This window comes from Asterias rubens, chromosome 14, assembly GCF_902459465.1.
Source record: "Asterias rubens chromosome 14, eAstRub1.3, whole genome shotgun sequence".
Taxonomy (NCBI): domain Eukaryota; kingdom Metazoa; phylum Echinodermata; class Asteroidea; order Forcipulatida; family Asteriidae; genus Asterias; species Asterias rubens.
In genome coordinates this window covers 13,900,514-14,044,692 of record NC_047075.1, presented here as the reverse complement: position 1 = coordinate 14,044,692, position 144,179 = coordinate 13,900,514, and the positions used below count along the sequence as shown (strand labels likewise).

General features: G+C 38.0%; 5 protein-coding genes, 2 long non-coding RNA genes and 1 pseudogene across 9 annotated transcripts; 5 read left to right on the top strand and 3 right to left on the bottom strand.

Annotated features, from left to right (window-relative positions):
* Positions 1 to 516: 516 nt before the first annotated feature.
* Positions 517 to 3,851, bottom strand: LOC117299202 (probable Werner syndrome ATP-dependent helicase homolog 1). Its single transcript, XM_033782661.1, has 4 exons — positions 3,624 to 3,851; positions 2,713 to 2,999; positions 1,187 to 1,807; positions 517 to 1,036 (listed from the first exon to the last, which is right to left on the bottom strand). Exons 1-4 carry the CDS (start codon positions 3,849 to 3,851, stop codon positions 517 to 519), a joined length of 1,656 nt encoding a protein of 551 aa, XP_033638552.1.
* A 6,174-nt stretch (positions 3,852 to 10,025) lies between these two features.
* On the top strand, positions 10,026 to 15,613 carry LOC117299201 (annotated as a pseudogene).
* Positions 15,614 to 31,060: 15,447 nt separating this feature from the next.
* LOC117299200 lies at positions 31,061 to 36,441 on the bottom strand. Its single transcript, XM_033782660.1, has 3 exons — positions 36,121 to 36,441; positions 35,581 to 35,805; positions 31,061 to 33,906 (listed from the first exon to the last, which is right to left on the bottom strand). Exons 1-3 carry the CDS (start codon positions 36,439 to 36,441, stop codon positions 33,607 to 33,609), a joined length of 846 nt encoding a protein of 281 aa, XP_033638551.1. The 3' UTR covers positions 31,061 to 33,606.
* A 2,767-nt stretch (positions 36,442 to 39,208) lies between these two features.
* LOC117299455 lies at positions 39,209 to 42,619 on the top strand. 2 transcript variants are annotated; one of them, XM_033782992.1, is made up of 3 exons: positions 39,209 to 39,292; positions 39,690 to 41,578; positions 42,576 to 42,619. In XM_033782992.1, exon 2 carries the CDS (start codon positions 39,696 to 39,698, stop codon positions 41,343 to 41,345), a length of 1,650 nt encoding a protein of 549 aa, XP_033638883.1. In that variant the 5' UTR covers positions 39,209 to 39,292; positions 39,690 to 39,695; the 3' UTR covers positions 41,346 to 41,578; positions 42,576 to 42,619. The 2 variants fall into 2 exon arrangements, with proteins under 2 accessions (XP_033638883.1, XP_033638882.1); XM_033782991.1 differs by lacking the exon at positions 39,209 to 39,292 and having other exon boundaries at positions 39,401 to 41,578.
* An 11,094-nt stretch (positions 42,620 to 53,713) lies between these two features.
* Positions 53,714 to 55,940, top strand: LOC117299401. 2 transcript variants are annotated; one of them, XR_004520068.1, is made up of 3 exons: positions 53,714 to 53,791; positions 54,509 to 55,203; positions 55,718 to 55,940. It is a non-coding gene; the product is annotated as an uncharacterized LOC117299401 (long non-coding RNA). The 2 variants fall into 2 exon arrangements; XR_004520069.1 differs by lacking the exon at positions 53,714 to 53,791 and adding an exon at positions 53,925 to 54,038.
* Positions 55,941 to 66,032: 10,092 nt separating this feature from the next.
* Positions 66,033 to 75,573, top strand: LOC117299094. The gene is made up of 3 exons (XR_004520036.1): positions 66,033 to 66,071; positions 67,068 to 67,142; positions 75,495 to 75,573. It is a non-coding gene; the product is annotated as an uncharacterized LOC117299094 (long non-coding RNA).
* A 10,570-nt stretch (positions 75,574 to 86,143) lies between these two features.
* LOC117299199 lies at positions 86,144 to 87,937 on the bottom strand. Its single transcript, XM_033782658.1, has one exon. It carries the CDS (start codon positions 87,935 to 87,937, stop codon positions 86,144 to 86,146), a length of 1,794 nt encoding a protein of 597 aa, XP_033638549.1.
* Positions 87,938 to 111,970: 24,033 nt separating this feature from the next.
* Positions 111,971 to 112,789, top strand: LOC117299198. Its single transcript, XM_033782657.1, has one exon. It carries the CDS (start codon positions 111,971 to 111,973, stop codon positions 112,787 to 112,789), a length of 819 nt encoding a protein of 272 aa, XP_033638548.1.
* Positions 112,790 to 144,179: the final 31,390 nt, after the last annotated feature.

The window sequence follows — 144,179 nt, the reverse complement described above, 5'->3', positions numbered from 1 at the left end:
CAGTTTTTTATTTCATTGTGCTACTGATGGTACTTTTCAGCACACATACAACAAAATAAAAGTTGATTCGTAATTTTTCCTGTGGGTTTAAATTACATGTAAACCCTGGAAGAGTAGAGGTATCTAAGCTGATGTTGTACCATCAATAAATATCAAAATAGATGTGAACTAAACACATGGTAATCAAGATTTCCCTACTAATTTACATTAGGGAACCTACATGTACACCTGCTGCTGTTCCCTTAACTTCAAATTGGCATTAAAGTAAATCAAAATACAGGAGACGAACAGCGAAAGTAATTTCTGAAAACCCAAGTTTGTCTACTTTGCATGAAATCACCATTTGGAACGATTTATAAATTTTAAAATTCACTCAAGTGCAACATTACTGTGGAGGCCATATTGTAAACGCTGTGATAACATGTAGATGAATAGCGAACCAAAATGCACAATAAATGCATTGTACATGTAGGCCTCTAATAATATGTAAAATTACTTGATGAAATCATTCCATGTTTAATCACTAGAAGAACTGCTGTTTGAAGACAAAACTGGTCGTGAAACAATGTCTTCACTTGAATGCTGTGATTGCTCGTCCTCCACCGAGTCGTCTGATTCACTGTCTGAGTCAGTGTCGCAGACAATATCAGAGGAGAATTCAGTGCCAAGAGTCTCTGTTATGACATTCCAAATTTCCTTTGCATCAGTGTCATTGAAAAATGGGTACTTCAGTAGGTCTTCATATGAACATATCAAGTGGCAATTCTGCACAATTGTGCTAATAAGTGACACAGAAATGCCGCTGGTCATGTCGATACCACTGTACATTGCGTCTTCTTGGCCCTGCAACAAACTATCTCTATATGCTTCAACTTTTTGTTGGAGTTCCACCCTTTGACTATCCGTGACTGTCCTCATTTGGGGGTGGAAATGTTGAGGAGTCTCGGTGCTTGCTGAAGGCCTCATCAGGTGTTTCGCTAACCATCCTTTTGTTACATCAGCATTGCAGCTGTCACTGCTGCAATCACATTTGTCACTGCAATTATCACAACAGAGATGCTAAATAACTTGAGATGGAACTGAAACCTCATAATGGTTTAGAAGAAGTTGGCGGCGACATTGTGTTGTCTCCATATAGTCTTTCATTCTTTCATGTACTTTGCAAGCGGCGAAACATCCTGGAAACTTTAAAAGGGTTGCATAACTTTGTTTTCCATCTCGACCAATCCGTCCAGTCTCTTGGAAATAGTCATCGACATCGCGTGCTGGACCATAATGTAAAACATTATACAACTCCTCTACATGGACTCCCATGCCAAAAGCAACGGTTGCTATCAGTACTCTAATAAAACTACCAGCCTTTGTGAAATCTTCCATCACCTTTTCTTTACGTTGCTCTTCCGTGCAGCTGTGATACATAGCAATGTGAAATATCAAATCCTCCCCAAGATTATCCTCAAAGGCAGCATGGAGCTCTCTGCATTGCCTGTGTGTCTGGCAAAATATAATCAGTTTCGGAGTTTGCTTCCGATGCTCCTGAATGTCTCTGAAAAGCCAGTGGAATTGTGAGTCAGGGTCTTTTGCCAGAGTGCTAGTGACTGAGTACTTAATGTTTGTTCTTTCGGGAGAAACTTGGATTGTGTTGACATTGGACATTCCCAGTGATTGGAGGATGGTTTTCTTGACCTCTGGTGAGGCGGTTGCAGTCAAAGCAGTCATTGGCACCGTGCTTGGAACTAATGACCTCACCTCGGCAATACAGCTATAGCTTTTCCTGAAAGCATCCAGTTTGCCAGACTTAAAACCCCTGAAAAAAAATATTTTTTACATTTTAATTTTAATTACATCAACAAATTTGTATTTAAAACCCCCCCATACAAATGTACATTAATTTAGATCAATTTTTGGGCCATGACATGAATCCGTACTCGATGTGAGTGATTGAAGATGTACATGACAGTATAGTATGTAATAATTTACCTGCAGAAGTTTCAGCTTCATGTTATCGTCAAGTTTTTAAGTGAAAATCAAATAAAAATGTTTTTCAGGAGTCGCAAAAATACGCTAAAATAAATTCCCAATACAAAATTGTAGGTGACATTGTTATAGGCTACTCAATTCTCAAGAACTACAGCTCCTCAGCAAGTAATGTTTCAAAGGAAGCGCTATACCGTCATTATCTTCAAACCAAGTAAGAAATTAATCTAAATCTGTACACAGTGTGTGTTGAGTCATATGTGTACAACAAGTACTCAAACCCTTTCACATGTGGCAGAGGTGGAAAACACATTGTATACCTTCAAGCATGGATCAAGTTAGTTGCCCTTCAATGTTTACATTTCCTCTCTAAGTTTTTTTAGCACCCCTGGAGTGTGTATTTTCTTAGAAACCTTAAGTTTTGTTAAACAGTTCTTAATCCTTGGTGGTTTGTGAAGTCACCCACCCAGAACATTGTATATTCAGATACATGTAGCAGCGGCCTGGCAGCAAAACAGGAACACTCCCTGTAAATGTTATGTGTTGCTATATAAGGACTCGGGTTTTAAAGCCATTTTGATTTTAATCTGTAATTTGTCTATACATGTCGGGAGTTTGTACACAAAATGGAGTGTTTGACATGAAGGTCAAGTCCAGTCAAGTTGTTGTTTATAATGTTGTAAATACATTGTAGGAACACTTTCTAATATCACAACATCCTGAAAACACACTTACCACTTAGCGACACAGTGACCTTCATCTACAAAAATCCCACAAAGGTTATGCTGGTACACTGAAGATGTAAGTAACTCTCTTCCAAGTGGACCAAGTAGTGTCTCCGGGCTTGCAAATACAATGGACAGTTTACCCTGTCTCAGGAGGGCCATTTCCACAGGTTGCTTTAGGACATCAGTGACGTAACCTGCAGTGACATTTCTCTGCCTCAACGTTTTCACCTGATCCCTCATGAGAGAAACTAAAGGTGAAATTACCACAGCAACCGATGCGCTTTCCTTGTGACCCTTTGGGGGGAAAAAATCAAATGTATTGATTAAATGAAAGCTTGTTCATGTTTTGTAATTATTTTTGTCAATTATTATTATTATTTTTTGTTTTTTACGGAGGTTGAAGGGGGGGGGGGTATCATCAGAACAGAATAGCGTGCAAGTACACTTCATGTCTACCGACAGAACCTTGTTGATTTTTGTATCGCAAATTTTAAAAACAAATTATTAAAAAACAACAGGTACATCATGAACTTGTTTTCTTTTATACACAGAGATGAAAGAGTTGTGACAGCGACCCATTTGCAAAATTTTATATATTATAGATCTCTCGTGTCCCAACACTGTAGTGTAGGTAGTGCTAGCTATACAGTACTACGCCAAGATGCCCAGTGCTATCAGTATCAAAATGAGCAGGGAACCAATGACGGGTGAGGAGCTAGGTACGAACACTCACAATATCATATATGCAAAGTTATTGTTATTTATATCTAATAATATTATAATGCAAAGGAAATGCATGTGTGCAGCTCTTTTAACTTTTAATATTATCAGGTCTACTCTAAGTCTAAGTCTAATTTAAGTTACATAAAATTCAAACTGTGCCCTGATTAGTGGTTCGAAACTTAAGAGCAAGCTCACCTGCTTTAATTTCATGAAGTCAACACATTGTGGCACCAACTGATACACCATTGACTTTCCATAGCCGGTAGGTAGGTTCACAAATGTGTCATTACCTTTCAACACACTGTAAATGGCTCCTTTTTGCCGGTCAGTCAACACGTAAGAGATCCCTTGAGAACTTTTGGCTTGCTCGACAGCTGCTTCCAAATCTAGTTCTTCATACGTATCACTGTGAGCCACGTCCATGACTACAGTACAGCAGTTAAGACGAAGTTATTTCTTTATTACAGTTAAATTTATTATTTGCAAGACGAAGTTCCAGATTAAAACCCGTACTTTCAATACTTATTACATTAGGTTTATCGCGAATACACACACACAGCACTACACGCTGACAGTTTTGTTGATCGTTCATTCGTGTGATTATTTCCAAACCCGTCCAGTACAGGATGTACTGTGTAACAATCAACTACATGTTGAATATTCATAGATTACACGACATCAACCAATCAGATGCGTCCGTACGATTTCGGCTGAAGTGCCCATAGGCTGTGCACAAACTGCTGACAACTTGTACAAGTCGTTAATGAGGAGTCAAAATTGGGGAGCCATCAGTTCGCGCGAGAGCAGTGAGTTCGCGCGAGAGCAGTGTTGTCGGGGGAGCACTATCTCAGCACGTGGGGCCGATTTAACGACTTGTCCACAAGTCTACTGATTTACTAGTAGGGATTTCTCCCTCGCCCGTCGCCATCGCCACGGCTTGTGTACAATTACGTCGACAAGCACATGTGTGTGCGAGGGCTTGCAGAACGAGCGAGAGTTTATAGGTTAACCAATGAGAACGGGTTGTTTGTAAACATTAGCATAATGAGCTCCGCCCTAAATTTTTGCAGACAAAATCATCCAGGCGTTACTTTGGAAGTACTCATGTACCGTAAGTGTACCGTATACAGATGGTACATGTACATGTACAGCACAAATGTGTACATATGCTGTACACGTATTATATGCACTGTGTTATGTATGGGGGTGCGCTGGCGGATGGCTTGATGACAAGTCGTTAGGCGCTGCCTATTTGTCTGCCTTTCATGCAACAGTCACAGTGCGATGTTACACATGCAACAGTTGGATGTAGCGCGAGGCAGCTCTAGCGACTGACTCACCCACACATACTGGGATCGAGGGTGTGTGTATCGTCCCCGCAGCTACACCGTGCTGTAACTACACACCACGCTTAACATTTACCGTCTTGACTTCAAGACTAGGCTGGCTGTAGCGCCGTGATCCAGGCTACAGTGCATGGGTACGGACGGTGGTGGTGTGGATTATTATTCTAGACGATAAGGTCGAGTTTGCAAACTCTTGTTTTGTTGTGCATTTCGTGAACAGCCGGGTGAACCGAATTGTAGCGGTAATTTTTTTTTAAATATTTGTATTCAATTTGTTTAACTTTATTTGGATGCATCACATCTGTTAGTTGATTCATGGACTGGAGGAAGAAAATTTATGGTTATGCATGATTACTTCGATATTGGACCTTGGATTTATTCCAGGCATGCCAGCATGGAGGAATAAAACATTGGCAGTACCAATGTACAGTGATCAGTAGTGGTACGTAGTACATTACAAATCAATGTCAGGATTTATTCTTAGTAAAATTAGTTAAACCATGGAGGAATGTTCAGTGACCAATGTGCCATTGCGGCAAAGGTCAAACATCTGGTGCCTGGATCCTTTGCCACTTTGACAATGTCAATGACATTATCGTATTCGTTTTTGCTGATTTATCTATTAAAATTTATTATTTAACTTTTTTATTGTGGGAAAATATTTAGGAATTGAACTGAATTAAGCAGAAGTTTGAACGATATTTATAATATATTGTAATTTGACATGTTTTCTTTGTTCCACCTACCTACCTAGGCCTTCTGGTGAAAGGTTTAAAGTTGGTTTAAAATTGTATTATTTGATGATGGTTGAAATGCTTTTTTAGATGTACATGTATTATGTTTCCATGTTTTAACACATGTATTATTTTGGTTTCTGAGTTACAGATGACATCAGTTCAGTTTAAGACATTGGGCGCTCTAGAGCAACGGGGGAAGTCGAAGTGTGTGGATGTTTTGACCAGCGAGAGGATTGTTCGCCAATTATACACAGATGTGGTGGATCACTACACGACCCTGCAGCCAGAACAGTATTTTAAAGAAACGAAAGCTAACGTCAGTTGCACCAAGGAAGGACAGAAGGTTATAAGACCAACAACACAGACAGAAGTGAGAAGTTTTCATTCTTTTAAAGCAATGGGTTTTGTTGGTTTGGTTTTATGGCAGAAAGTATTGGAAAAAGACATCATGTATGCACGAAATTATTTGTGAGGGGTTTGTGTTTTATAAGATTCATTGCATTTCAGGGGCACATTGTCGTAAAATGGTTGTTGAAACTATGAAGATTGTAGTATTTACATGTGTGTTTCCCTTTTGTATTGAAAGGCAATTATTTTGATTGCGCATACTTGCCGAATTGTTAATGGTTTTGCCATACTTTATAGAAGGAATTTATCTTTGTGTGCTGTTTTGCTCGAAGTATACATGAGTCTTTGCAGAATGCAGAAACTATTGGGGTTGGTGAGGCGCTTAAAGAAGGACGCATATGAAAGGTTTTCTGTGAAGGGAACTGTTGTTAGTGTAAGTTTTCAAAGGAAATGTGGCTTTGTTGATTAGAAATATGTGCTTGTAAATGAAACAGCGAGATTGGTTATTTGCATAAGTTAATTTATTTGAGGGATAAGTAGACAGTTGATGAGATGTGGTTGAGATGCAAAGTACAAATATCAATGATGTTCAACTGTGATTATTAAGTATGTTTGTGCAATGAAAATTTAGCTCTAAATAGTGTGTTAAACGCGAACAGATGAAGCACAGAGGGAATTATTAAAGTAAATATTTTTATTGTGGGAAGTTGTGCATATTTTGTGGGTCTTTGTCAATTTTACCAATGGTGTCATGAGATTGATAAGTTGTGCTCAATCATCTGTTACTTCAGGTTTCACCATTGAAAGAAACTCCAAGATCAAAACGTAAAGAGGTGGAATTGGAAGATCTTAAGGATCACAAGAATTTGTGTTACTTTGTGGCGTGACATTGCAGAGATTGCAACTCCAGAGGTGGACTCAACCATATTATTGAAGAATGTTTACATCAAGCCCTACTTGAATGTTGTTAATTTTAACGGCACACAGCAGACAAGATTGGAGGTTAGTTAAAAATGATGATATTGGAAGGTAATGGATCTCTGGAATGTGAACTAATTTGTATTATTCATTGGTCAGTGTTTCATTGCTTAAAGGAATTGGGTGTTGAGTGAAAATGTTCAATTGTTGAATATATATTTCCGGTATTTTGTATTTGTTATGGGCAAAAAGTTATAAAGTGTTGGAGGGCAAACCATAGGACATATCGTCAAATCAAAAAGAAGAATATGTATGGTAACAATTTCTGATAAAATTAATAATAATGGTGGAGGTTAAACATTTGAATGGCAGGTCAGAAGCTGAATTGCAAAAGGTGTGGCTCAGTGATCAATTTGAAACCTTGATGGGTGGTTTCCTGGCATTCAGTTACATCGAACTGTTTTGAGCATTAAGCACACCCAGAGATGGGAAGCGGTTGGGTTTACAGGAGGGATGACAAATGGCGGCCTGGAGAAAACCCATGTGGCACAGGAGAGAAGTAAAATTCAATTCTACTCACATTCGATTTTTGTTTGGAATTTAAATTGGAATTGAATTTTGGATACATTGGTAATAGGCGACTGCTTTATGCGTTATGCCAATCATGACACTGCAAATGTAAAGAAAGGAATGATGAATTATTTTTAATTGTCAGTAATTGTGAAGTCAGAAAGATTGCTGCTTGCATCTTTGGCAGAAAGTTATTGTTATTCATGTTTGGAAGACTTTGATAGTATTTGAAAATAAATTATGGTAAACTTTTTTAGATGTAAGTATTTATTTACAATGAAGTAACCAAGGATACTAATTATTTATAATATTTTTTTAATACCGAAAGGTTCTTGACTCGGAGACGCAAGCAGAAATCTGTATTGATGGCTTCAAAGAAGGAAATGAGTGAGTAACTGTATATTGTTCACATTGTTTTGTGAAATCGTTGTCTCGGTCATGAGAAAAACAACAAGAGAGGAACAATAGCAATTCCCAATTGCAGGTAGCTACACACGTGTTTGTGTGTATCTAAGCATGTCTAATCATCCTAACTGAGGCCTCAACAAAAGGGATGCTATTGTTTGTTGTTATGTATATTTGGTTTGCGGTAACACCATGTGTGTATCTACTTGCCAGGTAGAGTTGTTCTTAGGAAACTGTCTTGCTTTATTCTACTGCCGTGGAGTTGATTATCAGAGGTTCGGGAGACTTCTCATTTCTGAAAAGAACTGTCCTGCTTTTTAACTATTAATCGGGCGGATGGTATAGAATAAAGCAAGACAGTTCCCCAAGCACAACTCTACCTGGCAAGTAGATACACACATGGTGTTATCGCAAACTACATATACATTGATACCTCACCATGCAATGCCTCAAATCCTATATATAATTTTTGTTCAACAAAGGGAGAACAAAAAAAATTCCTCGGTATACAGCATTCGCAAATATTTGTGTCTGCCTGTTGAAGGTTTGAGACAAAGGATGGATGTCGTTATAGGGGACACACTTATTAATGGTTGAGAGCATTATCAGTGGTGGCCATTGCTGGTGGTGGCATGTTGAATGTGGGTGCATTATTTTGTGGTTTGAGAAAAATGAAAGTGAAGATGATATAATTATGTTGTTTGGATTTTGTTAAAATATAGAACTAAAGCAGAGCTTGACAATGCAAATTATGTTTGTGTATTTTTAGTAGTGGCTTGTTGCGTTTGGACACGGACACTGATGTGGAGTACAAGGTTGAAAGGTCTGCGTTGTTGAAAGCGCTGGAACTGGAAGATCTTGATGAACTGCAAGCTGCACTGCCTTTGACCATTGAGGTGAAATATAACAACATCTCAAAGAATATTACAAGTGTCAGTTAAAACTAGGTTAGGCTGCAAATGACTTTGTTTTTGTTTGTTCATTCTGCATTGCCACATTTAAGTTACCACGTACATTTGTTTATTTGAAAAGAAGTTTTGAGGTACGTTTTCCGATATCTGCAAGGAAATATTTAGAGCAGGTGTCATTATAACACAAATTCAAGAAATCTTTGTTGGGCAAAGAAACAAATGGGCTTGTAAAGATATGAGATAAGTGCAACCATATCTGATTGTGGATTCAAGTCGTCATATTACTGTTAAAGCATAATATTGGAACACAAGTTAGATGTTTTGTTTTGTTTTGTGTGTGCAAACATTATTTATTGTTAGTTTTTCATCAAAATATAAATTGAAGAAAGAAACACGACTCGTACAGTAGTTCCCGGAGGTTCAAAAATTTAACAATGTGCCTCACTTTTGATGGCGTGAATGCTTTCTCAATATTGTTTTTATCACTTCTGGGGGAATTTGGAATCGTCCTGCACAATTGTAAGCGGCATTCTTACACTTTTGTGGAGCTGTATTTTTAATTTGCTTTATTGGTTGTTTGTAATGGCTCCTGTAAAGGTCTTATTGTCCATGATGGATATTATGTCTGTTGGTAATGGGTTCCAGTCTTTAAAAATTGTTTTGAGTATGAATGAATATATCCCAGAAGTGATACAAATATGTTTGAGAACACCCTCACGTGGTGAAAAATTTGATGCATTTTGAGTCTGTCTTTAACAAAAATGAAAACTACAATTTTGTTGGAAGTTGTATCAATGTATTTGTAATGTAACCAGATTGTTGCAGTGAGTGTTTGTGAGATATTGGACACATACACTGTACCTAAAATGTAAGGTTGAAAGTCTTTACATTGTACAAGTGGTGAAAAAAGGAAAACTTTAAATTGTTGTCTTTCTTCACTGGTTTGGGTTTAATTGATATGAGTTATGTGTGTTGATCAATTAAATAATGTTGGGCTTATATACAGACAGGGGGACCATGATTTTGTAAATTGTGGGACCGTATTTGTTCATTGTGTTGCATCATTTTGGGAATGTGGAGGTTATTGTTAAGTTTTTGTATTGGCTGGTTGATTTGTATTTTACTATTTTTCAGGTGTGAACTAAGTATAAAGGTTACTGATGTGCTGATAGGAAAGTTTTATTAAATAGCAGTCAGCACTAATGTGAAAAATAAAAGCAAGGGCACTTTGATTTCAGACACGGATGAAACAGCTTGTATTGCCTGTAAAGCTACCATGCTGATTCAGTTGTTTTTCCACTAGCATGTCAGAGGAAAGTGCAAGTTAATCAGCCCCAGCCTGGTAGTCCCAGTACTAAGAAAATGGATCAAAGGTATTTACCAAGTTATCAACGAGAAAGAGTCACGGCATCAGAAGACCAGTTGGTAATATCTGGCATCTGTAGTGGCTTCTACTCAAAGAAATGTTTTAAGAAGCACAAACAGAGATGCCAATTCAGAGGCCTGTTCGGTTCCACTCTCCTTGATGTTAAGTGAATCCAACTCAAGTACTACTTCAGATAGCTTTAGAAGTGAGATCCTGTGTAAATTCCGTGAAATAGAGATTTGTGAAACTGCAAGAACAAACCCTGTCATCGTGACTGTTGGAAATCGGCTATGGGAAAAGGGTAAAAGCAAAACAGATAAGACTACCGAGGTCCGCAAATCAGTTATGTCCGACATGAGAAGACTAGCCAGCCTGTATATAATTTTTCGGGAACAGCACAAGATACACTCGGGCACACCTTTGGACAGCAATACTGCAGCTGATATGTTTCATCGCAAGAATTTTGAAGTGCTTCGTGAAGCTGTACTGTTATACACAGCTCACTTGGATTCTGCAGAACTGAAAAGTGGCTTAAAATCAGCTGTCTATTACCTAAAAAAGAAAGCTTGTAAAATCATCAAGGCTACACATCTTGTTGCTGGGAGAGATGACGCAGCCATAGAAATTGACAAATTTGCCGCAGTTCTAGGTCTTAACTACGAGTTCTTGTTTGGTGATGCTGTGTGTCAAATCAACAAGAACAGGCAGAAGAATTTGAGAAAGCCAGGAGAATTGCCGCTTGAAACTGACGTCAAGGCGATCAGGATTTACACAATAGGAAAGGTGAAAGAAATTGTATCTGACCCATACCTCATCTGGGATTCACACAACTTTAACACCCTGAGGGATTTAACTGTTGCAAGACTAACTCTCTTCAATGCACGAAGAGGTGGAGAGTCCTCACATTTGAGACTCGCTGAATAGAAAGAAGCTGAGACAAACAGTTGGATTGACAAACAAAGGGCTGACAGGCTTGAAGATCCTCTGGAAAAATGCCTCCTTGACAACCTTAAAGTCACTTACCAAACAGGTAAGGGGAATAACCATTTGGTCCCGGTTTTGTTTCCATCAGACACTGTTGAAGATGAGTACGAGATGACAACATGTACGTCTTTGCCTGTGTTAATGGCTCAGTGACTCATGTCACTGGATGGCATGCCTTAAGCAAGATATGCGTCGATGCTGGCATCAGTTGCAGTCCAAGTTAATGGCTACTAAAAACAGACACATAATCAGTACATTATATGCTGCCTTGGAACTGCCGGAATGTGACCGTGAACTGTTTTTCAAGCATATGGGTCATTCAAGCCTCATCAATAACAACATATACCAGGCCCCCCCCCCCCTGCAATCATGGAAGTCATCAAAGTTGGAAGGCAGTTACAGCTGATTGACACTGGTAATTACAACATTTCACTTCCGTTTTAAAACTTGTTCACCCCTTTCAACACTGTTTCTGTATTTGAGTTGATCCGTTTTCAAGAATAGTTCTGCATTATTTAAAACTGAAATACAATTTGGCTGTAAACACAACAAATGCATGTGTGGTAATTATGCACATCTTATGAATTACTATATAACAACAATAATTTAATATCCCATTGATAAGTCATTGCATCACATTCTTGCTTATTGACTGAATGTTCAAAATTTCTCACTACTTTGTCTCCAAGCTGGCATACATAATAATAATAATAATAGTATGAAACATTTATATAGCGCTCTACGGAGAACAGAGCGCTTTACTATGACAACAAAAGAAAAGAAAAACAAACAAACTAGGATGGGTGGGGAAAAAGAAATGTCTTGAGGAGGCTTTTGAATACAGGCAACGAGATCACCCCTCTCAGACCCGCGGGGAGCTCATTCCATAGGCGAGGGGCAGCTATGGAGAATGAGCTATCCCCAGCTTTCCGTCTAGTTCTACGAACGGAAAGCCGGGTCTGATCAGCTGATGAGCGGAGTCGTTGCCTGTATTCATCAGCAGTATTGGAGTTTTGGGAATGAACAGGTTCAACCAGATATGATGGAGATTGGGTGTGGAGGATTTTGTAAACATGAGAGAAAATTTTGAAGTTGATACATTCTTTAACAGGGAGCCAATGCAGCGATGCAATCAGGCCGCAGAAGGCTGGTCACGGCCACACGCAAATACTAGCCGAGCGGCCTTGTTTTGTAGACGCTGGAGTCGAGCGAGGTCATTTTCGCGGGCACCTACCAAAAGAGAGTTGGCATAGTCAAGACGGGACAAGACCAGACTTCTGACGGCATGATGGCAAGCGCTTTGTGTAATAAACCGGCGAATAGGCCATAGATTACGCATGTGGAAATTGACAGTTTTACATACAGAGCTAATATGATGAGACATATTCAGAGAACAATCGAGCGAGACTCCTAGGTTCTTAACAGATGTGGAAGCAGGAATTGTTAAGTCGCCCAATATTAGTTCAAGATTAGGGAGAGTGGATAAAACATGACTGTTCGCAAAAACAATAAACTCTGTCTTTCCCTGGTTCAGCCGAAGCATGTTTTGAGCCATCCATTTGTTGATGGCAAGCACACATGATGATAAATTGCTGAGTACACGCTGACGATCACCTTCAGACTTAGGGTCAAACTCAGCATAGAGCTGAATATCATCAGCGTATTCATGAAGTGTGTAGTATTGCAAAAGAACACCCATTTACATTCTGATGAGAAATCAAAACTCCTAAGTGATTCTGATAATTAGTGAAGCCAGTTTTTGTGAAGTGGGCCTGTCTTAAAGCTCAATTACAACACACATTCAAACCAGATGATTTCAGATAGTACTTTTGTTCTATGAACTGTGTTTTTCTTAACTGTTGTATCAAGAGGAGGTGTTTCCTGAAAGCTGGAAAGTTAGTCATCCTATCAAAATGTAAAATAACAGATTTAACGCTTTTGTACATGTCATCTTTAATCAGGCCAAGAAATGGATGTTCATATGTCAGATGATGATGTACCCAGAGAGTCAGTTGCTTCTGTAGTTAGTAAGTACTGTTTCCAAATTTGTAAACTTTTAACAAAACAAAGATTCAAGCTCTGTTCCTGTAAACTAATCAGAGAGCCTTGGCCCAATTTCATAGAGCTGCTTAAGCACAAAAAGAAGCTAGAAGAAGAACAATATTGTGCTTACCAGATTAAGGTTACCAGCTCTGTAAATGGTAACCTTCTCAGTTTTGCTTAGCAAAAAATTGTTGAACAGTTATCCTGTTTAAGCAGCTCCATAAATTTGGAAATCGATCTGGGCCAATGCTGGGCTCGATTTCCAAAGCACTAAGATTCAATACAAGATGAGATGTCATATCCATAGTGGTTTGTATGTGACTAACTGTTAGGATTGATACACTGTTAAGATCATTATCTTTGCTCTTTGTAAAATCGGCCCCGGGGTTCAGTGGCTGTTAGTTCTGAGCATTAACCATGTACTGGTTTACTGATAACTAAAAAGTTGGTTATATAAAGTGAACAGCTGTATAACTTGTTTGTACATGTTATATTTATTTAGATCAAGAAAGTGAAGTTCATATGTCAGCTGATGATGTATCCAACAAAGAGTCTGCCAATGCCATAGACAGTGAGTATTATAATGAAACTTTAAAACTGTTACACAAACATGTGCAATGAGACTTACAGTGCAAGTCAGTGTCAGTGCAAATAGTAGTCTCTTGATTTTGCACCAATGTCCTATCTCACGCATGAAAACGTTCCATGCAAATGTTGTATGTCGGCGCCTGTTGGTTTTGTGTGTACAAACGGTCTATTTTAAGCAAGGATGCAACCTTCTACACACTGACATACTCAAAAGTAATGTCAATACTTTTTTGGGAGATATTATGAACTGTCCCCCTGACCCCCACATGGTTCAGTCAACATTGTTATTCATTTTTCATCTTGTAAACATAAATGCAGACACTTGTACACTATCAAAATGAACGAGTCAAATATAAGAATCGATTTAGTACTAAAACAAATGTTATAATATTGTTAAACAGTGTTCAAACAGTGCATTTGTCATCAATGGTCTCAGAGTCTGCACCCCTGGCATGTTTGTGACGAGTGTTTATATCTGGTCATATTCATAATTTCATCATGTGTTTAACATTGTATTTTGAGTTTTATATGATGGTGTAAATCCGAATGATGTGAGTTTCATTTTAAATTCCAAGTCTCCTTACAACAGTCTAGAAGATTATCTATCTGACAAAATTTTGTGTATAATATAGAGTACCAGAATACTGTAGTTTGCACCTGCTGGCATTTTGGTGGTTTGTTTTTGATAGAGCTGTAACTATGCATCAAATATTTTTTTAAAACAGAAGCGAGAGCTTGTCAAAAAATGCTTTGTAATTATTTGTGTCTTGTTTAACTTATAATGCAGATGATCAAGTCCCGCAACCTGCTCTGAATGGTGAGTATGAGGTTGATTTTGTTGTAAATATTCAAGTGGAAACATAGAAGAAAATGTTCTTTTTTATTTCGATTAGAAATACATACACAGTTGTACTGAATTTCACATTCTTGTTGATAATATGTTGTATACATTTTCCTTTAATCTGTATGCAATTAATACCTATGATGCTTTTGAAGAAAGGCAAGCTAAAATTAAGAAATAAACCTACAAAGTTCCTTTTCAAAATTGTGTGAAATTTTGAAAATATTTCACTTACTGTTACTACCAGGACAAAATTATGCTTGTGTAAAAAGATTATTATTGTAATCTTATTCTCACTTGTACTTTTAATGTTGCAGATTCATGTGTGGCCCCTGGGAACTCTAAGAAAGGTAAATTTAGAGTGGATTTGCATATTGGTGCCACTGCTAGCCCAGAACAGTTAATGTTATTGATTAAAGACAACACTTTTTGTAAAAACCATCTCCATAGCCATTTTAAATGGAAGATTATTATTACTGTTAGCTTCATGCACGGTATATTACAAATAAAATTGTACAAAATATTGTAATTTTGGTTTTGCACTATATTATTAAGACATACAGGGTCATATAATTTATGAGTACATTTTCCATTTTCTTAACATTCTTCTGTATCTTGTCACATGCATTTAATATTGAGTTAAACTTTTTATTTTATTTATTGAATTCAGGGAGAAGAAAACATACATTCTGGGAAAAAAAGGAAGAACACAAATTAGTTGAATACTTTAAAGACATAATTAAGGGGGAGTCAAAGCAAACCATGCCAAGTAAGTACAAGTTATAAGTTTAACATTATTTTGCATCAATGCATTCACATGCAACTAGTATTTGTATAATATGTTATTATAGAAACCAATTTCATCTTACCACACGTACCCTACCTTAGTTGCACAGGTCAAAAACCTAACATTTTTGTAAGTTCTAATTTGCATGTTCATGTTTTGTTAGTTATTGTATTCTCTTTTATCATTGACACTTAGGAAAACACCAAGTAGAAGTATTCTTGCAAGACAGTAAGTTGGAGCATGACTGGAGTATCGTAAGGACAAAAGTGATGAACGAGCGAGCAAAGTGGCAAAGAATAATTCACAAAAGAATGAAGACCATGGACGTAAAAGCTAAGTAATAAGAAATAGAAGGAAACAACCCTGCCTTTATCATACTAGGGAGTAAGAGTGGTATTCAGGCTGCTCTTTGAAATGGTGTTATGGGGATTAAGGTTTTACTTGGAGTGGTGACCTTTTCAAGACAATAACAAATAAACAATAATAACAACTTTCCTGGAAAAGAAAATATTTTCATACCATTTGATTATTGTTGGGGAGTGTAAATATAATACACTAAACTGATTGTGCAGAAACTGAACTGTGATATTGAGAGACAATGTTTGGGTGGATGAGTGAAACTACAAGTAAGGGTCTGCCCTCTTTTTGGAAACAAGTTGTTTTGTGTAAGACTCTGAAGTTTTTGGCATGCCACTGCTCTTAGCCAGGTTAATTTCCTTGGAGTACCATTTGTAAAAAAGTAGAAAGAGAAAGAAAGCGGCGACAACTTTGAAATAATTGCTAGATTTTATTTTTGTCTAAAGAAAGACGGAAACAAGTTTTTTGTTGGCTTCAAAATTTGACAAGCATTTTACTTTACTATTATAAGTAAAGATCTGCCCTCTTTTTTGGAAGCAAGATATTTGGTAAGACTCTGAAATATTTGGCATGCCATTGTCTATTAGCCAGGTTAACTTCCCGGAGTTATTATGTTGTAAAAAAAAAAAAATCAGTAGAACAAATATAAAAAGTAATGTTTTGATGATCTGAGTAAGTTTTGATGGCCATAAGAAGTTTCAAAAAGTAGAAAGGGTAAAAAAATGGCAACAACTTTGAAATCATTGCTTAATTTTATTTTTGTCTAAAGAAAGACAATGACGAGTTTAATGAGAACATTTTTTTTCTCAAAATTTGACAAACATTAATTACTTACTATTTGACTAGCTAAGTATAGTTTATAAGTAAGGGTCTGCCCTCTTTTTTGAAACAAGTTGTTTTGTGTAAGACTCTGAAGTTTTTGGCATGCCACTGCTATTAGCCAGGTTAATTTCCTTGAACTACCATTTGTAAAAAAGGAACTCATTTGAACAAATATAAAAAGCAAAGTTTTGATGGCATTAAGAAGTTTCCAAAAGCAGAAAGGGTACGAAAATGATTCTTGACTTGGAAGAATCGTGTGTATGGCTGTTATCACTGAAGTTATCGGGCATGTCTCCTAAAGTATAATTTAATTACTACTGATTCTCTCCCCAACGTACATCTTCATTCACTCATTGAAAAAGTCTCCTGAACGTACGGTTCAAAAAGATTATGAAAAATGTCCTAAATTATTATTGAATAACTCAAATGTCTCCCAAAGGTTATCTTCCTTTAGTTACTAAATGTGTCTCCGAAATGATTTGATATCTCAAAAGTTATGAAATATTTTCTCCTGAAAGTATGTACTCTTATTAAAAAAATTGCCTCCTAAACAATTGCAACTCTACTCGAACAGTTCTTCGATATAACTCGTATAGATGTGTAATGTTGATGGCTATAAGAACATTTAAAGGCGACACCTTTAACATTTTTAATTCATTAGGTTTTGGTCTGACGAAAAAAAAAAAATTACAATATTGTTTCTTTATTTCTACCACAAACATTTTACTTAATTATTTGGCTGGATAAGTATAGTCTAAAGAAATAAGCGTCCACTCTCTTTGTTAGGGAAGCAAGTTGTTTATGACTCTTAGGGGATTTGCAAGCCAATTCCAATTAGCCAGGTTATTTTCATGGAACTATTATCTCTTGGCTTAATTTAAACTTATTTTTATTTCCTTAGCGAAGTCTTGATGGTCTAAGTAAAGTTTTGATGGCCATCAGAACGTTCGAAAAAGCAGTAAGGGTAAGAATAAGCCTACGCCTTTGAAATTCTCAATCCGTTTAGTTATTGTCTAAAGAAAGACAATAAAAAGTTCAATGGCGACATTGTCTTCCATGTTTTGACAACAGTTTTACTATTTCATTTTTGTCATGGATGAGAGAATCTAAAAAAATAAGGGTCTACATTAGACTTTACAAATATCTTTCGTATTTAGATGTTTTTTAAATCTGTAAAAGATGTCTAAGCACTAATCTCGCATGGTCTAAAAATCAGTACATCCGTCCATGACATACATGCGCATGGAAGCCGTAAACACTTACAGTGAAATTAGTTAAAATACGTTTCCCATAAATTGTTACAAGCAATCTGTTATAATGTGTCCAACATTGAATTCCCCAATTAATTGGAAGTTGTTTTCACTTTTCCAATCTTCCCACAATGGACTCTATAGTACTGAATATAATATAATTCTCAAAATGTTTGACTGTTTAAAAAAGCTCTAGACTCATGACTGTTATTGGTACTGGCATTAAATAAAAACTGTTCATTGTTACCAAATAACAAATGTTTATGTTCCTTTTGCGTGTTTATTGTTTGATTTGTTTAATTTGTGTCATTGTTATTCCCCCAGACATTAATTACATGTTCCTTTGGGATGGCGGGTCATTTAGCTGACTATGTTATCACTCTAGAGGCTACTAATTTAACAATTTCACAACATTATGATCAAGTCCAAAAACTGGTAAATTTGTGATAATTTGAAAGTAACTAAAATAATTACTTTTTATGTAGCCAGCAACTGCCCGTCCCAGATCCCAATCACTTGATGTAAATCGAAAATTGAAACTAAAAATAATGAATGCAATCATAACATTTTAAAGCGAATGCTGAACAAACTGATTTCTGTCATATTGTTTTAATGGACTTTATTGTCGATTTAAATCTTTCATGAATGTTCTAAGTTTTGGAAAGAGATTTTCAAGATCCTGGGGCTCAGTTCTTGAGAATAGGTGAGTACATTGTACAATCCTGGGGTCTCTTGGGTTGAGATGGGTGACTGCAATCAATCAATTCCTGACTGATGGATACAGATCAAAGTAATTGAAATTTAATTAAAATACAACTTTATGAATACTCTCTGTTTTGGAAAGAGAGATTTTCAAGATCCTGGGGCTCGGTTTTTGAGAATAGGTGAGTACATTGTACAATCCTGGGGTCTCTTGGATTGAGATGGGTGACGGTAATCGATTGATCCTTGACTTGGAAGAATTGTGTGGATGGCTGTGGTCACCGAGGTTATTGGGCATGTCTCCTAAAGTATAATTTAATTACTACTGATTTTCTCCCCAACGTACATCTTCATTCACCCACTTAAAAAGTCTCCTGAACGTACGTTTCAAAACTTCAATAGTTATGCAAAAATTCCTTAAGTATTATTTAATAACTATCAAATGTCTCCCAAATGTCTTCTTCATTTAGTTATTAAAAATGTCTCCCAAATGATTTAACATTTCAAAAGTTATGAAATATTGTCTCCTAAAGTATATGCTCTTAATTACAACAATTTTAGTTCTTGGATATGTCTTCTAAATTTTACAATTTCCAAATAGTTATATAATATAAATTGAAACATCAAACTGGTCTCCAAACATAGTTTGTTTTTGATATCAACTATTTTAATTACAATTGCTATGGCTGATATTTCCAGACGTGGGCAATTTAATCACAATACCTTAAACATCATTCATCGGTTAAGCTGACAATAATCTATTATAGTGTTTGTACCTGTAGGGCCTCTGGTTTGAGTAGTCGAAGAAGAAACATACTTGCATGGGGATTTTCCAGTGCGGTGGCGAATAGGTGATGAAATAGGAGTACAGTTGCGAGTGTATTTATTGCTTTTCCCCAGGCATTACCCAGCAGGGGAGTGGGGGAGCACTAAAAACCATTGCCTATCCCCTTCTTACCCCAAGGATCGGAAAAATGCACAAAAGAATAATTCGTTGCACATCAAAAGCATCTATCTCCGTAAAAAAAGACAAACAAACAAACACCCCCAACTGGGCTTTCCAGTACTCACTTCATAAACACTGTCACGTAGAGTAAACAATTTTGTTGTTAACACTTTCAGCGTATGAAATGACAATAAAACTATAATATAAGATTACCAAAAAAGTGGTAATTACGGTTTAAATGTCATTTGGAAATAAGAAGTGGATGTCTTAAACACATAGATAAATCCCCCTTTACCACCTATTATATATTTTAGGGAAATCAAAGATTCAAAGTTTCCATAGAACAATATTAATTTTGGCCTTAAAAATCATCATTTGAGGGCGAATTTAAAAAACAAAAAGTTGTAAAATGTTTGTTTACCCAAAATATTCCCAGAGTGCAGACCACAAGCGCAGCGTGCCACCTATTTACAATAATCTTGAAAATGTAATTTTGTTGTTATAAAATCAATTTCAAGAATTATTTAATAGCCCAGAACGCTCTCTTTATTGATTGTAGATACTCTGTGTGGTATAGACACTGGATCTGACACAAACTCGTTTCGTTTATATGACCATGAAATTAATTGCCGTATATTTAACTTTAAAACTGCTGATATCCTGTCCCCCATTCTTGGTGTGTCCTCCATCACACTGTCATGAACGCCAAGGAGTCGTCTTCTCATACTCTCAATGAGACCTCTGATCTATCCCTGGTCAATCCCCTGCCATTTACCGATCAGGATGCGTCGCAATCCCTCAAGAGTGGTGTCAGGCTTGATGGACTTGTTCACTTTTTTCTGCTGCAGAAGTCACCCTCGGACGGCCTCTCCTTGTCAGGTCTTCCACATTTCCCTGAGCTTGGTAGCGATTCCACCATTTACTGACCGTCTCTGGTGACGTTACCTGATGAGCTGCTGCTTGCATTGACGTACCGGCTTCTATCAAACCACTGATCCGTCCTCTTTCCTGTTTGGTCATTTGAGTCATCTTGAAACACCTTTCCTTGCTTACCATTGTTGTATGCCTCCCATCTTTGACCACTTTGCTTGGTTACTGACAACTATTGCTGATGTTCATCGCAAACGATTTATCCAATACGCGACCAAAACAAAAAATCATTTATAAAAGGCGGGCAAAAGAAACGCTGATCTTACTCGTCACAATACAACGATTTAGCTTGAATAGGGGCTTTTGCAACTTTTGAAATTCGACCTTAAGCCACTCAAGTGCCCGTAAATCCACCAAACAACATCGTAGCGCAACACAAGATGTGTCAAAATGTGCAGAAATTAACGGTGACTCAAAATGAATAATTATTTTTTGGCATACTATTTCAGGTTCCGATATATCTGACCATTTGTAAGTGTTTAGATACTTTATTGGCGCAGTTTATCATGTCCGTCGTTTCCTTTGACGAAGACCCTTTCCTGACTTCACCCTTCCTTGTATGGTCCTCAAAATGCACCAGAACTGGCACTGTTCCAGTCTTATCTTGTCCATCATCTGAGTTTGAAGACATCTTTGGGAACTCTATAAAATATAATACAAAGAATAGTGTCTGAAACGGCGACTTTGGCTACAATGGCTAGATCAGCGCATAGTGTTGGAGAATAGGCAGGATGCGTGTGATCTAGCTGTAGTGTAGACCCAGTAACTGGGGCGCTGTACTCCTTTTTGTCATAACGGGAGTGAGCGGTCGTACCTAGCTAGGTACAGGTATTGAAAATTCGAAAAAAGGAGTACACCGCCCCAGTTACTGGGTCTAGCTGTGAAGCTTAATTGTATCATGTTTGACCTACTAATATCTGAAAAATTCTTTTTCCACATCTCACGTACGTTCTCGTCCCCTTGGCCGTGCGCTATCAGTATTCTGCACAGCCGAGGCGGAAACTTGACTTTCCCACTGCGGGAACCAGACGATTCTCGGCAACAGGACGCCCTCTAGAGGACTACAAACTTTTAGCTTGGCTTTTGGCGCCTTCTTCGAAACCTGAATCTTAAAAATTCAGTACCAAGCCTTTTGGTACGTATTCAAGTTATAAAATAAGGACTTTTTAGAGCAAAAACTAAACCAACTAGACATAATTGCATTTGTGCACAAATGCAGAGCTGTTTCGTTAATGACAATTTAAATTTTGTCAACTGAATTTGAAATTTATTCATTTTTTTACAGCAGTCATGACCAATCCAGGCTATTTAAAAAAATAATTTGGATTATACCATGTTCGGATAGCAATTTATGTGTTAAAGGTGCGAAAATAGAAAAAATCATAAAAAATCTTGTGATGACGTCAACATAACGTCATTTTAGAATTCACGAGAACCTGCCAATATCTAACACTCTACAAAGTTTCAACAAAATCGCGTCATTACTTCGAGAGTTATACGACTTCAAAAAGTGCCTCTTTAAGGCCCCGTCACGTGATCCCTGATGACGTCATTGATCTGAAACTTCACACATATGATGGCTGCCTGACAGTTAACGTGTGTGTAAAAAATGAAGTGATTACAAAAAACTTCACCACACACATCTTCAAAAAGTCCATTTTGACGAGTTTTCAACCTGCCGCTAGAGGGCGCTGTTGCAATTTGTGACGTCATCAATATTTTTTTTGAACTGCCCACCCTTGCTAGACACTTACGTCCTTGGAAAACAACTTCATGATTTTTACCAATTTTGAGTTACAGGGCACTTCCGTTTTTTGCCGGTTTCAACCGGAAGTAGAGGTCATGTGAGGTCACGCACACGAAACAAAACGAAGACCTAATTTATCCCTACCACATCCCGCAAACAGAAACCTACGCTCTCGTTTGGCTGATTTGATATAGATTTTCAAACATTTAACAAAAAACACCTTTAAGATGACGTCACGTGACCAGTGATGAGGTCATCATGACATCCTTGCTTTAGGACCATTATTGCACCATAACCTTCATTCCCTGAAAGTTTCATTGCAATTGCTCCTTGGGAACTATGCAAAAAATTGCACGTACTGAATCAGACAAATAAAAAAAAAAATTAAAGGTGCAAAAATGGAAAAAATCATAAAAAATCATGTGATGACGTCATCATGACGTCATTTCACATTTTAAAAGGACTTGTCAATATCCAACAACTTACTAAGTTTCAACATGATCGCATAATCACTTAGGGAGTAATATTAGTTCAAAACGTGCACCTTTAAGGCCGCGACACGTGACCCCCGATGACGTCATTGATCTGAAACTTCACACATATGATGGCTGCCTGACAGTTAACGTGTGTGTAAAATTTGAAGTGATTACAAAAAACTTCACCACACACATCTTCAAAAAGTCCATTTTGACAAGTTTTCAACCTGCCGCTAGAGGGCGCTGTTGCAATTTGTGACGTCATCAATATTTTTTTTGAACTGCCCACCCTTGCTAGACACTTACGTCCTTGGAAAGCAACTTCATAACTTTTACCACTTTTGAGTTACAGGGCACTTCCGTTTTTTGCCCGTTTCAACCGGAAGTAGAGGTCATGTGAGGTCACGCACACGAAACAAAATGAAGACCTAATTTATCCCTACCACATCTCGCAAACAGAAACCTACGGTCTCGTTTGGCTGATTTGATATAGATTTTCAAACATTTAACATAAAACACCTTTAAGATGACGTCACGTGACCGCTGATGACGTCATCATGACATCCTTGCTTTAGGATCATTATTGCACCATAACCTTCAATCCCTGAAAGTTTCATTGCAATTGCTCTTTGGGAACTATGCAAAAAATTGCGAGTACTGAATCAGACAAATAAAAAAAACAATAATAAACTAGACATAATTGCATTTGTGCACAAATGCAGAGGCTGTTTCGTTAAGAGAATTTTAAATTTTGTTCCACTTAATTTGAAATTTATTCATTTTTTTTACAGCAGTTATGACTAATCCAGGCTATTTAAAAAAAATAATTTGAATTATACCATGTTCGGATAGCAATTTATGTTGTTACAGATGGGCTTTCTCTCCCCCTTATCCTGTTCCTTTTGTTATGACATATTTGTTGGTCTTTAAGAACATCTGTGGTATTTGGCAAAACAGGTCAGTCTGTTTCACAATGTGTATTGTTAGATGTTATGCAACGGTCATAATGTAACATTGTGTCCTTAATGTGTTGACACTCCAAACTTATTATTAATGTGCAGTGGACACAATGTTTAGTATAGTTGCCCACTGCATTGTGTGATGTTTCTAGCCTATAAAATACTGGGTATGCCTCTTGCTGGGTTACACTCATCACTCCGCCACCACTGAGTCAGCCAGGGGCTCTGCCCAACTCATACATTGATGGGTGTCACCACTTCAACCATCGGCCACACCATTGTCCAGTATTGGTGTTTCAGCCATATTCCAGTTACAGAGACAGTCAGTCACAACTGTGCTCTTTCTCCTTCAAGTTGATGGCTTGAACCAACCGGTTCTTGCACAGAGACAGTCAGCCAAAACTGTGCTCTTTCTCCTTCAAGTTGATGGCTTGAACCACCCGGTTCTTGCGCTCCGATGGCCTAAAACCCACGCCCGGTTTTGAGGCTCTTCCTAGATGGCCTAAAACCCACGCCCGGTTTTGAGGCTCTTCCTAGATGGCCTAAACCCATGCCAGGTTTGAGGCTCTCCCTAGATGTACCAATCTAGTGCCAGACGTCAATTTAGAAGAGGCACCGTGTAACCAGCACATCGAACCCAGTCATCAAACTTCCGGTAGCTATAATCTTAGGGTCTCTCATTTGAATTGTATTAAATCTGCCATGTGCATTATTAATGGTTCTATTGCTTTAAATATTGTTGTTTGAGTAAATTAAATTATCATCGTGAATATAATCGCTGGTTAGGTTTCACTCTTCCTTGTCAAATGTCTCTGTCGTGCTTTAGTTCCTTTTTGACATTGTAATGAATTAGGCGCACGTAACAGAATTGGGGGCTTGTCCGGGAAAGAACTGAACAAAATTCAGAAAATTCCTGAGCCATTTTAAAATTCAGTGTTTCGATTTCACTTACAAATTTTAAGTGAACCAATTTCTCTGTTGTTTAACCAGCAATTATATCACGATGGCGGAGAAGTTTTCAATACAAGACTTCGTCGCTGACTTTGAAGAGAGTCCTTCGGAGGACAAAGTGTTTGGTTTAAAAAGGGTCGAGTTATTCGAGGTTGCCAAACATTACAAAATTTCCGTAGCTGCTAGTATGAAAAAGGCTGACCTACGAGCAGTAATTTTGGAACATTTGGTTGAAGTAGAAATTTTGGAAGAATCAATGGTTGAAAAAAAACAAGTAGAGGGTTATGGTCATTCAGTTGAAGCGGCTATTAAACTTAAACAACTTGAGCTAGAAATTCAGCTAGTAGCGTCAAAGAAATTAGACAAAGAGTTGGAATTGTTTCAGCTGAAACAGCATTCCAAATCCAATGAGCAATCAATCTCTGCAAAGAAATTTGATCCTACCAAGTTCATTAGATTAGTACCTCCTTTTAAGGAGAAAGACGTTGACAAATATTTCGCTCACTTTGAGAAAGTTGCCGATAGACTTGAGTGGCCTAAAGATATGCGTACTTTGCTTCTACAGAGTGTACTAGTTGGTAAAGCACAAGAGGTTTATTCCACTTTTCCTATTGACAAAAGCGCTGATTATGATTTAGTCAAGGCTGCAATTTTGAAAGCCTACGAACTTGTACCAGAGGCATATAGGCAGAAGTTTCGTGAAAAACGAAAACGAGAAAACGAAACGTATGTTGAGTTTGCTTATGAGAAGAAAACCTTGTTCAATAGTTGGTGTAGATCCTGTAAAGTTAAGGAAGACTTTGGCATGTTACGACAGCTAATCCTTCTTGAGGAATTTAAGGCTAACATGCCTTATGCTGTCAAAGCGCACCTAGAAGAGCAGAAAGTTACAGATTTAGAATTAGCGGCTGTGATGGCCGATGATTTTGCTTTGACACACAAAGTTAGTTTTGTGCATGCTAATGTTCAGGATCACAAGAAAGGCAACAAGACTTTTGTTCAATCTAAACCTGTTTCTGATAATAGGCCAAAGACTGAGACATAACCACAGTCTACCTCTGATGCAAGTTCTAAAGGGTCAACTTCCAATAGCTTTTTTGACACTTCCAAACAAGTACAATGCAATTACTGTAAGAAATTTGGGCATGCTATATCAGTTTGTAATGCATTGAAAAGGAAAAATGCGGCTCTTGCCGAGTCAAAAACTGTTGCCTTTACCAATAGTACATCTCTTTCAAGCTTAAATAAGTTTGATCACAAAAGGACATCTTTGTCTGACATTAGAGAGGAGTTTATGCCCTTTGTTTCTAAGGGATTTGTATCGCTTGATGAGCGTTCTGATTCACCTACTTACCCAGTGACTATTTTGAGGGATACGGGGTCCACTCAATCTTTGTTGTTAAAAGGGGAAGTTCCTTTAAGTGAAGAGTCTTCACTCGGCACCGATGTGTGCATTACGGGTATAGGTAATGAATCTTTTGGTGTGCCTCTCCATCAGTTGTATTTACAGTCAGACTTAGTTTCTGGTCCAATTTCAGTGGGCATTACCCCCACTTTGCCCTCGGGGCTTAATGGTATAACACTACTGTTAGGTAATGAAATAGCTGGCGCTAAGGTAGTTGTAGAACCATGTATGACAAGTGTGCCTTGTTCTGATAATAATACTAGGTTATTAGAGGAAGAATTTCCTGGTATTTTCCCCGCTTGTGTTACAACTCGATCCATGAGTCGTAAGACTAAGGCACCAGTTCATACTGATTTAGACTTAGACATTTCTGAGACTTTCATGTCTAGTCTATCTGATGAAATCCCTAGGGTTTCTTTTGACAAGAATGTAAATTCTTTAGATGCAGACAATCACTCTGTTCCTCATGACACTAAGGGCTCAGCCTTATTGAATGAATTGGGTGTGTACTCTGACATCTTTTTAAGTAGAGAACAGCTAATATCTGAACAGAGTAAGGATACTGATTTGGTGACTCTTTTTAACCAAGCACATACTGAAACCGAGACAAGTAGTCTCGCTGTGTGTTACTTTATCAAGTCAGGTGTGCTCATGCGCAAATGGCGACCACCAGATGTGCCCGCTGACAATGAATGGAAGGTGTTGTATCAAATAGTTGTTCCATCAGGTTACCGTTCACACATTTTTGAGTTTAGCTCATGACATCCCTATGTCTGGACACTTGGGTGTCACCAAAACATGTGATCGAATATTACAACATTTTTATTGGCCTGGTATCCGAAAGTCGGTTACCGAGTATTGCCGCACCTGCCATACTTGTCAGCTGGTTGGAAAACCAAACCAAAAACCTCCTCGTGCACCATAACACCCAATACCTGCGTTTGAAGAACCATTTAGCAGAGTAATTGTAGATTGTGTGGGGCCTTTGCCTAAAACTAGGTCAGGTCATGAGTATTTACTTACTATAATGTGTGCTTCAACTAGAGATGCTGAAGCAATCCCACTAAGATCCATTAAGGCAAAACCAGTAGGTGAAGCGTTGAGAGGGTTTTTCACTCATTTTGGACTGCCAAAAGTTGTTCAGAGTGATCAAGGGAGTAATTTTACTTCTAGATTGTTTCAAGAACAGTTGTATGCTTTAGGCATTGACCAAATTACTTCTAGTGCGTATCACCCACAAAGTCAGGGCGCACTCGAGCGTTTTCATCAGACGCTCAAGACCATGATTAGGACTTATGGTATGGACAATGATAAAGATTGGGATGAAGGTATTCATTTGTTAATGTTTGCAGTACGAGAAGTTGTACAAGAATCTTTAGGGTTCAGCCCTTTTGAGCTTGTATTTGGCCGTACTGTTAGGGGACCATTGAAGTTGGTCAAAGAGAAATGGTTGTCTGAAAACACGGATGACAATATCCCGAGTTACATTGTGAAGTTGAAAGATCGCTTACATAATGCGTGTAAGTTAGCCCAATCTAGTTTGAAAGCCACTCAAGATGGCATGAAAACTTGGTATGACAAGAGGTCAAAAGTCCGTACTTTTAATCCTGGTGATAAGGTTTTAGTATTATTACCAATGCCAGGACAGCCACTTAAAGCTCGTTACAGTGGACCATATGTAATTGACCGCAAGGTTAATGATTTAGACTATTTAATTTCCACTCCTGATAGGCGTAAACAGAAACGAGTTTGTCACATTAACATGTTAAAACAGTATCACGAAAGAAATGAAGAAACTGTCCCAGTTTGCAATGTAAATGTTGAAGTTGAAAAGCCTTCAGAGAACGAGGGTGATCAGTCATCCCAAATTCCGGGTACAAGTTTCAGGTTGAAAAATTCACAAGTTTTGTCGAATTTGAGTGACAAATTAAGTCATTTGACGTTTCAACAACAATCTGAAGTGTCCGATCTAATACGAGAGTATTCACATTTATTTCCTGATGTTCCAGGTCGAACTGATGCTGTTTTTCATGATATTGATGTAGGGGATGCCACGCCCATTAAACAACACCCTTACCGAGTAGGACCATTTAAGCAGACGTATATGAATGAGGAGATTAAATACATGAAAGTCAATGGTATTATTGAAGAAAGTGATAGCAATTGGAGCTCACCGTGTATTTTGGTACCCAAGCCTGATTCTTCCTTTAGATTCTGTACAGATTTTAGGAAGGTGAATTCAGTTTCAAAATCTGATACTTTTCCATTGCCTAGAGTAGATGATTGTATTGATCGTATTGGCAAGGCCAAATTTGTGTCTACTTTTGATTTGTTAAAGGGATATTGGCAAGTCCCTCTTACTCCTCGTGCAAAACAAGTCTCTGCTTTTGTGACTCCTCAGGGTTTATATCAGTACAAGGTTCTCCCTTTTGGTCTGAAAAACGCCCCTGCAACTTTTCAAAGGTTGATGAACAAAGTGATTAAGGGTTTACCAAACACCGAAGTGTACATTGATGATATTGTGTTATTTAATGATACCTGGGAAGGGCACATGGAAAGCATTCGTGCTCTGTTTGAAAGATTAACCGAGGCCAAGTTAACAGTAAATCTTGCGAAAAGCCAATTAGTTAAAGCCAAAGTTACTTTCTTGGGCCATGTTATTGGTCAAGGTGAAGTTCAGCCTGTCAAAGCAAAAGTTGAAGCAATTTTTAATTTTCCACAGCCAGCCGACAAAAAAGACTTGATGCGTTTTCTCGGCATGGCTGGGTACTATCGAAAGTTTTGCAAAAACTTTTCAGATGTTGTTGCTCCGCTGACAAATTTGCTCAGCAAGAAAAACAAATTTATTTGGACAGACGCATGCAGTCAAGCATTTGAGCATGTAAAAATTATGCTGGCAAGTGAACCAGTTTTGAAGGCTCCAGACTTCACCAATCCATTTAAGTTGTATGTTGATGCAAGTGATGTGGGAGTTGGGTCAGTACTATTGCAGGAAGATGATAACAGTTTTAATCATCCAGTTTGTTATTTTTCTAAGAAGTTGAACAAACATCAAGTAAATTATTCAACAATCGAGAAAGAGTGTCTCGCTTTAGTTTTGTCTTTAAAGCATTTTGAAGTATATTTGAGTACTCCTACCCAAACCATCACTGTGTACACTGACCACAACCCACTAGTTTTCATTCAGAAGATGAAAAATCAGAATCAGAGACTACTCCGTTGGAGTTTAATCCTCCAAGAGTTTGACATTGAAGTAATTCATGTTAAGGGCAAGGATAACATCATTGCTGATGCGTTATCAAGACGCCTTTAAAGGCGCTCTAGCTTTAATCAGAGTGCGTTTTATTTGTGATGATTATATTCCTCCAAGATGGAGCTATTATAATGTAATTCGTTATTGTATAAATGCGAATGATAAGATTTTATGGTACTGTTAGTGTTAGTGATATAGATTTTCAAACATTTAACATAAAATCATCATGACATCCTTGCTTTAGGATCATTATTGCACCATAACCTTCAATCCCTGAAAGTTTCATTGCAATTGCTCTTTGGGAACTATGCAAAAAATTGCGAGTACTGAATCAGACAAATAAAAACAAAACCAACTAGACATGATTGCATTGTGTGCACAAATGCAGAGCTGTTTCGTTAAGAAAATTTTCAAGTTTTGTCCACTTAATTTGAAATTCTCTTTGCATAAAAGTAGTTATGACCAATCCAGCCTATTAAAAAAAAATAATTTGGATTATACCATGTTCGGATAGCATTTTATGATTTAAAGGTGCAAAAATGGAAAAAATCATAAAAAATCATTTGATGACGTCATCATGACGTCATTTCACATTTGTAAAGAACTTGTCAATATCCAACAACTTACCAAGTTTCAAAATCATCGCATTATCACTTAGGGAGTTATATTAGTTCAAAAAGTGCACCTTTAAGGCCGCGTCACGTGACCCCCGATGACGTCATTGATCTGAAACTTCACACACATATAATGGCTGCCTGACAGTTAATGTGTGTGTAAAATTTGAAGTGATTACAAAAAACTTCACCACACACATCTTCAAAAAGTCCATTTTGACGAGTTTTCAACCTGCCGCTAGAGGGCGCTGTTGCAATTTGTGACGTCATCAATATTTTTTTTGAACTGCCCACCCTTGCTAGACACTTACGTCCTTGGAAAGCAACTTCATAACTTTAACCACTTTTGAGTTACAGGGCACTTCCGTTTTTTGCCCGTTTCAACCGGAAGTAGAGGTCATGTGAGGTCACGCACGGGAAACAAAATGAAGACCTAATTTATCCCTACCACATCCCGCAAACAGAAACCTACGGTCTCGTTTGGCTGATTTGATATAGATTTTCAAACATTTAACATAAAACACATTTAAGATGACGTCACGTGACCGCTGATGACGTCATCATGACATCCTTGCTTTAGGATCATTATTGCACCATAACCTTCAATCCCTGAAAGTTTCATTGCAATTGCTCTTTGGGAACTATGCAAAAAATTGCGAGTACTGAATCAGACAAATAAAAAAAACAATAATAAACTAGAGCTAAATTGCATTTGTGAACAAATGCAGAGCTGTTTCGTCATTAAAATTTTCAAATTTCTCAACTGAGTTATAAATTTGTTGGGTATTCAAAGCAATTTGCCTACTGTGGCATAAATAAAAAATTAATTTGGGTTATACCATATTCATATAGCAATTTATGTGTTAAAGGTGCAAAAATTGAAAAAATCATAAAAAATCACGTGATGACGTCATCATGACGTCATGTCAGATTTCAAAAGAACTTGTCAATATCCAACAACCTACCAAGTTTCAACATGATCGCATAATTACTTAGGGAGTTATATTAGTTCAAAAAGTGCACCTTTAAGGCCGCGTCACGTGACCCCCGATGACGTCATTGATCTGAAACTTCACACATATGATGGCTGCCTGACAGTTAACGTGTGTGTAAAATTTGAAGTGATTACAAGAAACTTCACCACACACATCTTCAAAAAGTCCATTTTGACGAGTTTTCAACCTGCTGCTAGAGGGCGCTGTTGAATTTGTGACGTCATCAATATTTTTGTTGAACTGCCCACCCTTGCTAGACACTTACGACCTTGGAAAGCAACTTCATAACTTTTACCACTTTTGAGTTACAGGGCACTTCCGTTTTTGGCCCGTTTCAACCGGAAGTAGAGGTCATTCGGCTCGGTCCTTTATCACACGGCCACAACCCTGCCGGTTTTAAACGGCCGTTCAATATCTCGTCACCACTCTTTTATTCTCTTACTAAAACTGGAGTCAAAAGAGAGTGTACAAACATAAAGTAGATGTAACACTAGTGCATGTTGTTGTTTTTTATGTGGATTTTTTATTGCAATACAAAGACCAAAAAAAGGGTTTATCCATTAATCCATGTTGAAAATGTAAAGAAGAAAACATGTATACAAGATATAACAGGAAGAAGTTGGAATAAATTATAGAACGACGAAACACTCGATATAAACATTTTTAGTGCAACACTTTAATGTGTGGTTTGATATTTAACAAATATTCAGAAGGACCTTTTTGGGAACATAATGTAGACAAAATAGACCGAAGAGTTATACAAATCATCAATAGAAAAGTACGTAACTAATACTAAGTGGGTACATAACTGAACCGACTAGTTGTAGTGGCTTTCATTGTATGTTAACTGGAAGCGTTTCGTGGTTTCAAAGAGTTTTAAATATGCTGGCACAAGTTGTGGGTTAATTTGTAGAAAATGCACAAACCTTGTCATGGAGTAACAGTAATTACTTTTTACAGAACAATTGCCATCTTCTTGTTTTGGCAGTTAGGCCTATAGGATGGGGTTGTTAACTGTTACCACTTGACAATTATATAGAAAATGCAAGCAACTTTAAGACTAAAGAAGAATAGGAAAATCAACTGTAATATCAACTTTTAACTTTAATACTGAACAACAGGAGACAAATCATCCATTTAACATCAAAAATTAAAATGCATAATGAACTGTTGACATTATTCGCCGAGCTTTGTAGTTTTGTGTGTCTTGATTATTTGCTGTTTATGCAACTTTATTTTAGTGGAAAGTAGGTTTAAGTGATTTGTTGGACGTGTATGGCAAACAATAAAGTCAGTGTACAAGTATTATTTTGTCAGTTAGAAGATCTAAAAAAAATCAGTATTGTCTGTTGTGAGCGGCATAGTACATATTGAATTAGAACTAATAAATGTTTATGTCAAAGAAAGAATGATGATAATTTGCATATAATTAATGACTTAATAACTGTAAACAACTAAAGAACTACATAAATACAGGGCTTCTCCAAAAATCAATACCGTCAAGCCATGGTGTTTTTCACAGGTTTGAAATGAAATTTATCAAAAAGCTTGATATGTATTGTTTGACCATCTTGTTGAATTAGTTTTCTCAACAACGGAAACTCCATGCACAAATCTTGTCATGGAGTAACAGTAATTACTTTTTACAGAACAATTGCCATCTTCTTGTTTTGGCAGTTAGGCCTATAGGATGGGGTTGTTAATGGTTACCACTTGACAATTATATAGAAAATGCAAGCAACTTTATTACTAAAGAAGAACAGGAAAATCAACTTTAATACCAACTTTTAACTTTAAAACAACTTTAATACTGAACAACAGGAGGAAAATCATCCATTTAACATCAAAAATTAAAATGCATAATGAACCGTTGACATTATTCGCCGAGCTTTGTAGTTTTGTGTGTCTTGATTATTTGCTGTTTATGCAACTTTATTTTAGTGGAAAGTAGGTTTAAGTGATTTGTTGGACGTGTATGGCAAACAATAAAATCAGTGTACAAGTATTATTTTTTCAGTTAGAAGATCTAAACAAAAATCAGTATTGTCTGTTGTGAGCGGCATAGTACATATTGAATTAGAACTAATAAATATTTATGTCAAAGAAAGAATGATGATAATTTGCATCTAATTAATGACTTAATAACTGTAAACAACTAAAGAACTACATAACTACAGGGCTTCTCCAAAAATCCATACCGTCAAGCCATGGTGTTTTTCACAGGTTTGAAATGAAATTTATCAAAAAGCTTGATATGTATTATTTGACCATCTTGTTGAATTAGTTTTCTCAACAACGGAAACTCCTTGCAATTGGAAAAATGTTTATTGAGTTATGAGAAGGTGTAATTGTAAAAAGTGTTAGTTTTCAATTTTGTCCATAGTTAGTGATGTCTGACTGTCAGAATAAGTACAAGGGTAAAAACTTGCATTCGTGAAAAAAACAACCATAAGTAGATGGTAGAGCAAAACAGCAAAGATCTAAGATGTCAAACAAAAATGGGGGTTTTGTTTTCAAAAAGAGAAAACGATCATTGTTTCAATAAGATTGAGGAAACTGACTTTTTATAATTGAACAAGGCAGCAAAGAGAAAAACATAAATTGCCCCAAAAATAGTGTTATCCCAAATGATTAATTTGTACACTTTACTGACCATTAAGAGTGTACAAAATGAAAAGTATTAGTTTTGAAATTGGTGTGAAAAGCCACAGAAAAATTTGTCAAATCAGAAGGTTTTCTTTTTTATTGAAAAGCTATTGAAATACATGTATGTATCAAGAGTAATGATTTGTTTTGGATAGCTGTGAGAAAGAGTTTTTTTAAGAGGATTAGCTTTTAATGACACTTTTTGTAAGATTAGTGATGCTAAACAATCATGAGTAGAGGAGTCATTTAGACATTACTTGCATCATATCCTGCATATCACACTACTCAGTGGATTGCTTGTTGCTTTTGCTTTTACGCTTAGAAGTTTGTGCACTTGTGTCACTGTTATCATCTTTGACAATGTCTGTGATACATGTACCTCTTAACTGAAAGTGGTAAGTTTTTTTACTTTCGAGGAGTTTCAAAATGTGTTGGTTCTCTGCAGTTTTCCAGATGTGTATGGCCACCAGTTTAGACATGTGGAGTGTCACTAGGTCGCCATTGATCTCGCTTACCACTGAAAAGCCATCTGGATTGTCTTCTACAGTCACGATATTGACTTGTTCCTGTTTGACATCAGGCTGTAAAATAAATGAAATAAAAATTAGATGGATGTATATAATACATGGCTACATGTTATAATAATAAAAAAAACAATAATGAACTTCTTTGTCAGTTAGGTGATATAGTTAAAGCGGGTTACAAAATGGAAATCATTTTTGTAGTTTGTACAGTATAGATGTAAGCAGACTGACATGTTGTCGAGAAATCGGAGGTATACATGAAAACTACACATTATAGGAAGAAGTTTGGAATCGGATATTCGAGGACATGCACCCTTGCTATTGTTTACGGTTTAATTATATGAAAATGTAGCAGTGAATCCATTGGTTTGGGGTTGAAGGCAAGTTCTTCTGTGTTGTAGTTGTGGCCAAGTTCAGAAATAAATAGAGTATAGGGGCAATAAAGAAGAGTGTTAATTACACATTGATAGACAACGAGTTTGATTGGGTCATCGTGATGTATGTGATAGCCAGGTTAGTCTTTTGAAGGAAAAGTTAAACAAAAGTCAAGAAACTAATAATCTGTTCTGTTCATTATAGACAGTTGGCATTAGGCTTCTGTTCGAGATGGTCATAAAAGCATCAAGAAGAAAGTATCTTCGTCTGGACAGTAGGACCTAGTAAGAACTTTGAATGATAGGTGTTCTGTTTTTTCTTTTCTTTTGTTGAGGACATTCAAAGTATTTGTTTACGAAAGAATTGAAAACTGCAGTAGGCCTATGTTGTCTGTCAAACAAAATATAACATGGCACGCGTACACGAAGTGAGACTTGCCAGACCAAGGAGCTATAAAACACAGGCACGCGCTGTCTGAGAAAACATTGAAAGCATTCGGTATTTACAAGTGTGTGTGAATCGAATGGCTACAGAGTAAACTGGAGGCGGTACGTGTGTGTGTAATTTTGTTCAATTGATAGAGACTGGCCGCGCGGTAAGAGCCAGGCTGATATATCATTGGATGACTCAGTATACGTTGACCAATCAGAGATGTGTGTGCAAGGCCGATCTACAACTTAACAAGCGATTTTTCTCTGTAGACGCCGACAGCTGGAGCGCGCTGTATAAAGCCGCACTTATTGTTTACGATTCATGGTCTGGCACAGGTGGTCCGTTTGTCAAGATGCCGACAGGCGTGCTGTTAAGAGGTTGTTTGTATTTAAACGTTAGTTTTGGATCCAAAATCTGGATCACAGTTTTAGCGTTAATTTACAGTCATTCTGACTCCATGGGAAAGGTTGATGAACTTTTTAGCGAAAAGATAATAATTATCTGGTGAACTTTAGGGTCAAAATGATTATGAGTGATAGTCTTTTAAAAAGGAGAATGGGGGACTGAATTAGGCGAAGTAAAAAACACATGTCTCCCGTCCCCGCCCGCTTCCTTCTCGGAGGCCGCCTGGATTTTGTTATTTTTGGAAATGCAGTAAAAAACACCGGAAAAGTCAACAAAATGAACAGAAAATAAATGCTTGTAAAATATGTGACCATTACAACTCTAAACTATACATTGTAAATTTGTTCAGTTTTGTGTCTAACTTGTCTTTCAATTTTGAAAGTCTTTAGACAGCGGAAACACCAATGGTTGCAGGAAATTTTCAAATTGGAAAAAAATAATAAATAAAAAACCCGCTTCCTCATTTTTTTGAACAACATATTTTTTAAATTTTAATTAAAGAAAAAGTGTGAAACATACCTCAATGCTTGTTCGAGATGTTGTTGATAGAGCGAGTGCTTGGAGATAGGTGTTATGCTTTGCTGTCAGGTGGCTTATTTTAACGGAGTCTCCGGTTTTGACTGGGCTGTGTGAAGATTTATTCCATAATGCAACCTGTACTGTTCCGCTAGTGTCTTGGACTGAAATGTTGCGCACCGTCTGAGTTTGTCCAGATGCTCCGTCTATCTGTCTTGGGACTTCATCCTGTTTGAGAAGCATGATAAAAAACTATTGAGACATTGGAAACAAGCAAAGGGCCTTTAAAGGTGTATTAGATTTTCTTTTTGACACTCTATTACCCATTGCAGTAAGAGTATGGAGTTATCCGTACAGCGTGTCAAAATTAGGGGGACACTTCAAATTAGTTGTAATATGAAATTAGATTTGAGACAAAAATAAACTTTAATGATAGATAGGCCCTATCTTACGAAAGCGAGCAAGGTATAGTCGATTGTTGCTGTTCGTTTGACTAGAATTTACTATAGATAATGACATTCATTAGGAAATTAAATATCTTACATGTGTAATTGTGCCATGTATGGTGACAAAATTGCCGTCGTGGATGTTTTCAATTGGTGTTACGTCTGGCGGTGGTCGGTCCGCAAGCAGCAGCTCTGCTTCTTTTATCATCTGATCAGGAACTGTCATTTGCGGACATATTTGTGCCTTGGTGTTTCTGTTCAACATTATAGTGCTTGCAGACTTCCCTTTCTGAAAACCCCTGATGAGAAGAATGTCTCCTTCTGTAAAGTTAGCCAGTAGGTCATCGTAGACGAGGGCTTTTATTGTCCCTGAGCTATCTGCGAGCGCTACTTCCAAGGTTTTACCCGCCTTTTTCATTTTTACGATTTTACATCGAATCCCTTTTGGATACGGTTTTGAAGTACAAGACGATGATTTTAGTTTGTCGATTGTCTCCATTTCGGTCACACTTTTCTGAGGTTTGTTTATAGAGAATAGTGATCTACACGTAGCGCCTGTAATGAAGCATTCAGGTACTGTGGATGTGCCCTTAAGCTGCAGGCAGGCTGGCTGCAATATGGGTAGTCTGGTTCCCAGATCCAAAAATCTCCGACTAGGCTCTGTCGAATTTAGGGTCCGGGATCACCCAAAATCACGTGACCAAAAAGGAGGAATTCCTCCTTTTTCGAAGTTATTCGAAGTGTTCCGAGCGTGTTTTCGTCAACATTCGGACAGTATCGTTGATGGTCGGACATTTCCGGGTGTTTATGGTTGCGTTGTAAACAGAATCCATGGAATCATAATGTCAGTTCTGTCGTCGGCCGTAGATCCAGGGGTTTTTGAGTTTACGCTCAAGTCAAAGCTGGCCTTGGCCAATATCAATACCAAGCGTAATGCCAGCTATTGTTATTTAAAGCCAATGTAGGCGTTGTACCTAAAAAAAGCAATTACAGAGGATACTCTCGCAGTTTTACCGACTGGTTTCCCTGGAGATGACCCCCGACCCTGACAAGTTGCGTCATGCTCTATTTTTAACCGTGGGTGATACCTGACCTAAGATTTTTAACAAGAGACGTCAAGGAATCTTTGGTCAGGGAACCAGACTACAATATGGGTTGCTGTGCAGCGAGATGCATATGCAACATTTACAAAGAGAGAGCCAATGACAGGCTTGGGAGCATCTATTATTAGAACGGGGATATCGATTGGTGATCAACACCTGCTTTGATCTGTTTTCGGTCGAACGATTGTCATGGTAAATTAGAAATATAATTTCAAAATGTTTGTTCAAATAACAATATGATTATGACAGATGTATTATGTGCTTACCGCGGGTTAAAAAGCAATAATTATAAGGCCTTGTTACACAGGGCAATTTTTTAGAAACGTAGGAAAAGGGAAAACACTATAGCATTAACTACGTTTTGTAAAAATGTCTTGCTTTTCGCAAGTAATCGTAAAGATTGTAAGCAACTGGTTGCCTGAAAATTGTCTGGTGTGACATAGCCTTTACGGTTAAACCACTTTCTGAAATTTTTTTTTTAAAATAACAACATGTGTTATTAATAGGCCATTATGACAGACTTAGGCCGTTTTCGAATTCACGGCTTCGGCTCCAAATATATCGGCTCAGGCTAGCTAGGCTCCCTCAATATTTTAACTTAACGCATGGTTCGCGGTCAGGGCTTCAGACAAGAAAAGTGGATCGGGAACCGAAGCCGTGGATTCGAAAAGGGCCACAACTACACCAACAGCGGGCGGTATATCTGTTTCAGCTGTACCGGCCTACAAAGAGAGGTCGTAAATCCAGTCTTCAACAGTTGATTTTGCTAGATATGATTGGATGGGGAACTATCCATCAGAGCAGGGCAGTATCCAGCTTACATGGCAGACACGACAAGTGAGTAGGTCTGAGGAATTTGGGAGTTTAAAAAACAGTTTTTCGTTGATTGTGTTATATCTTTAGGAAAATTGCATATCATTTCTTTGAAATCGCTGTGCATAAGTATTGTTTGTGTGAAAGAAAGATGAAATAGACAAAATGTTGTTACTTGTACGGAAAAGTTTGAACTTTCAATCAGTTTTAAACTTGTGTTTAAGATCAGTTCATATGCATGGCAGTGTTAACACTACTATACGTTAGTTAGTGTAAAGTAGTTTTTTTTATGTTAGTAAACATAGGTATAATGTGGAGGTATGCATCATCACAACGTTATAATTATAATTATAAATTACAAAAATTACACTTACTCTTAGTTACTAGTACTTAATAGTAATAGTACTAGTAGTAGTCAGGTAGTAGTACTAGTACTACATTGTACACAGCAAGTGGGCTCTGTAGGCCTAAATGTTTACAGTATGCGTGTAAATATGATCATAAATGAAAGATTGCATGCATAATACAATCTCAGGACTCAATCTAATAGTCTAATCTTGATGTTGCTTGCATGGTTGGAGAATCATTATGTCAATTCTATTTTTGAATTTCTGGATTAGTCATTAGTAATAGTATTGGTTGTTGTAGCCTAAGTGTAGGGCATTGTAAGGTTAATGCTGGATGATATTGGTATCAAAAGGGTGTGTGAAACCGGCTAGAATTTGTAAAGGGGACAGTTATGTCATGGAAAAGCACTTTGACTAAGGCCAAATATAGAAACAAGGTATGCGAATAATGCGAATTTCAAACAACATGTTATTTCAACGACCTACACGCACATGTTGTATGTTTGTGTAGTATGATTACATGCATGCATTCCATAATATGGTCAGGCAGGTGATGTGATGATTGCATGTGCACAAAGGTGTTGTGTAAAGTATGTCTGACACCCGGGTGTTTTGATGTCATTAGTGCGCAGTTTTGTTGCATACACTTTGCTCAGATAGTCTTATTTGATATTTAATTAGCAAAGTGAATAAAAGTTAGGGTTATGAAATGAACCCTTTAAAATAAGAAATAGAACAGAAATAGAATTGTGTTGGCAATGCCATTTTGAGTGGGAAATACTTTGGTCAAGCATATTGATGTCATTACATGTCAATAAGTATATTTGGGCTGTAGTGAAAGTTCAACACACTACATTGAAAGCGTGCTTAACCAGGTGGTCTTTTTCCTACTTATTTGAAGGATTCAATGATAACCGTTGGACAACGCTACAATACAAGTCATGAGACTTGCCAACAATACAGTTAACAATTATACAATTGGTTCTGTATATGGAATGTATTACTGGTAATACTTGCTGTAAACAATTGGAGAAATTAAAAATGTGTATGGTGTGACCAATGAATATTATAATGTAGGCTGGGTTATGTGGCTAATATATTGATTGCTGAACATAAAAGTTTTACATGCTGTGGCTAATATTCCAACTGGGTTAGATAATTGAAAGGTACATAGTTTTGTTCAACCTTAATGTTGAACAGTGTGTGTGTGATTTTGAATATTTAATTTGTGTGATGTAGTGAAAGTCATGACAGTACACAAACTGCATGAAACATACTGAATACTGATCATCAATTTGCTGAACTTATTGAGTGTTTTATGGCACAAATAGAATTAGCAAATAAAAGTGTGGTCATGGACAAATAATCAGTACCTTATGTTATTTGTTATATTTTGTTTTCAGGACAAAATGCCGAAGTATCAAGTCGCTAAGAGGGAGAAGGGTGCTATGCGGTTCCTGACACTGACTGGGGAGAGAAAGCGGGATAGACGAGCTGTGGTTTCCTCCGACAGATGTGTGTTTTTTTCTGACTTTACTGTTTCTTCTGTGAATTCTGCTGTCTTTCACTCTGACATGACTCAAGTGTCTATGCTTGAGGACGTCCCTGAGAAACTTGCAGATGTGCAAGCTATCAGGGACAGCAATGATATGTATGAAGAGCATAAGAAGCATAAATTACTTGGCAATAAGAAGCATAAATTACTTGGAAATGAGAAGCATAAATTACTTGGTAATAAGAAGCATAAATTACTTGGCAATAAGAAGCACAACATATTTGGCAATAAGAAGGTGAAACAAAGTGATGTGAAGCTGGAAAATGTCCACCATGAGAAGCTTGGAAGTAACAGCGATGAGAAGTCTGGAAGTCACATCCATGGTGAGAGTCTTAGCCATTATGAGTATGAAGGTCACTGCCATGAGAAGACTGAAAGTCACAGCCATAAAGGTGAGAGTCACAGTCGTTGTGAGTATGAAGGTCACTGCCATGACAAGTCTGAAAGTCACAGCAATGAGAAAGGTGAGAGTCAAAGCCATGACAAGTCTGAAAATCACAGCATTGAAAGCATTGAGAAGCCTGAGAATCCCAGCCATGAGAATGATGACAGTCATAGCCTTGAGAAGCTTGAGAGTCGCAGACATGAGAACGGTAAAATTAAAAGTTATGAGAAGCCTAAGAGTCACAGCTATAATGACAAGACTGTGAATGCAAGCCATGAGAACGGTAAGATGGAAAGTAGCAATCATGATAAGATTGAAAACGATGAGATGCTTGAGAAGAATAAGGACAATTTTCAGCTAAAAGGGCCAAAGAAATGTTGCAAAAAGTGTAAAAGCCATAAAAGAAGTGATAACAAGCAGAAAACGAACAGTCCATGTGAGATTCACAAATCTAGCCCTGAGAAACATAAGAGACGAAGTAGTACAAATGAGTACCAAATGAAGAGACGTGGAGGTCATTGCATTTATGAGAAGGTTGGTAACCATCATGTGTATACAAAAAGTATGAGTAAGACGAGTGTCTTGTTTGTAGTACCAGTGAAGCAGAGGTGTCCCCGTTCATTGAAAAGGAAAGTAGTTGAAATATGTTCATGTAAGAAGAGCCATAAACGTCTGAGAAAGAATAGAAAGATACCAACAATTGGATACACAGTGCCGAGCCACACAAGAGTGACCAAAAAGTCCAAAAAACGCATGATGTATAATTATCGCAAAAATGGTAAATCTGTAGAAGTTCGTATAAAAAAGGAGGATAGACATACACATGAACAGTTGAGGAAAACCATATTTGGTCATACAAGCAGAACTATCAACAAAATAATTCATGCAGATCAAGACAAGAGAACCAAAAAAGTGACAAATGTAATGAAAGGCAAGATTCGGTCAAAAGCTGGTAAGAAGAGAAAGACTTGTGAATCTAAAAAACAAGAAGTTCAGGATGTCAAAGTTGTAGACCATGGCAATTTATCTATCTGTTGGCTTTGTGATAGAATTGATAAATGTGGCACAAGGAAGATGCAATGTGATAAATGTTGTGTGTGGTTTCACACTAGTTGTTAAGGTTTATTTGATATGGAGAAACATTTGATTTGTAAGACATTCACTTGGGTTTGCCGTAAATGTGGACATGGAAATTACAGTGACACTTTATGTCATAATTTTGGTATACCTACAGATGAGAATGTTTTTGACTTGGCATGCAGTGGAATGGACCAGTGTTATTCTGACGGGTTTATAGATCAAATGGATGCAAAGGACACAAGAATACAAAGCTCATCGATAGTGGAACACAGGTATGTTGAACTAAATGGTAGAAAGCAGTCATTGAGAAAACAATCTGGTGGTTATAACTTAAGAAAGAAAAAAACAAATCCAACTTCCCCCTATAAGCCAAGTGTAAGTGGAAAATTGAATAATAAAGACGATACCCATGACCGAACACAGTCTGAAGTGTTGCCCAAAAGGGTTACAAGATCTCAAAGTTCTAGATCCTCGATGTTTATTAATGAGACTGCAAAAGCAAAGACACAGAGTAGTAGCAGAAATGCTTGTAAAACTACATATGAAAAAGAACTACCTGAATGTGACTTAGATGTTATTAAAGTTGGGATGAAGGAATCTGTAAAGCAGAAGGAAACCATGAATCGTAGAGAAGGATACAAAAATAAAACAGTATTTCTTACACACACGTTGAAGAGAAAGGCTGATTCAAATACAAACAATGAGAGCAACAAAATGTCATTCAAAGATGCATGTGATGACCAGTTGAAACCTGCCAAAATGAAATGTACAACTGTGGATAGTAGCCATAAAGTTAATGATCAAACATTGGTTGTGCAAGGCAGTTGTCATCAAGGTGATGTTAGATTTGGAAGGAATAGTGGTAAGCAGTGTGTGGCAATGAGCCTTAGTGCTATTATGAAGAGTCGAACAAAGTGTTCGAAATATTGGCAAATGGATGAAATGGACAATGTGCTGAACACTGGTAATGAGTTGTACGGATTTTTACAGAGAAGTTCAACCATGAGTAATGAGTATCTGCTTGTTAGTGAATTACCAACCGAATTAAACGTGTATGAAAAAAAACTTCAGTATGAACTATGGGGAACCTGTGACTGGAACGCTTAATGAAAATGATCCAAGTTTAGGAGAGTATGGCATGATTTCACTTAGAAATGCTGTAGAACAAACTATTCAGATATACCAAGCATGTTTTATATGTTTTCATGGAAGCACCTTTGCAGTGATTGCTGAAGATGGTATTTATCATGTGTTTGATTCTCACTCTAGAAATGTCCATGGCAGTCAAGTTGAAGATGGGACAAGCATTATGATGCTAGCAGTTTCATTATCACCGGCGACTTTAACATTCATGTTGATGACGTCCACAACACCAATGCAAACCAGTTTAAGCATCTACTTCAAGCTTTTGGTCTTACCCAGCATATCAAGGAGCCAACTCATCGTCTCGGTCATTGCTTGGATCTTGTCATAACTCGTGAAATCTCCCCACCAATTGCCTCAAACTTTATTATTCTACCTGGATTATCTGACCATTATGCAGTCATGTGTAACTTGAGTCTGTGCAAGCCCAAAGTCCCAACCGTCACTATAAAGAGCCGACAATGGAAACATGTGAATTCTCCCGAAGTGTTCCACGACATAGGCACTCATTTAGCAAATCTAGAAGTTGATCATGACTGCTTGGATTCCTATGTCAGCCAATATGAGAGTACCGTCAGTGACATCTTGGATAAATACGCACCTTGGAAAACGAGATCAGTCAAGGTCCGAACTGAAGTCTCCTGGTTCAATGATGATATTCGTACAGCGAGAAAGATCTGTCGTCAACTGGAGCGGAAGTGGCGGAAAAATGGCAAATTGGCAACACAACGACAAGAATATCGCAACCAATGTAAAGTAGTTAGGAATTTGATCAACCAGGCAAAGATCATCCATTATGCATCTCAAGTACAAGAATCCTCAGGAGATCAAAAGAAGCTCTTCAAGATAATTGGTAAGTTGTTGCTCAAACCCAAAACCCCTGTCCTTCCATCCACCTACAATAACCAGGACTTAGCAAACGAGTTCCAGAAATTCTTTGTCACCAAGATTTCAGACATCCGCTCATCATTTTCATCAGTCCCTTACAACGTGCCGCAGACATTGCCACATCTTCAACCAGAGTGTAGACTATCTGTGTTTGAGCCTGCCACTGTTGCTGAGATTCAAAGGGTTATTATGAAATCTCCTTCAAAATCCTGTGAGCTGGATCCAGTATCAACATCCATGATAAAGCAAAACATTGATATATTTGTACCCTACATCACTAAGCTTGTAAACGAATCTCTCAGTTCCGGTTGTTTCCCCGATAGCCTCAAAGTTTCCTACATCAGGCCGCTCATCAAGAAACCAAACCTGGACAAGGAGATATTTAAAAACTACAGACCGGTTGCAAACTTAAAATATCTTGGGAAAAGTCATCGAACGAGTAGTGTCATCACGTATTTCTGATCACATTCATACTTTCAACCTGTCCGACGTGTTCCAGTCAGCATACAAGCCTTTCCATGGGACCGAGGCTGCACTAGTCCGTGTGAGCAACGATATTCTCTCTTCTATGGACAATGGTAACCTTACAGCACTAGTCCTGCTAGACCTGAGTGCTGCTTTTGACACTGTTGATCATAACATCCTTCTCTCTCGGCTCCAGAATCACCTTGGCATAGAGGACACAGCCCTAGCATGGTGCAAATCGTATCTCCACAATAGAACTCAGCATGTATGTATTGGCACTGCGATATCCGACCCTGTTGTTTTGAACTACTCTGTGCCACAGGGGTCGGTACTCGGCCCGCAGTGGTTTACGCTGTACACTTTACCGATTCGTGACATCATCCTCAAATTTTACCTGAATTACCATGTGTACGCAGACGACACTCAGCTATACATCACGTTTAAATCTTCTCAAGAAAACGCCAATGCATCTATTGCAAGACTTGAGAAATGCATCCAAGAGATTCGACGTTGGACACAACAAAACTTCCTGAAGTTAAATGATGATAAGACAGAGTTCCTTTTATTTGGGTCACGTCAACAGTTAACTAAGGTTTCAGTGCCATACATCTCCATCGGTGATGCTCGGATAGCTCCCTCGCTAAAAGCTCGGAACTTGGGGGTTATTTTTGATTCATCGATGACACTTCAGCCACACATCAACAATATTGTTCGTTTATCATCATATCACATCAGGAATATAGGTAAGATTCGCAAGTACTTGGATAAAAGTGCCACTGAAAAGGTCATTCACGCATTTGTTACTTCTCGTCTTGACAACGGCAATGCTCTTCTATACAGTCTACCTAACAACCAGATTTCCCGACTTCAACGGCTCCAAAATACTGCTGCCCGCATTGTGACACTGTCTAGAAAATCCTGTTCTATCACCCCCATTCTGAAACAACTACACTGGCTCCCTATCTCTCAACGAATCATCTTCAAGCTGATGCTCATTGTCCACAAAGCTCTAAATGGCAAGGCTCCCCACTATATTTCTGAACTGCTTCAAGTTTACACTCCATCAAGGAATCTTCGATCAAGTTCCATGCTTCTCCTCATTGAACCCAAGTCTCGACACTCATGGGGTGACAGGTCTTTTTCTTCAGCCGCGCCACGCATCTGGAACTCTCTACCACTTAATCTTCGATCTTGTGTTTGTACCGCAAAATTCAAGTCTCTTCTCAAAACTTATCTTATGTCACAGGTTTTCAATGACTAATTTTGTTGTGTCTGTTTTTCTTTGTGTTTTGTTTTTGTTTTTGTTTTGGTTTTACTGCGCCTTGAACACCCAGCAGGGTGGATATGTGCGCATTACAAGTCTTATTATTATTATTATTATTAAGGTGTTTACAGGTATTGTCTCAATTTAGCTCAATCAATGAATCTATCTGTAACTGAACAGTTTGAAATAACTGGTGTTAATCTTTGCATAAGTGACAATGCTCTTAAAGGTAAACAGGAACATATGCAAGCCAACCTAACTTGTACTGATAGTGTAGTTGATGATTGTAAGGACCGTAGTACAGATATGTTGCAAGATGATGTAGTGGATTTGACTCTTGAGGATGATGACCAATCACAAAGCTCTTCTACTTGTGGATATTGAAATAGTGTAGACGATGGGAGTAACGATTCTGATAATGGTAGTGTGAATTATAACAATTTGAACAGTCATTATATACAAGGTGATGTGCTACATGCAGATACTGGCATGGGTTCTGAAAGTCTTGATATTGAAATTATTGGCCAATCTCGACCAAATGTAATGACATTTTCTCCACTGACATTTGAGGTTCGACAAAGTTTGTGTGATAAGTTTGAAATTGAAAAATCACATTTGAAGTCTTTTTTTGTCTCTGAAGAATGTGCAGTAATTGGGAAGCCTAATCATGTGGAGAAGATTAGAGGTGATGGGAATTGTTTTTTCCGAGCGATTTCTTATGCTCTATCGGGATCTGAAAACAGTCATATGAAGTTGAGGGTTGCTACTGTTGATCACTTGTTGACTAACCAAGGTAAATTTCAATGTGTTTTGAGAGATGGATTTGTTAGCCTGGAAGACTATGTAATGACACAAAGGATGTATGATGGTGGATCATGGGCAACAGAGCTTGAAATATTGGCAATGGTTGATATGTTGCAAGTTGACATATATGTACATTTGATGACGTGAATAATTGGTATAGATTTTCAGCAAATTATTTTGACAACAACCGTCCAAGTGTAGGCATGGCAATTGACTTGTATCATAGAGGAAGAGTTCATTATGATGTTGTTTTGTCAGTTGCTGAGATAACTCTGCAATTATCTGATGTGATAGGAAAACCAAAAACATCTTCAAAGCAGTCAGTGCAGTGTGATTTAGACATGGGATTTCAACATAATGATAGTCAGGATACTGTTGTAAACAAAGTAACACCAAAAACTGTAGTTAACAAAGTGACAGCAAAAACTGTTGTGAAAAAAATGACAGCAAAAACTGTGAAACCGAAAGGGAAGAAGCGTGTAAATTTGAAGTTAAAGCAAAAATTGGCGAAGGAAAAAGCTAGAGAAAAATACAAAATGAAACACAGTAATGATGAATATAAGCAAAAAAAAGCAAAGTACAATAAGAATTATTACAATAAAAATGCTGAAATTATAAAACAAAAGGTGAAATACAATTACCAGGAGAGTTCATGTGTTAAATCTGGAAGACTCAGTTCTGTAAAAGCAATATATCAGAAATGCAAGGATGAAATAGCTGCAAGTAAGAAAAAGATGTACCAAGACAATCCTGCATACAGAGACAGTGTGAAGATCAATAGTAACAAGAAGTACGATGAAAATGCTCAATTTAGAGAAATGCTGATAAGTGATGGAAAATCAAAATATGCAAACAATGCTAGATATAGAGAAAACTTAATAACGAAGGGCAAATCTAAATATTGCAACAATGTTAGTTATAGAGAGAGTTTAATTTATAAGGGCAAATCTAAATATAGTAACAATGTTAGTTATAGAGAGAGTTTAATTAATAAGGGCAAATCTAAATATTGCAACAACGCTACATATAGAGAGAGTTTAATTTATAAGGGCAAATCTAAATATTGCAACAACGCTACATATAGAGAGAGTTTAATTTATAAGGGCAAATCTAAATATAGTAACAATGCTACATATAGAGAGAGTTTAATTAATAAGGGTAAATCTAAATATTGCAAAAACGCTACATATAGAGAGAATTTAATTAATAAAGGCAAATCTAAATATTGCAAAAACGCTACATATAGAGAGAATTTAATTAATAAAGGCAAATCTAAATATTGCAACAATGTTAGTTATAGAGAGAGTTTAATTGATAAGAGCAAATTTAAGTATTGCAACAATGCTACATATAGAGAGAGTTTAATTGATAAGGGTAAATCTAAATATAGTAACAATGCTAGATTCAGGGAAAGTCTACTCAAATACAATAAAGCTAAATATCAGAATAAACTATACAAAAGTGCACTTATTCAGAGTATTAAAAAAAAGTATCACTTAAATTGTTCTTACAAGAAACATTTAATCCAGTATGGAAAGCAAAAATATCACACAAATAAAGCTTACAAGGAAAATATGATAAATAACAATCGCAAGCGTGCCTTGAATAGAAAGGAAAAGACAGTCAGTATTAGTCATGTGACAAAGATGTTCAGGAAAGAAATTTCACAAGGACCTGAATATGTTTGCGCAGTTTGTTTGAAACTTCTCTTTCGGAAACAGGTTCTGAAATGTAAACAAGCTAAATACAGAGACTGTAGTTTTTTATCTGCAAATTATGTCCATACTTGTCAAAATTGTCCGCCAAGTTGTCCTGTGATAAAGTCTAGCAGATCATGCTTGTGGATATGCTTCACATGTCATAGGAAACTACTCAACAATGACTTTCCAGCAGAGGCATATGTTAATAATTTAACACTCACAGATATTCCACAGCAGTAAGATTGTTTAAATGGTTTAGAAAGACATTTGATTGCAATAAATATTCCATTCATCAGAATGATAGCATTACCTAAAGGAGGGCAACATGGTTGCAGAGGCCCAGTTGTTTGCGTGCCATCCAATGTAACAGAAACTGTAAAGTCATTACCAAGAAGTGTAAATGATGATCAGATGATTAGAGTCAAATTGAAGAGGAAGCTGACTTACCGTGGACATTATCAGTATGAGTTTGTCAATAAGAAAAATGTGGAGAATGCATTGCATTACCTAAAACATAACAATGTGTGGTATCGAGATATTGAAATTAACACTGATTGGGAAGATCCATTATTAGAGGATGATGCAGTAAGTGCAGATAGTGATGAAGGAGTAGTTGATAAAAATGACAGTGATAATGAAACTGATGAGGATCGCTTGCGTGGAATTCCACTTGATACATGTTTACAGCCAGCAGATATAGGTCAGGAAATCCTGGATCATTATTTTGATGATATTCTTTGTGTTGCACCATGTGAAGGAAATAATCCAGTCAGAGTTTTAATGGAAGAGGGCAATGAAGCCAAATGCTTTCCAACATTATTTTCTCAAGGAACTCCCATATTTAGTGATAAACGTGATGTGAAGCTAACTCTGTGTAGATATCTGCATAACAGACTGATGAATGCTGATAATAGGTTTGCAAAAAACACTCAGTACATTTTCTATGCACAATATTTGTTGGAAATTCAAAAAGTGATGTCATGTGTTTCTATTGCATTGCGTAAAAACTCTGACAGAATGTACAATGATGAGAGAGTAGAAGCAAGAATGATAAATGACAAGGAACAATTGAGGGATATTCTAAAATCTGATAGTGGATACAAGTTTCTTAAACCAGTCGGAGGAACACCTCCATATTGGCAAGCAACACAAAAAGATGTTTTAGCTATGATTAGACAGTTAGGAATTCCTACTTGGTTTTGCTCATTCTCAGCAGCAGATATGAGATGGCCTGAAGTTATCAACACAATACTGAGACAGCAAGGTGACTTAAGAGAGGTAAATGATTTAGACTGGAATGAGAAATGCAATGTATTGAGAAGTAATCCTGTTACTGCAGCTAGAATGTTTGACAAGCGATTTCGTACCTTTTTAAAAGATGTCATTATGTCGAAGGCTAAACCTATTGGAAAAGTGAAGGATTATTTTTACAGAGTTGAATTTCAACAGAGAGGATCTCCTCATACACATTGTTTATTTTGGATTGATAATGCACCAAGATTAGGACATGATCAGGACAAGGATGTTGTTTCATTTATTGATAGATATGTCAGTTGTGAGTTGCCATCTGAGGAAGATGATAATGAACTTTTTGAGATTATTAGTCGAGTACAGCTTCATAGTCGCAAGCATTCAAAATCATGTAAGAAAAAAGGTACTGAGTGCAGGTTTAATTTCCCTAGACCACCATCTAAACAGACATTTATTGCACAACCACAGCCAACAGATGATGAAACAGAGAATGATGAAAATGATGATAAAGAAAGTGATGATGCCAAAAAATTATTTAAGTTACTCTGGGTTGCAATAAAAGATGAAGAAAACCAACACATGACAACTACTGAATTGTTTGAGCATATTGGTATTACACAACAGGAATTTGAGAAAGCCAACAGTGTGTTAAGCAAGAAGACCACTATTGTAATGAAGAGAAAACCACAGGATGTTTGGGTCAATTTGTACAATCCTCATTTGATAAGATGTTGGAATGCAAACATGGATATTCAGTTTATATGTGATGTGTATGCTTGTGTGGCGTACATAGTATCGTATATGGCTAAAGCTGAACGTGAAATGGGTGTCTTGTTGTCACATGCTCAGAGTGAGGCACAGAAAGGTAATTTAGATGCAAAACAGAGTATGAAGAAACTTGGTTCTGTGTATCTGCATAATCGTGAGGTATCGGCACAAGAAGCAGTGTATCGGGTCTGTGGTTTGAGATTAAAAGAAGGATCTAGAGAAGTACAGTTTATACCTGTTGGTGAGAATCCTGTCAGAATGAGTTTACCGATAAGTATGATTAAAAGTAAATGTGATGGGGATGATGATATATGGATGACGAGTAGAATTGATCGGTACCTTGCAAGGCCAGATACTTAAGAATTTGAGTCAATGTGCTTGGGAAAATTCTGTTCAGAATATAGAGTAATATATGCAGGCAGCAACAATACCAAAGGAGAAAGTAAAAGGAAACGATCGCCAGTTCATACATTAAAGAATGATTTAGGTTATATTCAGAAAAGAAGTCGAACTGATCCAGCTGTCATTAGATACCCTAGATTTTCAGTTGTCAAGTGTCCAGAGAAATACTATCAGAGTATCCTTCAATTATTTCTTCCATATCGTGTTGATGCACAACTGAAGCCGCCAAAGTATGATTTGTATGAAGACTTTTACATGAATGGGTTTGTTCAATTGAATAATGAGCTGCAGTCTGTCAAGTGCATTGTTGAAAAGAATCGATTTCTGTACGAGTCTAATGTTCAGGCACTGGATGAAGCAAAAGAATTTCTTGAGAAATTTGGTCCACAAGAAGATGCATGGGCTCAGATTTGTCCTGAAACGGAACAAGAGAGACTTGAATGCCAAAAGGAACGTCCTGAACTAGTGAATGATTCTGAAGATGAATGTGAAATTCCTGATTTGAAATCTGACAGTAATAAAAAAGTATTGAGCAACATCGAGTCATATTCAGATAGAATATCCAAGCATGAAGCAGTTGCATTGTTGAGGTCATTGAATGTAAAACAGAAACAAGTTTTCTATAAAATCAGACAATGGTGTTTGGACAAGACAATTGGGAAACATATAAAGCCATTTAATGTTTTTGTCACTGGTGGTGCTGGGACAGGAAAGAGTCATTTGATCAAAGCAATTTATTATGAAGCAACAAGACTGTTTGCTAGAATGATGGAAAATCCTGATGATGTATCTGTATTGCTTACAGCTCCTACTGGTGTCGCAGCTTTCAATATTAATGGTGCCACTATTCACAATGCATTCTCAATACCTGTAAATGCTAAATTGCCATACCAGCCACTCGGTGAAGATAAAATCAGTACGCTTCGGACTAAATATCAACAGTTATACATTTTGATTATAGATGAAATTTCAATGGTAGACCAAAAGTTGTTATGCTACATTCATGGACGTTTACGTCAGATAAAACAAACAAGAGACTATAGTGCATTTGGTAATGTCAGTATAATAGCTGTTGGAGATTTCTATCAGTTGCCTCCAGTTAAAGGAAAATCTCTGTACCAAAGCACTGTTCAATGTGATTTGTGGAATGATAATTTCCTGAAAGTAGAACTGATTGAGATAATGAGGCAAAGAGAAGATGTGAAGTTTGCTGAAGTACTGAACAGGTTGCGTGTAAGAAAGAAACAGTGCAAGTTAATGCAGGATGACATGACAATGTTGCAATCACGTGAAACTGGTGAAGATTGGAGTGATGCTTTACATATTTACCCTTGTAATAAGCAAGTTGATGAATATAATTTGAAAACCCTGTTTGCAAAGTGTGTAGACTGTGTGTGTATTTTGGCCAGGGATTTGAAGAAAGATGAAAGAAGTGGTAACATGAAGCGTGCTGAAATTAAAGGAAAGAAATCCTCATTATCTAAATCATTATGGCTAGGTATCGGTGCTAGGGTAATGTTAATGAGAAATATTGACACCAGTGACGGCTTAGTGAATGGCGCAGTGGGGACTGTTCATCAAATAATTACATTAGCAGCTCAATCGTCACCAAGTCGTATTGAAATTGATTTTGATAACAAATCTATTGGGTCTAAGTTGAAAAGTCAGTCTACAAATAATCCAGATGTGCAAGTTGTACCTGTTGAAATGGTAGAAGAATGTGTTACTAACCAGTATGTGCGACATCAGTTTCCTCTCAAGTTGGCATGGGCTTGTACAGTTCACAAGGTTCAAGGACTCAGTACAGACAGAGCAGTTATTTCTCTTGATCGTATATTTGCTGCAGGACAAGCATATGTTGCTTTGAGTAGAGTCACTTCACTTAATGGACTTGTGATAGAAGGATTCAATGAGAAATATATTTATTGCAATGGAGAAGTGACGGATGCACTGAGTAAGATGGCTTCATTTATTGAAGAAAATAACGACAAGAGCAATAATGATCTTGCAGAAGATGATAGTGACAGTACAACCATTATGATGCATAATATTCAAGGATTACAAGTTCATCAAATGGACTTCACATGTAATAATGATATGATGTCATCTGACTTCATTTGTCTGACTGAAACATGGATTGACAGAGAGCTATGTAATAATCTGGATTTGATTGACTTCCAATGGTATCACCAACAAAGATGTAATTCATATGACGGTTCTAGTGCACTTACCCAGATGTTAAAGGAACAGAGTCATGGTGGTGTTGCTGTTTGTGCCAGAAAAGACCGAGTGTTTTCTAGATTGAATATTCCAATAACAAATCTTGAATATATTGCATTTCAGATCATTTCAGAAGTTTCTGTAACTATTGTTGTTATCTATCGACCACCATCTTACGTAATGAAAGATTTTATTGTAGTTCTGAAACTGTTGCTTGATGAAGTACACAGAGTATCCAACAAATGTATTATTATGGGTGATTTCAATGAAGACATTTTTAAACAATCTTGTTGTGTTGAGAAATTGATGCAAGAACATGGTTATAAGCAGTGTGTTACTGAAGCCACTACTGAGAGAGGAACACTAATTGATCATGTTTACATCAAAAACATGGATTCTATTCAAACGCATGTAGTTCCAACATATTACAGCTATCATGAATCAATTGCAATTAAGTTTTAGATGAAACTAAATGGTTATATTATTAGGGCACTTTTAAATTCAGTTCAATAAGATGTGTATTTGATTCCAATACTACCATGTGAGATTTTATCAGTACATAGAAAAGGATAGTGTACATGGGATATAAAATAAAAATAGTTGTAGACACCATGTTTGGATTGAACATGGGAACATTATCGCAATATTAAACATTTTCCTATGACACTGTACAGTGTAAGTGCAGTCATACAAGTATGTCTTGAAGTGAAATTTGTCACTAAACTAATGCAATAAAAGTAAATAAGTTTTTAACAATTTTGTAGGCAGCTTTTAGTTTTTCAGTTTACATACATACACCAATTCTATATTTCATACACATTAGTTTGCCGTTTTGCTAGTAGTTAATATTAGTTGTGAACTGATAAACAAGGTATTGAACACATTGCCAAGCATGGACAATATTGACAACATTTTAAAAGCAGTGGACATTATTGGTAATTACTCAAAACAATTCTTAGCATAAAACCTTATTTGGTAACAAGCCATGGAGAGGTGTTGTTGGTATACAACATGGTGCGAAACGACTCTCTCTAAAGTAACGCAGGTTTTTTTATCAAGAAGTAACTTTCCACGAATTTGATTTTGGGAGTTTAGAATTAGAATTTGAGGTCTTGTTACCAAGCATCTAAAAGCACAGCTTCATGGGACAAGGGTGGTTTATTTTCAAAGACCAATTAAGCTCAAATTTTCACAGGTTTGTTATAATATGTTGAGATACTCAAAGTGAGAAGACTGCTCTTTCACAATTACATGTACATGTGCCAGTAGTGCCAGTGTCTTTGAAATTGTGAACATACATTAACAGAGTATACAAACAACTTTGTGATGTACAAAGTACACATGGTGTAACTTTGGCCATGGTTGCATACATATGTATGTGCAAAATAATACATTAATTGTAGTATGTTTATGGTATATATAATAGAGTGAGATGGTTCATTCATCAGGAATTATATGTGTAGGCAACAAATGACACGTTGGTGACTTTTTTTCTTTTTCTTAGCGGTGACATAGAATTTGTACAATAGCAGCAAGTGAATGGAGGTGATTAACTCCCTGCTTACCAACCAGTTGTACAGGTAAGATATCTGAAAGATTTGTGTTGTTTGCTGGTTGTGTTAACTGACATTGTCAGGCTACAAAAAGGTGCTGTTGCACACTAACACCAATACATTGTAAAAGCACTGTAATGTGCAGTGCCTGTGAGTGAGCCTCGTGGATAAAAAGTCCACAGGCTCATCATATATGTGGAAGTCATAATCGTGACTCCCACAAAATACAATAGATGTGGCTAACACAGGTCATTAGACTTGCCGGTGATAGCAGGTAAGTTTCAATTTGTAGTGAGAAGAACCTGATACACCTTTATGTTTATTTGTGTTTGGTCCTCAGTCTACCAAGCATGGCTGGGTAGTTGTTGATAGGTGACTACTTGAATGATAATTTTAAAGTCACAGGTTATCACTCAAACAGAACCTGATTAAAATAACAGACATGTGTTAAAGAAACTTGCTTTTCAGCACCATGTCTTTGCTTGGTCAAATAATGCATTGTAACATAATTACAGAGCAGTGGTTTACGTTACTTGCACTATTTATAACTTTTACAAAACAAGGTTTTACATGATTGTCAGTATTCAAAAACAAGTTATTATGCCCAATTCACAATTACAAAAAAGCCTGCTGCTAGTTCCACACTCTCTAAATGTGGCTGATTCTTGCACACAAAAGTTAAGTATGTTATGGAATCAGGTAATAAAATATATGTGTGTTGTTTGGTTTTTGTTGATGATATAGGTAACACATGAAGTACCTGACTGTACCATCAACTGCTAACAAATGCAATGGAACTAAACAACATCTGACTGCTTGTCAACTGTATTGACTGTCACAACACTGTCTGCTGTTAATGTTGCTTCTAACTGATGGTGCACATGTACATCAAAACTGATCTAGGACTATACAAGGGATTGTAGCTGGTCACCTTCCTGGCTGTCACTTATCATCTGCATTGACTGTATTCATCTGTGTGACTGTCTTCCATTTGAAGAAGCTGAGAGCACAAACAACTATTGTGTTATAAACTGATGGACTTAGTTTGCTCTCACCTGCTGCTCATCATCTGCATTACATGTATTGTTACTGTCATCTATTCCACCTTTGGATGGAGCTGACAGCAAACTCAACTATGGTGCTACAAGCTGATGGAGCAACTCTACCTCACTAGCTATTTGTAATCTGCACTGACTGTGTTCATTCTGTGTGACAATTGGTTGCAGCTGATGATGTATGACGGTTGTATCTATATGTACCATAAACTATGCACAACCATTTATATAGCTACATGTAGTTATCTGCTTACCATGTGTATGTGGTGAACTACATGTATGCGGTGGACTGTCTATGGACAAGTGTTTTCAAGAAGACAACTTTGCTGCTCATCAGGAGGTCATCACTTCCATTGACTGAACCGTTATCAACCAGTCAAAGAGGTAAAACCACTACAGTAATAATTTGTTATTATCATATATCTCAAATAGACAAATTTCAGTTGAACACTGAAGGCAATGTGTAATAAGCACTATTTAATGTGTGTTTATTTTTACATGTTTTCTTTTCAAGAAAAGAATGATGTACATTGTGAAATGCATTTGTACGAGTCACATCATAAAATTAGTACATTGCCATTTCATCAGTAAAGAATTATTGCAACTAATTTGCAGCACCCTTTTTACCCTTACATTACATGATGGTACATGAAATGTATTTAGATCAACGTAAAATAACCTCAATCCATGTACATGTAAGCGTACCTCTACACAGTTCTCTTTGTTGCAGTCAGTGTATATGCATGGTAAAAATTAATTATCCTATGAGATACTAAGAGGGTGTACAATTGATAGATTTGTATCTACATGTGTATGCTTCAACTTGTATTTGTCAATTGATACATTGTTAGCTCACTAACTAATTGTGCTCTATCTTTGTTTTTTCTTTTCTTTTTAGGAAATCAAATAGGGGTCGTCCCTCAGACTGTGTCAATCAGAGTTGTCAGCAAAGAACATTCCAGACAGGATTAGTGACTGATTGATGTTCCCTCATGACTTTATAAGATCACCTACTCCCTGCTGACATGAACGTGACTGATACACAATATTGAGTTTTAGTTTACCTAAAATGCTATTTTTTTGCAACGAGGGCTTTATTTTTGACAAAAATACACTCGCCAGATAACATGACAATGATAAAGTTCTATGTATTAATACATCTTGACCCATTCAATGTAAGAGAACAGACATTTGTGAGTGCTAATTTTGATCTGCCACAACCTTTGCTGTACACTTTTTGAGTAATGTATTTTAAAAAAAGTTTTTCTACTTAAAAATTGATAAAACCTCATTTTTGAGAAAGCTTTGTGCTATGAATTTACCTCACATGAAATGAATAAAGGTTCACAACTATATCTTCGTCCTTTGGAAAAGACATACAGCTGTAAAAAAATGTTTTTCTGCTTAAAAATTGATAAAACCTCATTTTTGAGAAAGCTTTGTGCTATGAATTTACCTCACATGAAATGAATAAAGGTTCACAACTATTTCTTCGTCCTTTGGAAAAGACATACAGCTGTAAGTGCAGTATCTTGCCACAGACTTTGCTGTACACTACTTGGGAAATGTATTTTTAAAAAAAGGGTGTTTCTGCTTGGAATTTGATAAAGTCCCTTCTTTTGAGAAAGTACATGTATCTTGCATTGACCTACCTTACATCAAATTAGCAAAGCTTTATGACTCTAGTTTTTCAGAATGTTTAGATAAAAAAAAACACTTGATATAAATATTGTCAACAATCAAAAGATTATACGAAATAAAAAGAAAAGAATAAACAAAATCTGTTGACTTCAATGACTTTTTGCCTCTACTTTAGACTTCATTGGTAACTGCTTCGACTTTGATATCGGTTTAATAACTATAAACTGAAACAAACACTTCACTTGATATATCAACAGAAGTATGATTAGCTTCTAAGTTCATTTTATCCAAATGAGAACATTATTATTTAGTTGGAGAGAAGAATGGCACTATGAAGTTGTTCGACAAAATTGCTTAAATAAAGTTTTAGTAGGGGTAAGTTATGTACCCAGTCTTGCCAAAAATAAAAAGAAACATACCAGTGGCTAAAAAGCGTAGAGCAAGGCACTATGCTAAAAAGTTATACTGTTGTTAACAATAAAAACAATAGAAAAATAACTAACAAAGGTGGTCGTTGAAAAAACACAAACACCCCTATGCTGAAAGCAGGTATGTCTAATCATGTGTAATTCCAATAATATTATGGGTCTATCCACAAACCTCCTTTTTGCCAATGGAGGAACCTTTTTTAAATGTCACTACACAAAAAAACACCAATCCACGAGAGGGCGCTATTCAATGAAGGCGTCGATGTGCTTTGGCTTTGTTGGTTCATTTCAGCCACGAAAGCGCTATTTATGAAGGTTTCAATGTGCATTGTTTTGTTTCGCCAATACAATCTAAAGAAAAGAATTTGGATTATACCATGATTATACCAAGTTCAGTTAACAATGACTTACATGTGCAAAAAAGGATACAGGTGCAAAAAAGGAAAAAAAAAATCATAACATTTGTTGAAAGCAGTTTGCCCAATCATGTGTAGTTCCAAAAATATTATGGGTCTATCCAAAAACCTCCTTTTTACTAATGGAGGAACGTATTTATTGCACCATAACCTTCAATCCCTGAAAGTTTCATTGCAATTGCTGATTGGGAACTATGCAAAAAATTGCGAGTACTGAAACAGACATAATTGCAACCGGAAGTAGAGGTCATGTGACGTCACGCACACGAAACAAAGTGAAGACCTAATTAATCCCTACCACTTCCCGCAAACAGAAACCTACGGTCTCGTTTGGCTGATTTGATATAGATTTTCAAACATTTAACATAACACCTTTTAAGATAGGATCATTATTGCACCATAACCTTCAATCCCTGAAAGTTTCATTGCAATTGCTCTTTGGGAACTATGCAAAAAATTGCGAGTACTAAAACAGACATAATTGCATTTGTGCACAAATGCAGAGCTGTTTCGTTAATAAAATTTTCAATTTTTTCCTCTTAATTTGAAATTCTCTTCATTTGTGTAAAATGCAAAGCTGTTTCGTTAAGAATTTTAATTTTTTTCCGCTTAATTTGATATTCTCTTTGCATCAAAGTAGTTATGACCAATCCAGCCTATTTAAAAAAAATAATTTGGATTATACCATAATGACCAATCCAGCCTATTTAAAAAAAATAATTTGGATTATACCATAATGACCAATCCAGCCTGTTTAAAAAAATAATTTGGATTATACCATGTTCGGATAGCATTTTATGACTTAAAGGTGCAAAAATGGAAAAATCATAAAAATTCATGTGATGACGTCATCATGACGTCATTTCACATTTGTAAAGAACTTGTCAATATCCAACAACTTACCAAGTTTCAACATGATTGCATAATCACTTAGGGAGTTATATTAGTTCAAAAAGCGCACCTTTAAGGCCGCGTCACGTGACCCCCGATGACGTCATTGATCTGAAACTTCACACATATGATGGCTGCCTGATAGTTAATGTGTGTGTAAAATTTGAAGTGATTACAAAAAACTTCACCACACACATCTTCAAAAAGTCCATTTTGACGAGTTTTCAACCTGCCGCTAGAGGGCGCTGTTGCAATTTGTGACGTCATCAATAATTTTTTTGAACTGCCCACCCTTGCTAGACACTTACGTCCTCGGAAAGCAACTTCATAACTTTTACCACTTTTGAGTTACAGGGCACTTCCGTTTTTTGCCCGTTTCAACCGGAAGTAGAGGTCATGTGAGGTCACGCACACAAAACAAAATGAAGACCTAATTTATCCCTACCACATCCCGCAAACAGAAACCTACGGTCTCGTTTGGCTGATTTGATAGAGATTTTCAAACATTTAACATAAAACACCTTTAAGATGACGTCACGTGACCATTGATGACGTCATCATGACATCCTTGCTTTAGGATCATTATTGCACCATAACCTTCAATCCCTGAAAGTTTCATTGCAATTGCTCTTTGGGAACTATGCAAAAAATTGCGAGTACTGAAACAGACAAATAAAAAAAAAAATAATAAATTAAAGGTGCAAAAATAAAAAAAATCATAAAAAATCATTTGATGACGTCATCATGACGTCATTTCACATTTGTAAAGAACTTGTCAATATCCAACAACTTACAAAGTTTCAACATGATCGCATAATCACTTAGGGAGTTATATTAGTTCAAAAAGTGCACCTTTAAGGCCGCGTCACGTGACCCCCGATGACGTCATTGATCTGAAACTTCACACATATGATGGCTGCCTGACAGTTAACGTGTGTGTAAAATTTGAAGTGATTACAAAAAACTTCACCACACACATCTTCAAAAAGTCCATTTTGACGAATTTTCAACCTGCCGCTAGAGGGCGCTGTTGCAATTTGTGACGTCATCAATATTTTTTTTGAACTGCCCACCCTTGCTAGACACTTACGTCCTTGGAAAGCAACTTCATAACTTTTACCACTTTTGAGTTACAGGGCACTTCCGTTTTTTGCCCGTTTCAACCGTAAGTAGAGGTCATGTGAGGTCACGCACACAAAACAAAATGAAGACCTAATTTATCCCTACCACATCCCGCAAACAGAAACCTACGGTCTCGTTTGGCTGATTTGATATAGATTTTCAAACATTTAACATAAAACACCTTTAAGATGACGTCACGTGACCAGTGATGACGTCATCATGACATCCTTGCTTTAGGATCATTATTGCACCATAACCTTCAATCCCTGAAAGTTTCATTGCAATTGCTCTTTGGGAACTATGCAAAAAATTGCGAGTACTGAATCAGACAAATAAAAAAAAAAACAATAATAAAAAAAACTTTAACAAAAACAAGAGCTGTTTCGCTGCGCTTCGCTACGAAACAGCTAATAAACTAGACATAATTGCATTTGTGCACAAATGCAGAGCTGTTTCGTTAATGACATTTTAAATTTTGTCAACTGAATTTGAAATTAATTATTCATTTTTTTGCAGCAGTCATGACCAATCCAGGCTATTTAAAACAATAATTTGGATTATACCATGTTCGGATAGCAATTTATGTGTTAAAGGTACAAAAATAGAAAAAAATCATAAAAAATCTTGTGATGACGTCAACATGACGTCATTTCACAATTCACGAGAACCTGCCAATATCTAAAAATCTACAAAGTTTCAACAAAATGGCGTCATTACTTAGAGAGTTATACAACTTCAAAAAGTGCCCCTTTAAGGCCGCGTCACGTGATCCCCGATGACGTCATTGATCTGAAACTTCACACATATGATGGCTGCCTGACAGTTAATGTGTGTGTAAAATTTGAAGTGATTACAAAAAACTTCACCACACACATCTTCAAAAAGTCCATTTTGACGAGTTTTCAACCTACCGCTAGAGGGCGCTGTTGCAATTTGTGACGTCATCAATATTTTTTTTGAACTGCCCACCTTTGCTAGACACTTACGTCTTTGGAAAGCAACTTCATAACTTTTACCACTTTTGAGTTACAGGGCACTTCCGTTTTTTGCCCGTTTCAACCGGAAGTAGAGGTCATGTGAGGTCACGCACACGAAACAAAATGAAGACCTAATTTATCCCTACTACATTCCGCAAACAGAAACCTACTGTCTCGTTTGGCTGATTTGATATAGATTTTCAAACATTTAACATAAAACACCTTTAAGATGACGTCACGTGACCAGTGATGACGTCATCATGACATCCTTGCTTTAGGATCATTATTGCACCATAACCTTCAATCCCTGAAAGTTTCATTGCAATTGCTTTTTTGGGAACTATGCAAAAAATTGCGAGTACCGAAACAGACAAATAAAAAAAAAGTTAAAGGTGCAAAAATAAAAAAAAATTATAAAAAATAATGTGATGACGTCATCATGACGTCATGTCACATTTCACAAGAACTTGTCAATATCCAACAACCTACCAAGTTTCAACATGATCGCATCCAATCCTGTCCACATCTCCTCAGGATTCTTATTGCCTCCGTAGAAAGTTAGAAAAAGCATTACAAAAATAATTTTGCATAATTATTATTAAAATGGATTTTTTTTTTTCTGAACTGAATAATTAGAAAAATTCTGCAAAAAAAACCCACAGGGACTGCATTCACTGAGCCACGATTGAAGCGGATCGAAGTTGACGGATTTGCAGTCATCTGAGAATTGCTCCCCGCTGCTGCATATTATTATTATGTTTTGTTGCAATTTGATGAAATTGAAAGTGCGCCCTCTGGCGAAGCGCGATGGTCTTGGGCTTCCGCTCTCGTACACACGGACCACGTCGTGTGTAATATTCACCGTGCTACAACTATTTCCTCCACCAACCTCGTTTATACGTGTGGGCAGCAAGCGATCGAGCAAGGCATGCTGGGAAAAAATGGTGGCCGAGATCGATCACCACTGGGATCGAAGTTGTTCGTCCACGCATCAACCGAATAGTCTGGTCCCGTGGAAGATTTGCAACAAGTTTCTAATGAGAAAGCGTCCATCATCTTTAGCTTTTATGAACCAGAAAAATTTCTACGAAGTTATGGTAGGCGTACGGGACGATTTTATGTGAAATAATTGAGATATTTACTTGTTTGTGAGAAGTTTGGGTAGATTGTTTGTTTTGATTGTTTAATTCTGAATTATGCACTTGCTTTTTGTCTATATGGTATTCCATTATTAAGGTGATAGGTAGGCTTACGATACGAATCATCGTGAATGACAAAAAATAAATAGGCTAATGTAATGACTATTGTAATTGTATCGTGTCGTATGTAATTGCAATAATGTATTGTACATGTACATGTATTGTTGTAGCACGTAGTACGAAACAGGACACTTCGTACTTATGCCACTACTCGGTACCCTGGGCCCTTTCCCTTTGTACTTTCTTACAAGACACTTCGTACTTTTTTATCAAGACACTTGGTAAATCGTTGTACTAAATCGGTATCTAAATTTATGAGCAGATTGTTATGAAATCTAACTAAACTTAAAAGCAAAGCAAATCAAACCATTATTACCATGTTATTATTATTTTGTGGCACTATTACTAAGGTCGTATGTAAGGAGCTATTTTGACGATTTTGTGATTATTTGACTTTAAAATTAAAAAAAACTTAACAAATACGAGTGGAAGATGCATCCTTCAAATTGATTATTTTTATTTTGTATCTCAACAAACATAAACTTATTATTAAGGAATACATATTTTGAATGAAGGTACGAAGTGACTCAGTCACCTGATGGTCAGTTTGTACCCTGCCCACGGTACGAAGTGAGCAATTTGGTACGGTACGAAGTGAGCAATTTGGTTACGGTATGAAGTGTTCAGGGTACGAAGTGTCCGACATCCAACATTCACGCAGGTTTTCATTTTGTTTACGTAGCAACCGTTTCTCTTTGCATGATTTTGAGATTTGCGCAGTGTAGCTCTAGCGCAAACTTTGAACACAGGCATCTTTGTTGTTCAGTTTTTATTCATGCATTTTGACATTCACATTAAATTGATGATCGAAATAATCGAGTAGCCATTTTGAAGATTGCGTGAATGTTTGATTTTCAAATATTTTTAAACAATATATATGGGCGGAACATGTTGGCGGACATTCTTGACACAAAATTAATTTGACATGAAATAATAAGGACTTTCACATAATTATATAAAAATAACAACTCATGAAGTAGTATTATCTTAACGAACATTAACATACAATAGTCAATACACATTATTTTATTGTTGAAGGTACGAAGTTACTCAGTTGACGGTGCTGACAGTACAAAGTGACCAATTTGGTTACAGTATTGTAAGTGCGAAGTGTCCATGGTATGAAATGGCAAGGGAACAAAGTGTCTGACATCCTTTTTATGAGGTGGCAAGTTTCAGTTGGCTAAATGCTGGTATTGTTCGAATTCACCGTTGATCCAATTGTGCTACCAATGTGATGTGGCAACTTGAGATGGGTATAGAAAAACACATCTTCATAGTAAAGACAGTGAAGCCTTGTACTGATGGAACACAATTGGCTGTATTTTAGATAAATAATTTGTTTAACTCAAAATGAAGCCCTTTTAATAATGTTGATTGTTGGGCTTATTTTAATAATTATGTTGGGTTACTAAAATATTCACATTTTAAGTTGCTGCTGTGAAAAAGTATTTCCATGAGATCATTAAGATGAGATTAGAATTGAATTTTGCACAAACATTTTATTTTTTCTTCTGGGGGGGGGGTTGTGGTTTACATTCAAAGCTGAAAGTGGTTTAAAATGGCATTTGAAGTATGTGTAAAGTAATGAAGTTATTTATTGGCAAAACATTCACAAGTACACACATCAAGTCTGCAAGTATATTAAAAATTGAAGTCAAACAACTAAGGGATGTTTCGGAGAGCATATAGGTTAGAAAAATAACTGTCCAATGCATGTTGTAGTTGAGATAAGAACAACAATAAATTTAGAAATGATGGGTTTAGCAATAGAAGTACACTGACTATTGGAAAAGTTATATTAATTAGGTTTAATTTATAAATGTTTGTAGTTGTAGACTTCTTGGGCATTGAACTAATTTAGAAAAACTGCACCCCAATTTGACGTCTAATTCTAGCCTGGGTCAACCGGAAGGGGGACCATATCTCAAGAAATAAACAATAAATTTTCAAACTTGGACATTGGAGATAAGCCTTGTGTAACCGTGACCCCATGTTGACCTGTACTTCCGGGTCAACCGGAAGTTGGACCATATACAACTGATCTTCAAATTTTCTTCAGATTTAAACAACCGATCTTCAGGAAGTTGGACCATATATGTCAAGTGTTATATAACTGATCTTCACATTTTCTTCAGATTTAAACAACCAATCTTCAAACCTGGACATTGGATATTATTCTTATGTAACCGTGACCCCATGTTGACCTCTTTTTCCGGGTCAACCGGAAGTGGGACCATATCTAAAGTGTTATACAACCGATTTTCAATTTTTTAATAAACTTTGAATACCCGTCACTTAAAGTTGACCCGTTCTTTCAGGTCAACCGGAAGTGGGACCATATCTCATGAACTACAAAACCGATTTCTCAAGTACTCTACAACCAATTTTCAAACTGTTTTTCAGTTATAGACTCCTTGGTTGTTGAAGCACATAATCGAAGCAAAACAACATGGAACAGCTTTGTGTTTGTTCACAAACTCCTAATGTCTAGTTTGTGTTTTATTGTTCCGGAACGAAATGGGGGTGTATGCTGACTACATGTACATGCAATTGATTTGATATAGTCATTATAATTTTAAACATCGTCGATAATTTGTTTCAACAGAAGATGCCAAGCTACCAGAGCCAGATAGGAGCTGAAAATGCAGCGCAGATGAAGAAGAAGGCTGCTGATAGATGTACGTCTCCCCTGTGTGTCCATGTAATGTCTCATTTCACTCCTTCATTCATCTCCTCCCATTTATGTGTCATTTCACCTCCCTCTCATGCTGTGTTGGGGTTTTGTGCGTCTCCCCAATGCAGTAAGAAACCGCAAAGAAAAGATGTATCTGTTAAGAGGTTGGCACCTCCTCGAGACAGTATGATGCAAAGAAAAGGTGTACATGTTGAGAGGTTGGCACCTCCTCGATACATGGAAGTTGAAGCTTTACAAAAAGGTGTACATGTTGAGAGGTTGGCACCTCCTCGATACATGGAAGTTGATGCTTTACAAAAAGGTGTACATGTTGAGAGGTTGGCACCTCCTCGATGCATGGAAGTTGAAGCTTTACAAAAAGGTGTGCATGTTGAGAGGTTGGCACCTCCTCGATACATGGAAGTTCAAGTTGTACAAAAAGGTGTGCATGTTGAGAGGTTGGCACCTCCTCGATGCATGGAAGTTCAAGCTATGAGAAGTGCCACAAAAACAAGCAATGATAAAAGCAATATGATTGAAAGCCATGATAACAATATGATTGAAAGCCATGACAACAATGTGATTGAAAGCCATGATAACAATGTGATTGAAAGCATTGAGAAGCCTGAGAATCCCAGCCATGAGAATGATGACAGTCATAGCCTTGAGAATCTTGAGAGTCACAGACATGAGAACGGTAAGATTAAAAGTTATGAGAAGCCTAAGAGTCACAGCTATAATGACAAGACTGAGAATGCAAGCCATGAGAACGGTAAGATGGAAAGTAGCAGTTATGATAAGATTGAAAACGATGAGATGCTTGAGAAGAATAAGGACAATTTTCAGCTGAAAGGGCCAGAGAAAAGTTGCAAAAAGTGTAAAAGCCATAAAAGAAGTGATAACAAGCAGAAAAAGAACAGTCCATGTGAGATTCACAAATCTAGCCCTCAGAAACGTAAGAGACGAAGTAGTACAAGTGAGTACCAAATGAAGAGACGTGGAGGTCATTGCATTTATGAGAAGGTTGGTAACCATCATGTGTATAAAAAATGTATGAGAAAGACGAGTGTCTTGTTTGTAGTACCAGTGAAGCAGAGGTGTCCCCGTTCATTGAAAAGGAAATTAGTTGAAATATGTTCATGTAAGAAGAGCCATAAACGTCGGAGAAAGAATAGAAAGATACCAACAAGTGGATACACAGTGCCGAGCCACACAAGAGTGACCAAAAAGTCAAAAAAACGCATGATGTATAATTATCGCAAAAATGGTAAATCTGTAGAAGTTCGTATAAAAAAGGAGGATAGACATACACATGAACAGTTGAGGAAAACCATATTTGGTCATACAAGCAGAACTATCAACAAAATAATTCATGCAGATCAAGACAAGAGAACCAAAAAAGTGACAAGAGTAATGAAAGGCAAGATTTGGTCAAAAGCTGGTAAGAAGAGAAAGACTTGTGAATCTAAAAAACAAGAAGTTCAGGATGTCAAAGTTGTAGACCATGGCAATTTATCTATCTGTTGGCTTTGTGATAGAATTGATAAATGTGGCACAAGGAAGATGCAATGTGATAAATGTTGTGTGTGGTTTCACACTAGTTGTTCAGGTTTTTTTGATATGGAGAAACATTTGATTTGTAAGACATTCACTTGGGTTTGCCGTAAATGTGGACATGGTAATTACAGTGACACTTTATTTCATAATTTTGGTATACCTACAGATGAGAATGTTTTTGACTTGGCATGCAGTGGAATGGACCAGTGTTATACTGACGGGTTTATAGTTCATATGGATGCAAAGGACACAAGAATACAAAGCTCATCGATAGTGGAACACAGGTATGTTGAACTAAATGGTAGAAAGCAGTCATTGAGAAAACAATCTGGTGGTTATAACTTAAGAAAGAAAAAAACAAATCCAACTTCCCCCAATAAGCCAAGTGTAAGTGGAAAATTGAATAATAAAGACGATACCCATGACCGAACACAGTCTGAAGTGTTGCCCAAAAGGGTTACAAGATCTCAAAGTTCTAGATCCTCGATGTTTATTAATGAGACTGCAAAAGCAAAGACACAGAGTAGTACCAGAAATGCTTCTAAAACTACATATGAAAAAGAACTACCTCAATGTGACTTGGATGTTATTAAAGTTGGGATGAAGGAATCTGTAAAGCAGAAGGAAACCATGAATCGTAGAGAAGGATACAAAGATAAAACAGTATTTCTTACACACACGTTGAAGAGAAAGGCTGATTCAAATACAAACAATGAGAGCAACAAAATGTCATTCAAAGATGCATGTGATTACAAGTTGAAACCTGCCAAAATGAAATGTACAACTGTGGATAGTAGCCATAAAGTTAATGATCAAACATTGGTTGTGCAAGGCAGTTGTCGTCAAGGTGATGTTAGATTTGGAAGGAATAGTGGTAAGCAGTGTGTGGCAATGAGCCTTAGTGCTATTATGAGGAGTCGAACAAAGTGTATGAAATATTCGCAAATGGATGAAATGGACAATGTGCTGAACACTGGTAATGAGTTGTACGGATTTTTACAGAGAAGTTCAACCATGAGTAATGAGTATCTGCTTGTTAGTGAATTACCAACCGAATTAAACGTGTATGAAAACAACTTCAGTATGAATTATGGGGAACCTGTGACTGGAACACTTAATGAAAATGATCCAAGTTTAGGAGAGTATGGCATGATTTCACTTAGAAATGCTGTAGAACAAACAATTCAGAAATACCAAGCATGTTTTATATGTTTTCATGGAAGCACCTTTGCAGTGATTGCTGAAGATGGTATTTATCATGTGTTTGATTCTCACTCTAGAAATGTCCATGGCAGTCAAGTTGAAGATGGGACAAGCATTATGATGCTAGCAGTTTCATGGCAAGGTGTTTACAGGTATTGTCTAAATTTAGCTCAATCAATGAATCTATCTGTAAATGAACAGTTTGAAATAACTGGTGTTAATCTTTGCATAAGTGACAATGCTCTTACAGGTACACAGGAACATATGCAAGCCAACCTAACTTGTACTGATAGTGTAGTTGATGATTGTAAGGACCGGAGTACAGATATGTTGCAAGATGATGTAGTGGATTTGACTCTTGAGGATGATGACCAATCACAAAGCTCTTCTACTTGTGGATATGGAAATAGTGTAGACGACGGGAGTAACGATTCTGATAATGGGAGTGTGAATTATAACAATTTGAACAGTCATTATATACAAGGTGATGTGCTACATGCAGATACTGGCATGGGTTCTGAAAGTCTTGATATTGAAATCATTGGCCAAACTCGACCAAATGTAATGACATTTTCTCCACTGACATTTGAGGTTCGACAAAGTTTGTGTGATAAGTTTGAAATTGAAAAATCACATTTAAAGTCTTCTTTTGTCTCTGAAGAGTGTGCAGTAATTGGGAAGCCTAATCATGTGGAGAAGATTAGAGGTGATGGGAATTGTTTTTTCCGAGCGATTTCTTATGCTCTATCGGGATCTGAAAACAGTCATATGAAGTTGAGGGTTGCTACTGTTGATCACTTGTTGACTAACCAAGGTAAATTTCAATGTGTTTTGAGAGATGGATTTGTTAGCCTGGAAGACTATGTAATGACACAAAGGATGTATGATGGTGGATCATGGGCAACAGAGCTTGAAATATTGGCAATGGTTGATATGTTGCAAGTTGACATTATGTACATTTGATGACGTGAATAATTGGTATAGATTTTCAGCAAATTATTTTGACAACAACCGTCCAAGTGTAGGCATGGCAATTTACTTGTATCATAGAGGAAGAGTTCATTATGATGTTGTTTTGTCAGTTGCTGAGATAACTCTGCAATTATCTGATGTGAAAGGAAAACCAAAAACATCTTCAAAGCAGTCAGTGCAGTGTGATTTAGACATGGGATTTCAACATAATGATAGTCGGGAAACTGTTGTAAACAAAGTAACAGCAAAAACTGTAGTAAACAAAGTGACAGCAAAAACTGTTGTGAAAAAAATGACAGCAAAAACTGTGAAACCGAAAGGGAAGAAGCGTGTAAATTTGAAGTTAAAGCAAAAATTGGCAAAGGAAAAAGCTAGAGAAAAATACAAAATGAAACACAATAATGATGAATATAAGCAAAAGAAAGCAAAGTACAATAACAATTATTACAATAAAAATGCTGAAACTATAAAACAAAAGGTGAAATACAAATACCAGGAGAGTTTATGTTTTAAATCTGGAAGACTCAGTTCTGAAAAAGCAAGATATCAGAAATCCAAGTATGAAATAGCTGCAAGTAAGAAAAAGATGTACCAAGACAATCCTGCATACAGAGACAGTGTGAAGATCAATAGTAACAAGAAGTACAATGAAAATGCTCAATTTAGAGAAATGCTGATAAGAGATGGAAAATCAAAATATGCAAACAATGCTAACTATAGAGAAAGCTTAATAACCAAGGGCAAAACAAAATATTGCAACAATGCTAGATATAGAGAGAGCTTAATTAATAAGGGCAAATCTAAATATTGCAACAATGCTAGATATAGAGAGAGCTTAATTAATCTAAATATTGCTACAATGCTAGATATAGAGAGAGCTAAATTAATAAGGGCAAATCTAAATATTGCAACAATGCTAGACATAGAGAGAGCTTAATTAATAAGGGCAAATATAAATATTGCAACAACGCTAAATATAGAGAAAATTTAATTAATAAGGGCAAATCTAAGTATTGCAACGATGCTACATATAGAGAGAGTTTAATTGATAAGGGCAAATCTAAATATAGTAACAATGCCAGATTCAGAGAAAGACTACTCAAATACAATAAAGCTAAATATCAGAATAAACTTTACAAAAGTGCACTTATTGAGAGTAATAAAAAAAAGTATCACTTAAATTGTTCTTACAAGAAATATTTAATCCAGTATGGAAAGCAAAAATATCACACAAATAAAGCTTACAAGGAAAATATGATTAATAACAATCGCAAGCGTGCCTTGAATAGAAAGGAAAAGACAGTCAGTATTAGTCATGTGACAGAGATGTTCAGGAAAGAAATTTCACAAGGACCTGAATATGTTTGCGCAGTTTGTTTGAAACTTCTTTTTCGGAAACAGGTTCTGAAATGTAAACAAGCTAAATACAGAGACTGTAGTTTTTTTTCTGCAAATTATGTCCATACTTGTAGGCGAAATTGTCCGCCAAGTTGTCCTGTGATAAAGTCTAGCAGATCATGCTTGTGGATATGCTTCACATGTCATAGGAAACTACTCAACAATGACTTTCCAGCAGAGGCGTATGTTAATAATTTAACACTCACAGATATTCCACAGCAGTTAGATTGTTTAAATGGTTTAGAAAGACATTTGATTGCAATAAATATTCCATTCATCAGAATGATAGCATTACCTAAAGGAGGGCAACATGGTTGCAGAGGCCCAGTTGTTTGCGTGCCATCCAATGTAACAGAAACTGTAAAGTCATTACCAAGAAGTGTAAATGATGATCAGATGATTAGAGTCAAATTGAAGAGGAAGCTGACTTACCGTGGACATTATCAGTATGAGTTTGTCAATAAGAAAAATGTAGAGAATGCATTGCATTACCTAAAACATAATAATGTGTGGTATCGAGATATTGAAATTAACACTGATTGGGAAGATCCATTATTAGAGGATGATGCAGTAAGTGCAGATAGTGATGAAGGAGTAGTTGATAACAATGACAGTGATGATGAAACTGATGAGGATCGCTTGCGTGGAATTCCACTTGATACATGTTTACAGCCAGCAGATATAGGTCAGGAAATCCTGGATCAGTATTTTGATGATGTTCTTTGTGTTGCACCATGTGAAGGAAATAATCCAGTCAGAGTTTTAATGGAAGAAGGCAATGAAGCCAAATGCTTTCCAACATTATTTTCTCAAGGAACTCCCATATTTAGTGATAAACGTGATGTGAAGCTAACTCTGTGTAGATATCTGCATAACAGACTGATGAATGCTGATAATAGGTTTGCAAAAAACACTCAGTACATTTTCTATGCACAATATTTGTTGGAAATTCAAAAAGTGATGTCATGTGTTTCTATTGCACTGCGTAAAAACTCTGGCAGATTGTACAATGATGAAAGAGTAGAAGCAAGAATGATAAATGACAAGGAACAATTGAGGGATATTCTAAAATCTGATAGTGGATACAAGTTTCTTAAACCAATCAGAGGAACACCTCCATATTGGCAAGCAACACAAAAAGATGTTTTAGCTATGATAAGACAGTTAGGAATTCCTACTTGGTTTTGCTCATTCTCAGCAGCAGATATGAGATGGCCTGAAGTTATCAACACAATACTGAGACAGCAAGGTGATTTAAGAGATGTAAATGATTTAGATTGGAATGAGAAATGTAATGTATTGAGAAGTAATCCTGTTACTGCAGCTAGAATGTTTGACAAGCGATTTCGTACCTTTTTAAAAGATGTCATTATGTCGAAGGCTAAACCTATTGGAAAAGTGAAGGATTATTCTTACAGAGTTGAATTTCAACAGAGAGGATCTCCTCATACACATTGTTTATTTTGGATTGATAATGCACCAAGATTAGGACATGATCAGGACAAGGATGTTGTTTCATTTATTGATAGATATGTTAGTTGTGAGTTGCCATCTGAGGAAGATGATAATGAACTTTTTGAGATTATTAGTCGGGTACAGCTTCATAGTCGCAAGCATTCAAAATCATGTAAGAAAAAAGGTACTGAGTGCAGGTTTAATTTCCCTAGACCACCATCTAAACAGACATTTATTGCACAACCACAGCCAACAGATGATGAAACAGAGAATGATGAAAATGATTATAAAGAAAGTGATGATGCAAAAAAACTATTGAAGTTACTTTGGGTTGCAATAAAAGATGAAGAAAACCAACACATGACAACTACTGAATTGTTTGAGCATATTGGTATTACACAACAGGAATTTGAGAAGGCTAACAGTGTGTTAAGCAAGAAGACCACTATTGTAATGAAGAGAAAACCTCAAGATGTTTGGGTCAATTTGTACAATCCTCATTTGATAAGATGTTGGAATGCAAACATGGATATTCAGTTTGTATGTGATGTGTATGCTTGTGTGGCGTACATAGTATCGTATATGGCTAAAGCTGAACGTGAAATGGGTGTCTTGTTGTCACATGCTCAGAGTGAGGCACAGAAAGGTAATTTAGATGCAAAACAGAGTAGGAAGAAACTTGGTTCTGTTTATCTGCATAATCGTGAGGTATCAGCACAAGAAGCAGTGTATCGGGTCTGTGGTTTGAGATTAAAAGAAGGATCAAGAGAAGTACAGTTTATACCTGTTGGTGAGAATCCTGTCAGAATGAGTTTACCGATAAGTGTGATTAAAAGTAAATGTGATGGAGATGATGACATATGGATGACGAGTAGAATTGATCGGTACCTTGCAAGGCCAGATACTGAAGAATTTGAGTCAATGTGCTTGGGAAAATTCTGTTCAGAATATAGAGTAATATACACAGGCAGCAACAATACCAAAGGAGAAAGTAAAAGGAAACGATTGTCAGTTCAAACATTAAAGAATGATTTAGGTTATATTCAGAAAAGAAGTCGAACTGATCCAAGCCGTCATTAGATACCCTAGATTTTCAGTTGTTAAGTGTCCAGAGAAGTACTATCAGAGTATCCTTCAATTATTTCTTCCATATCGTGTTGATGCACAACTGAAGCCGCCAAAGTATGATTTGTATGAAGACTTTTACATGAATGGGTTTGTTCAATTGAATAATGAGCTGCAGTCTGTCAAGTGCATTGTTGAAAAGAATCGATCTCTGTACGAGTCTAATGTTCAGGCACTGGATGAAGCAAAAGAATTTCTTGAGAAATTTGGTCCACAAGAAGATGCATGGGCTCAGATTTGTCCTGAAACAGAACAAGAGAGACTTGAATGCCAAAAGGAACGTCCTGAACCAGTTAATGATTCTGAAGATGAATGTGAAATTCCTGATTTGAAATCTGACAGTAATAAAGAAGTATTCAGCAACATTGAGTCATATTCAGATAGAATGTCCAAGCATGAAGCAGTTGCATTGTTGAGGTCACTGAATGTAAAACAGAAGCAAGTTTTCTATAAAATCAGACAATGGTGTTTGGACACGACAAATGGGAAACATTTAAAGCCATTTAATGTTTTTGTCACTGGTGGTGCTGGGACAGGAAAGAGTCATTTGATCAAAGCAATTTATTATGAAGCAAAAAGACTGTTTGCTAGAATGATGGAAAATCCTGATGATGTATCTGTATTGCTTACAGCTCCTACTGGTGTCGCAGCTTTCAATATTAATGGTGCCACTATTCACAATGCATTCTGAATACCTGTAAATGCTAGATTGCCATACCAGCCACTCGGTGAAGATAAAATCAGTACGCTTCGGAATAAATATCAACAGTTATACATTTTGATTATAGATGAAATTTCAATGGTAGACCAAAAGTTGTTATGCTACATACATGGACGTTTACGTCAGATCAAACAAACAAGAGACTATAGTGCATTTGGTAATGTCAGTATAATAGCTGTTGGAGATTTCTATCAGTTGCCTCCAGTTAAAGGAAAATCTCTGTACCAAAGCACTGTTCAATGTGATTTGTGGAATGATAATTTCCTGAAAGTAGAACTGATTGAGATAATGAGGCAAAAAGAAGATGTGAAGTTTGCTGAAGTACTGAACAGGTTGCGTGTAAGAAAGAAACAGGGCAAGTTAATGCAGGATGACATGACAATGTTGCAATCGCGTGAAACTGGTGAAGATTGGAGTGATGCTTTACATATTTACCCTTGTAATAAGCAAGTTGATGAATATAATTTGAAAACCCTGTTTGCAAAGTGTGTAGACTGTGTGTGTATTTTGGCCAGGGATTTGAAGAAAGATGAAAGAAGTGGTAACATGAAGCGTGCTGAAATTAAAGGAAAGAAATCCTCATTATCTAAATCATTATGGCTAGGTATCGGCGCTAGGGTAATGTTAATGAGAAATATTGACACTAGTGACGGCTTAGTGAATGGCGCAGTGGGGACTGTTCATCAAATAATAACATTAGCAGCTCAATCGTCGCCAAGTTGTATTGAAATTGATTTTGATAACAAATCTATTGGGTCTAAGTTGAAAAGGCAGTCTACAAATAATCCAGATGTGCAAGTTGTACCTGTTGAAATGGTAGAAGAATGTGTTACTAACCAGTATGTGCGACATCAGTTTCCTCTCAAGTTGGCATGGGCTTGTACAGTTCACAAGGTTCAAGGACTCAGTACAGACAGAGCAGTTATTTCTCTTGATCGTATATTTGCTGCAGGACAAGCATATGTTGCTTTGAGTAGAGTCACTTCACTTAATGGACTTGTGATAGAAGGATTCAATGAGAAATATATTTATTGCAATGGAGAAGTGACGGATGCACTGAGTAAGATGGCTTCATTTATTGAAGAAAATAACGACAAGAGCAATAATGATCTTGCAGAAGATGATAGTGACAGTACAACCATTAGTATGCATAATATTCAAGGATTACAAGTTCATCAAATGGACTTCACATGTAATAATGATATGATGTCATCTGACTTCATTTGTCTGACTGAAACATGGATTGACAGAGAGCTATGTAATAATCTGGATTTGATTGACTTCCAATGGTATCACCAACAAAGATGTAATTCATATGACGGTTCTAGTGCACTTACCCAGATGTTAAAGGAACAGAGTCATGGTGGTGTTGCTGTTTGTGCCAGAAAAGACCGAGTGTTTTCTAGATTGAATATTCCAATAACAAATCTTGAATATATTGCATTTCAGATCATTTCAGAAGTTTCTGTAACTATTGTTGTTATCTATCGACCACCATCTTACGTAATGAAAGATTTTATTGTAGTTCTGAAACTGTTGCTTGATGAAGTACACAGAGTATCCAACAAATGTATTATTATGGGTGATTTCAATGAAGACATTTTTAAACAATCTTGTTGTGTTGAGAAATTGATGCAAGAACATGGTTATAAGCAGTGTGTTACTGAAGCCACTACTGAGAGAGGAACACTAATTGACCATGTTTACATCAAAAACATGGATTCTATTCAGACGCATGTAGTTCCAACATATTACAGCTATCATGAATCAGTTGCAATTAAGTTTTAGATGAAACTAAATGGTTATATTATTAGGGCACTTTTAAATTTAGTTCAATAAGATGTGTATTTGGTTCCAATACTACCATGTGAGATTTTACCAGTACATAGAAAAGGATAGTGTACATGGGATATAAATAAAAATAGTTGTAGACACCATGTTTGGATTGAACATGGGAACATTATCACAATATTAAACATTTTCCTATGACACTGTACAGTGTAAGTGCAGTCATACAAGTATGTCTTGAAGTGAAATCTGTCACTAAACTAATGCAATAAAAGTAAATAAGTTTTTAACAGTTTTGTAGGCAGCTTTTAGTTTTTCAGTTTACATACATACACCAATTCTATATTTCATACACATTAGTTTGCCGTTTTTGCTTGTAATTAGTATTAGTTGTGAACTGATAAACAAGGTATTGAACACATTGCCAAGCATGGACAATATTGACAACATTTTAACAGCAGTGGACACTATTGGTAATTACTCAAAATAATTCTTAGCATAAAACCTTTATTTGGTAACAAGCCATGGAGAGGTGTTGTTGGTATACAACATGGTGCGAAATGACTCTCTCTAAAGTAACGCAGGTTTTTTTTTATTAAGAAGTAACTTTCCACGAATTTGATTTTGGGAGCTTAGAATTAGAATTTGAGGTCTTGTTACCAAGCATCTGAAAGCACAGCTTCGTGGGACAAGGGTGGTTTATTTTCAAAGACCAATTAAGCTCAAATTTTCACAGGTTTGTTATGATATGTTGAGATACTCAAAGTGAGAAGACTGCTCTTTCACAATTACATGTACATGTGCCAGTAGAGCCAGTGTCTTTGAAATGGTGAACATACATTAACAGAGTATACAAACAACTTTGTGATGTACAAAGTACATATGGTGTAACTTTGGCCATGGTTGCATACATATGTATGTGCAAAATAATACATTAATTGTGGTATGTTTATGGTATATATAATAGAGTGAGATGGTTCATTCATCAGGAATTATATGTGTAGGCAACAAATGACAAGTTGGTGACTTTTTTTCTTTTTCTTAGCGGTGACATAGAATTTGTACAATAGCAGCCAGTGAATTGAGGTGATTAACTCCCTGCTTACCAACCAGTTGTACAGGTAAGATATCTGAAAGATTTGTGTTGTTTGCTGGTTGTGTTAACTGACATTGTCAGGGTAGGCTACAAAAAGGTGCTGTTGCACACTAACACCAATACATTGTAAAAGCACTGTAATGTGCAGTGCCTGTGAGTGAGCCTTGTGGATAAAAAGTCCACAGGCTCATCATATAATGTGGAAGTCATAATCGTGACTCCCACAAAATACAATAGATGTGGCTAACACAGGTCATTAGACTTGCCGGTGAAAGCAGGTAAGTTTCATTTTGTAGTGAGAAGAACCTGATACAGCTTTATGTTTATTTGTGTTTGGTCCTCAGTCTACCAAGCATGGCTGGGTAGTTGTTGATAGGTGACTACTTGAATGATAAGTCACAGGTTATACTCAAACAGAACCTGATTAAAATAACAGTGTTAAAGAAACTTGCTTTTCAGCACCATGTCTCTGCTTGGTCAAATAATGCATTGTAACATAATTAGAGACCAGTGGTTTACGTTACTTGCACTATTTATAACTTTTACAAAACAGGGTTTTACATGATTGTCAGTATTCAAAAACAAATGATTATGCCCAATTCACAATTACAAAAAAGCCTGCTGCTAGTTCCACAATCTCTAAATGTGGCTGATTCTTGCACACAAAAGTTAAGTATGTTATAGAATCAGGTAATATAATATATGTGTGTTGTTTGGTTTTTGTTGATGATATAGGTACAGGCCTTCATTTTAATAAATCCGAGGAGAGCTGTAAATCGCTCTCCTTAATTCAAGAAAATGAATTAAGGAGAGCGTTTTGCTCTCGCTAACAAAACCCAAGTTTAATGAACACGTACTCAAGAAAATGAACACAAAGTTCACCAGTTGTTTAACTTTTTCTTACTCAATTTAATGAGTTTACTTTAATCATGAAACAACTTTTTTGCAATCAAAATGAATGTTTCGATACATTAAATAGACCCCACCACAATTATGTATATCCCCCAGGCACCCCCCCCCCCTAAAAATAAAAAGTTTGGTTATCCGCTGTTAATGTTGCCACCCTTTGAGAAAAAAAAGAATAGGCCTAAGTAAAAATATGGCAGAGAATGAAATTGTCTGAACTTTTATAGTAATTATCTTTTGTGAATTTGCCTAAAGATAACAGAAAAACTGTCCAAAAAAAAGTGTGTCCGCTATTTTTCAATTAATTTGTTATTTCTTGGGGCTTGTTTAATACTGTAGTTGTCTGTAGCTCTCTCCAGAGCAAAGAAACATTCTTGTCTGTGGCTGTGCACATCGGCACCGTAGTGTGTACATGTACGTCAGCGTAATCCGTATTGGTATTATGAAGCGGTGTGGGGAACCACCGACTGCTGCCGATCGTCGATCGCGCCACAAAACGACCGCGACTGATTAGCCTGCCTTGGCACGGCCAGCTTCACATACATGTACTGCACACAGGGCCGACCACGGACCATACTTTTGTACACTTGTATTGGACATGCAGTTAATAATTATTATACACAGTGCAAACTTATCCATATGCATGAGCTACAACACCATGTGTGCTTGTGATTGGTCTGGAATAATATCTGCATACAATGGGTAGTACGTGGGATCTTCCATATGCATCAGTGCGCGATATGTGACTTGTGATTGGACCGGCGTTGCAAGCGCCAAGAATGAAGGTCGCGCGCTGGCAGTAGTTGTTGCAATGTCGCTATTTAAAATGTACGAGGGGTTTGAGGGCTGGGCTCGAGAGCTGGGCGGGCGGGACTTCAATTGGAGCCAAAAATATCCTTTGGGTTGGGGGGGGGGGTGCATACAATTACTTGCGGGTGCGTTCGATTAGCTTTCCCGGGTCGACCCAGGTCTGACCATCCCCAGTGCGTTCGATTAGCTTTGACGTCAAAGCTGTGTGGGCCCGAGTGAGACCCAAGTTCATGACGTCACGGCGAAAACTTTCTCAATGGCCATCATTTTGTGTGTAATTCAGCACATTTTCGCCATTAAAACAGCGTTTTTGTGAGCAACAAGTATTTATTATTCGAAGCAGTGTACCCTTTTAGTTTTATCACTGTGGGGTTGTTAAAGTGTTTAAAGTTGCAGGTATATCTTGAGAATAATTATTTGACGATGTTTTCATGAATCCACGAAAAGTATCGGACGAAATGCACAAAATGGGAGTAGTTCCGGTCGGCTGTCCCTTGGCGTTCTATCTAGCTCATGTCTTGGGCTTGTCCCCCAAATTCTTTTGTCCTGCTTGATTTTGTCGATATATGTCCGACAAACCTTACACCAAATTTTGGTTACCATGACACGGTCATTTATTGGTGCCGTCTCGTAACCATAACTTTCCAAATTCCACCTCAAGAATGTTGATAATTGAACACTTGACAGCTTGATGTCATAATCCAGCATAAGCAAACAAAATTTTCACGTCGAGCAGCATGGGGCTCTTAATTTACTGTGCATGATCCCAATTCCTTTCAAATGTTTTTACTCCAAAATGCGTTTGTCCAGCCAGGTGGCCGGAGATTCCCCCCCCCCCCCCCCTTTACGGCATACTTTTATCATGACAAAATACTTAACCAATCACGAGCGTGTATTTGTGGTACCACACTTTAGTGTAACAGCCTGTCCACGTACCAGTGTGGAATTCTATAGGCCCCACACAGATACGTCTGTGTGACCGGCTGCGGTAAACATCAAGCACGTGCGCGCAAAACACAACCAGTGTGGAATCGCTCACATTCGTCTGTTTGACCGGCTGCGGTAAACATCAAGCACGCACACACGCAAACACAGTCAAAGCAGACTATAATAGGACTCGTTTGCCACTGCCAACTCGCAACATTCAAGTGGCAGCAGGCTTATAAACTCCGAGATTCAAGCGGCTTATTTTAATCAACAATTAGGGTATTGAAAAAAACATGCTCTTGTTAAATTTGTAAGGAGCGCTTTTTTTGCTCTCCTTGGAAAACATTAAGGAGCGCGGAGGAGCGCGAGCGCGATCGCGCTCCTTTAAAATTATGGTCTGTAGGTAACACATGAAGTACCTGATTGTACCATCAACTGCTAACAAATGCAATGGAACTAAACAACACCTGACTGCTTGTCAACTGTATTGACTGTCCCAACACTGTCTACTGTTAATGTTGCTTCTAACTGATGGTGCACATGTACATCAAAACTGCTCTAGGACTATACAAGGGATTGTAGCTGGTCACCTTCCTGGCTGTCACTTACATGTATCATCTGCATTGACTGTGTTCATCTGTGTGACTGTCTTCCATTTGAAGAAGCTGAGAGCACAAACAACTATTGTGTTATGAACTGATGGACTTAATTTGCTCTCACCTGCTGCTCATCGTCTGCATTACATGTATTGTTACTGTCTGCTATTCCACCTTTGGATGGAGCTGACAGCAAACTCAACCATGGTGCTACAAGCTGATGGAGCAACTCTATCTCACTAGCTATTTGTAATCTGCACTGACTGTGTTCATTCTGTGTGACAATTGGTTGCAACTGATGATGTATGAACATTTGTATCTACATTGTATATGTACCATAAACTATGCACAACCATTTATATAGCTACATGTAGTTATCTGCTTACCATGTGTATGTGGTGAACTACATGTATGCGGTGGACTGTCTATGGACAAGTGTTTTCAAGAAGGCAACTTTGCTGCTCATCAGGAGGTCATCACTTCCATTGACTGAACCGTTATCAACCAGTCAAAGAGGTAAAACTACTAAAGTAACAATTTTATATTATTATATATCTCAAATAGACAAATTTCAGTTGAACACTGAAGGCAGTGTGTAATAAGCACTATTTAATGTGTGTTTATTTTTACATGTTTTCTTTTCAAGAAAAGAATGATGTTGCTATTTCATCAGTAAAGAATTATTGCAACTAATTTGCAGCACCCGTTTTACCCTTACATTACATGATGGTACATGAAATGTTTTTAGATCATCGTAAAATAACCTCAATCCATGTACATGTAGGCGTACCTCTACACAGATTTCTTTGTTGCAGTCAGTGTATATGCGTGGTAAAAATTAAATATCCTATGAGATACTAAGAGGGTGTACAATTGATAAATTTGTATCTACATGTGTATGCTTCAACTTGTATTTGCCAATTGATACATTGTTAGCTCATTAATTAATTGTGCTCTATCTTTGTTTTTTCTTTTCTTTTTAGGAAATCAAATAGGGGTCGTCCCTCAGACTGTGTCAATCAGAGTTGTCAGCAAAGAACATTCCAGACAGGATTAGTGACTGATTGATGTTCCCTCATGACTTTATAAGATCACCTACTCCCTGCTGACATGAACGTGACTGATACACAATATTGAAAAGCAGCACAAGATGGTCTGATTTGAGACATAATTATTATAGTTTACCTAAAATGCTATATTTTGCAACGAGGGCTTTATTTTTGACAAAAATACACTCGCCGGATAACATGACAATGATAAAGTTCTATGTATTAATACATCTTGACCCATTCAATGTAAGAGAACAGACATTTTTGAGTGCTAATTGCAGTACTCTGCCACAACCTTTGCTGTACACTTTTTGAGTAATGTATTTTAACAACAGTTTTTCTGCTAAAAAAATTAATAAAACCTCATTTTTGAGAAAGCTTTGTGCTATGAATTTACCTCACATGAAATGAATAAAGGTTTACAACTATTTCTTTGTCCTTTGGAAAAGACATACAGCTGTAAGTGCAGTATCTTGCCACATACTTTGCTGTACACTACTTGGGAAATGTATTTAAAAAAAAAAAAGGTTTCTGCTTGGAATTTGATAAAGCCCCTTCTTTTGAGAAAGTACATGTATCATGCATTGATCTACCTTACATGAAATTAGCAAAGCTTTATGACTCTAGTTTTTTAGAATGTTTTGATCTGCATCACCTTATTAATAAAAATTGTATACTAATGGGACAAAACAACAGTGATATTAACCACTGTGATATACGGGTAACGTAAATGAAATTTGTAAGAACAAAGGCAACTTTTTGGTGTTCCTGAAAATAGAATGCACCAAGTCTGTGAAACATTGTACATGTAAGGCTGCCTACCATTAACGTTTTCCTTGATAGCCAGTATAGTATGGCCAAATAGACAAGTCACTTAACTGCCAAGTGAGTATAGTTCTGTGTACTGTTGCAGTGTGGGCCTCACCTGTGTCCTTATGCTAGATATTTAGATATGTTATTGATGGGGCATACATCCATATGGCCCATGTGTTGAGAAATGCATGCAACGTTTTACCGTGACCAGAAACAGAGTTTGTTCCTTGGATCAAAGTGGTTGCTGAAGCACCTTGTAACCTTTATTATACATAATGGGTCTCTTTAATCAACAATTTCTCAAAAACGGAAAATTCAAAAATATGTAGACTTTATTACCTTTGCTTCTCCTTGGATATGATTTTAATAAATTGGGTTTAGATAAAAAAAAAACAGTTGATATAAATAATGTCAACAATCGAAAGATTATATGAAATAAAAAGAAAAGAATAAACAAAATCTGTTGACTTCAATGACTTTTTTGCCTCTACTTTAGACTTCATTAGTAAATGCCTCGACTTTGATATGGGTTTAATAACTATAAACTGAAACAAATACTTCACTTGATATATCAACAGAAGTATGATTAGCTTATAAGTTCATTTTATCCAAATGAGAACATTATTATTTAGTTGGAGAGAAGAATGGCACTATGAAGTTGTTGGACAAAATTTCTTTAATAAATTAAGTTTTAGTAGGGGTAAATTATCAAGTACCCATTCTTGCCAAAAATAAAAAGAAACATACCAGTGCCTAAAAAGCGTAGGGCAAGGACTATGCTAAAAAGATATACTGTTGTTAACAATAAAAACAATAGAAAAATAACTGTAACAAAGGTGGTCGTTGAAAAAACACAAACACCCCTATGCTGAAAGCAGGTATGTATAATCAAGTGTAATTCCAATAATATTATGGGTCTATCATCAAACCTCCTTTTTGCTAATGGAGGAACGTATTCAAATGTCACTACACAAAAAAACACAGCCACGAGAGGGCGCTATTCAATGAAGGCGTCGATGTGCTTTGGCTTTGTTGGTTCATTTCAGCCACGAGAGCGCTATTTATGAAGGTTTCAATGTGCATTGTTCTGTTTCGCCAATACATTCTAAAGAAAAGAATTTGGATTATACCATGATTATACCAAGTTCAGTTAACAATAACCTACAGGTGCAAAAAAAGAAAAAAATCATAACATTTGTTGTGTATTGAAAGCAGTTTGCCCAATATGGCATAAAGAACAAAATAATTCAGATTATACCATGTTCAGTTAGCAATTGGTGAGTTAAAAGTGCAAAAAATTAAACAAATCATAAAAAATCACGTAAATACGTCATCACGACGTGATTTTACAGTGTACAAGAACTTGCCAATATCTAACAACCTATTAACTTTCAACATAATCGCATTATTACTTTAAGAGTTATTCGACTTCAAAAAGAGCACCTTTAATGTTGCGTCACGTGACCCCCACAATGTATTCCCTACCCAATCCCGCAAACACAAACCTACGGTCTCTTTTGGCTGATTTGATTTAGTTTTTCAAACTTTCTAACATAAAACACCTTTAAGATGACCTCACGTGACCGGTGATGAAGTTATTATGACATCAGTGCTTTAGGGTCACTATTGCACCATAACCATCCATCCCAAGTTTCATTGCATGCTCTTTAGGAACTTTGCAAAAAATCATGAGCACTGAAACAGACAATTAAAAAAAATAAAAAAATAAAGTTTGTTGTGTATTCAAAGCAATGGGAGACTTTCTGGGACGACAGAGGGCAGCAGACTTACCGGGTAAATCCATTGTTCTCAGAATTATTCGCATGTTCAGAACTACGTAAACAATGGAAATTTACCCGGTATGTCTGCTGCCACCTAGCGTTGGAAAGTCTCCTATTTGCTCAAACTGGCATAAATAAAAAAATTATTCAGATTAAACCATGCTCAGTTAGCAATTGATGACTTAAATGTGCCAAAATTTTAAAAAATCATAAAAATTCACGTGATGACGTCAACATAACGTCATTTCACAATTCACAAGAACTTACCAATATCTAACAAGCTACTAAGTTCCAACACGATCGCATTATTCCTCCGGGAGTTATATTAGTTCAAATAGTGCACCTTTAAGGCCGCGTCACGTGACCCCCCACGACGCCATTGGTCTGAAACTTCACAAGTATGATGCTTGCCCGACAGTAAACGTGTGTGTAAAATTTACAGTGATTACAAAAAACTTCACCACACACATCTTAAAACAGTCCACTTTGAAGAGTTTTCAACCTGCCGCTAGAGGGCGCTGTTGCAATTTGTGACGTCATCAATATTTTTTTTGAACTGCCCACCCTTGCTAGACACTTACGTCCTTGGAAAGCAACTTCATAACTTTTACTGATTTTGAGCTACAGGGCACTTCCGTCTTTTGCCCATTTCAACCGGAAGTAAAGGTCATGTGAGGTCACGCACACGAAACAAAATGAAGACCTAATTTATCCCTACCACATCCGGCAAACAGAAACCTACGGTCTCGTTTGGCTGATTTGATATAGATTTTCAAACATTTAACAAAAAACACCTTTAAGATGACGTCACGTGACCAGTGATGAGGTCATCATGACATCCTTGCTTTAGGATCATTAATGCACCATAACCTTCAATCCCTGAAAGTTTCATTGCAATTGCTCTTTGGGAACTATGCAAAAAATTGCGAGTACTGAAACAGACAAATAAAAAAAAATAAAAAAAAAAAAATAATAAAAAAAATTTTAACAAAAACAAGAGCTGTTTCGCTGCGCTTCGCTACGAAACAGCTAAAAAAACTTTAACAAAAATAAGAGCTGTTTCGCTGCACTTCGCTACGAAACAGCTAATTAAAAAAAATAATTTGGATTATACCATGTTCAGATAGCATTTTATGATTTAAAGGTGCAAAAATAGAAAAAATCATAAAAATTCATGTGATGACGTTATCATGACGTCATTTCACAATTCACGAAAGCTTGCCAATATCTAACAACCTACCAAGTTTCAACATGATCGCATAGTTACTTAGGGAATTATATTAGTTCAAAAAGTGCACCTTTAAGGCCGCGTCACGTGACCCCCGATTACGTCATTGATCTGAAACTTCACACATATGATGGCTGCCTGACAGTTAACATGTGTGTAAAATTTGAAGTGATTACAAAAAACTTCACCACACACATCTTCAAAAAGTCCATTTTGACGAGTTTTCAACCTGCCGCTAGAGGGCGCTGTTGCAATTTGTGACGTCATCAATATTTTTTTTGAACTGCCCACCCTTGCTAGACACTTCCGTCCTTGGAAAGCAACTTCATAACTTTTATCACTTTTGAGTTACAGGGCACTTCCGTTTTTTTGCCCGTTTCAACCGGAAGTAGAGGTCATGTGAGGTCACGCACACGAAACAAAATGAAGACCTAATTTATCCCTACCACATCCCGCAAACAGAAACCTACGGTCTCGTTTGGCTGATTTGATATAGATTTTCAAACATTTAACATAAAACACCTTTAAGATGACGTCACGTGACCGCTGAGGATGTCATCATGACATCCTTGCTTTAGGATCATTATTGCACCATAACCTTCAATCCCTGAAAGTTTCATTGCAATTGCTCTTTGGGAACTATGCAAAAAATTGCGAGTACTGAATCAGACAAATAAAAACAAAATCAACTAGACATGATTGCATTTGTGCACAAATGCAGAGCTGTTTCGTTAAGAAAATTTTCAATTTTGTCCACTTAATTTGAAATTCTCTTTGCATAAAAGTAGTTATGACCAATCCAGCCTATTAAAAAAAATAATTTGGATTATACCATGTTCGGATAGCATTTTATGACTTAAAGGTGCAAAAATGGAAAAATTCATAAAAAATCATGTGATGACGTCATCATGACGTCATTTCACATTTCAAAAGAACTTGTCAATATCCAACAACTTACTAAGTTTCAACATGATCGCATAATCACTTAGGGAGTAATATTAGTTCAAAAAGTGCACCTTTAAGGCCGCGTCACGTGACCCCCGATGACGTCATTGATCTGAAACTTCACACATTTGATGGCTGTCTGACAGTTAACGTGTGTGTAAAATTTGAAGTGATTACAAAAAACTTCACCACAGACATCTTGATAAAGTCCATTTTGACAATTTTTCAACCTGCCGCTAGAGGGCGCTATTGCAATTTGTGACGTCATCATAATTTTTTTTTAACTCCCCACCCTTGCTAGACACTTACCTCCTTGGAAAGCAACTTCATAACTTTTACCATTTTGAGTTACAGGGCACTTCCGTTTTTTGCCCGTTTCAACCGGAAGTAGAGGTCATGTGAGGTCACGCACACGAAACAAAATGAAGACCCAATTTATCCCTACCACATCCCGCAAACAGAAACCTACGGTCTCGTTTGGCTGATTTGATATAGATTTTCAAACATTTAACATAAAACACCTTTAAGATGACGTCACGTGACCAGTGATGAGGTCATCATGACATCCTTGCTTTAGGATCATTATTGCACCATAACCTTCAATCCCTGAAAGTTTCATTGCAATTGCTTTTTCGGAACTATGCAAAAAATTGCGAGTACTGAAACAGACAAATAACAAAAAATTAAAGGTGCAAAAATGGAAGAAAACATAAAAAATCATTTGATGACGTCATCATTACGTCATTTCACATTTGTAAAGAACTTGTCAATATCCAACAACTTACCAAGTTTCAACATGATCGCATAATCACTTCTGGAGTTATATTAGTTCAAAAAGTGCACCTTTAAGGCTGCGTCACGTGACCCCCGATGACGTCATTGATCTGAAACTTCACACATATGATGGCTGCCTGACAGTTAACGTGTGTGGCTGCCTTGGCATTTACTTAAACACCAAGGAGTTTCGTCATACTTTTAAAGTCTCTACAGTCCAAAGGATTGAGTATTCATAACCAAACAACATAACTGAAGCAAATGAAGACACTTGTCAAACTGAAGCTTGTGTTGCAATGGTCAAGATACAATCGAATTGGGCTTTCTACACTGGATGAAATTATAGAGAACTTGAGAAATACTTCTGAAAAGCTGGAACTATCATTTTAAAAACAACCACATGTAATGTAAAAAGGCTGCACAATGGAATGCTGTGGGATGGGGCAAGCATGGGCTGCATGGGCTGCATGTAACATAACACACACATGTACTCTGTGTGGGGCTGTGGGGGACGTTGACCTCATTAGCATACACAGGATGACCTTAATGCACTGTCACTAGGCTACTTGGCTTAAAGGTCATGCACTGCAAAATGGGTACATATTAAATACAACTTAAAGGTAATACACATGAATAAGCGAAACTCACTGCACAAACTGCTGCAGTGACATGGCTCCTCAACTGTGCGCAGCATCAGTTATACACTTAGCGCAGCATCAGTAAGGAATTTTTAAGCCATGGCTTATCAATCAATCTTACGGTAAACAGTTCACTTAGTCAAGGTAGTGGTCCGTGTTGGCTCTTCGTCGGGGACGTCTCTGGTCTTCTGAAGTAGACATTTGTCCTGGGTAGGAACCAAGAGTACCAACTTGTGAATTGGTCTATCGAGGATAGATGGAGGGCGCTTACGCCTTCCCTGGCTGTCTCGTTCACCATCTGCCATCAACAGCTTGACGGTCCTCACCTTGTCGTCTTTACTAGGATAAGTATCGATCACTCGAGCAAGGGGCCACTGGTTACGGGTTGTGTCGGTCTCCTTGGATATGACAACGTCTCCTTTCTGGATGTTCCGCTCGGGCTTGGTCCACTTCTTGCGTTCCTGTAGGTTGTGCAAAAACTCTTTCCTCCATCTCACCCAGAACTCGTTAGCCAGATACTGTACTCTTTTCCACCACTTGTGCGAGTACACGTCTTCCTTCTGGAATCTTCCGGGCGGGGGCAGTACAACCTTGGGCTTCATGGTTAGCAAGTGATTTGGAGTTAGCGGTTCGGGGGCGTCTGGAGAACACAGATTGACAGTCGTGAGAGGCCTTGAGTTAATGATGCATTCTATCTCGGTCATAAGGGTTCGGAAGGCTTCATCGTCCAGCTGACTTCCAGACTTCAGGAAAAGAGATGAAAGTATACTACGTACCGTGCCTATCTGCCGCTCCCATACACCACCCATGTGGCTCGAGTGCGGAGTGTTCATTTTGAAGGGGATCCATTCACAGTCAGACTCCAGGAGGTACTCTCTTACTCTGTTTTGGTCCATGTCTGCTAGTGCATCCTTCAATTCATTACGGGCACCAACGAAGGTAGTTCCTTGATCACAGCGCAACTGACGGATGGGCCCTCTTCGGCTTTGAAATCTACTCAGGGCGTTGATGAAGGAGCTAGCAGTAAGGGAATTCGCTGTTTCTAGATGGACACTTCGGGACGCCATACAGGTAAACAGTGCACCCCAGCGTTTCACTTCGCTTCGTCTCTCCCTGATGAAGAATGGACCAAAATAGTCCACAGCACAGTACAAAAACGGGGGCGCAGGTTGAAGTCGGTCCTCTGGTAACTCAGCCATTTTCTGCTTCTGCAGAGGTCTACGGAGCTTTCGACATGTTACACATGAAGCGATGTAGCTTGAAACTGCTGCTGATCCGCCGATTACCCAGTACCCTCTCTGGCGCATCTCGTTGTGTGTAGTACATCTACCCATGTGATGCACTTTCTCATGGTGATGCCTTATCACTAACTCAGAGATGTGATCTTTGCGAGGCAAGATGACTGGATGTTTCAACTCTGATGACACATTGGCTCTTTCAATCCGTCCACCTACTCGAATCAAACCACCATCGTCAAGGAATGGGTCAAGTCTGAAGAGAGAACTAGTCGCTTTGAGACTCTGGTTACGTTTCCGAGCTAACTCTCTCGTTGTGAACTCTCCTCTTGTTCCGAGCTGTTGGAGAATTTCAACTTCATTCTTGAAGTGCTCATACTGGACTTTTTTGAGAATTTCTATCTCTGCTTTCTTCATCTCAGACACCTGGATGATTACTCTCGGTGATGGATGAATGTCAACCACCTTAGACAAACCTTGGGGATTTCTTTGGTGAAGCCTCGTCTTGAACTTCAGACATATAGCAACAGCCTTCTTTGCACGATGCCAACTGGAGAACCGATCAAATCGTGACTTCTCAAAATGGTCAGGGAACTTGTTGTTTGCATCCAAAACACGGGTCGCGTAGACTACAGCTTTCTTCACCTCGGGATCTGTCTCCTCTGGTTGTAGTATGTAGGTTAAAGACATGATATGACTTTTTATATTTAATGATTAAAAAGAAAATAATTCAGTTCAGTCTGAAAGCTTACTGTCTGTTTATAAATAATTTAATAAAAGTATGTATCATCAAAAGTATCATCAGAGAAATAGTTTTGCATATAAATAGCTTGAGATGATGTGAAGGCTTACCAAGATGCGACTGCAACAATTACAATATGTTTACAAAGCTGGACCTCGAACATAAATTTAAAGATTTCTTTTTGGCTGAGAGGTTTATTGGATCAGTGTAGAAAAGCAGAAGATTTAAATGAATAATGGTCACTTCAAACATGCACACACGCACGCACGCACGCACAAATAACGCGCACACATGAGCCCATCATGACTAGTGATAGTATAATAACTTATTTTTGGCAAATTATTTTGTCTTCTGAAATCTGAGTTTTTTTCTAGCCAAACTACACTCTATAGGGCCATTGTATCCTTGGATTTTTCATATTCATTGTCACATTCACACATGCGTACATACAGGACTAGCGCCCTCTAGAGTCTAACCCCTACTCATGTACCTTTCCATCGAGATGGCAGCCAAGTGTTAACGTGATTAAAACTACCAAAGTTCATGATACAAGCTGAGTCCCTCTCTCTCTAAATGCCAGCAGGAGGCATTACATGGTGGCAGCGGTAAACTGAAGAGTTATGTGAGTAGCAAAACAAAGTCATCATCTCAATAAAAGTGTGATTTTCTTGCCGTTTTTGCTCACGTAAACAAAACGTTGAAAACAGAACTGAGAACTTTAGTTATACTAAACTGTATAATACAATACATTACGATGGCGTTCAGCTCTGCAGTCTCAGCCCCCCAGATGGACTGGGAAGCGCCAGATATTGTGGCAACGTTCTCCAGGTTCAAACAAAAGTGTGAACTAATGTTTTGCAGCGTACTAAAATCAGCAAATGATGAAGAGAGAGCAAGTAATCTCCTGCTATGGGTAGGAGAACAAGGTTTAGATAAATACAATAACTGGACCTTTGAAGAAGAGGAAGACAGAAAAAAGCCAGATAAGCTACTGTCCCGCTTCCAGAAACACTTGGAACCAAGGTCAAACCATCGTATCTACCGATACAAATTGCAAGACATGCGACAGAACGTCGATGAGGCAGCTGATGATTTTGTAACGAAGATGAAAACCATAGCTGTAAAATGCAAATACAGAGACGACAAAGAAATGGAAGATCGTCTTGTTGACCAGTTGATCTGGGGTTCGTCACACAAAGACGTACAAAAAGTGCTGATAGGAAGGGACGAGAAACTAACGCTAAATGATGCCATCGACGTTGCTCGAAGCCATGAAGCAACTACAAATCAACTCAAGTCCCTACCAGAAACAAGCCGCAACTCAAACACAGCCGGCAAGACTGAACAGTCCATAAACGCATCACGCACAACCAGATCCAAACAGCCAGGAAAAGGAAACAAACCGCCTACATGCTACAATTGCGGCCGGGTGCACGATCTAAAACCAAAGAGCAACTGCCCCGCCTTTGGTAGTACTTGCCGAAACTGTGGGAAAGAGAACCACTGGCAATCGGTATGCAGATCTGGGAAACCCCCAAAACGCAAACCTCCCCACAAATCTCCACGCAGACGAGTGCATTACCTTGACGAAGAGGAAATTATTGATGAATACCTCACCATTGGCACCATAGAAGTCAGCAGTATTGGTTCATCCGACGACATGAGAGATGAAGTTTTTGCAAAGTTACGCATAAACCAGAAAGGCAGAAAACCAATCATGCTCCGGTGCAAAGTAGACACTGGTGCTCAGAGCAACCTTCTGCCAGTCCATCTTTTTCGCATCATTTTTCCAGAGAAATTGGACAGTAATGGAAATCCAGAGCCCAGCACGCTGGAAACAAGCAAAATGGCACTCACTGCATATGGCGGATCCAAAATCAAGCAACTGGGCACAGTGAAAATTCCCTGCATGTACAACGACACAAAGCACAACTGCGTTTTCTATGTCACTGATGCAGCAGGCCCAGCAATCCTTGGCCTAAAGACATGCCAAGCCCTGAACTTGATCACACTACACTGTGCAGTGGAAACAACAACTGTGGTGGAAAATGAGCAAACAAATAATCCTGTCCAACTTCAACAGGAAAAGCTCACGAAAGATACATGCAGCGGTCAGCGCGTTCACTCCGCTGACCCATCGGTGACGAGAACTGAATCACCAACACCACATCGTTCTCCAAAATACATCCAAAGAAATACACCACTTCTCGAGAGGCCGAATATCGGGAGTAAATCTGACCTCCTCGAAATGTATCCCGATTGTTTCGATGGCACTGTTGGCTGCTTTGAGAATTAAATACCACATCACTCTCGATCCGGAAGCCAGACCGGTTATACACCCACCACGTAGGGTTCCCTTGGAGATCAGAGATAAACTTAAGGGAGAGTTAGATGAGATGGAATCCAAAGCGATTGTCATGAAAGTTTCCAAGCCAACAGACTGGGTTAACTCACTAGTGATACGTGAGAAAGCAAACGGTCGACTGCGCCTATGTCTAGATCCCAAGGACCTCAACTGAGCCATCAAAAGAGATCACTACCCTGTGCCTACTCTCGAAGAAATCACACCTAAGCTATCCGGTGCTAAAATGTTTAGCAAGCTTGATGCCAGAAACGGCTATTGGAATGTCGAACTAGATGAACAATCTACGTACCTCACCACATTCAACACCCCTTTTGGCTGATACCGATTCTTGAGAATGCCCTTGGTCTCAGGATGAGTCAGGATGTCTTTCAACAAAAGATAGACGAAACCTATCGTGGCTGTGAAGGCACTGTGGGCATCGCTGACGATATACAAGTATTCGGCAAAAGCGCAAGAGACCATGACATACACCTTCATGAAGCTATGGAACACATCAGACGTGCAGGGATCAAGTTGAATGCCGAAAAATGCATCATCAAAACGACTGAATGTAGTTTCTTCGGACTGATATACTCACCCGATGGAGTGAGGCCCAACCCAGATAAAGTAAAGGCGGTTGAAATGATGCAGCCCCCAGGTGATAGGAAACAACTGCGAACCTTCCTAGGGCTGGTCAACTACATGGGCCCATTCATCCCTCAATTAGCTGAACACTCCACATCACTGCGGACACTCCTTCGTGAAGATGTTGAGTACATCTGGTCGCCATCACACACAAAAGTGTTCAACTCCATCAAAGCTCTGATAGCATCAGACACCACACTCGCTTACTACGACCAGAAGCAGCCTGTAATACTGCAAGTTGACGCATCAACCAGAGGACTAGGAGCAACCCTAGTACAAAAAGGTCGTCCGATAGCATTTGCATCAAAAGCTCTCACACCAGCAGAGACACGATATGCAAACATAGAGCGAAAATTACTAGCAGTCCTATACGGATGTGAGAAGTTTCATACTTACCTGTACGGTAGAAGATTTTTCGTGGAAAGTGACCACCCTCCACTCCAGCATATCCACAAGAAAAACTTATTGCAGGCCCCACCACGACTACAGCGCATACTTCTGCGTCTACAGGCTTACGATATAGAAATACGTTACAAGCCTGGTAAAGAGATGGTTGTTGCGGATGCACTCTTCCGACTCTCCCCAGTGGAAAAGCATGAGATACCAGAGATGAAAGTCCGTATACACCATGTCGTGAGCGTGACACCAACAAAGTTGGAGCTGATAAGGCAAGAGACGGCCACGGACATGACCCTCCAGCTGCTGAAACAACAAGTCACAGACGGCTGGCCTGACAGCATCAAGAAAATACAATGCTCCATCAGACCATACTGGTCAGTCCGAGATGACGTAGCCATAGAAGACGGCACAGTCCTGGTTGGCAGTAGAATCCTGATTCCAAATTCTCTGCGACAGAACATACTACAACAGATCCACAGCGGTCACCAGGGCATCGACAAGTGCAAGCTGCGTGCAAAATCTTGTGTCTACTGGCCAGGTATATACAAAGACATTGACAATATGGTGACAAATTGCCATGCATGCCAGAAATACCAGCGTTCTCAGCAGCGTGAACCAATGATCAGTATGGAAGTTCCACCACGTCCATGGCACACCCTTGGAGCTGACCTCTTTCACCACGACAAGGTCTGGTACCTGATCATCGCGGATTATTACTCTAAATTTCCGTTTATCCGCAAACTTGACAACCTCACTGCAAGCACGCAGTTCACCTTTTCCCAATTCCGAGCCCTAGCACAGCAGTACGGATTTCGGATCCAAACTTCTTCACCCTACTACCCAGAGGTCATGGATTCATTGAAAGACATATCAAAACAGTGAAGAGAATCCTCACCAAATGCCGAGAGTCAGGGGACGATCCCAACTTAGCCCTCCTAACTCTCCGTGCAACTCCACTCAAGTCAAACCTTGCATCCCCTGCTGAGCTACTGAACAGAAGAAAGTACAAGACGACACTACCTTCAGTACACCACCCCCCACCAGATCGTGACGATGTGCGAGATATACTGCAGGCAGACCAGTCTTCGCAAACGCAATACTACAACAGACGCTCTACCAGTACCCCTATCCAAGAACTCCTCAACGACCAACCCATCTACATCCAAAATCCGATTAACAAAACCTGGAGCCAAGGTAGAGTTATGAGCAAATCAACTACTCCTCGATCCTACAATATGGAAACGGAAAGTGGAAGTCAGCTCAGACGAAACAGGATTCATCTGCGACCAGCTCCCCTGAGTTCTACCAAACCAACTCCTGTTCGCAATGCTCCTTCACAACCCCAGAGCAGACCGCTTTCTAACCGCCCCTCAGGAACACCGACAGTGACGCGATCAGGCAGGAGAGTGAACAAGCCAAACAGACTTGATTTGTAACAACATACCATCATGTTACTAAACACAACAAATAAACACACAATCAGACACACAGTCATACAATAAAGAACAGTTTAATTTGTAAGTTTAATCAACCTGGACTCTTTTAAACAGAACAATGTTTCTCCGGAGGACTGAACTTTTTAAGGAAAAAATGGACTAATGAACATTTTATTTAAAAGATTTGAGATTAACCTTCATTTCCATTGTATTAATCTTTAAAGAAAAGGGGATGTCACATTCACACATGCGTACATACAGGACTAGCGCCCTCTAGAGTCTAACCCCTACTCATGTACCTTTCCATCAAGATGGCAGCCAAGTGTTAACGTGATTAAAACTACCAAAGTTCATGATACAAGCTGAGTCCCTCTCTCTCTCTAAATGCCAGCAGGAGGCATTGAGTAAGCATGGATAGATGTGTACGAATTGCATCTCGTTCTTCCTAAAGTCGGAAACTTAGATTTCACATAAACACAACACTGGGTTGGGGGAGAGGGCTATCATCGATTCCTTACCTGACTTTGTCCTTCCAATTCAGGTGAGCACACTTCTTCATCGGCACGAACCACTTGTGAAGAATTCGAACTCATTTTAGTTTGTAGGCTACTACACGAGATACAGCTAGGACGACTGGTTTGTACAATAATTTATACAATGTAAATACTACAACATTCATTCACAGGCGCGTGCACTGTGATGTGTAGCTGCGTTTGTTGCTAACTAAAAAAATATCTTCTGTAAACTAATGCTATATAATTACTATCCTCCATTCTTTATTCGAGGAAATTTATATTATAATGGAACTAACCCCCTTTTATGCACTTACTACTAGAAACACACATTCTACCTCTACTCAAGACACATGGTTGAGAAAGCCGATATGGATTAATAAAAATAAGTGTAAATACGAAAAATTACAAAAAAATAAATGAATCACGTGAGCCTACACGATAAGGAAAAAATTGCCACTGTCAAAAGACATTGTTGAGGCAATCTATAGGCTATGTACAGTATACCGAGTTAAAGAACCACTTGTCGTAACCCCCCTTTCAACCTTGATTTTGGCCCAAATGTTTTTCCCTGTTTTTGTTGCTCGAAACAGAACAATTAGTCAAGAAAAAGAGACAGATTTTTTAGAATCGCAATAGTTTCCGTGTGGAGGGATGCGTCCGGGCTCGCCGGCTGCCGCATGGCCGCCCGACGGCTGTGTGTAGTCGCGGCCCACCCGGGTTGCTTTGCGCCTGTCATGTGTGATGATCCCAGTATATTTTGTTGTCGTTGTTTACGTTTTCACATAATCCATGTACTTTACAATGTAGGTATAGCTCCACGGACACGATTAAATTTCATTTCATTTGTAATTGAGGAGCTCATACATAGAGCTCATGAGTGATGGCATTGTAGGTCCATAACTCCCTCCGACGAGAGGGTAGTTTTGGGCCAGTTACAGAAAATACAGCAGCTAATTAGGTCTATTATATCATGGATCGGTACCTCCATGATTATTTGGTCAATCGCGGAGGAAGATTCTAAAATGGTAAGGTTTACTCCTTGCTCATATTGAACTATAGGCCTGACTGACTGGTTGCTCCATTTTTTTATTTTTTTTTTATCTTACTGTGAATGATTCCTCTTGTTTTATCTTATTGGACACGACACAAATGTATGAAAATAAACTTCATAATTATCATGTTGTTATAAATTATTTAACAGGTAGCGCTCCATGTTCATCGACAGTACTTTTTCATTTAAGTTACAAGGATAATATTAATACAATTGTTTATGAGCCTGGCGTATTTTCCACGGTTGATGGAGTGTCCCCCCCCCCCCCCCGGCCGTGAGCACCATCATCCCTAGTCTTGGTTCAAGACTCTCCTGGATTTGTCACAACAGGGCGCGCTATCACCCCCAACGCGCTATCAACCACGAACCGCTATCACCCGAGAACCGCTATCACAGGAGAGTCTTGGCACATTCGTTAAATCTACCCCTCCAAAAAGGGGCGGGCTCTGCGGGAAACCTACGCACGCGCATTATGTTTCCCCCGATGTTGGGGGAGATTTAACGAATGTGCCAAGACTCTCCTGTGTTCGTGGTTGATAGCGCGTTGGGGGTGATAGCGCGCTTTCTTGTTACAAATCCAGGATAGTCCTGAACCAAGACTACATCATCCCTAGCCCTGTTCAAGTTGAAGTAGTAAAAGAGAATGCTGATGCTGTGTATGTATCAAAGATATAGAGCTCTGTGATGTTAACCACACATACATGATTGTACACGCACACACCGCGCGTGTGACGGAGGGCCTCATTATTAATGCAGATGAACCTTCGGTGACCTTTCAGTAAACAACCACAAACGGCCAACTCGCAAAACCCTGAGTACGAATGAGTATTTCAACGGCTGTCCGTGCTGAAACGCATGAGGGCGACATTCAAAAATCTATCCACGGAAATTTGCAAGCCTGGACCGTGCATGGATATTTGAATGATTTAGCGGCAAAAGTGTAATCGGTTTTTCACTATTTTCTCGGGACTCAGATGGCCGATCGATCTAAAACTTCTACAGGTTTGTCAGTTTATGTATATGATGGATTACATAAAGTGCTTACACTGCAAGCAACTATGTTATTGGTAAAACCAATTCTGTTACGTTGCTTTAAAAAAAAGGAATACACTACACCTAAAAGAGAGGGAAAAGGTACAAAATAGCAAGATAAAGGTAGGTAGGGGAAGGCTGGGAAAGATTGAGAATCAATCTGTTTAAAATTGTTATTTAATCACAATTTTGTTGAAATCAACACCTGATGTAATTGTCTAAAACATCTTTTAAAATGTGAAACTTAAAAACTATAGTTTCCCTTGTGGTTTATGTTGATATTAAAAACTATAGATCAGAATGAATGCAATTTTCTAAAACACAACAATTTTAACTCACAGCCCCTCACGACAACTCAGGACAACAATTTTAAATTGCACTTTAACAGAACATTTGAACATAAGTCAACCGGCAAATATATGCACAAGAGTCATATGCACCAAAATTACTTTCAAACTGTTGAAAAAATGTATTTTTAAGTGTACAAAAAGTGTTTTTTACCCCGATTGAAACTTAATAATTGTATCTCTTCTTGATGATTTTGAATACAAATCTGATCAGCATTCCTTTGAAAAAAGACAACATCCTTAAACGCATTATTTGTGTACTTGTTCTACATTAAATGAAACTAAGATAACAAGTAACATACCAAATTCTTCACTCTCCATCTCTGTCAGCCATTGTTCGGGTACTGTGGTTGCCGCCTTGGTTGAGTTCTCTGAAGCACCTCTTGACTTTGAAGGTCTTGGTTTGGTAGGGCTGTCCTCACTCTCAATTTCGGTGAGATAAGGGATCCTTGACTTGTAAGTTGCCAAGACAGAGAAGGGTATGTCACTGTCATCACTTTCAATCTCTGTCAATAGAGGCTGCTTAGGAAGAGGGGAAAAGCTTACTCGCAATCCCCTATTTGCCATCTAAAAAAAGAAGAAGAAATACAGTTATTAAAATCAAGGTTTATGAGGTGACATAAAAAGTAGTGACCAACTGGCGAATGATGCACATTTTTGTGATTACCCACCCAGGCCTAAGAATAGCCTCTTCTTCAGTAGACAGCAGGGTATAGGTAGGGATTAAGTTTTTTCGTAACTTCCTCAGCTACTTTATTTTTCACAATGAAAAATTGTGATGATCCAGTATCCAAATACACATTTTGTAATGATTCACTTGACTTATACACAAATGGCAAATCACACATTTCCTTTAAAAATGCACAACAAATTAATGTTTTAAGGTTTGCTACATTACGAAGTTAATTGTGCGTATATAATTTGAAAGACATCAATCATATGAACGCTAATTGTTGTTCATTTTGATTCTAGGATGTAACTTCAAACAGGGTATCCCGAGACCATTCATGGCCTTTGTCCGGGACGCACTTGAGTGGAGGGAGAACACCCAAGTACCGACTATTTCCAGTGAAAGTGAGGCGCCTCATATCATAACAAATGATGTGTCTCCGGTGGTGTTCCTGTCCACATATGACGAAGAAGCTCTCCTGTATGTGGCTGAATTTACCGGGATTGTGGCGATTGTAGAAGACATGGAGGTACCATTAGATTAAATATGCTTGAATAAATAGTCTTTACATGTCAAATTTTAAAACAATACCGTGTAACATTTCCTTTTAATAGTGAATTGATAACAGAAATCTGTTGTACTGTTTGAATTTTGTCCACCATACCTCAAAGTAGCTTAAAAAAGTGTTCGGCTTTGGATACAAAAAAACATTTTCGTGACTTGTTTTACCCATGTCTCAAAAACCAACAGCACCTCAACAAATATAGCTTTCAAACTGTGAGAGTTTAATGTAAATATGTGGCCATTGGGTTTTGTGTCCTACAAAAAGTACCCAGACCCTTAAATGATAAGACGTTTCAACACCACTCAACAGTACACTAATTGCTCTATGATGATGAGTCCAAAGGGTCAAAGTCCTGCTTTTGTGCTATTTGGGTAGTTTTCTGTGTTGAGTTCGGAGCAGTGTTGCCAGCTGGGATGTAATTGCTAAAGTGATACAATTCGATTTAGAGAATTTTTTTTTTAAATTGATTTTAGGCAAGCACGACTGACTTGGCTGACATACAGAAGATGGCTCTGAACTCAGGTCAGCTGGAGGGGAACATCTTCGTCAAGACATCCTCTGACACTATTTCAGGTGCGAGGATGTTCTTTCATACCAATAAGTTTCAAGGAGTAACTAACCTTTACAAGTTCCAGATGCAAAAGAAAGGTAAAGATACGAATGTACAGCCAAACAATCTGTTCTAGTTGCTCAGTGGTTGCAGTCATCTTCCTTTAAAAAAACTAGTTGTACTGGTAGGATTTAGGTTTGTAAAGAAACAGGACCACCCTATATGAATGGCATCGCATTTGTACATCCCACATTTTATTTATCTTTCTGCTTTATAATCGTTGATAACTTTCCATAAGAAACGGTTGGCACTTTTGTCAAATTCGTGCCTATGTTTTTTTATTTCTTGATCAAAGTCTGAGATGGCAGAGCTTTAATCCATAATCTCTTAACAATGGATTTGCAACCAACCCTCATTGGCTTTTGTGCTTGGTGTTTGCCTACTGAAACCAATTTCCTTTGTGCTGCAGCAGCCATTTTTAATGAGTAGTTGGGCTCTTTATTGACCTCTTGATTAGCGGTTATTCATGACTGCACCCATTCATAAGACCAGTAAGGGTACATAAGGGCTTCGTAGGTCCAACCTGATTGAGGTGTCAATACTTTGCTCCAATGAATGTTCAATCTATTTTTTGTTAATTGCTAATTTATTGCAGTATATATCCTCTTCCTAATTGCCATCAAACTTGCACAAGTTACCTGTGAATAAATCAGTTTAAAATAATGTGTCTGGAAAATGCTTATGTTCTCTTTCTCTTTGAATGCCAGTTATGTTATCCATGGTCAAAGCCATTTGGAGGAAGGATGGAGCCAGAACAGCTTCAGATGACATGCCAGATTACATGACTGAAGGAGGCAGTGGTATGCTGGACCATATCTTCAAGGACATCAACCATGGTGATTGGATTATGGACACAACAAACAATGATAGGTCAATTTTAAACTAGACAGTTCCTGAGTAATTTGCACTGCTGTAGCAAGTTGAACAAAGTGTGTCCAAGTTTCAATACAAAAGCTTAATATAGTGAGTTGTAATATTTTTACTCTTGGGAACATATAATACAAAAACAAAGACCACTTTATAGCCAGCTTGGAGCAGGCTTAAGACTTAAGACTGGCTATAATTATAGACCAAGCTATTGCAACCGGTCTATAATTAAAGATTCTGGTGGTTCTGGTCACAGGCCTAAAATTTCATCTTTCAGAAGGACTTTTTCTTTTTGAAAAGGGCACTTCCAGTTGAAAATTATTGAAGGCTATTGGAAACCTATAGTGATGCATATCTGTCCATTAACAACAATGACAACAATGATGACAACATTGAAATTCGATACAATTTAATTTATTATATTGTTGCTTGACTTTGGATGCTGCAATCAAAATCAGCAGCAGCTATTGTGGGTTGTTGTCTTACTATCTCTTTTTTTTGCAAGACGAAAGATTATAAAGACTACCATTGTTACAAACAAAATGCTCGCAAAAGTATTGGTCATAACTTATATTGACATGTGATCTCTCAAAAAGACATAAGTCTAGCAAAGTCTAATGAAAGCATGGTTTTTTGTACTTCTCGTTTTAACAGGTGAGGCTACTCTTCTAGCAGTGAAAGCTCAAATAAACGTTATTTCTATTCAACCAAATGCCACAATGCAGGGGGAGTTAAAATGCAAGGTCACTGCTCTCCTGCAGGTAAGGACAGAAGAAGACAACGATGCCTAGGACAGTGACACCAGTATGTCTCTTGAGGAGGATTCCATTTAATTTAGACCACACTTGTACCCACATACAACAGAACTGTTTTAATTAATTTAATGGTGTTTTTCAGAGATCAGTTGAATTTACCTCCTTCTAAAGCATGCTCCCTGCTGAGAATGCTTAACTGAAACCTAATAACATGATTTGACTACAGTCAGCACTATGTGTTTCAACAAAATAAGAATTATTGTATTAGCGATATGATTTATTTACTAAAAAGCCTACATTATCCGAAACTCCTTAAAGTATTTTTAACTATATGCGGGCCAGCCTTAAATGATTTTTTCTTTCTTTTTTCGAACACTTGACACCTTTGGACATTTTTCATAGACCAGGCAGTTTTCTCACTTGGTATATCTCCAAGTAGGTAAATAGGTAACTTCAGAGGGAGCCGTTTCTCACAATGTTTTATTCTCTATTGCTCATTACCATTAATTGCGAGCAATTATTTTGAGTAAGAAATTGGTGGTGAATGACCCTGTATCCTCTTAAAAACATGCATTTTATAGACTTTATGGAGTAATTGCTCGACATTGGGTAAAATGTGTACCCTTTTGGTATTAAAAAAGGATCATGGTTTAATGTTCGGCCAGTTGTAGAAATTGGCTGTCATAAATAATTATCTTTGAACACTTTAAGATCCCTTATTGTTCTTAGTTATATTATGCAAGCAAATAGTTTATATAATGTACATAAGATGAGTTTACCCCTGGTTGAATTAAATTTGGGTTTCATACACATAGTATTTTTCTCCACGTTTTTGTTTATTGTTTAATCAGTAGTATCCCACATTTTTGCAGTCTAAACAGAACCTCAGCCAAGTCTCGTACGTGGATAATATTATCTCGTGAGAACTGGTTGTATTCAGAGATAATATTATCCCACATTCAGCCCTAGCCATGTCTCGGACCTGGATAATATTATCTCGTGAGAACTGGTTGCATTCAGAGATAATATTACAATGTATTCCACATTCAGCCTTAGCCGAGTCTCGAACCCGGATAATATTATCTCGTGAGAACTGGTTGTATTCAGAGATAATATTATCCAACATTCAGCCTTAGCCAAGTCTCGGACCTAGATAATATTATCTCATGAGAACTGGTTGCATTCAGAGATAATATTATCCCACATTCAGCCTTAGCCAAGTCTCGGACCTGGATAATATTATCTCGTGAGAACTGGTTGCATTAAAAGATAATATTATCCTACATTCAGCCTTAGCCAAGTCTCGGAGCTGGATAATATTATCTCGTGAGAACTGGTTGTATTCAGAGATAATGTTATCCAACATTCAGCCTTAGCCAAGTCTCGCATCTAGATAATATTATCTCATGAGAACTGGTTGCATTCAGGGTTAATATTATCCCACATTCAGCCTTAGCCAAGTCTCGGACCTGGATAATATATCTCGTGAGAACTGGTTATATTCAGAGATAATATTATCCCACATTCAGCCTTAGCCAAGTCTCGGACCTAGATAATATTATCTCGTGAGAACTGGTTGCATTCAGAGATAATATTATCCCACATTCAGCCTAAGCCAAGTCTCGGACCTGGATAATATTATCTCGTGCGAACTGGTTGCATTCAGAGATAATATTATCCCACATTCAGCCTTAGCCAAGTCTCGGACCTAGATAATATTATCTCGTGAGAACTGGTTGCATTCAGAGATAATATTATCACACATTCAGCCTTAGCCAAGTCTCGGACCTGGACAATATTATCTCGTGAGAACTGGTTGTAATCAGAGATAATATTATCACACATTCTTCATCTAGTCATAATCATCATTTATCAACATCGTTCAAAATTATACTTTAACGACGGTTTCAGAAAACAATGACGAGGTCCTAAATTTTTAAAGGGGTATTTTTAAGAGATATTTTCTGGGTTTATTTAACTCATGTGGTAAGGAGTCCAGAGCCATTTATCTTGTCGACGAATCACTTACACGCATAGTGAACCAGTTTGAAACCGTGTTGTTGTGTTATGTTTTTACTGTTTGTAATAATCATTTAATGAAAGTTAATGGAATTCTATGTTCCAACCGAATTCTCAATTTTATAGAAAAAACGAAGTTCATATGAGTTCACTTTGGTAGTATTTGGTGTTTTTCCCTTGGTTACTGAAGGGTTTCGATACCCTTTTTTTTAAACACCGTCTCGATAAGTCCTCTTAAAGGGACACACCGGCTGAATAAGGCTATTTGTGCTACAAAATAAACTAAGATGTGACTTCAGTGTTCTTCCAGGAATAAAGAGTAACAATCCTTTAAAAAAAATCTTCAAATTTAGCCGTTTTTGAGCATTTGAAAACAAAAACGAAGGTCGCCGGATTGGTTTAACAAACAAGTTGTACAATCACGTGACCTATCGGGCTAGTTTTACTTACAGCCGTCTATATTAACTAACAAACAAAATTTAAATCTTTTTTTTTACAAAATTATAAACGAGTAATGACGAAAACATTATCATCTATAAAAACATATTTATGAAATCTCAGTCAAGTAAAGAATAGTGCTGACAAAAGCAAGTTCGACCTACTGAAACAAACGGCAGCCAAAATAAAGGAGCTAGAAACAAAGATGAAGGAAAGTAACACATACATCAGAGAATTGGAGCAGCTAAATGCATTGCTGGAAACTAACATCATTCACACTTTTGAAGGGGGAAAATTCGTCAATGAACTCAGGGAAACGATTATGGTCCTCCTCACCGAATGCAACGTCAGTATTTCCAAGGTCTCAAAAGTCTCCCTCTCGAGGAACTTTACATAGAATTTTGAACAAAGCAAAGTTTGTTGCGCAGAATCAGATTTACGAACATGCACTGTTAAAAATTGTGTACATTTACAGTGGATTACAGTACATTTATGTAATAAATCCACAGCAGAAACTTCTGTATTTAAAGAAAGTTGTAAATTTACAAGAAATATACCGTAGAACAAGAACAAATTGTTAGGGGACAAAAGTTACACTAAATAAATGTAGTAATACACCATTTGTTTTTTTTTTGCGCTGTATGTGAACAATGAATTATGACTTATTGCTGCCCGTGTGTACTGACCAATAAGATTGGCCCGTTCTATGACGTCACAAGTTTTCATCGAGTGAAAACATTTTTAAATGGCCGACGATGTCCGTAAAATTTGAACACGTATAGTGCATAGGCGGCGCACGGGCTATACAAAGACGACTTTTTATAAGAGAACCCCAAGTGATCAGCATTGCTGGATGCATGGATTACACTCTATTGTTTAATAAATAAATAAAGGGCCCATACAAACGTTTTGAGCTAACGTTAGGATTTGTATTGTACTCTGAGGGTTTACCCTCTAGCCCTAAGGTTTTTAAGTATTAAAGCATAAAAACACTAACGTTAATGTTAGGATACAAATTAACCCCGGAAATGGGCGATAGGCCTACGCCATTTTCAGTTCAAGAGCTCGAGCCCTGAACCATGCAAACGGAATGCAAACGATAGACAACGAGCCTTGCTAGCAATCAAGCGCAAGACGTCGCCATACACAATCATGTGTGTGTTTGTATTCACTATTATGTACATGTGTAAATGTGCTGTACAGTACACATCACACAGGCACGGCACCATCGATCGTTACGACACTAAAAGAAGTATGCCAGTATCAGCTTGTGCACATGCGCACATATGTGTAAGAGATTCTATGGCAAAACTTTTTCCCTGGTATCATGCTTTTCACTGGTATAGTTCGTACAGTGTTTTACGGAACCAGGGACTCACATCAGCTGTTCGATCTGGCTGGCATGAATAAAAGAAGTCGTCTGGGCGGGAAAAACTTTTGGCAGAAGTTGTCTGATGAGAGCATAGAGCAAGGAGATGAAAGCTTAATGGTGCTTGTTTCTGTTTATAAATGTAAGTATCAAGTAGTCTGATGTTAGTACTGTTTTTGTGATCATGCTGAGAAATTGGTTTTTAACATGGGAAGAAAGTTTTCTATTTATATTTGTTTGTGATAGGCCTACGCCGGTACGAGTACGATAATGTTAACGTTTGACAACACACACACTTACATGACATACACTTACAGTTACAGGACAGGCATGTAGTACTAGTGTAGTAGTAATGCCATGACATGGATGTAGTTAGGGCTCTGACTGAGTTTAACGTGAGGCCTTTAGTAATGTAAGTTTACCAACCATGCTTAACGTTTACGTCCCGGTGAACTGTCAACTCAATCAAAGCATGCTCCTCACCTCGTGAACAATGAAGGAGTCATCATCATGGGCATGTGGTTTTGAGAGCCTCCAGAGTTCATTGTCCATAATAATTAATATGATAAGTATATTCAAAACCATGTAACCGTGGTCTACAAGTGGTTTAGAGTCAGACTGGAGGACTTGCAATCACAGGGTTGTGGGTTTGAATCCCAGGCCAGGCTGACCGTTGATTTCACAACCTAATGTTGTGACGTTATCACTATCATCAGTCACTGGGCTAGGCTAGGGCCTAACTTAAGTCCTAACTTGTCGTTATAATACTATAAGTAGCTTATACATGCCTATCATCATTGATTCAGACTATCGACATTGTCGTCTAACGTTAAACTCTAACTTAAGTCTAATGTTAACATTACGTTAGCCCTGGTCATGCTTTGATAGGATGACATCGGTATCTGTTAGTGTTATACTGCTAATACTAAAAATGTTGCAACTTTTGCAGAAAAAACATATTTGCTTTTTGACACCAGCGTTAGGCCTAACGTTTAAATGCTTAAAAAAACAAAATGGTACAACAAGGACGCAGTCACAAAAATAGCAGACAACAGACGACAACATGTAGGCCTACTGACAGCTTGGTTTTGCGTTATCATTTTTAACGTCCAGAACTAATAAAAACTAGGTTAACGTTAATACTAGCTAGGCAGTAGCCTAGGGTGGCCAGAGGCATTTTTAATTTACAATTTCTTTTTTTTGGGGGGGGGGGGGGGGGCTAAACGAAATTGGTTCAAATGTCAGATATGGCCTGAGATCACATCACAGAGCATCCAGAGTCCAACATTTTTAAAATAACACAAGTAGGCCTACAGCCAAAATCAAGGAGAGTTGTGTCTTTCTTATGCGAAAACAGTTTACATAGCATTTTCAAATTACAGATACTGTACATAGGCCTATTAATTTTCAAGCTAAATTTTTTTTGTTTAAACTTTTTTTTATAGAATGAATCCTTGCAACTGCGGGTTCCTTGGCCAAAGGGCTGATTCATATATAGCCCATTGCAATTTCCATCACCAAAGCCAACCCAACTTCCAATACAACTGTCCAGTTATAGGCTGCTCACTCGAGTCATATGCTTTCGCAAACTTGAAATCTTTTCGCACGCATGTCATCAAATTCCACACAAATGCAAGGAACCAAGGAGAAACTGCACAACTCCAACTGGTAGAAAATGGCCTATATAAATGTACTCTTCAAGTGTGTCAGCACCAATGTGCTGACCTACATGAGCTGAAAAAGCACCTTGTAGTGCACATTGAAGATGGTTTACAAATCAAGTGTCCATTTCTGAACTGTGCAAGTTCTTTCAACAGTGTAAACTCTTTTCGGAGCCACAATTCTAGGTATCACAAAAGTGATTTGCATATTGCTACTGAATATGTAAATGGGCCAGGAACAGATCATGTTAACAATGAATTTGAAGTAATTGATGTTCAAACTGCTGAAGATGACACTCAAGATTATGAGGAACAATTTGAAGATCGGTTTTTGAAGAAGGCTGCGCTTTTGTACATGCAGCTCCAGGCAAAGTATCATTTACCAAATAAAACTATACAAGTTTTGATCGAGAATGTTTGTGAACTACATGGGTTTGCAGATCAACAGAGGATACATTATATGAAAGATCAACTTCTTGAAGGTGGTTATGAAAATGTTGATGAAATTGTTGATGCACTAAACAAAAACAACATATTTGAAAATTTACACAAAGGATATTTGCGATCAGAATATTGCAGAATGAGACTATATAAAAGACTGTTTAATTATATTGAACCTGTTGAACTGTTGCTAGGACACGATGACAATACCAATAAAAACTGCTACATGCATTACGTTCCCATCAAGGAAACATTGACCAATCTACTGTCTGACACTTCAGTCTATGAGCAGTATAAGAATCAACCGCCTCCCGAGGATGGTGTATTTTCTGACTGGACAAGTGGTTCTTGTCATAAGAAGTCATTTTTCGCAGAAGACAAAACAGCACTACGTCTCATACTATATCAAGACGCTTTTGAAGTGGCCAATCCGTTGGGCTCTGCCAGGAAAAAACACAAACTCCTTGGGGTTACATGACCTTAGGGAATGTTCACACATTCAATAGGTCTAAAATTGATCAGATTCAGCTTGTTCTGCTCTGCAAGGAGTCAGACTATAAGAAATTTCCAAATGAAGTATTTCAACGGGTCATCGATGACCTCTTGGATTTGGAAGCAAATGGTCTAATTGGCCCAGAAGGGCAAAGGATAAGAGGTTTTCTTAGCATGATATGCGGGGATAACTTGGGCTCGCATGGCATTGGTGGCTTCCTTGAGAGTTTCTCTGCAAATTATTTTTGCCGTTTCTGTTGCATTCATGAAGAACAGTTCCATGAAGACCCAGTTGCCCTTGGAGATCCACGAACAAAACATAACTATCAAGCATGTGTAAACAGAGTCCATCTTGACCCACATAGTGTTCCAGTAATGGGTATTAAATCAGATTCCCAGTTCAATCAACTGCAGTATTTTCATGTGACTGATGGACTTCCACCATGCCTAGGGCATGACCTGTTTGAGGGAGTTGTGTGCTATGATGTAATGCTGTATTTAAAGTATATGGTACACACTAAAAATTGGTTTGACTTTGGATTGATTAATCAACGTATTAGTGAATTCCACTTCCACGGCACTGATAAGAGTGACATACCAGCACACATTAACATTACAAATAAAAGACTGACAGGTCATGCTGTTCAAAACTGGACATTTATTAGATATCTGCCACTTCTCATTGGAGATAAAGTAGATTCTAGTGATGATGTGTGGATAGCAGTTATAAAACTTAGGGAAATGACAGTGTTGGTGACAGCACCTTTGCTTTCCAATGGACAAGTCGAATATCTACACAGCTGTACAGAAGAGTATTTACTAGAGCGTGCAAGACTGTTTCCTGATACTAGTTTGCGCCCCAAACACCACTATCTCCTTCACTATGCAGAACTTATTCGTCAGTTTGGACCACTTATCTGGGTGTGGACTCTGAGGTTTGAGAGCAAACATAAATTTTTCAAATATGTTATATCATCCTCCCAAAATGTTATACATGTCTCAAAAACATTATCTACACGACACCAGATGCTACAGGCTTCATATAGCACAGGCAGGCTGTACCCTCCCAAGCTACAAGTGAAACATGCAACAGAATTTATAAAGGGTTATTATAATCAACAATTCACATCCTGTCTTCTTGCATGTTCAAAGTTCTGTGCAGAGACCCAAGCTGTGTCCATAGCACATAATGTACATTTTAAAGGTACAGAATACAAGAAAGGACAGATCATTGTGACTCATGTAACCAATTGGCAAAGGGTTGAGATGGGATTTATTGAATGCATCCTTTTATGTGAGCATTCACTATACTTTATTGTCAAGCCTCAAAAGTTTAGGAGGGATGCTGCACTTCATTTGTTTCAGATGGTCATTGCTGACGACCATCAGCCCAGATTGGTCTGTATCCATGTTGACGACCTTCCATATGCATTTCCCATGGATTTGTATCATAAGTTTGGACACAAATATGTCGTGCCCAAGAATTCCTTTCTCGACTAAGTAATTGGACCTTCATTCTGATTGGTCGGTCCATAGCAACAAGGGTGTGATATTAACCGTTATCATACCCCTAGTGGATTCAGCTATTTTAACTTGCTAATCACCGACTAGATAAATCCTGTATCATACCCCTGAATTCCGTCATACCCCTGAGTGCATGCCCATGGGGCTCTCTGTAATACACAGTGCACTCACTATGAAATTCTTCTCCTTCTCCAGTGCAGAGATGCCAACTTATACGATTTAGGCGTAATTTTTACGATTTGGATAGTCCGTTTACGATTATACGATCCACACTAAGATATTACGATTTTAAACTCAACCATACGTACAAACGTATTTACTGCATAGTTGTAATAGCGGCCTAATGCGAGCGTCAGAAATGTTCGCTGGCATTCCGTAGACTGTGCGTACATTGTGCTAAGTAACATTAGAAACCAGCGAGATGGATCGCCAGTTCGCCCCTGTTTAACACTATGAACTGGGGGCAAATATTCGTGTAGCTAATATTAAGCGCGCTTCAAAAAACTATCGCTGGTATTCTGCACCGCAGTTTATACATTGGGAATATGTAAGCAGCGTTGGAAAACCAGCGAGGTTGAATTATGTTGTACTGAGACCTCGTTGTACTACATGTACATGTATGTCATGTGTGTGCGTGTGATATCGTTTGTTGTTCACGTGTGCAATCGTTCAACGTTGACTGTCCGTGTATGACCATAGTTTTCCTCCATTGTATGACTGGTTTTATATAAAACTTCCAGAAATTGATTATTATCGTAACTGGGCTCCATAGTTTTCCCAAGAATGGCAGCAAATCAGCAGAAGTTCAGGACGGAATACTCCAAAAAATGGGCGTTCATTCAAACATCTCGCCGTGGAGATTCATATGCCTTTTGCAACTCGTGCAACTGTGATATTAATATTTCTCACGCAGGAGCTTACGACATCGAGAAGCACATGAAAACGAAAAAACACATCGACTTTTCACAGGCAGCTTCATCTAGCAGGCGGTTGTCCAGTTTTTTTGGGAGAGATGAGGAGCAGAACCAGGTAATCCGTGCCGAGGTTTTATTTTCCAATTTTCTTGTGGAGCATAATTTACCCCTTGCTGCTGCAGACCACGCCACTGATCTTTTTCCTAAGATGTTTCCGGATTCAGGAATTGCAAAGAAGTACAGTTCTAAGCGTACCAAAACAACAGCAATAGTCCGGTCCATGGCTGCTGATACGAAAGGAAAGTACACACAACGTATGAGGGAACAACCATTTAGCTTGTCGGTAGATGGTGGGAACAATCAGGACTATAGTGGTAATTTGTACCCACTTGTCATTAGTGTCTACAACAGTGATCAGGGCCTTATAACACCTGTCCTTGTAAGCCTTCGTCAAGGAAGTGACAGCTCTGGGAAAGGAATCTTTACCTTGCTGGATGGTGAGTTAACAAAAAGAGATGTAACATGGGGGAACTGCATGTCCCTAGGCTGTGACAATGCTTCTGTAATGACTGGAATTCACAAAGGTGTGGCAGCATTTGTGAAAAAGAAAGTTCCAGGAGTGTTTATTGCAGGTTGTCCATGCCACTTGGTAAATCTAGCAGCACAGAAAGCTGCTGAGAAATTGCCTATGGCAGTTGATGAGCTTCTGATAGATGTTTATTACTACCTTGATAAAAGCAGTAAACGGAAGAAGAACTTGGGTGACAAGCAGATTAAGTGTGGTTCTCATCCAGTAAAAATTCTTAAACATTGCAACACCAGATGGCTGTCCCTTGGGATTTGCATTAAGCGACTTCTTGCCCAGTATGAACCATTGACTGATTTCTTCAAAGAAGAGTGCAAAACAATTGCATCTAAAACTGTAAAAACTGTTGGCACCACTTGTCTGAAGCGAAAGGCTGAAGGTTCAAACGATCCACCCTGTGCTGCAAAGAAAGTGAATTCATCATCTACTGTGTCGTCATGCCCAACCAGCAAATCCATTGCAACAGGTGCAAGTACATCGACCCAAGCACAGTCTACTAAAGCAAAACCTGCTCCAGCAAAGCCTACTCCCAGTACCAGTTCAGCTGGAAAGAAACCATCTGGGCAAAAGCCTACAGAAGCATCAAAGCTTAAGCAGATAACAGAATCTCGTGCACAGCGGGTTAAAAGACTTCTGGTTTCACCTCAAACCAAACTATATTGCTGCTTCCTTGATGAAATACTTCCTGTATTTGATGGATTAAATACCTACCTTCAAAACGAAGCCCCTCTCATCCACAGATTACGAAGAGAACTGAACAGTCTGTTGAAGAACTTACTGGTCCGGTTTGTCAAGCCAGCCGTTATCAGGAAGAGTGAAAATGTGTGTGAGGTGAATTTCACACTGAAATTCAATCAGAAAGAAAATTCAGAGCTAGTAGTTGGCGCTCAAGTGAGGAAGTTCATTGATGCAGAAACAAAATCAGAGGAAAATCCCACAGGACGGCTGACTAAAAGTGATTTGGCTACGTTTTACTCAGCTGTGCGCCTCTATTGTGAGACCGCATGTCAGTACATTGCGACAAAGTTCCCCCTAAACAATGAACTTTTACTTCATGCTGAAGTTGTGGATCTGGAATTAAGAGATGAAAAGACATTTGCATCCCTTGCCTACTTCATTAACAGGTTTAGCTGTTTGCTGCCTGACAGTTCTCAGTTAAGCCAACTTGAACAAGAGTTTGCATACTTCCAGGCAGACACACTAACACCAGAAGTACTCTCTATGGATCGCATAGATGCACAGTGGCATGAACTGGGCAAGGTCACATCATCAAATGGGACTCATGTCTACGGCGTTTTGGCTTCTGTAATGCTTGGAATCTTGGTACTTCCTCACTCCAATGCAACCTGTGAACGTATCTTCAGCATGGTGAGAAAAAATCAGACGGATTTTCGTCCGAACCTGCAAGTGGAAACATTGGAAGCACTCCTTGTGCAGAAAAGTGCCATGAACGAACCTTGCCACCGATTCAAACCCAGCAAGCAATTGCTTCAAAAAGCCAAACAAGCCACATATCAATCTCTTCGGCACTAAGAGGGCATGAGAAACACAGGTAAGTTAAAATACATGTATTACAATACTGAACTCCTGCTTGATGACACAACGAATTCCACTCGGTAAAAATAATTAGCCCAAAAAAGTAATTTTTAATAACCCAACCATTTCCCCTAAAAATCTCACCTTCATTTCCTGCTGTAAACCAGGAGAAAATGTTAGGAAAAGGTGCCAGGAAATGCCTCAGATTGCACCACAGAGCATCTAGAACCCAAATTTTTCCGGGGCCCTAAGGCGGGCCCCGGACCCCACGCCGTAAGGGCTCGCGCTTCGCGCTCACATCGTTGCTGCGAATTACAATTACACTTTTTTTATTTCAAAAGTTGGCATCTCTGCCAGTGAAATATCTGTGAAATGCCGTTTTGGGGTGATTTTCTAGGAATTTATTCATTTTTAAGATTTTTTCACCCTGTTTTCACCCCTGCCAATTTTACTGAAGGAGAAGAATTATTTTGTACCCACCATACATCACGTGACCACTACTGGCTTGGAGTCGCCGACTGTGGATATGGTACTTGTGTTTTGTGATAATATAGTAATTTTACTCCACAATGCAATGGAGATGATGTCGATGAGTCAGATGACATAAGCAACCGGACAGATGACATAAGCAACCTGCTGCAACAGGTCGGTGCCAGTGCAGATCCCCCTGCCCTTGAGACTTGCCACGATCCAGTAATTATATATAGTGAAGGTAGATATAAATTCAAAAAGAATTCCAATTAAACTGAATTATTTGAGCCAATATTAAAACAAAATAAAAATAATTTTCATGTTTTGCTGCCTGAAGAACAAAAAATCGAAAACATACAAAATACAGCAGGGTTTCTGACCATTGGACATTTTTCCACTTCCAATTTGAGAGAAACCTCAATACCTTTTAATATTATAATAACTATTTTCAGTAACCGACTTTAAAATATATTAATAAATACCTTGGACAGTTTATAGATTTTGATTGGTCAAAACCTGATATGTGAGGGTGTATTAACATGTTATAAGACTATCGGCCCTGGAAACTAGCGAATAGATGGCCCCTATAATTTACCAGCTTTTTATGTGTGTGAACAACTAGTGTTTGCGCTGTATCTGATGTGGCGTGTCGTGGCCGAGCGGACAAGAGCACCGAACTCAAGCTCTGGTGTTTCTGATCAGCAGAGTGTGGGTTCGAATCCCAGTCGTGACACTTGTGTCCTTAAGCAAGACACTTAACCACATGCTTCGTCCTTCGGATGGGACGTTAAGCCGTAGGTCCTGTGTGTTGTGTAATGCACATAAAAGAACCCAGTGCACTTAGATTGGTTATACTCTTATTAGCTTTCAACCAGACCAAAAAGCCACTTCTGTTGGCCTTTACTTGATTTCTTGGGCTAAAAATCCTTGGGCATGATGTATAGGACCTGCTCTTACAGTGCCAACTGATCTCCTCAGGGTGCCCCTCGCACAAGCTCCAATGAATCAATTCAATGACCATGGACACAGGCAGGTTGTGTCAGGTAACTTTTTGATCATCGTGTGCATGGATACATGTATCATTAATACTCATGATTGACCTACTGGAGCAAACCCCTGATGGTTCTTATGCAGGTACATTGATCAAACACAATCTTGATCAGCTCATTTGTTATTTTTTATAAAATAATTTTGTTTTACTAATATATTTCCATGTTCAGGTACAGGCCAGTGCAGTGGACATGTTGAAAAGAAGACTTTCTCTCTGAGGACAGATCGATGGCCCCATACATTCATGGCTGCAATAAAGGAGAAGAGGCGGCCATCACCTAAAGATAGGTTGTTAACTCAAAAAGTCATTGTAGATGAGTTCATCCACTGCAGAGAGAAGCCAAGTAGATTTGTTTTTAGATCAATCGCCAATACAATCATTGCCATGTCTCCTTTATCATTTGAAAATGATTGTGGAACTGGCAGTGAAGGATTTGCTCGTTCATTAGAAACAACCTACTATAATCATCACACCATTCGACAGGCTATGGCTGAAAAGAGGAAGCATCGTGATCTGAATAGCACAGCAGATAAAGTTCCCAGGAAGAACCAAGTTAAAGACTCCTACGGCTGTTCACAGTGGCAACCTGTTGAGTTTCCTGAGGGAGAGAACCAGGATTCACTTGAAGAAAAGAGAAAATGGCTTGATCTCAAGTTTCAAAAAAGAGACAGAGACACATCAAAGGTTAATGACTACATGGAATGTACATACTTCAGTCAACGTTGTGATATCAACAAACAGCCAGCTGCCCTGGAAGTTGTAAAACAAAAGTGGCTTTTCTTGTTTGAACCCCGATATTTGTTTGATCATTTTAAGTCCCTTATTGGACATCAGACAAATACTGTGTTCATGAACAACCTTGCTTCCAAAGGAGATTCCATCATGCGTTTCATGACAGAGACCAAGAAAGTTAGCGAAAAATGGCAGCAACTTCTTCGGGCTGCTGAAGAACACTCCCCAGCCCAACGTGTGTCCCAAAGACAATGTGCAACAATTTGCATCCTTCCAGGGTACTTTCAAGAGAAGGAGGAGCTCTTTTTGCAGGAAGTTAAGGTACTTTAATTGCCTATCCATTAAAAGCAAATTTCTTTATTAAGATCACTAAAACAAATACCTTTTTATTTGGATCACTATTTCAATGTAGTTGGACCTTAAAGTTCAAATGATGTACCTCACTAATCCTGCCTCCATCACACATAATATCAACCACATCTAATCCAATCAAATAGAATAACTAATCATAAAAAAACAAAATAATATCAAAAAACAGCTTTTGCAACTAAACTGCTTTAATATCTACCAAAATGACTGGTAGTATAAAACAAAAAAATTAACAATGGTCTCAAGTTTTAACCTTATTTAGCAGAGTATTTCGCAAAGGCCACATTACCAAAAGAAAATAGAAAGAAAATTTAAAAATTGTAGTGTTGAGTTAAGGGGTCGACTAGAGGAAATAACTAACACTCGGTACACACAGTACTTAATTGGAACAATCAGATTAGTATGTCTTGCATCAAACTTAATCGGTAAACTACTTGGATCCAACTCCTTGGACAGACGTCTTAACTCAACTTATTCTCTTCTTGAACCTCAGTTTTAATAACACAACTTTATGGGCAAAAACAACAGATTAGTCTGTCTTGATCACCCACGCATTTCTGTGAATCCAGGATCTGACCATCATGAGGATGAGTCGGTTTTTGGAAGTGGGATGACCATAAGTTCAAATAACAGAATGGCAACAGAAATTCCAAACCATTTTCACCATTGCCTGTAAGGGAAACTAAGCCCCCAGTTATTTTTTAATTTTTGGTTTTGTTTCCTTGCGGCTGGATCCATGTCACATGCAGTACCACATTCTTTTTTGAAAGTGATGGTAAAACCACATGAATGTATTTAACAATTAAAATTTCATTATTCCTCCAAAGGAAGCTGCAACTCTCAAAGATTTCCAAGGTGTGTCTGATAGTCCAGTATTGGTCTTTGCAGGTACAGTACTACCATTATTTCTTTGTGCAATAATCAGTGTTATCCTCCAGTATGCGCTAATCCTCGGTCCTGATTGGTCAAACGGAAGGGGTATAATATGCCATATACCCCTTCTGGCAAAAATCCTTATCCCACGGTGTGTATTGCGTTATCACATGCGTGGAACAAAATAATAACAAACCAAGCTGGAGGATAACACGTGGGCTCATGAAATACAGAAAAATATAGTGCGTCTGCGTCCCATATCCAACGAGGCATTCAGCCTCATTGGATATGGTACAGAAGCGGTATATTTTTCTGTATTTCACTCGCGCTTGTGTGATAAGTAATATTGTAGTTCAGACCTTTAACTCCACCGTGTAGCAAGGACCAAGGCTTAGAAACTAATAACTGAAAGACTAAGACCAATGATGAACATGATCTGTATAAATTACTGTATGACTTAAGTAAATTTAGAAAAACTAAGAAAGATCACATGTTGAAAGTCTAAAACAGACCACAGATTTAAAAAATGAGTCTGTTACTTTGAAACTTTACCATACCAGTTTAAGTACACCTTGAACTCTTTCTTTAGCTTTTCAGGATTGGGTTGGGGGTCAATATAGGGTAATCCAAACCCTATACTTTGAGACAAAAACCTCAATGACTCTAAATTAGTTAAACTACATTCTGAAATTTACATACCTGATAGCATAACAATTGTTAAAACTGATCGATGATCATTGATGTAGATTGAGCTAAACGTTCTTGGTTTGGGGGTCTGTTTTTTGTCAGTGGTGTCTTTATAGACCAATCTGATGACCACTACACTACCAGATAAAACTGCAGTGGTGTCCTGCCATAATTTGCATGACAAAAGGCCACAACCTTAATTTTGTGGCTGTAGAATTGGTCTAACATGTATGGACAAATAATTTCAAAATGTAAATATTTGAACTTTAAAAAAACACAAACCAAGCAACAAGCTTTGAAGTGTTAAGCAGTTTTTGTTCCCATCTACATGCATATGCTCTCTTTTTTGTGGACATATTATCTATTTTTATTTTTTTATTTTATTTTTCCCACCATGTACAGGTCCTAATCCATTCCTCGCAACTAGATTTGCCCTTTTCATTGATGGGGAACTGCAAATCAGGACCAATTCCTTTCTTCAAGGTATACAGCTATGGTTCGTTTCCTTTTATGTGTTCAACCGTCAATATCCTTCGGATATTGCTGCCACACTCGAGTTTTTGCAAAGGTAAATTATCAATCAAATCTGATACAATTTCAGTTGTTTATCATTAGACCAAACCTAAAAACATAGTTGTTTCCTGTTACATAAAAAAAAAACAGTGTAAGAAGGTTAAGGCCCGCTTCAAACGTCTCACTCTTGTCGTGTCAAATTCAAATATTTGAGTTCAGCAATAGTGCGGCATTGGCATGGCCTGTTGAGCTATGGTTCGAGCTAAGTGCATCAGCCGCACTGTAGTCCAAAAGTGATTTCAAATGTAGCACTCCTGCTGTGTCAAATCAAAAGAACAAAAATTGAATTATTTGGCTACAACACAGCAAGGGCACAAGGTTTGAAATGGGACAAAGTGGATTTTTAGTTATTGATGGCTCCAGGTAGGAGGATGTTGTGTGTATCCCATCTGTTCTTCTGATTTGGTTTGAAAAAATCTGTTTTTGTGTCATTAGAAAAAAATTGGAAAATGATTTTTGTTTTATTTTATTATTATTATTTTTTTTTTTTTTTGGGGGGGGGTCACTACTATTGTCATTTGTTGTGCTTAGTAATTTTATAGTACTCTCATTCCTTTAATTTATGCAGATTGCTTTTTGAGATCAGACCCGGCCGAGGATCAAAGCGGGAAAAAAATGCAAAAGGCGGGCCCAATAACAAAGTCGTCACCCTATGCACAAAGCTTAAGGACCACGAACAAAAGTGGGCAGTGTAAGAAACAAACCTCAATCTCAAGAGTTCAGCTAAATTCCATCAGGGCCTTATAACCAAACAAAGCAATAATAGCTATGTTTCCTGTAAAAAAAAACTAGACAGCATGGAAGAGTTTGTAGTAACAAACTCAATGTATTCGGCTTGCTAATGGAGTCATAAAGTCAACAAGCTAATAGTGCAAAAAAATAAAAAATTAATTCAAGGTTAAATATGGTCACAATTTGTGTAAGATTTGAATAATACATCAAGAGCTTCCATTATAATAGCCATTATGGTTCTCGAGTGGTTCTTCAATTTTCTAAATATTAAAGGATGATTTAATGTAATGACGTCCTCGATGACGTCATCATCACCAAAAACTTGTGGTTTTGTCTGACACACTATCTGTCTGGTACAATTCATGGCATTCGTCAATCTATCGAATTTATGCAAGTTGCTGCCATACCAGTCGGGAGCAAAGTTTGAATACTGTTTCAGTTGAAATGACCACTGTTCTTGCCTTTTTTCAAAGACATCACAGCAGAATTTGCATAAGTTGGATAGGTTGATGAATGTCATGACAGATTGAAGTGTTAAACAAAACCGCAAGTTTTTGTGACGATGACGTCATTGATGACGCCACTACATTAAATCATTGTTTAATATTTAGAAAGTTCATATCTCAAGAACCATAATATAGCTACATTGAAGATTTTTGCACCATATGAAAGCTCTTGACATACTTAAAGTATTGACCAAAGAAACAAATTTCGACCCTGTTCGACCTTGACTTTCAGTCGAAATCAGAAGTTGAAGTGTCCTATCTAAAAATTCCTAAACTAATTATTGAATTAAAAAAAAAAAATTGTTTTTTGCAGTATTGTTATCTTGATGACTTTCAATCTCTGTTAGCCACCCGAACACCTTCAGTTTGTTACTACAGATTCTTCCAGGCTGTCTAGTTTTTGCTTTGCCTTATTCCTTGTCATTACTTTATAATGCATCGTAACCAGTCCTCAATACGGTGGCCTTGGTTAAGATACCCAAAAATTTAAAATCACTCACCTCTCAGTCTTTTTACTGAAAGTTTGTGACTTATGCAGATAAAAAAAGTCACAATTATGTCATATTCCATCTACTAGTACTTTTGAACATTTGTACTGTATTCTGGCATAAATCATTATACGAACATGGGCTCTAAGGCCAAATTCAGTTTTGTTCTGAACTCGCATTTTCCTGATGTGGATTCCTTTTGAAAGTGGGAAAATTGTCACAAGTTTCTAACCCAGTCCTGCAAATGACAAGTTCACAAAAGCAACGGAGACAATTGCCTCAAACCTCCCTAGGCATTGCCTCGGTGCCCCACTCGTATGAAATACAAAGCCTGCTGTTCTCATGTTAAAACTGCGAAATGCCATTTTATTTCTGTTATTATATCATCCAGTGCTTCACATTTGAAATTTGTGGGTCTTTACATTTTTTTTATTCACACCTAATTCACACCTTTGGGTGAAAGAACTCATTTTCTCAATCAAAACGATGTCGAAATAACTTTTTAACAAACAAAATATCCCTGTATGCACAGTCTAATTTATTTTGGACATTGATTGACACTGTGTTTTAGATTTCTCACTGAAAGAGTATCACTTTAAACACCATTTCAACACAAGGTTAAAAGGCTTTTGTGATGTTGTTTCCCCCCTTTTCACAAGGGCTCTATCTGTTTGATATATGCACAGTATATGCACTTTGAAAACTAGATGATCACATGAATGCTGTCTTCAAAAAAAAAACATGACCGTGACTTTAATGTTAGAGTATTGAAAATGTTGTCTTTGATCTTTTTTGATCTTTTTTGGTTCTTTCTAGTTGAAAATGTTGCAAAGTTTACAAAGTTGTATCCTTCATGTTTTTTCCAAGTTGATAACAATACTAAAGAACTATAAAGAAACCTTTCCTATGATAATCAGGAAATAGACCAGTAAGCTCAAATGAGCCACACACATGCTGAAGAAGGCCGTGTTTTTTAACACAGTCTGGGGGGGGGGGGAGGGGGGGCTCAGCAGGACAAACCAAATTTTCCCAGAACCCACAAATTATACATGGGGGGGGGGGGGTCGCTCAGAGCTCACCAATTATACATCGGGGGGGGGGTGCTCAGTTTCCAACAACTCGCCGATCATACATGGGCGTTCTCAAAAGGTGAGTTTTTCAAGAACTCGCCAGTTAGTGGGTGAGGTGGTATAACAGGCAAACATTTTACAAAATCACCAAAATTTAATATCAATTGGGGGTGCTTAAAACGTTAACTTAGTTCGCAGAAAGATGAGAAAAGTTTGTACAAGCATAAACAGTTTTCTTCAACAACCACTGTGTTTACTCTTCACCTTTTTGACCAGTTCATTTAGCATGATATTTGCTATACCAGTCATTACCATGTTTAAATAAATAAAGTATAGCGTGAGGTTTTTACAGTTTTCACAGTTTGTGCCATGGAGGTCACAGAGGTTTATAGTTTGATCCATACAAGACTCTTGCATAAACATCATGTTGGTTCAATACTGATTTCCCTTTTCTTTTTAATTAAAAGACCATTTCTCTGGTTGTAAACAAGTGATTAGCTTTCTGTTTACAAATGCTGCTGTAATATTCTATTAAAAAGAAAAGAAAAATTTGTCAAAACTTGATAATTTAATAAAACCTCATTTTGCAAAAATAAATACCATATTCAGCAATGGACAGTTGCTAGGGCCATTTGGCTGCCAATGGGTAGTGATATTTGGTTGCTAATGGGACAATGCTTTTGCTTTCACAGTGGCACTACAAAATTAGTGATTCAATCTTAACTTAAATAACAAGACATCAATTATGTATGAGGTTTTATAATCATTGGCCTACATAGAGACTATTTTAGAACAATGCAACTCGTTTTGAATGCCTTTCACATGTTTTTGTTTAACCATTTTTCAGAAGGGCAAGTCAATGTAAAGACTGGATAACCCTGCCTCTGGTTTCCAAGAAATAATTGTATGTGGGTGTCATAGCAGAAATATTTGCAAACTTTGTGATAAAAGCACAAAATTTGGCACAATGGTAAACCAACACTTTACTAACAAATCTCATGGATATTTGGGCATCCTAGATTGTGGCAAGAATTATCTCTTCATTGTCTTTGTTTGTTTTTGATGGTCAGGAACCATTAACATAAAAAAATAAAAAAACTCTTATAAAACACATAAGGATCGATCACATGATACATATTGTCAGGACCCCAACAATTACTAATTTTGGGCCTTTCCCTTACATTGTCTCTAGAACCTATACTGATGATATTTTATTTATTTGGATTTTATTTATTTATTTTTGGTGCAATTTTGTTTCGTGTAAGCAACCTCCCCTTTTATTTAATAATTACGAATACAGATAGCCCCTAGATTAAATTTAATTATTTATATTATAGAAACAAACTCTTTGTCAGCTGAATTCTTAAAATAATGTTTTTAATGTATGTTTTAACTGCACAGCTATTGGATATGGATTTTTTATTTAGGTTAATTATTTATACAATTTATTTAAATTAAATTAGAAGAAATTGTTGATGTTCATGTTTTTGCATTAATTATTGTTATCGATTTCTAATGCAGATTATGAAATAAAATTCAGAGAAAACCATAATTATTATGACTCAGTTTTGATGTGACATTGTGTTCTGTGATGATAAAAGCCTTTACAACATGTACAAACGTCTGCTGTAAATACACAGTGACTGGTGTGTTAATACAACGAACTGTACATTAACATGCAGCCTGATGTTGGTGTACAGACGGTCTTACAGTAGAATCTATTTTATGTTACAACGAACTGTACATTAACATGCAGCCTAATGTTGGTGTACAGACGGTCTTACAGTAGAATCTATTTTATGTTACAACGAACTGTACATTAACATGCAGCCCGATGTTGGTGTACAGACGGTCTTACAGTAGAATCTATTTTATCAAATAAGTTGCAGGCGCTGTTAGTTTACAACGAAAAGTTCTGTTGAAAACCTTAAAGTAGATCTGCTGTGCATGAAAGTAGCCACTGTGGTACCAATTGACATACGAATCTACTGTAAATGTACAGAGAAATTTTTAACAGTGTGGTAAGGGGACCCATCAAATTTAACGGGCATTCGGGCAACACTTTACACTCTGACGCAACAACAAAATTTCATCACCACTACCAAGGCTTTCAAATCACACTTTGAAATGGGAAACGAATAACAATATGGTTAACTAAGGTTGGGGCAGGAGATGCTGAGACTTACCTGGAAGCTTTGAGAAGCATGATTAGAGAAATTGGTGAAGCTATCACAACAGAAGACCGAGACAATACAATAGCCAACGTTGTTAACATCTCTAAAGAACACGATGGGTGATCAGGGACCAACGAACCCACTTTTTAATGGTAAACTTCAGGAACTTAGTGAAGCGCTTCTTCCTGATATTATCGAAAACTGGGAGTCACTGTCAGCATCATCACAGAAAACCATGACAGAAATGGTTAACTTTTTCTGCAAAATGCATTTATTAGTTAATTTTGCATCTGAAGCAGACAAAGTATTGAAAATAAACGAAAGTGACGTTATAGAGAGTGGACGAAACCCCTTTGCTTTCGGAAATGAGAGTGGTGCCGCAAAGCTTGTAAGAACAGCGTGTAAGGCTTTCACAGAGCATGGATGCAACAAGTCAGGAATTGCTTCTGATTGGAACAACTACCTATAGCAAAAAGGCACCAATAATAAGTTAGAAACATACCGAGCCAACCAATTCAACATTTTGTTTTATGATGCAGCGGCAACATATTATCACAGGCATCACATCTACAACTTTCTCTCATCAATCCTAGAGCAAAATAATCTCCTCAAAGCTGTCACTTTAACATCCAACAGAAGGTTTATCTGGCGCAGATAAGGGCACTAGGATTAGTGACAACCATAGTAACGGGTCCATTTTGGCGACTCGTTGAAGGTAACACAAGCATTGTGGACCTAAATGCGCCATTAAACAAAATGCTTGGTTAACTCAACCTTTGGGCGGTCAACGCGAAATCGTTGTAGGAAGGCGAGCCTCCCTTCGATGTCACCAAGGTGGAGTTTGTTACATGTCACAGTTTGTACCTTTAAACCTGTAGCCAGCATGTGTGTTTGCTGAGCCGTATCTTCCTTTCTTAATTCCCCACCTGTGTGCTTAGTTAATGGTACTTACTTTCCTTCAAGACGTGGTCATGCTTGAGGAATTATGCGGTATATAAGCTAATGCATGCCATAGCCACACCCTCAGTCAAACCTGATCCAAGTACTTGAACTAAATAAGATAACAGATAAGATAACATTAGGTGTCCAAGTGACATAACATCCAAATATGAAGACGAAATCTACTTAAATGTTTGACATACACAAAATACATGGCCTTTTTACATTATAAGGTTGTTGACCTATATTCTCGTTCCATTGGTAATTAATGGATAAAACAATACATTTCAAACCGACAAATGTAAAAGCTGTATTTTTGTAACGCTCGTAAGCTAAACTTTATGTCCTGAAAGTTTAATGATGATATATCAATAAATTATGTAGCAATGTTAAACATTCTAACGTTTTACATGGTTTTTGGAGCCATTTTGGGGGACCATATTTCATGTATTAACTGTACACAGTATCCGTCTTCGATGTATTGACCCATTATCGACACAAAAACATACAGAACTCGAAAAGTATACAACCTATGGAGTTCAATTAAAAAGTATTTTTAATCCTGCTTGTATTTCCTGTTATTTGGCACAACAATTAGCCATGTAACCCTTAATTAAAATATTGACCTGACAATCCTAACTTAAGACCCTTCAACTAATTTCCTAGTTGCTATGGTTTTGTTATTTGAGACTAAGGTTGTTTCTAAAGTTTTTGTTGCATTTTATTCATGTTTGCTAAACTTGTTGAAGTTGTATTCAACAAGTGGGTTTTTTATGCATTGTGCAGTTCAACCTGATTATTTGCTGATTTTGTGTTTGTAAAAAACACTGGGGTGTTTGTTTTGGTTTAAGGTAATTAGATTTTGGTTTAATTAGATAAGGAACGTTTAAAAAAAGGACACGAGAAAAAAAGAAGGGAGTTCAGGAAAATAAAATAACTAAGGATGGATACACTTTTGTTTGGCAGTGGCCTTAAGATTAAGGGGAGAGAGGATGTAGCGTATGCAGACTCAGTGATATTGACGAATGTCTTTCATGGAATATCCACATCAAAGAACTAGAAATTTTTTTTAAAAATTTGGTATCATGAGTAGATTGAAGTATACTCTCCCATCGAGCAATTTACGTACTTAATACTGTTCACCTATTTTTTTTTAACAGCACCGTATACGATTATAATACTAGGTAAATTACAGTTTCCTCTATTTAGATTAACTCTTTCTCAACACACAATTTCTTTCACTGAACCAAAAACACCGGAATTATATTCTATCATCAATTATTAATTGCCCCCCAATAAGCTTATTTCAATACCGACCAAAAACATTTTTACTAAATTCCAAGCATAATTGCTTGATTTGCCTGTTTATACTCAGGTAGTGGTAGTTGGCTTAGCCGTTCACTTAATTACTCATCTGTGTTTTTTAATTCGTATTGTTTGTTTAATTACTAATCCCTTTGTATACTTCGCATACATGTTCTGCTCCTGTTATATATATACCTTATGAAACCATGGTTTTAATATTAACCATGGTTATCTACCGTAACAGTTGGTATTTATTTATTCGTATATTTAGTGGTTATCCTGTTTGGTTTTGTATTGTTGTAACGGGCACGACAATAAAAACACTCAAGGCAGTGTCGACCACAAATTCAAGTTTGCTTGTCTTTCTTCCGATTTGAGGGATAACTGTTAAATTAACGACTAAAACCCCACACAAGGCACACAAAAAATGAAACAATATACATAAAATGTCGCTGGTAAGTTGTGTTAAAAGCGTCTTTGATTGGGAAACAACATGCTGCACCTCATTATGATACAGAAAAGACACTTAATAGTTACTTCTAAGCAGCCTTCGCCACAACATTCACATGACACAAGTTTATCATGAGATGCTCCAAAATAGGCATTGATTTTCCAGCATTTTGATCAAACAGAAAGACGTGTTTGTGAGTGTCCGGTTCCTTTTCTTCAAGAAGGATGAGTCAAGGTCCCCACAGGAAGGGGTACGCTTGATCTGTAGCCCTCTGGTAATGATACGGGACATGCGATAATTTCTCCCATGTGATTGACGTTACAGTCTACATTCAGCACATAAAGAACGCTAAGCAAGCTGAAATAAAGTTGTCCAATGTGATCTAGGACATTGAAGCTCAATCCCCAGACGCATTCATCGTCTTCAATGGCTACTTCAAGCACTGCACATTCAAGAAAAGTAACTTCTTTCGTCAAGCCACATGTCATACTTGCGGAACAACCATTCTGGACCAATGCTACACTAATGATGCCTACATTTCAACTCAACTACACAATCTTGGAAGTGCAGACCACAATGTGGTTCTACATAGCCCTAAGTATAGACCTCTAGTTCAACGCCAGAAACCAAGGGGGCTCTGGAAAGAACTGACTGGAACGTTTGTACCGACACTTCCGATAATGTAAATGCACTTACTGAGACTGTTTGCGCTAAAGTTATGATTATTCCACCTAAAGTCGTCAAAGTTTATGCTAATAATAAGCCATGGATAACTGGTAATGTTAAGGGTGTTAAATGTTTAAAAAAAAAATGCCATGCACAGTAAAGATTGAAAAACACTTCAAGGATACTAATATGAAGAAGGGTTGGAATGGCATGAGGCTGATGAGTGGGTTTGCTAACGGAAAGGATCTTTCTTGTAATTTACCAAATGTATCATCCTATAATGCTAACGATCTTTGGAAGCTTCTTTGTCATTTATCACCGTCGATTCCGCAAAGCACAACAATAAATCACTCGAAAGCAACTCGCTGAAGATGTGATTATGTTAAGAAACTAAGAAACTTATAAAAAGAAACTATAAAAAAATATTCATAAATACCTCGGACAGTTTTGCTGTTCCTTTTGGTGGAAAGTGGATCACGTGTGTGTGTATAAACCTTTGTTTATGACCGGTAACAAGTGTTAATTCATGGGCGTGACACGCCACCTTGCATCTGTTCTTATAAGACAGTTTCTTCGTTCCTATTGGTCGAGAGCAACGGCTGAAACAGTTGTGCCACATTAAGCAATACACGCGACGCGCACAGCATTCCCTTATAAGGAGTTGTTTACCCGAGGTCGACGGATAAATAACATGTTGCTTGTCCAACTTTTTGAAAAATCCTTGTTATTTGTTTCTTTTTCAAATTCTTTGTTACTTTTTTTAAGATGGCCACCATGTCTAAGATTGCCTCGATATCGTATTTGAAGATGGTTTTATGGTTTTATAAGTATGTTCTTTATGTCATCAAATTCTGTGTGTTGTTTCTGTGTCCCGATTTTGATACTTCCATGCAATTATTTCTAAAGAGTCATTCTTTCTTTTTCACAAAAGTGTACCGCGTCCTTGTGCAAAGAACTGTGGCATGCAAACCTGAAGGGCAAAACGTTTCAAAGTAAACAGTTTCTCATTATACGTTGCAATAGCTATTTTTTTGTAGGCCTACATGTAAAAAAGATTATGAAACTTTCCCCCGAATCTTTTTGTACTAAAAAAAACACCAAAAAGTCGGTGCGGCCGCCAAAACCGAGGCGGGCGGGGACGGGCAACATGTTACTTTGTTTTACTCGACCTTATAATTTTTGCATTTATTTTACTTTTTGACAAAAAAAGTGATGATGTTTTTGACCGAAAAGGTGTTTATAAATGGGAATCAAAGTATGTTGAATCAAATGTCAACTAGTGGTTTAAACCCGCCGAGGCCTGGTTCTTTATAGGTTACCTCGACTTCGTCTCGGTAAAATTATCAAGAACCAGGCCTCGTTGGAATTAAACCACTAGTTGAAAACCTCTTCACCACACATTGATTCCCTTAGTGAACTTGCGGGTACAACCATGTGTTAATCTCTTAGGGTGAGTGTTGGCTTTAAAAGGAGCCGCTTGGGTCTCCACGATTCGAACAGTATACTCTGCCCGCTTCAGCAAAGATAATCATGCTGCGTACCTTCTCGTATATAACTTTTCCCAGACATGGATTAAAAGAACATCAGAGTTGAATAAGCTTACAGGGTTTCATGTTGTTGAAAATTTTGCAGTTGATGTCATACATGACTGTCTGGAAGGCATAATTCTTTTAGAAATGAAACTTATCCTGAGCGTCCTCATTAAGGAAGAAAGGGTTTTTCACTCTTCATGAACTAACTGGTCGGTTATCATCCTTCAGCTATAAACCATCTCAGCTCCCTGGGGAGTAAATAGCCTCGTGCAACAAATGTGCTACTCAGCTAAATCAATCACATTTACCCCCGGGTGGAGAGAAGCAATAAAAGCCATGTGTCTTGGTCAGGGACACAAAGTGTCTGGACTGGGATTCTAACCCACACTCTGCTGAACATAAACTGAGCCCCATTCAGCCATCAGCATATTGAAAGCCTTCAAGTCTGAGTAGTCAAACAGCAGCGCAAACAAAGTGTTTGGCCATGTATCTTCCATTAGTTATTGGTGACATCGTTGAGGAGACATCTGATGTGTGGGAAATAAATACATTATGCTGTAGTGCAGTCGCATACCGTGCTTGTCGTCCACCCTCCCCTCTCCCGTTGCATCAATTCTATAAACTCTTTAATAGATGTACTCAGCTGGCGGCAAAACAAATCTTTCCCCTCGGAACTAGATTTTGTATACACCTCTGGAATTTCAAGAACTTCACGGGTAAATCTCCATTCGTCGCCCCATGTTGGCCATCCAATGTTGTGAGCATACAGCTTTAGTGTTCCATCTTCAAGTCGGCTCTCTTTGGCAACCAATTTATAGAGCTTCTTGGTTGAACATTTATCACACTTGATACCAATGTTATAACCATAATCGCAGGACTTTAATAAAATGGCGAACAGGAGCTTCAATTATTGATTTTGCTAAGCGATTAAACACACATAAAAGCACTGTATCAAGGATACTTATCACGCGGTTAAATCACCTCTTCGTGACCCTTGGTTCACTGAACATATGGCCACACAGGGACATCTTTCTGGAAAACTCGCCCACATTTTTTTGTGAGAAGTACCCTAACACCGTTCAAGTACTAAGCTCTCTAAAGAAACAGACTGAATGCCTAACACCGTACAAGTACCAAGCTCTCTAAAGAAACAGACTGAATGTTTCAGCCAATACAAAGTGACATGCAATACTGAAGTGTCTGATTGGTGTAGATCCATTTGGGGGCATCGTGTTCGTTTCTCAGCTGTACGTTGGTTCAATAAGGAAATTAGTCAGACGAAGTGGTTTCTTGAAAGTCATTGAATTGAAAAAAAAAACAGTGGGGAGAGATAACCGACACCCTTATGGCAGATAAAGAAAGGGTTACTGAGACGCAAGTGTTTGCTTTCGTGACATTGAACTTGTCTAACCTTTAGCATTCATACGATCCCCAAGTTTAATTCGCAGAAGTTTGGGGAAACTTCCGTGACACCATTAAGGTAATGTAGAGGCGTCCACCTCCACATGAAACCCGATGGTGTCATCTTGCCCCGAATGCTGGCTCTCCTCGTGGAGCTCGGCTTCTCCAGCCCCTGCCTCTGCCTGCCTCCACATGCAACCCGATGCTGTCACCTTGCCCCGAATGCTGGCACTCCTGGTGGAGCTCGGCTTCTCCATTTCTCCCTGCCTCCACATAACCCGATGGCGTCATCATGCCCCGAATGCTGGCACTTCTGGTGGAGCTCGGCTTCTCCAGCCCCTGCCTCTGCCTGTCGCAACATGGGACAGTAGTGCTGGAGGGATTAAGGGACAGAAGATACAAGGTCAAGGGACACACTTAAAAACTTAGACAGTACCTCTCTAGAGGTGTGCCAAGGAAACCTCGCCACAGCACCAGGTCAAAATTCCAGTTGAACCTAGTTAACTGGGGTCAACTGGTTCAACTTGATAGTGATCAAACTCGTCCATTTTCCATATTAACCAACTGGTTTGGACTAGGTTTAACTGTGTTCAACTAGGTTGAAATTATAAACCAGTTGGTTTCTGTCCATTTTCCATATTAAACCAACTGGTTTTAACTGTGTTTAACTAGTTTATCAACTGGTTTCAACTAGTTCCAGTTAAACCCAGTTTAACTAGGTTCAACTGGAATTTTGACGAGCTGTACGACGAGCTGTACGTTAGATCCACCACCATCTGCTGAATCATCAGTAGTTTCTTCAGCACTGCAGCTTCAGTCTCCATTTCAGCGATGGTGATGCTGCGGGATCCAAGTCGAGCAAACAGCTACATAGTTTACCTTTTTAGACAGGAAAGGGGGGGTCTCTGAAGACGTAGGGGTGTACCACACCTGTACCTGTTTTCCTTGGCCTTGATACTTTGTCCTTGTATGTCGCCATCCTCGTCCACTGTCATGCAATGTTACTCATTCATAGCAGCAAGAAACTGGATGATTCTTATAATCGGGTTCCTTTTAAATAAAAACAAGAATGGTGTGTTAACAACACAAATGCCCCACTGAGATTGAAGTTACCGCACCAAGTCCTTTTCGAGTTATTGTTTAAGCCATAATGACTTTAATATTTAATTGAGGGGTTCAACAATATTAGGCCTCTGTGGGATCCCATGACCAATCCACAAACCTTTATTGACACGCCAAGTCCTATATGATGTATACTATCATGTAAACGTATGCATATGCTCACACAAAGATAGAAGTTTGAGGGTAAATTTAGTCAATTCTGTGATTGTCTGTTTCTTGACTAATGGTTGGAGTTAGTGGAGAAGTGATGTTTTCAATTGTACATCATTGCTCGCCCATCACATATGTAATTCAAAATTAAATATTTTTCCAAATAGTATAACGTTAACATAATTCATATGTTGTCAATAGACGTCATAGGGTTTTCACATAATAATAAACGTCTTCACAATATCTAACGGAGATCAAATTTAAACATGTTTAATAAATATGAAATAAAAATAGTTGATGGAAATGCTCAGGAAAGTCGAATGTAAAATGTAGAGGGCAAAACGGAAAACACTGTTGTCATTGACAGAATGTACAAAACTGGTCACCACAAGGCTTTCACTGATGCAACGTGTACCTGTATGTTAAAAATAGTATGTTTAACATTATAGCAAATAATTTCTTGAACACACTTAGCCTGCAACTAAAAACACTTATAGATTAATATTCACTCAGTGAAAGATGGGTCAATGGTTAAAAATGTCACTACTTGAAAATGAAGCAATTAAAATACAATATCCAGCGTAGTTGGTGCATAGATTACGTACAAATAACACACACACAACATCATATTACCTTTCACTAAATAGGAAGATTGTGGTATTTTACATGCATCACAACATCATCTTTGGTGTTAACATGGTCCAAACAGGAACCTTCAAGATGGGTGGCTTCCTTCACTCTCTGATGGAAGTCTAGTTAAATGAGATGTCTTGCTATGGATGAAGCTTGGACGTGTCTCCCATCTTGGTTAAGGGACCATGGGTAAATTATGTCACAGGAACGACCGAGTCGCGACGCGTTCCTTCACATGACAAATCAAACAAAACAAAATTTAAGGAGTGGAACGAGTTCTCCTCAACCACCGGGTCTCGAGGAAGTATGATGGCTACATCTGAACACTGAAATACTAGAGAAACCTATATGTCTCTGTAGAGACGAACCAATGATGGAGTACTCGGAGCTGCTAATGTGAAAAGGGTATCTGGAGTTGGAGAAAGTATGTCGTATGTGATTTCTCTGTAATCTTCATTTCTTGTTTAACCTTGCAAGAAACCTTTAGCTTCTTTTCATAAAAATTAAGGATAAAAAGTCCTTCAACAGTGGTAGTTCTGGTAATTGCCACATATCCTTGTCCATTACCAAATCGACCGGCAAATGAAACAACTGTTTGCAGTGTTCGTCTTTGAATTTTATGAATTGTATTAGCCCAGGAGAGTCGCAATGGAAATTGACTTTGAACTACATCCAAACCTTTACTTTTCTTTGAAACAGTAAATTTAGCACCAATACGCTGAATTGGATTTGACTGAATGTGTTGTGGACATGACAATTTACGCTATTTTTCTGCTCCAACTGCATTGTTGTCAAACTTGACAAGAATGTTAGTGACTGTATCTTCTTTTGAATTACATCCAGTAATTATACCTTGACTGCCATTCACCAATCCATCAGCAACATCTACAATCCTGATAAGCATAACTCTGGCACCTACTGCCAATTGAAGTTGATCGGACAGTCCACTGGTGAATCTGGAGTCTTTGGAAGGAACCTACACTTTCAGAATTGATGGTTTATTATTAGTCGCACAGATTGTTTTAAATGTTGCTTTTTAATCAATTTTAGCATATCAGCATTGTAGATGGGCATTTTGAGTGAAAATATGGGGGAGCATCTTTTGCATATGTGTCGTCATCAGTAGAGATTTGTTGAGATTGGAGCAGAGTCCGTCAGAAGGTGAATGTGTACCAGTGCGTACTCGGTTTAGACATTCCACTAGTTGGGTATTGCCTTGTCGTCTGACAACTTCTCGTTCTACTATCTGAAACAAATCTTGCCATGTGTTGCCTTGGAAACAGTCCATTTCATTTGTAGGCAATTCAAAGACAAATCTTTGAGCGACTGGAGGAAGCTGCTACAAATCTCCATCTGATATCACTGAGAATCCACCAAAAGGAGCACGACATCCTTTAATTTCACATGGCCCGTTGTGTCAGGGACAACATGTCACTTCCCATCACAGACACGTCATCTTGAAAATGTCTCTCTCCTTTAAAACGACAACATTTAGTTTGATATTGTCTCTCCTTGGCGTTTCTATGATAAGGACCGGATTCTGCATGCAGAGCGATTGTATGATGGTCTCTCGCGTTTTCAAAGTTGCTGTGGCAGTAAGGGCAACAATTGGAACGTTGGATGAAACAAAAGACCTCAGTTCACCAGACCTCACTTTGAAAGGCTTTAAGCTTTCCTTTACCATAGCCCCTGCAAATTAAACAAAACAAAAAAACAAACGACAAAACTTATTCAGTTTTTTAATGAAATGAGGATAATCAATGAATACACTTACGACTAGCATATTCTTTCTCAGATTAATTCCATAATAATAATTAATCTCCGTTGTTGATCACACACTTGTTTTTTGGAGTTGTGTCTCTTGTAAGACGTGCTGCCTAATTTTACTCCACATTTTCTGACCGCATCAAGTTGATCTGCCATCAAAGCTGCAAGTGGACTGAAGAAGAAAGACCGCACAGAACGGTGCCGCATGGACTATGGCAGACTTACCAAACCCCGCTGGCAAACCAACAAACATCATGTCCCTGAAATATAGCGGACAATGCAGATCGCTGCGGACAATGCAGATCGCTGCTGACAACGAAAATCACTGATTCCCAGTTTGTCAGCAGCACACATTAAGCCTCCATCTAACTTTTCTGGTGTGAATTTCAAACACGTCATTTTCTGCTAAATATACTGTACATTTAATTTAATATATACTTTTACCACTTTTATGGTCCAGTAACCCTTCCTTTCATTCTAAACATCCTTTGTCCTCGCCACTCCACTCCTATTGGTTCATAGCCACCAATATTGTTTCTGAAATAGGAACTTTGATTGGCTGTTATTTTCCCGCTTCTTTCTGGATCCTTTCCTTAATCCCTTTCCCCCTCTCTTTTTCTATAAATGGATATGTATTTGTTTGTACTTGTTTTATGCCTCTGAAGAAGGTCCGGATTGGATCGAAAGCTAAGGCCATCTACCCTATTCATTGTACATTTAATTTAAGGACGTTCACGGTATATAGGTTCTAATAATAATAATAATAATAATAAATAATAACAGTATTTATAAAGCACCAAATTGCCAAAGGATACAAGGCGCTGAGAAGGAATGAAGAGGGAAAAAGACAGAACAAAGATAAAGATGACCAGCTACGAAGAGGCAAAAAGGTGGGTTTTGAGAGCACGTTTGAAGGCTGGGACACTGTTTGAGCTTCTGGTAAGGGTAGGTAGAGAATTACATAGTCGGGGAGCAGCAATTGAAAATGCCCTATCACCTGCAAGTTTATGGGTTTTGTGAACTGAAAGGGATTTACCAGTAGTAGAGCGAAGAGAGTAAGAAGATGTCTGGAGTGAAAGGAGAGAGGAGAGATAATTGTACGGAATTGAATGCGTTGGGCAACTGGAAGCCAGTGTAATTGCTTGAGAAGTGGAGATGAGTGAGTGAATTTGGGCAACTGAAAGATAAGTCTGGCACAGCGGTTTTGGAGCCGTTGAAGGCGGGAAACATCTTTCTGTGAAACACCATTCAGGAGGCAGCAGCCATAGTCCAGCTTGGACAGAATTAAGGCACGGACAGCATTATGGCAGGAGCTGAAATCAAGAAACCTCCTGATCCGGCTTAGGTTGCGTATATGCCAGTTAAGAGAGCGACAGAGCTGAGTAATGTGAGCAGACATGGACATGTTGCGATCGAAAACAACAAGTTTCTGACAGATGGAGAAGGATGAATTTGAGTGCCATTTAGATTAAAGGTGAGGTGATCCAGATTTTTGAGGTGAGTGGGAGAGGCTGCAATGAAGAATTCCGTCTTATCCGGGTTCATCTTGAGCTTATTGGTGACCAACCAGGATTGAAGTTCGTTGACACACCGAGAGAAACGAAACAAAGCACAAGCAGCATCTCCAGGGCGGGAGGGGTTGAATGTTAAGAACAACTGTACATCATCAGCATACATGTGGTACTGGATTGAGTGACGTCGAATAAGTTGACCAATGGTGTGGGAGTAATTAGTGAACATCTGAGGTCCAATGACGGAGCCCTGAGGAACGCCATGTTTGAGCTTTGCTTCAGTAGAGAGGGCATCCTTAACACAAACCTGGCTAGATCTATCACTCAAGTATGTGTGGAACCACTGGTGAACAACTCCATCTAAACCAAAGTCACATGTGAGCCGCTGAAGGAGAATATTGTGGTCAACTGTATCGAAAGCGGCCGACAAGTCTACCATGATGAGAAAAATGGCCTGGTGTGAATCAATAGCTCTGAGAAAAGCATCTTGAACTGTAAGAAGTGCTGTTTCAGTGCTATGGCAAGGACGGTAGGCAGACTGCAAAGGCTCAGACAAGTCATTAGATTTGACAAAAGAAGCAACCTGTGAGGAGACTACCTTTTCAATGAGTTTACCAAGGAAGGGTAGATTGGAGACAGGTCGGTAACTCGTGAGTTGCTGAGTGTCAAGGGATGGCTTCTTAAGGACAGGAGTGATCCTAGCTTTGCGGAGCTCAGCCGGAAACACACCCGAAGACAGTGAGCAATTCACGATGCGACACAAAATCTGAATAAGAGCAGGTAAGTGTTGTTTGACTAACCATGTGGGCATAGGATCTAAGTCACACGATTTAGAGGAACATTGATTTATAATACGAGTTAATTCTTCCACAGTTACAAGATCAAAGCTACACATATTACAATTCAACGGTTTGTTATCAGTTGGGAGACAATTACCAGAGTTAATACTGTCAACTTCAGAACGAATATTATCAACTTTGTTCACAAAGAAATCCTGAAATTCATTGGCAAGGTTAACAAGGGAAGTAGAATCAGGTAAATGGCATTTGTTATTGTTAAGTAATGTATTAACAACTTTAAACATATCTTTATAATTACAGTCAGATAATTGTGCATTGTAGTAGTTCGTCTTGGCTTCAGTGATGGCAACAGAGACTTCACGCTGGGACTTGACGTAGGTTTGGTGGTCATTCTCTGCATGTGACTTTATCCATTTCCGCTCACTGCGTCGTCTTGCACGACGAGCAGCTTCAACAGTCTCATTGAACCACCTGGGCTTGCGACAAACGGTGCGGGAACGAGTAGTTGGCGGAGCATGGAGATCGAAAACTTCCCGGCAACCACAGTTGTAGCCAGCGACAAGATCATTTATGTCATCATGGGCAGACAATGATACAACGCCCATCCTGGCAGCAAGATCATGACCGAAGGCTTCAAAGTCAATAGATCTGAAGTTACGTGATATGTGTGTAGTCTTCATATCACGGGGTTTGTCAAGGTCGAGGTTAAACTTGATGACAAGGTGATCAGAAGAGTGGGGGTGGTATATGGAGTAAGAGTCAACAAGGGTGTAGTCGTCTTTCACCATCACAAAGTCAAGAGTATGGCCAGCTGTGTGAGTTGGATCGTGAATTAACTGGCGGTAGTTCAATGAAGCGATGATGGTAGTGAAGGCTTTTATTTCTGGTTTAGATGGACAGTCATAGTGAAGGTTGAAATCCCCGAGTACCACACATCTACCTGGAAGATGCTCCAAAGCACATACGAAGTCTTCAAATTCAGCCAGAAAATCGGTGACAGAGGATGAAGGGGGTCTGTACATGATGGCAAAATTGATGTTGCTATGACGGTATGTAACAAGTGCATGTTCAAAAGTGCTTGATGGAGGGAGAACACTGTTCCTAAGTTGAAGGTTAAATTGGCTCTTGAACACAATACCAATGCCCCCGCCACGATTAATACCAAGTCGGCAAATGTTGGTGTACACATCAGTTGGGAGTCTTGCATGCTGCACAGTAGCAGTGTTCAGAAGCTTAAGTTGATCCGCAGAATAGGACGTATTGTTGTTGATGTGGCAGTCCATTGTCATCTGAATAGAGATGAACAATAGAAGGGCGGTGCACCCAGCCCACTGTTTGTGCATAGGCACCATGTGTGTAGTGAACCACCGTGTTATAACAGCCATCGGCAGCAGATACGAGCAGAAATTTCAGTCGAAATAACGGCAAATCAGGTTCAAGTTAAAACAGCCAGAATGGTAAGGAATAGGCACCAGGTGATGATAACCCACTGTGGACAAGGATTACCAAATTGAAGCTGGTATACAGGAACACAAATAAAAGATCAGAGAGCGAGGTACATAGAGCTGCCAGACTGGCGCCCCTGTAAATAAGATGTAAGATAGGTTCTAAAACATGTGTACAGGTATGCAATGTCCGCCCGACGACTACGACCCAATTCCCATAGGGTTTTATGTTATAAAGGTCACAGTCTAACCGAAGGTCACTCAATATAATACGTTTCATTTGTGATTTCTTTGCACGAGTTTGCGTGATTTTTCGCGCGTGACCTGCGTGATTATTAATTAGTCATAAGGGCTTCTGGAATTCGGTCATTTGAAGCCTTTTCTTAAAGTCTCGACCAAAATAATGTACTAGTAAATTGAAACGCAAAGCGTATCTGTCGTTATGTATACACGCCAGACATAGTGAAAAGGACATCTCATTTGTCCGTCTAGGTCATCTGGTGCCAGAGCTATTACAATTTATGTTTTTCAAGATTGCGTCGGCGGCCAAATTGGATTTAGAGTTCAAGATGTTCCCCAAACCTTACAATAACTATTTCGGTGTATTTGTCATGCCATATATAGTGGAAAAGGACATCTCATTTGTCCGTTTAGGTCATCTGGTGCCAGAGCTATTACAATTTATGTTTTTCAAGATGGCGTCGGCGGCCATTTTGGATTTAGAGTTCAAGATGGTCCCAAAACCTTACAATAACCATTCCAGTGTAATTGTCATGCAAGATATAGTGAGACAATGAGATCTCCTTTTTAAAGATCTTCCAGCAGCTTATATGTGTAGACTGCTTCCGGGGACTGACCTTGGAGAGTATGCATTTCCTACGGGAAAAGTTTCCGTATGGCGCCACCACTTTTTCATTCGAAATAAAATAATATAGTATCTAATTTACCTGATTGATATATCCCTTTTTGTAAAAATGAGTGAAAAAGTGGTGGCGCCATACGGAAAGTTATCCTTCCTACGTCCTCTTCACTGGTTTCTGTCCTTGGAGATTCTTGCATTGAGACAATTTTCTATCCAACAGAAATCGGTTTAAGATAAAAGAAACGGGGATTGTGGACACACCATAATTTTTTTTCTGAGAAATACTTCAAATTATGTAGACCATGTATACAATCCTATGAACTCAACCCCTCAAGGTGAAAAAAAAGAAAGAAAAAAAAAACGAAGGGGGGGGGGCATGATGATAGGCCTAAATAGTAAAAAGTTGAATAAATTCATTTGTTAGTCGCTTTAATGGAAGTTTTATTTTGGAAATAATGAATTAATTACGGGTGCAAACACATCAGCCCTTGCGAACCTTTATCTTCTGACCTTATTAGCATATCAACTCCAGAGGTTCCAAAATGACATTTTTACCAACTACTAGGTTTAAATAAAACTTCCCTAAAATTTATGCGCAACGTCGCGCGAAAACAAAATTCAACTTTTCTTACTCAGAAAGGAACAAGGAATTTACTGATATAGGTTTGACAGCATACCTGCATTCGCTGAATGTGTACATTCCTTAGAAATATGAAGTTTCATAAAATTTGTACCAAAAATTGTAAACAAGTACATACAAATCTTATTTTCTTACCGATTCAGACGGAGAAAAAAGCACCACGGTCTTCCTAAACCTCTCTCTGTCAATAGAAGGCGGTATTTTTTCAATAAGAAGTCTAGAGAGGGCGGTATTGATTGAAAACGGTGACCCAAATTATTTATCAAAGTTCCAAAATGGCTGCGCTCGCGGAGTCGCGTCGGTGACTCTGCTCTGAATCTTTTTGATGTGTGAAAAAATGAGGTGAACTTTTGCCCTTTTTCAAAAGGATTATGAAAGAAGAGAGTTTTATTGACCTACAGGAGTGATTTGAAGCTCAGACAGTATGTAAGGTCGAAGCAACACTAATTTGAAAAACCTCTTTTTTGTGTAGGGTAGGAACAGGAAATGTCAATATAGCGCTACCTCTGACAAAGCTACAAACTGTAAGGACTCATTAATGTTGCATGGGCGGCACCTTAAAGGAGCAGTGGCATCTCCAATAATAACAAAAAAACAGATAAATAAAATAAAAAAATTAAAAAAATAGAAAAACTAACCAGAGAGTTTTTATACATGAATAAATAATTAAATGAAAACATGTATTGACCTGTGTATAAATAAATAAAATACAATACTACATGAAAAATACACATGAATTGTACGAGGACTGCAATTGCATTACCGCCTCCATCACATTATTCCTTGCCTATAAATTGATGTATTTTATTTGGCAATGGCAACATTTCTCCCACGTCTTTGGTTTAATTGAGTTAGTCCTTGGAAAAGGCAAGTTGCGTAAACAATTTTTCTTTAAAGTTGTTGATTCATATTTTTATAATTTGTTTTATTAATTTTTAGTTACTTTTTTTTTGGGGGGGACTCTAACTTTCTCCCAATCATTAAACAAAATTGCTGCCGCTGGTTGCAAATACAATGATCAAATGTAAGTTAAATTTTGTTGCACAACAGCTTTTGCTGATTCCATTCAGAAAATAAAGACTTAAGTTTCGTTTGTTTTAATGTCAATGTTGTTTTTACATGTATTTGATATACACATTTGGTTTAAATTTATCTACTACAGCAGTTGGATGGAGCCTTCAACCATTATATAAAATCAGTAAACGTCCTTATTTGTAACTGAGTAAGGGGTTGTTCTCATTGATCAAAAATTCACAAGCGAACAAACTGTACCTACGGTGGGGGGGGGGGTATGCCCACCGTACGCTTAAAAATAAATGTTTTCTCATGAACTTGACGACTTGGGTTGTATGAAGCAGAAACTTCTTCAGGTGAATACTTCATTCACACTAAATATGGGTTCATGTCATGGCCAAAAACGTGATCTATATTATACTCACTAGTGTGAACAAATCTACATTTTTCCGTACACTTTTAGGGGAAGGGGGTGGGTCTTGAAAAGTGTACTCTCTGTACAATTGTGAACATGTTGATAACAAATTAATGTGAACTGCTCCTAACTTGACCGTTTGGTCCGACTTTTAAGAAGGAAATACAGTTCATTGTTAAATGTAAAGACAGGTTTATTGAAAGCATTTGCAAGAATACTGCATTTGCACGAAAAATAATGACCATAATAACTAACTTGTAATAAGCATTGGTTAACTGTTCATATTAATGTACTTTTAGAGAATGAGGTAGTTTTCACCCCAAAGCACACAATTCCATTATTGTTATTTAGTATCAATATTATTTATGCCACTTCAAAGACCAATTGCGCCAAAGTATGTTGGAATACACCAATGAGGATACTGGTATTTCACAATTACTAAAAAAATACCCTTTTAACTGATAACCTTTGCAGATTAATAGTTATCTAGTTCATTGTCGCTGGAATATTCCCCTGTTTCATCAGTCATGGTACGTGCTGAAAAAGTATAAAAAAAATTATTTTTATGTTAATTTGACATGATTTATAACATGTTTACTTTTAATTGTCAATTTCTTATTCTTCCAAATCTTTTCTGGACCCAAATGTTAAAGGAAGTTTCAGAAAAGTAAACTTCGAAAATTATTCTTAACAAAAGGACCAACATCAAAATAAGGCATTTTAACTAGATAGACTTAAAACATTTGACTGCTTTGTTTTACAGTTAATATATCACCAGTTTATCAATTGGTCAGTAACAAATTGTATCAGCTGGCTACAATTTAACATTCTAGGGACCAAGTGGTCAAAACCAATACTATCAGTATACAAATCTTTTGAAATCACTCTTACTAATTTCAAGTAAATGTAAAATCTTGTTCTTGAATTCTTTACTTTTGTACAGGTAGAGGAGAGCTAGTGTTTGACTGCGTTCATAAAACAGTTTCTTTATGATCATGGACTTCCTTTCTTTTCCTGCCTGTGTTGAAGCTTGGAACTTCTTAGTGCACAATCTTCTGATTTCATTCACTCTTGACTTGCATGATTCTTGAAGTTTTGATGTATTGATGAAATCCTTGTAATACTTTGCTCATCCATGGGTACATATGGGTCATTCCATGTCCGACAAACGCACTTTTTTACCGCATGTCTTCCGATTTTGATAAAAATTGCTGTGATTGTAGGTCCTTATGAGCAATGAATGCACAGCAGTTTTTAGCCCGATCCGACTTACCATGTGGTCAGGGCAGAAACCACTAAAATCTGACATTTTTAGGGTAAAATACCACCTTTTTGGTAAAACTATGTCAAAACCATGTCAATTCTCATCACATAATACATGCAAATTTGGTATCAAAATGATGAGAATTGCATGCTCAAATCAGTTCTTTTGTCAAAAATAAATTTTCTGAAATGTAGGTCACTGTTATCTTTAATATGTTATCGTGACCTTTGACCCAGTTTTTGAAATAATGTATCATTCCAAAAATCAATGAAATAAAAATCTCTTGATAGAGCAGGTCTTCCTCTATCAGAATCCACTAAGAAACAGTTGGGCTCTTCAAAATTTACAACTTTATGACTATTTTTGTACAAGTACCGTGATCTTTAATATGTTTTCGTGACCTTTGACCCAATTTGTGAAACAATGCATCATTCCAAAAATCAACAAAATAAAAATCACTTGATAGAACATGTTTTCCTCTATCACAATCAACCAAGAAACAACTGGGCTCTTCAAAATTTAAAATTTTATTACCATTTTTGTACAGTTGTTAGGTCACAAACTAGTCAATTTATATACTTTACATAATAAATCCACCAACAAACCTCACTCTTCTGTTTCTAAAGTTACTTAAAATCTTCATGGTTTGCGATTTGTTTCTTGTTGAGGGCTGATGTGGTTTAACCAGAATCAGAATTTAAACTATCAGCAGTGACACACCCAGGATTTATTATTTTTTGGGGGTGGGCCATATTTTCCCCAAAAATTTCTTTCGAAGATTGTAAAACAAAAAATCAAAACAAATCAAACAAACAAATTGAATACCTTGGAGGGGCTGGGATCAATCCCCCAGACCCATCGTCCCCCACCCCCCCCCCCCCCCCCCCCCCCCCCCCCCCCTTTCGGGTGCACCACTGTGATCCCAGTTACATCAAGGTTGAGATGGAGAAGCTGTCTGCCTTTCTTCAGTAGATCACAAACTTATGCAGTCTTACTTTAACCCCCTGTGATGAATCTTGAACAACAATGCATAGTAACTTTCTGAGAAATCCTCATAACAATTTGTTCACCATGCTGCAACTCTGACTTCAGTGCCCATTTTAATAGAGCTGCTCAGCAGCAGATTTTGTGCTAACTGTGCGATTTCCATTTAACCGTATAGCACACGAAAAGGCATGCTAACCTTCCGATGAAGTCAGAGTTGCAGCATGGTGACATTTTTTGTTTACCATCTTGCAGCCGAAGATTTCACATAATTCTTGCAACCTTGCCTTTGTATCTGGAGACCACTTAATAACGGTGTGCAGATCATCACAAAGTTGTTCAACTGTGTGATTAAAATGTTAACAAAACTTCTTAACACAGTTGTGGATATGGCGACACAAGTCGCCATCTATGTCGAGTAAGTGTGGGGCTTTTCTCTGACGCAGTAGAGTTTCAAATCCAGATGTTTTACCCCTCATGCAGGCGGCCGAGTCTGACAGGACTGATACAAGGTTGGTGTAAGGAATTTCTTCTCCCTCCAAAACTTCACAAACTGCTTCATACACAACTTCTGCACTTACTACTTTAAGTGTTACACAAGCCAGGGGATACAAAACAGTGCGTTTCTGTTCATCAGAAAAGTATGACACAAGGATACTTAAAATTTTCTGATTGTTTTTTTTTGCAGTGCACTCATCGAGGTTCATCGAGAATGGAACTTGCTTCAGAGTGTTAACTAATCGTTTGTGCAGAATAGCTGATAGTCCATTCTCCAACTTATGTGATGCGCAGGTTCTACTCATGGATATTTGTCCAATGTTTTGTGATCCTGTGACATCTCCTTTGCATAGTTGATTAAATGTGATGCAAGTGATAACGGTAACGAATGTTCAGCAATAAATGACACAGTTCTTGTTTCTGCGTGTGACTTGCGGTCCCATAAGCTGACAACCTGGGACACAGTCTCGTGGACTGGGTTAGTTAACCACCCAAAACCATGTGTATTGGGTGCAGCCCCGTTTGCTAAGGTGCAATCCTTGTCACTAGCGGTAGCTAGGACAAAAGATCATATTTGGAGAAGCTTGGTTGAAGAGGGTGCAGTTGGTTCTTCTTCCTCGCGAATCTTTTCAGAATCGGCACCTACTACAGGGATACATGTATCCCCTTCACTTATTACTAAAATGTATAACAAGAAATGAAAAACTGCTAAATGATATTTCACTGCCTGTCACAGGTTGTCTAATGGAAGCAGTTGGTAATAGTTGGTTTGTACATTGTGTGGTACTCTAAAATATAGGGCCATGATTTGCTGTTGTAAATAGTGCTAACGCGAGCTGCTACTGTGCAACTGCTGGGGCAAGCGCTACTGGCTACTGTGCAGCTGCTACAGCTACTGTGTTGAAATGTTGTAAATAGTTTGGACAGGTGGGCAAGTGCTACTGTGCAGCAGTAGAACTTGCAATGCAAGCACAAAGGTTTTTTGTTAGGGGCGGTCCTTTGTTTTCCTTGGGGCGTTGGCTCTCAGGAATGTCTTGAGAATTTCACTGGTATGCTTGAGTGTAGATAGTGGTGGTGGTGTATATGAATGGGAGAAAGTGAAGTGATGTGCAGAGTACCAGTTCTGAAGTGAGTGGGGTTATGTGTAGGAAGTTGGGGCTATGCATTTAGAGTTCTGCTTGCGTTGCTACAGCACAGACGTTAAGTTCTGGTGAGGCACAGAGGAGGACTGAGCTCGACAAATCGTAAGTTACTTTTAATTATGTTTATGGAGGAACCCATTGGATTGAAGTAGTATTTTTTTCATTCAATATAAAGCATTTTGTAAAAGCATTTTTGTTTAAAGGAATTGTTGGTCCAAAAGCGGAGAATTGCAAGTTTGATAATTTTTCATTGTTTTATTGGAAAGCGTGCCGATACCATCCCATAATGTTAGCGACCTTGTTCTTGTACAGTTTTGGTTCATTTTTAATTATTTTAGATGGCCCTTGTCCACCCGACATTTAAAGTCCGGGAGTGACTGATCGGACGCCCCTGACGACATGATAAACCACATGGGACCGTCACGCCAATATTTTCATCACTAGAGTGGAGTTGGAACTTAACCAATGGCAGGGTTTTCTAGAGCTGGAAACACCGAATGCACAGATGAACATCCAATGGACAGTACACTTCTCACGACCATTGAGGAACTATGATATATTGTTGAAATTATTGAGAAGTTGCAAAGTATTGGAGATATTGTTGAATTATTGAGAATTTGCAAAGTACCGGAGATATATTGTTAAAATTATTGAGAAATTGCAAAGTATTGGAGATATTGTTGAATTAGTGAGAATTTGCAAAGTACCGGAGATATATTGTTGAAATTATTGAGAAATTGCAAAGTATTGGAAATATTGTTGAATTAGTGAGAATTTGCAAAGTACCGGAGATATATTGTTGAAATTATTGAGAAGTTGCAAAAGTATTGGAGATATTGTTGAATTATTGAGAATTTGCAAAGTACCGGAGATAGTTTGTTGAAATTATTGAGAAATTGCAAAGTATTGGAGATATTGTTAAATTTTTGAGAATTTGCAAAGTACCGGAGATATATTGTTGAAATTATTGAGAAGTTCGAATTTGAGATCGAGGTGATGCAAGGCGTAGCAACTTGAATCGACTACTGGCGAGTTAAGGTTACTTGAAGCCAGTAACTGTAACTCACAAGTTTACGAGTCGGGTTGACTCAATTTAAGGTTTGGAATGAGTGAATTTTGAAAGTTGAATTTATTGTTTTTTTGAAATTTATTTCTGCAGTGTGGGTTTCTTCCTCGGTTGCAACAACAACCCTGCTAGGGTTGGTTGTGACACTGCCAATAAATATGCTGATTGTCAGTAGTTCTCTCACGAAAAGTTTTTTTTTTGTCTTAATTTGTATGAGCTTGCATCATGTATTCTTATTAACAAATTAATAGTTGTTTTTATTCTTTTAATAGTATAATTAATTTCATTTGCTGAGAGATTGAATGATCCATTTTACTTTGCGTTTATAATGAAGAAAACATTAAATCGTTGAACAAATGAAAATATTCCTACTAATTGCATGAGTAAAAACCATTCATTATTTAGTTTATACAACAACCAGGTAAATATTTGACATGAGGTTTGAGATTTAATTTCACTATCATGTTTCTGTTTTGTGGTGGGGAGAGGATTGGGTTGAGCCTACTTAAAAAGAGAGATATGTACTACTTCCACATTAATCGGCCCGGCTTGTGGAATGTTGGGTTGTGGGATGGGTTCAGACTCTCCATCAGCTTGTTTCACGATGCCATCCTTCCACATTACTCGGCCCAGCGTGTGGAATGTGGCCTTGTGGGCCTCCAATACCTTGTCCAGCGTCCTATCCACTGGGGGCTTCTTGCCTCCACCTAAAAAAAAAAATAATATCTTTACAGGTAACTGTAAAATGTAAGCTATAAATATTATTTAAAAACTAACCAATTTGAAATGATCCACATGGGTTGATTTATTTATCAACAAGGCTTTATTAGTATACATAATAATATTGGTTATCCGATCTCTATGATTGTGAAAAAAATCACAGGCATAGGCTACATTCAATTCTAGAGCAGTGTCTATTAACAAACTAGACCACCGAGATTGTCCATTAGATAGATAAGGCAGTTCAAAATAATGTTAGCTTCATACAATTTCTGATGACGATTTTTTTTTAATAGCCGGCTGTCAGACAAACAGGCCCCACTACTTAAATACGCAATTACTTAATTATCGAGGATAATGCACTGAACTGCATTGCGAGTAAACACACAGTTTTGTTGAACGTGGGCATTACTGAAATTTGTGACACTTTTGTCTGAGATCTGGGTACTCAGTACTAGCTTCTTTTTTTAGCATAGTGCGGAAGTAATGTCATTAATACATACTCACATATTCGGCCACACCCACGACTTGGCATTTAGCAGATATGCTGAGACTCGCATCGACAGTTGCCATGTGCATGAGGCCCTCATGTATGATCACCATGTTGTCTACCTGAATATTGCAAAGGTGAAAGCACAACGAATTATTACATCAACCAGGAATTACAGGTGTATTGACAGACAGGGTTTCTCAGATTCAGTAACTCGCATCATGGAGTCATTTGATCATCAAGGTGATAGCGACTCCTCATTTCAATGGTATCACAAGGAGCTCAGTCAGCTTCTGGATTCTGTGGCTCCAGCTACAGTTAAATCTCGTAACCCCCGAAGCAGAATACCATCACTGCAAAGTTTGTATATACTCAGTGCCTTGAGTGCCTTGTTTGGTAGATATGTGCGCTATATAAGACTTCGATATTATTATATGGTACAATGAGGACATCCATCTTGCTCGGCGTGTAAGACGGAGGGCCGAACGCAAATGGTTCAAATCATGATCTTCTGGTGACCGGCAAGAATTCATTCTTGAAAGACGCAAAACATCAAACCTGATATGTCAGGCTAAGATCAGGTACTGCCAAGAGAGACTTTCATCTACACAACAGAACTCTACAGAACACTGAATTCCCTCCTGCATAGAAACTCAGCAGCACTTCCCGTCCATGATTGTACTGAAACAGCAATCAGTTCTGTCTCTACTTGTTGAACAAGATAACAACAATTCCACAAAATTTACCTTCTTTAGAGTGTGTGTTTGTGGTGATCCACAACTTATTCATTTAGAGCCACTGTCTTACTTCATTTAAGCCACTGAAGATGACGTTTTACGTGTCATCCGTGGGTCACCTTATAAGTCATGTGGCCTAGATCCGATTCTAACTTGGCTGCTGAAAGAAAACATCGCACCCATCCTTCCACTTCTGACTGCAATTGTAAACACCTCACTGACTGACGGCGAATTCCCAACCAAAACTCGCTGCGCCATCATCGAACCCCTCTTGAAAAAGACAACCCTAGACAAAAAACAGTCTTAATTACTATAGGCCTGCATCTAACCTGTCATTCGTTGGGATAATAATTGAGAAAATTGTTTGTTCAAGGTTGATAGCTCACATGTCAACAAATAAACTCATGACCCGCATCAGTCAGCATACCGAACAAACAACAGTACAGAAATCGCTCTCAACAAAGTGAAAAATGGCATGATGACTGATCTTGGTTAAAATCTGGTTACATTTCTGGTACTTTTGCACTTGAGTGGTTTGAGTCTTATCTTGCAGACTGGTTAACCAGGGTTGAACTTGGAAACAAAAAGTCACATCACACTAAAGTCCTTGTTGGACTACCACAGGGTTATGTTTTCGGACCACTTGGCTATTCCATATATACACTTCCTGTTGGTGACAGCCCGTTATCATGGT

Coding starts and splice junctions, on each gene's coding strand:
- LOC117299202 (XM_033782661.1), bottom strand. CDS start 3,851: ATGGACGTGGCTCACAGTGATACGTATGAAGAACTAGATTTGGAAGCA. Junction 3,000..3,623: donor ACTTCATGAAATTAAAGCAG/GTGAGCTTGCTC, acceptor TTCCCCCCAAAG/GGTCACAAGGAAAGCGCATC. Junction 1,037..1,186: donor AGTTATGCAACCCTTTTAAA/GTTTCCAGGATG, acceptor TGATAATTGCAG/TGACAAATGTGATTGCAGCA.
- LOC117299200 (XM_033782660.1), bottom strand. CDS start 36,441: ATGAAAAAGGCGGGTAAAACCTTGGAAGTAGCGCTCGCAGATAGCTCA. Junction 35,806..36,120: donor TACATGGCACAATTACACAT/GTAAGATATTTA, acceptor CTTCTCAAACAG/GATGAAGTCCCAAGACAGAT. Junction 33,907..35,580: donor CATCTCGAACAAGCATTGAG/GTATGTTTCACA, acceptor TTTATTTTACAG/CCTGATGTCAAACAGGAACA.
- LOC117299455 (XM_033782991.1), top strand. CDS start 39,663: ATGTTATTTGTTATATTTTGTTTTCAGGACAAAATGCCGAAGTATCAA.
- LOC117299199 (XM_033782658.1), bottom strand. CDS start 87,937: ATGTCTTTAACCTACATACTACAACCAGAGGAGACAGATCCCGAGGTG.
- LOC117299198 (XM_033782657.1), top strand. CDS start 111,971: ATGGCTGCAATAAAGGAGAAGAGGCGGCCATCACCTAAAGATAGGTTG.